This window comes from Argiope bruennichi, chromosome 7, assembly GCF_947563725.1.
Source record: "Argiope bruennichi chromosome 7, qqArgBrue1.1, whole genome shotgun sequence".
Classification (NCBI taxonomy): Eukaryota; Metazoa; Arthropoda; class Arachnida; order Araneae; family Araneidae; genus Argiope; species Argiope bruennichi.
Window position 1 is genome coordinate 130,842,200 of NC_079157.1, and position 144,179 is coordinate 130,986,378.

The window sequence follows — 144,179 nt, forward strand, 5'->3', positions numbered from 1 at the left end:
GTAAATGTTCATTTGTTCAAAATCAATAATCCTCAAAAGTTTATTTCACCGATTGCTTTGAAATTTTGACACGACATTGGTTGGTTTTTACTGTTTTTGATAATGGAGTCCAACAAATGGCACTGTTGTAAATGGTGCCATTTGGTCCATTATTATTGCATCTGGTTTATAATAGATTATGGAAGTGTTGCATATGGCTGTCTGTTCAATTTACTTCTTTGAATAATGTCAATTATGTTTACTATTTGGCCTTAAGACTAGGTTTAAAGCATCACAATTGTCCCCTGTACCTAATTTGTATGCAGAAACTTCCATATTTTAATAAATGAATATTATCATTTAGACAGCAAACTATTAAATGAGACTAATAATCACTTATTTAATACTTGTCCATTGTGTATTTCCCTTTTTGCAATGTATATGCATATTATATTTCTTGAAGATTTTCATAATGTAAAAATTCATAATGTACCTCTTGGTAATTCTCTGCAAAAAAAAAGTCAGAATTCCATATCTTAATCCAGCTTCTAATATCTTTTTTACAATGACAGGCTGTTAGCTCAATTTTTTTTAAAAATCAACATTGACAATTTTATCAGGCATATGAATCATTCTTCATGGATGGATCCAAACCTTTGAGCCATATTAGCTGTTCTTTTGTTATCAGAAGTCATATTGTGTTGTAACTTACAAACTCTACTAACTTATTCTGTGTTCTCTTCTGAAATCATATCTGCTTATTTTGAATTCAGATATGTTGATTTATATAATTTAAAAAAAATCTATTTTAAAAAAATCTATCTAAAAAAATCTATTGCATTCATTCCATGGGCCTTTTGGAATCTTTAAATAGGCGTATTTACTGACAATCCACTTATTAAAGTAATTGGCAGTCACTGTGCTTGGAAAATGTATGTTTAACTCACTGTGTGATTTGAAAAATATATTTCCTGATTTCCTTGGTTGAAGACTTGTAAAGCAGTAAACATTACTAAAGAATTGAAAATATTATTAATAGACCATTCAAAATATCACCTATTTTTGTAAGATTAAAAGACTAAGAACCTGTTGCCATGCCTATAAAGAAAAAAGTTGGATCCTTATTCCTTTATTTAAAAAAAAAAAATCTTTAAAAAAAACTGCTAACATTGAAGTAAAGCTATCATATTTGTTCGGCAAACTGAACAAGTTTTGCCTTTGCTAACAAAGTCCAATGTTTTGGAAAAACGATATTAATGAGAAAACTGAAAAATTTAGAGTTGTTACATTATTAATAAGTAAAAAAAAAAAAAAAAAAAAATTCCTATTTCATAGTTAATTAAATTTGTAAATTTTTATATTCTAGATTTGATTATTTTTTCTTTAAAAAAATTGTTACACTAATAAAGTGGTTTTGTAATTTTTACTTAATATAGCTAACTGTAATATAATAAAGTAATTTTAGATATGCAATGAAAGTTCGTAAGTACATATGCTTCTGTCTTCTGAATTTCCTTGGTGACGGTGTTTTTTCTTTTCTTTTTCTCAAGAATGCTTATAAAGTGCATGTTTTAAAGAAAATTTGTGTTCTCACCCTGTAAAATACTTTATTTTTATTTTTTAGATCATACTCGGTTAGGTGTGTATGTTTTAGACGGGGACCAGTGGCACAGGAATCTTCTAAAGTTTGTTTTAAATGAAGAGACCTTTGCCAATACAACTGTTCTTCTGACAGCATCCATGAGTGAACCATGGGACATCATGGAATCTCTGAGAAATTGGGCAAATATTCTAGAGGAACATGTTCAGAGGCTACGACTTCCAGAATCTGTTATTGAAGAACATCGAAGAAGAGGTACTTTAGTTGCAATTTAGAAATTATGTATTTTTTTATAATTAATTGAAATATTTATTGTAGATCTTTATTATATCTGGAAAAAAAATATGCAGATTTCTCTTATCCCCTCCCCTCTCCCTCCCCCCAATTTTTAAACTAAAGGAAAATATTTGAAAACAGCATTTTTTTGCAATTTAATGAAAAGCTATTTTGACATTTTAGGTATTAAAACTCAAATTGTATTTGTTATTCTAAATTTCTATATTATTGTATGTGTTTAATTTCAATACAAATATTTATTTTAGATGCTATTTGCTGCAAGTTTTTTTTTTTTTTCGATTTAGTCATATTAATATTATATTACCAGTTAATTTATAGATTTAAGAATAATATACAATTTTAATTTATTTAGAAATTTTTTAATCTTAATTTTAAAAAATTAACTGAATTTGGAAATTCACTTAGTATAATATTCTCACAATTCCTGAAAATTATTTAAATTTTATTTTACTTTACTTGAGTGCTGGACAAGTACTTTATTTCTGTTATCGGATTTTAAAAAAATACCCAAATTGCACATCTGTTATTTTTTGAGAAAGAAAGGAAAGCAGTTTGTGATCGGTTTTGCCTTGATAATGTTACTTTACTTTGTAGCTCTGAAAATTTAAAACATGTTTAAGATTCCAGATTATATCAAGTATTTAAAAATTTATTCTTGATCATTACTTTCTTGAAATATATTTTCCTTGTGTTTAAGTAGAATGTTAGTTTCAAATTATACTTTTATCATTAGATCATTATTTATTTAAAATCAGAGCTCATTCATTTATAATGCTATAATGTTTAAAATATTTTTTAAAAATTAAAATTAGGGCCAAATTTACCTAGTTTATCTTACTTTTGCTCATATCATCAAATTTTCTATGTTTTAAAAATGAACCTCATGATAAAGAAATTATTGATAATTTATTATTTATAATTTTAAAGGTTTTCAACCCAATTTGTTGTTGCAACTTCAACTCTTCTCAAATTTTTCTTGATTATATCTGCTTGTGCAATTTTAAATGACATTAAATTTATGTAGCTTCTTTAGATGATTTGCGTTTTGAATAAGCGTATTCATATGGTGAAAGAGATTTTTGAAATTTGTTTTTAAGCTTAGGCAATAAAAAGAAGGAAGGAAGAAAGAAAAGAAAAGTATTTTTTTAAAATCAGTTTATAAAATGTTTTTGATACTTTAACTAGAATAAATAAAGAAAACTGTGATTCTTTTTTCTTTTTAGTAATTATCATGATGAAAATAATTAACTTTAATACTGGAAATTGATGTCAGGTTTCTGCACTTGTTTTTAGTTTATTAGATGTTCTTCCACTTTTCTTCCAAATCCATTTGATTTGCACTCTTGGATAATGTTTGATTTTGTGTGTCACCAAGTTCGTCTCACATTCATTTTAAACACAGTTACTTTATTTATATTTCATGAATTTCCATTGTCATTTTTACTTTTTAAATCTTTTTCTTTATATATTTTTTTAATAATAAAGACCAGTTTATATAAATATTTATGATTGAAATTTTCAACGTTACAGTGCTAAAAAAATTTGAAGATTATGTGGAGCCAGGGTCTGAACCTGATGGAGTTACAACACCAGTACGTCCTGTGAGCATTACAGAATCTCTAACATCAGACAGAGAAATTCAAATAAACTTGGGTTTAGAAATCATTGTTGTCATTACAAAGACAGATGCCATGTCAACATTGGAAAAAAATCTTGACTTTAAGGAGGAACATTTTGATTTCATTCAAATGTCAATAAGAAATTTTTGCTTACAGTGTATCCTTTTATTTAATTCTTTTTTTACACCCTTCTTATTTTTCTGTAGCTCATTTTCAGCTTACAAAATATGGATATGAAAATGTTTTTATCTGCTATGGCTTTTATTCTCTAAGCAAATTAATTGACATTAAAAAAATTGATAATATGACCCTATATTTCCACATACTAGTTTCATGCCACAAAGTGTTATTTCTCAAACTTCTCTTGTAATCAGTATACATTCTCTTATGGTATAGCCTATCTAGTTTAATGTACTTATAAGCCATTGGTAGTTTTGTTAATTTTACTGTAGAAGTGGCTATGTTTTTCTTTTCCTACAAAATTGGCTCTCAGAAATTGGAAAATTTATCTTTGTCATCTGTTTTTTTTTTTTTTTTTTTTTTTTTTTTACACTTTGTTTTTGCCTACAATTAAATTTTACAAGAAGTATATATTGTTATTTTATAGATTTGGTAAACAAACAATAAAAGCTGACATATATAAATACATTTTGTAGAGCTTGATAACATGAACATGGAAAAAAAATGATATAAATATCAGAAATAAAAACTTTTGAAGTGGTTTTGGTGGGACTTGGAGATATATCAGAACAACTTTAGAAAATCGAAATTAAAAAGAATGGGTCTGGTAAGATTACAGAATTAAGGAATAACAGATAACAAAATCATCATTATCCTAGAAGGCGTATTTAGAATTCTTTGAAATTTTAATGAAGAATAATTTTTTTGTAACAATCAATCAGCAGCTTAAGTGTTGCTGAAAAATTCATTGCAAAGGTTAACCAGAAAAGAGCACTAGAAATAATTATTATTTTTTTTTTTGTCTGTCATGAAACATAACAGAATAATGACAGCATTTAAATCTTCTAGATGTTTTGAAAAAAATAAATAAAAAAAGGATTGTCTTTAAATTACAGTTTTATTATTTTTTCTTCAGTATTTTACAAATTATTCATTGTACAAAGGCTTTTAAAAGTTCTTTGTATAAACTTTTATTTATATTTTAGAAGGAATTTTCAGACCTCAGCATTTTTATTCCATTAGAAAATTAATAGCCCATGCAACTCCAAAGTTAAAGTTGCTGTGAAAACAGAGTTTGAGCAGTTGGGAAATTATTTTAGAGACATGGAATTATTGCACACGCACGCATATATTGTATTCATATATTGCTGTATTTATATATTTTTGCTTTCCTACTTATATTGTGTAACTTTCTCAAGTATAAAAAGAATTTTTATTTATATAATTTTCAGTAAACTGTTGAAAATCCTGTTTCAAGAAATAATTTTGTTTAATTTGATGATTTTTATTAGGAAAGAAGATTCTTAACATGCTTTTTGATATTTATTAAGAAGCTCCTTAACATGATTCAGATGGTGCAGCTCTTTTTTATGTTTCAGTAAAAGAGGACAAAAACTGTGATCTACTGTTAAAATATTTAGTTCACCGAATATATGCCTTTCCTTTCAGAACACCTGCTTTAGTTGTTGAAAAGGATGCAGTATTTATGTGAGTGTTTTAATTTAAAAAGAAGGTGTTTGGGGAATTTTGGCATAATGAATATTACTATATGTTAGTTTGTAGACAGAGTAACTTAATAAATTATTTTCTTATTTGGAAATAAGCAATAGTTATTTTAAAATATATAAGTCGTGGGATACAATTTTTTTTTCTTTTTACTACAGCAGCTTAGTTATATAAAGACTAAATACAATATTGTAAGGTCATTTCAGGAATAATTACCAAATAAAATTTTGTGATAAAAATGTTTTTAATATTTTGAGGTATGTTGATTTAATTATAAATGTTTGTTTTCAATTGTATTATTATTATTATTACTTCACTAATTTTTTCTATAACTTCTAAAATTTGCTTTAGTCCTGCTGGATGGGACAATCTAAAGAAGATCAGCATATTGGTTGATAATTTGTCTACTATGAAGCCAGATGATTCATATAATGATGTTATTGTAAAGCCTGTCAACAGAAAGGTAATTTTTACTTTACTATCTTTATGAAAACTAGCTGCTGTATCTACAGCTTTTAGGGCTGTTTGTTTTATATCATATGTAAGAAAAAGGAAAATACGTTTACTTCTATGCTATACAATTTTTTTATTCAACTTCTTAAAAGGTTTTAGAATATTCTACTTTAATTGAAAATAATTACTATTTTAAGACTTTAAAATGTCTTTTTTAAACTCACCATTTGATCGAAATATGTAAAGATAGCTTGAAACTCCAGCTCTGGAACTTGTTACAGGGTTGCCACACCACCGGGAAAACACAGGGAATTTAAAAATCGGCTAAAAAAATTGCGAAATTACAGGGAATCTTAAATTTCTTTGTTATTTTTTCTCAATCTAAGATATGCCGATCTCTAAAAATTGGAAGAATAAAAGATCATAATCATAACTTCCAAAATGAAACAATACCATTCGTGATTGTGTAATGCAGAAACTCGCACCTTTACTACTCTCTCCCCCTTTTTTCTCTATAGATCAGTCCAGTTTTGATTTGTGAGACAGTTCTTTTTACCTAAGATTCCCGAATTGCAGCTAATGAGCAGGCACATTACTTTTTAACTAAGTATTCAATTGAATGCTACTATAAAAAGCCCCAATGAAGTAATTTGAAATGTTTATGCAGTGGTTTGTTTACATTTAACCATTTCCATTCGACAATAGGTAATGGAACTGATTTCTGTGCCACATACAGTGACGTATTATGTATATTGAAAGTAAAAAATATTCATTAAAAAAATTACTCCACTTTTTTTTACTAAGAAAATATGGCACGTATAGTAGAACCTTGAGACAAACTACAAACTTCCTATTAACCTTGGCCTTCATTAGAAAACAGAAGAGCATATACTATTTTAACTCTTATACATTGGACACACTAGATTCACCCATACCCACTTGTTGCTAAGTGATTAACCACCACTGTATTTGTAATATTGTCAAATGTCTGTCCAATATATATTGTCAGATTGCCAAATATTTCAATGCCCAGCATTTGCAATTTTTTCAAAAGTCTAGCACTCCATTATTTTTCTTGCATGATAAGATACCTCATGTCCAACTCTTTGCATTTTTAAAGTCCATAAAGTTATATCTATTTATTTAAATCTCAATTGCATTTAGAGTTTCTTCTTGCATTCCCTTCTATGACTGTTTTAAAATGATATAAGTTTATCTATTGTTTGGTGCAGCATGGTTAACGTCATGGCTCTTGCGCCAGGAAAGCCCAAAGAAATCAAATTCCAGGCTGAGAAATATTTTGTTTACTTTATAGCCATTACAGCGAGAAGCTGAAATTGCTGCAGAAGATGATGAAGCATTCCTTTGTAAGCTACAAAGTTTATTAAATCAGCAAGTTCCTGCTAATGTTGGAAGGCCAGTGGGTAGTGTAAGTATTTGAATTGTACATTCATATTTTATATATTTATAGTATAGACTTGTTTCTCTCTTTTTTTAACTATGAATTTAATATCATTTTCAAACATTTTTTAATTATTTTTTTAAATTAAAAACTGTGTAATAATACATTTTATAAGCATGCTAGTTTTTTTTTTTTTTTTTTTCCTTTCCTCAAATTTCAATAGCAAATATATTTGTAATGTTTTTTTTAAATTTAATACATCAAGATTTGTATCTATTATTTGAAGTTTGTTATTGATAATGCTAAAATCTAATTTATTGTAAATGAATATTAGGCTTTGAAATTAAAAATGTATGTTTAAGATTCTATATCTTGGTATCGTGGAAAGCACTTAGGTATAAGTTGTTTTCTCATTTATAGCTAAAAAAGGTTTTTTAAAGCCAATTTATTTGAATGTTCAAACGTCTAGAAATTATTATGAGAGCCCCCCCCCCCCCAAAAAAAAAGTCTCAAAACTACCAGAAAAATTTCTGAACCTTGAAAATTCTTATTTGAACCTTATTTATTCATGCATAAAATTCTGCTTAAGTTTCTTGATGTAAAAGATTTAGAAATATCTATATCTATGTTTAACGTTGCTACAAAACAATTTATAAAAATATGTTGAATTGTGCATTTTAGCAAGAAACACCAATCCGAACAGCACCTGGTGTTCAAAAGAGTGCAGATAGGAGACTTTCAGGATCCCCTGGAGTGAATGCCTCACCTAAAAAGGTATTTTTATTTTGTAAAATGTTGCATTTCTTGCTGATTACATAGAAATTATAATTTTGTGGTTTAGAATAAATATGTTATATATATATATATATATATAATTTCTGCTTCTGTCTAGTGTTTTAATGACATGCGTAACTTCATTTGTTTCATTTTGTATTTCAGTTAAATAATCTGTTGTATCCAGTATTACAAGACAGTTTGAAAAATTGAATCGATTATTTTTCAGAGAATTGTCTAATTTCTACTTCATATAGTTTGGATGCTATCAGTTTCTGCTCTATTTATAACTGGTTGCAATATGGTTCTAAGAAATCATATTTGGAGGATTAATCCTTTAATTTTAAAATCACATAAAAATCTTAAATTTTATCTAATGAGGATTATTTGACAAATAAAGCACATTATACAGATATGACGAAGATGTTTTGCAGATAATCGTTTACTAACTCTGCTATCTACTTTCTGCCAATATGTTTGCAATTGAAGCTTTCTCTTTTTTTATGATATTCCTTCTGTTTTTATTATAATTCCATTTTCATGTACTTTTTCATTGTTTTGCTTTCTTCCTTATTTATTTTTATCAAATTAATTACAGATGATAGCTTTATTATTATTATTTCTTTTGTCACAGTATTCCTTTTTCTCAACTAACGCACCACCTACAGTGATATTAGGTATTGAAGAACAATTTTTTTTTTTTACTATTCTGAGCATTACTATTAATGGGCACTCATATCCAAGTACACTTTCTTACTGCTATTTATTTGAATGCTTTCACAAGAAAAGATTTCAAAATTCAGTTCAGCTGTATTGGTCAGCAGATTATCAATCAGCCTGGAATCAATCCTACATGGGTTGTTTATTATTATTATTATTAAATTTTGAAATAATTTCAAATTAAAATAATTATTAAGAAATACTTTTATTAAAATATTAAAAATTCTTTTTCACAAAATAATTGTTCATACATATGATGAAAATTTAATTTTGAAATAGTTAAAAATAACTTTAATGTGCTAAAATAATAACTATTACTATTATTTATAAAAATCATTAAAATTATTATTAAAATAGTTTGTAAAATTTCTCTTATATTTATGAAACAGGCTGCTACAAGATACAAAACAGAGAACATAAATCTGTAAATATATAAATCTGTTTAGTGCATTTGCAGGTGGTCTATAGTTTTTTTCTGCCCTCAAAAGACTTACCAAAAAAATATGGTTCTTATGAACAGGCTTAATTGACATTTATTAATTGAACAGGATTTAAAAATATTTTTTGTTTCCTATGTTTTTATGATAATTATAAAAGTATGTCTGCCTATATGGAAATGCTTGAAACATTGTAATTTTCTGGTTAAAACCTGAATGCATTTCTAAAATATAGAAATTCAATTTCAAAAAATTAATTTTCCTTTTAAAAAATATGTAAAAATTTCCCTGAAATAATTTTTTTACATCTTGAGATTGTATATTTCACCCCTTACACTAACAAGCTACCATTTTTTAGTCAATATAACACATTCCATTCTTCCCAGAGCCTAGCAAAATCTCTCAAAGTGAAATTCCAACATTGTTTTCTCCCTTCCTCTGAGGCAGCAATAAACATTGGTGGTTAGAAGAGTTGCTTCTTAAACTGACAATGAGAAGCTTTTTACCAAAAGAGTTATGCCTGTTGACTTAGGCTTTTAGCTTGACAATAGTTTCTAATAGCCTTTTATCAGAGTTTATTTTTATTTATAAGAGAGTTGTGGTAAAAAAATCTCATGTAAGTTAGCACAGTGCTTAAAAATAAAGAGTGAAAAGCAGAACTGATAAAACAATTGATGCTGACTTTTCAACTGATAAAAGAATTCTTCTTGTGGAGTTCTGTATGGCTGAATTAAATAATTTTTTAAACATGTGAAAAATGATTCTAGTATAACTTTTGCTTGATATCAACAGAGAAAAAAAAGTTGGTTAAATCATCTAAAAACACCTGTCATAGTAATATCCCAAAACACAAAGAAAAAAGCCAACAAAAAATCGCTAAAAGATTATATTGAAAGAATATAATCTTTATTTTTTGATAATTTACTGTATTTAAAAATCTTTTTTTTAACCATTTTTTAAAACAGATATATTTAAAAAATTGAAAATTTATTTTTTAAAAATAATTTTATTAAACAAATTTTTATAGAACTTAATTTTATCCTAAAGTTATTTTAATTATATTATAAAAGAAATTTATATTAAAATGTCTATAGTAGCATAAGCAGTTTCATGGCTTTTTCTTTTTATGACTTATCAGAAGAAAATTTACTGTGTGTGTGTGTGTGTTTCAGCTATATCCATTATTCTTAAAAGATATATGGTGCATTATAACATATATTTTTATATTCTTATATTTTTGTTTTGTATAAAACTAAAAAAAAACTTTGGCTGTATGATCATTTCCTTTTCAGATTGAAGGTAAACATGGAACTGTTGGAGGTGAAGGAGTTCTTCAAAACTTTTTCAATAGTTTATTGAATAGGAGAACTGGTTCTCCTATAGGAGGTCCATCTGTTAGAGGTCTTGGTAGGTGTTTTATAATTTTGAGATCATAACGAATATCAATTTACTTTTTAAATAGTTTATTTTCATTTTCAGTTGATCTATATTTATATGATCTATATTCAGACTAATAGACACAATTTATTCATGCATCATATCAAAGTTTTTTTATGTTTATGGATTTTAGTGAATTTTAGCATGTTAGAAAAAAAAAGATAAAACCAATATATTACATAAATGAAAATAGTTTATTAAACATTGATTAAAGAAACTTTTTATGTAAAGATGAAATCTTTTTCAGAAAAAAGGTGCACTCAGTGATCAAAGTACAATTCAGTGGGCATAGTAATTTACCTACATATAACCCTTCCGCTGGATAAATTTAATTTTTGATATGTATCATTTTAACGATTGAAGGCATGCATCTAGAATAGTAAATCCTCTTTATTTCCAATATATCATTGGGAATTAGTAATATTAAATTGTATTATTTTCCATACTTTCAATATCTTCTCTTGTCTGTTGTTTGTAGGAAATGTACAAAAACCTATTTTGACAGCAAGAAATTTTGAAGTTATATATGGGGGAAAATAAAAGACTGATGTAGCTAATAAACAAGGAAGTTCCTATGTTCCTGTTTTCTTTAAATAAATGATTATCTATTTACAATCCATGTTGGCAAAACACACTCAGATTGATACTTCAAGAAGCAATTGTGCAACATGATGATGAATTTTGTGTATACAATATCCTACTGCTTCCAAATGAAGGTTTTGGGGATGGATAATGGATGTCCTTGTCGTTACTTTCCTCAAACCTTCCATGAGCATAAAATAATATTGCATCCTCATTTTGTTAGCTCCATTTTAAGTGCATGCCAAGAATTCTATAAGACATAACAATAGCCTAGCATTTGTAAACAGAATATTTTATGATGTGAAATTGTATGAAATTGGTCTAGAAACTCTTGAAATACTGTTTTTGCCTTATGTTATGCCTATTAGGCTTTTTTTCCCCTTCCTCCTTAGAAAATGTACATGGTACTAATTAACATTTGTATTGACTGGTTATTTCAAAATTTTGATTTTTTTCCCCCTAATATGTGCAATACTTGTTTAAATTGATTTGCATTTTAATTTAAAAAAATCTTGTTCCAGATAAAACTACAGCAAGATTGGATGCAGCTGTTGAATTGGACCGCATGGCTGGAACCAAGAAACCTACAGGTTTCAATTCATCCACAGAGCCTCAGTTCGGTGAAGAATCGGAGGACAAAAATGTGCAGTCATAGCAAGCCTTCTCCATTTAGGATTCTTTTTCAAGCAGAAAACTCCACTGTGCCAGGAACTGTCTTACTTAAATAAAAACATGGAGGATATTTCTGCAGTATTGATATTTCTGAGACAATTTTGTGGATGATGTGTTTCTGAATGAAATGGTTATTTAAAAAAAATAAAGACTCATTCTAAACTAATGATAGGCTTCTGTTTCAAGCTCACTTAATCACTAGGCTTGAACATGATGGGCTATTGCATTGTTAAATTTCAGCACAAGTTATGTGCTCCTTGTAAAAATTTAAATTATGACTACTTGAGAATGCTTGCTGCTTTTTTAATATTAAAGAAATTTTGTATTTATAATTTGTTTAAAGAATACCAAAGTATTTTCACATACTATGGCTTTTCTGAATTTGTGTTAAAGAAATAATAAATCAAAAATAAAATTTGTTTTAAAACCACTATTTCTTTATTTTTATAAAGAGATTTTTATATCAGTATATTTAAAAGTTGTCAATTTTTCCAGATATTTTAAAATTAAATGATAAAATTATTAAATATATAAAATGTGTGTATATATGCTAATTTTTATGATAAGTATTTTGTAATGAATGGCTAGTTTATCAAAAGGAGAGCATAAAATATGTGTATTATAAAATTAGTGGAAATATTCCATGCATATTCATTATTTCTAAAATGTCATTTGGCAGAATTCAAATTTTCGGGAGCCGATAAGTAATCCGTCAACAGCAGAATATTGTAAACTCCTCCAGAATTCCAATATATTTTTCATTTGGAAGAAGACTGTCACTATACAAAAGACTGAAGTTTTATGAAAGAGTTAAAGTTTGCATGTTTCCTATAAGATAAAAGGATTCCATGGTAAGATTGCTCTCTTCTGTGCAAAATGTGAAGCTGGAATGGTAACATTATTTCTTGAAGAAATGCTCATTATTTCTCTTCCAAATTATTATGTGTTTCTATTACTCTTCCTAACAGAATATTAAAATTTCGTTTCATGACATTCTTTTACCAAGCGAGTGCTGTAAATTGTTGGCAATATATGGAATTCATGTCTAAGTAAAATATCAAATATTTTGCTTCATTTTATTGTTTCACACACATTCTTTAAAGATACTGATGTTTGAAAAGTTTGCTGGAAGACCAGATGTTTGCAATGTAATTAATATTATATTCAGTTTGTATTTTGATAGTAAATGTACATGTGAGGAATACTAAAACACAATTTTTTTCTTGCATTGATTTTGCAAAAAAATATAAAACACACTTAGAATTTGAAAATCAGAATGCATAAATAGTAAGTATCCTGTTACCACAAAGTAAGAATTTGTTTCTTTTTTTCTTTTTTTTTTTCCAAATTTTTTTTTTACCACATTTTTCTGATAATGGATCATTATTATACCATCTAAAATCATAGAACAGTATTTATTATTATTATTATTTTAAATAATTTCATTCCCTACTCTGTGAATTCAGGCAGAAGGAAAGTACTCATAATCATTATCCAACAAAGTTGAATTTTTGAAAAAATAATATAGATATCAATCTAAAATTTTTACAAGATATTTCCTTCTGTACAACAAATCTTTAAATGGAATTACAAAAATTTCACACAAATTGAGAACAAAAGTATTTTCTCCAAATTTAAGCTTTTAAAACTCCAAATGTAATTCCAAATTTAAGCTTTTAAAACTCCAAATGTAATTCCAAATTTAAGCTTTAAAAAAATTTATTTCTGATACTATTATCTTAAGAAACTCGCTGTGCATCCTTTTTTTAATAACTATAGCTTTTCAATTTCAGATTAATGTCTTTATTTAAATGCAAAAAACCATTGCCATGACTACCCCTTCGTAATCTAGATACATATTGAAGTGTAAATTTGGAGGCTTGTTTTTTTTTTTTTTTTTAGAACCTTCTAAATACCTTGAACCAATAAATCGACTGCTATGTACTTTGTTTTCCACAGTTTGTCACTTTTCATTGCATCATTTTACTTTATTGATGGTTTTGTTTGAGAATTTCACCAACTTATAAAGGTTGTTGATATGGGAGAGTTGTCAGCAGGTACAATCCATAGCAGGTTGGAAGGAAGGGAGAAATATATTACATCCCTTCTGTAATAGTTGTAATATATTACAGAATTAGAAATATATTACAATTTAGTGTATGTATGTAACATATTATAAACATAAAGTGTGGTCATTTACCACACATACTAGGTTAAACTTCATATATTACTTTGATAAAATGTTTAATATTGTATCTAATCATGTCCATACCAAGGAGGAATCCCTCTGTTTGTCAAGACTCGGTGTCAAAAAAGAAAGAAGAAAAGATAAATACAAAAAAGTATATCTAAATATAAATAAGTGTATCTGTTTTCTTATCTACGAAGTGATTTTGACAATGAAATTGCTTCGACTTCAGAAGTTACAATTCAAGCTTCAACTGGTGAGAAAGTTTTGCACAAACTGCACAATCTTGCAATAAAAATGTAGAAACTGTGAAAATTTTTGATGTTTATACAAACATGATTGAAGCGGAAAATAACGATGAAAATGACAATAACAAATGTGATCAAATGCATATAAGTGTTTCAGGTATATGACCAAGCATTAAAACTAAATTTAAAATGTTTTTTTTTTTTTTTTTTTTTTTTTATCAAAAACAGACCTGTGCAACACAAAGGAGTTTTTACTAAGAATTCTGAGGGCAGATCATTTTCCTCTACTTATTTTTTTTAAAAAAAGTGCCAAATGGTGAAATGCAGCTTTGTAGCTACATTATTCAAAATCAGCTTTGTAGCTGATTTATTCAAAAATGCAAGACTCGGTATTTTGTTTTTGCTGCACCTTATCTTCCAGAGGAAATGAAAAATATACACGATTTATAGATGGCTAAAATAACTGGAGAGAGCTGTTAATTGTACTTCAAGATCATGAGCGTTTTATTTGTCACTTTAATTTTTTTATTAGTTGGAAAGACTTACTAAAGTTATGTTCGACTGTTAATCAACAAAGCAAGTTAATATAAATAAAGAAACGAAAAGACTTACATTATTATTTCAAAAAATTGTAGATGTGGTTATATTTTTAGCATGTACTAATCTTCCATTTCGAGGAAACCATGAAATAATAGGAACGCCTAATAATGGAAATTTTTGAAATTTAATTAAATTATTAAGTAAATGCGACTCTGTGCTTATGGATTCATACAAACAGAATAAAAAATTCCGAAAATAGAATTTTGTATGATTTAGCACATACATCACAAGAACAAATTATTCCTGTTTTAGGAAATGAAGTTGTTAACAAAATTAACGACGATACAAAAGTAGTCGCTTATTGCCGTATCCAAATGGATTCTACTTCTGATAGTTCCCATAAAAAACAAACTTCAGTCTTTATTAGGTACGTAAATTTAGGTGAAAAAATTAAGTATCAATGAGTCATTTCTAGGGTTTATTGAAGTAACTGATGTGCCTGGAGAACGACTAACAAAAGCTGTATCGGAAATATTAAGTGAGCTTAATTTAGATGTTAGGAGTTGTAGTGATGGCAAAATGAAAGGGAAATAGAAAGGTGTAATCTAGAATAATTGCTCTAAACCCTCATGCAATTTATGTGCTTTGCCACTCTTTTAATTATTAATTTGTGATGCCGCTTTCATCAGTATATATATATATATATATATATATATATATATATTGCAACGTTTATATTGCTTATCGTCTGCATCTATAAAAAAATAGGTAATTCTACAAAAGAATTTAAACGTTACTTTTAAACCATTATGCGACAGTCGTTGGGAAGCCAAACTAGATACGGTTAAGGTAGTGTATAGTTTGAACATTCTAATACCCTAGAAGAATTTGTCGATGCAAATAACAATAATAAAGCGGTATCCGAAGCTAAAAGTCTATTGGATTCAATACAAGAAATGACATTTATTTTATGTTTAATAGTGTGATTGACAATAATGTCCAAAATTAGCACTATTAATAAACTATTTTAAATTAAAAAAAATTGTTCTAGACTGTACTAATAATTTTTAATTGTAATCGATTGGACTTCATTAAAACTGAAGTCAAAAATTTAATTCGTTTTTAGATGAAGCTAAAGGGATAGCACGTAATTTGAGTCTTTCAGAACATTTTCCTTTGACACGAATTCGAAAAAGAGAAAAATTATACTTCGAAACAGCAGAAGATGAAATAATAGAAAACCCGGTTGAGGAATTTAGATGTTATTTTTCAACTCTACTGCTGATACTGTTATTGTACAAATAGACTTAAGAAAAACACGAATTAGAAAAATGTTCCAAAAACTTTGTAACGTTTTATAATAACGATGTAGATGAAAACCGAATTCAAATAGCTGTTTTGATACCGGATTTGATTTTGAATAAAAGGGATGTAAATAACGCTGAACACATATTGAAATATGTACTAATTAATAATTTTAATGATTTATTTCTAAATGTATTAATCTGTTGAAACTTTTTTTTAGATTGCCAGTTAGTATAATAAATGCTGAGCGCTTTTTCAGTAAATCAAGATTAATAAAGAATTGTCTTCGGTTAAGCATGTGTGCATAGCGTTTAAATGCACTTGCAAAATGTCCTAAGCATCGAAAAAGAAATTGCAAAAAATTGTAATTTTCCTTAATTAATAGCAAAAAAAAAAAAAAAATCACACATTAAATAAACATGCAATAGTAATATGTGTTCTTATTTGTATTTTTCTTTTTTCCATTGCAAAAAATAAATAAATGGTTTATTTCACCCAGGCCCCTTCATAAAAAGACTGCTCTGTACATTGTATATATATATATAGTAACCAATCGAAAGTAAGAAATATTTTGAAAACGAAACAAAATAGTTTCTGAATCGCAACTAAAAATTATTTCTTATTCAAACTAAAACCAAAAAAGGAACAGGAAAAACTTTATTGTATTTATATATATATATATATATATATATATATATATATATATATATATATATATATATATATATATATATATATATATATATGTATGTATGTAATAGTATTTCTAAATCTAAGTTAAATTCTGATTTTTATCTTAATTTAGCCCATATTAATTTCATTCTAAAATGTTCTCTTATTTCCTGATTCCATTCCACCTTTCTTATTTAATAATGCGCCAGAAGCTCTGTAAAAATTGGTTTTAATAAAACGGCTTGCTTATCCATTTTTATCACTCTTATTCAGTAAAAAAATATGCAAAGAAGGTGGGTATTCAATTTCTTAACGCTTTCAATTCGAATTCGTCGGCTATTCTTTATTTTGGCCTCTTCCATTTTTTAATTAATCTAATATTAATATACCATTTTTTTTTAACTTTCTCGAATACAAAGTATAAGAGAAAATATTGTGAAATTCGAAATTGAGATTTTGTCATATTTCCATATACCTTCTTGAGTGCGAAAAACACATTTATGTCTGTCTATGACAAAGATGTCTAAAAAATGCTTTGAACTAAACACATGGAAATTGGTATACGGTCTTTACATTAAATTAATAAATTAAATCTTTGAATATAAATTAATATGATAATTACAAAATGAAGAGAGCTAGATGGGTAAAATTCGGTTCATAGATTTAATATCTATAGGGTAGAAACTTATCAGATTTTGAGTCAAATCCAACACAGCGTTGAGCGTCTGTCGATCTATAGTTTCAGAAATGTATATAACTATGTAAACGAGATAACTCAAAAACGCAGTGACATGATTATATTGTTACGAAATTTCCGGGGGTTCGTTTGGATAGTGGGAGTTATATGGTGTGAAGAACGCTCAATCACCAGGCGACAGTAGAAAATAAAACAACGACGTTTATTTACACGAAGACACACAAAGACGACACTATATACAGCACAGAAGACGATTATCTTCAACCGAGACGTGCAGCATACAACAGTATACACAGCAGCTCTACTCCGCTAGTCCCTAGAAGACGTGTTCTTCACGGTCGATTCCGACTACTCTTCGACTCCACTGGTTCGCAACCCAATTCACCACTGGTTCACCCTACTCTGCTCTGCTCTGCGGCTTCCGACTTCTTCTCAGTTCACCGCTGCCCGGCAGCTGCGGGTGCTTCCTTTTATAGGTCTCAGGGGGCGGGGCTAGAAGCCTCTCAACCAATCAGGGACGTTCGAGGCGTATCTCCGTTCCTACTGGACGGCTCGGGAAAATGCTCGATGTTTCGGGTATAATCTATTTTGGCGCCAAGTCGTCAAATGGTCGCCATGTTTGTCGCCAATCTCTGGGATCTCCTATGGAACCCACTATGCTGGGAAGCCGCATCAAGGATTCGTAACAATATGAAATTTGATTCCGAGATTTTGTGACAAGTGAAGTATCAATTTTTTTGTTTCAATGGGTTGGGGAAAACACGTCTAAAACACAAATTCGATTTTCGGATATCCATCCCAGGAATTAATCACCAAAAATCACATGATAGATTGGGTGAAAATTTATGCTAAATTTATGCCAAAGGTTTATACTTCGTAACTATTGTATGCCAATGCCATGCAATCTGTTCTCAGGGGTGATACTTTTATTAGAAGTTATGCGAGGAGATTTTGAATAGATTACTCCCGCTGATCGATTCAAAGTGAAATCTGAAAATTTCTAATTCATTATTTTTATTTCTGATTTGTTTTTGTTAGTTGAATATTTGCATACTGTGTATCTATAATCATGTTCATATGACTTAAGAAAAAATAAATAAATTTCGAAACTAGTTACAAGGTTTTTTAAAACTTTAATTGATATATTCAACATACGGATTGCTGAGCTTCCACAATACTTAGGGCTGCTCAGTTGTCTTCTCATCTATAGCAGGCGCAGTTGCCGTCGTAGCACACACCATAAGATTTTTCTCCAGTAATCTCCCGACAGTACTTGTTGCAGGCATCCTTTTTGCACGCAGTTGCCGAAGGTGGAGCTGAAAATATGATCATAATTATTTCTGTTTATTTCGTAACAAAATAATTTCATTTCAAATATCAATTTCTGAATTTCTTCAATAAAAAAACTCCGAATAGTCGTTCTTGGCAAGCAGTGCATAACTTAAAACTTTTAAGCATTCATTTAGCTACATAGGTTCGTTGTTGCTCCCATAGAGCTGATATCTCAGCTCTATGGTTGCTCCCCAATCCTTATTGGTTCAGCTTGTTGATCCAAACAAGCCTATAAGCTGAGGATGTAAAAAAGATTCTGTTGTTTGTAGCGCATGAAACATAAATGGGGAGGCGCTCTGAAAGATATTTTAAATTGGAACTTTAGCCAACCAAACCCGCTGCAATGCGCTAATTGTAAACTTTCAGTTAATTTTTTTTCTTCTTTAGAACATTAAGGGAGGATAGAGTGGGAGGTAGCTAGTAGTAAGATAATCATTTTGGGGTTCCAGATTAAAAAGAAAATGACTCCACAAAAGATCCGTTTTATAACTGGGCCTAATGCACGTTAAATCTGATGTCGTGGATCAAGCCTTCTCCGTGCTGATGTGGGTCAGAAATTTGAAGAGAAGGTACTATCTCAGATGACGTCCTCGTAATTTGACTGAGAGCTTAAAAATTAGGATATCCATCTCGAAATCAATTTTATTCTGCTCCTAAGCGGTAAGTGGCATATATTTCAGCTATATAACTAATATAACCAAACTAAACTATCCGAGGAGACGGCAATTAAATAAGCCACGAGATAGATCATAAAAGATAAATCTAAATAATTCTAATGTTAATTATTCATCTTTTAAAATTCTTCAGAGACCTTATACCAAAAACGGAATATAAAATGAAATTTAAAAAAAATTTTTTGGTCGGATGACAAATGAATTTTGACAAGCTGATGGCAGGGCCGGGATAGTCTGGTTGGTAGGACGTTGGATTCTCATTCCTTGGATTGTGAGTACGAACCTTGCCAGCCAAAGACTCCCAGTATATGTGGTGGCTGGTGCACGTATAAAATCTGTCGTGGTCACAAAGTCCTCCAAGTCGAGCCAATACCACTGGGGTTAGGGGTTCAGGGGTGATCGTTCTCTGATTCAGGTCTAAATTACGATCTGTAGATGAGTGAATGAAACGCATGAATGAAGTCTGCCCCGTGAAAAGGGTTGTGACGCATGGGTATCAAAGTCGCACTCTTCCCCCTAGATGGCACTACTGAAATAAGAGACGCTCGACTTTGTCAGCTGATTTTGGCCATAGGAAACAACAACAGGCTGAAGGCACTTGCTTTAATCAATTCGCAGACTATTTCGCCAAAAAGGGAATCGTTTCAGGAAAGAAATAGATGTTTCGGCTTCCTATTCTTATATTAAATTCATAAATAAAAGGAATATCAAAGAAGACAGGGTGAAATATTGGTTAAATGTTGTCATAAAATCGAATAGATGGATTAGAGGATTCATTGATCATGCAGGTATCAATTTTCAATTCAAAATATATTTGCAATGTATTTAATACTTAGGCATGAACTCACCTATTATCTTAATTAGGGATTGCAATACCGGTATACCCGGATACCGAAAACCGGTATTTTGAGCCATTTGTACAATTTTGAAATACCGGTATTCACAAGTTTAAATACCGGTTTTTCGGTATTTACTAAAAATTTTTAAAATTGTCTCCACTGTATATTCAGGGATCGCCAACATAGCAAAATTGTATACGTTTTTGTTTTTATGTCTCCCTAACGTGCGAAATTAATTAGCTAATTAATGGCTTAATTAATTGCTTAAATCTAAATTAGGGAAACATGGATTATTTTTGAAAGAAGATATTGTATCCATAACGACTGATAGAGCAACAGTTTTGAAAAAAGTTGCAAAGCTGATTGGTGCAAATCAGCAATTGTGCTATGCTCATGGAATTCAATTAGGAGTAATGGATGTATTATACCAAAAAAATAAAGAACAGAAGCATACAAATACTGTGGATATAGAAACTTCGGATTCCGACTTTGAAGAGAGCGTAAGAGTGAGAGTGATGTTGATAATGAACATAATGACAACGTAATTGTTGAAGAAGATATTGCTAATGAGGATGAAATATAAACCTATCAAGAATTTCTTCCTATAATTTATTAAGTTAGAAAAATTGTTAAGGTATTTAAACGTTGTCCTATAAAAAATTACATATTATTAAAATATATACTAACTGAAAATAAAATAGAATATATGTTAATATTAGATTCTAAAACACTTTGGAAAAGTTTACTCCTAATGATGGAACGATTTTTGAAACTGGGAAATCCAATCCAAAAGCAATAATCGACTTAAACCTGTAAAGTAATTTTTCAGATAGTGAATTCGACTTAATATCCAGAACTATATCAACTCTACTTCCAATAAAACTGATTATTGATGCATTATGTCAGAGAGATTCTAATTTATTAACAGCTAATGCAACAATAAATTTCATGTTGCAGTCATTGAAAGAACAGCACACATCACTATCTGAAGAATTATATATTACAATGAAAAATCACACAGAAGAAAGGTATACTGAAATAGAAAATGTCTTACGGCATTTACATAATTATAATGATTTTAAAAATGAAAATGAAAAAGAAGAAAAGGAAATAACCAATTCAAATCTGATTAAGTTTATAGTAAATTTTCTTAAATTTTTTTACCCACAAACCTATCCATATTCAGAAGAATTCGGTTCAGTTATCGAAGATTATGATGACACTCATGTCGATAGTGAAAAAGAAGTGTGTCTTGAACAAAAATTAGAATTAGCGATAAATAAGAAAATTTCAACGAATCAAAATACCATACAGAAATCAGCTATATCCAAAACCATCCGACGAGAAATCGATTTATTTGAAGATGAGGAATTTAGAGGTAAATACTTGGAAAAAGTATATCGCGTATTGCTAACAGTACCACCAACTAGCGTAGATGCCGAAAGAGCGTTTTCGACAGCTGGTCATTTGTGCACAAAATTATTTTTCAGGCTTAATGACAGTACAATGGATGCATTATGTTTTTTGAGATCACATTTCAAAAATTTGTAATAGTACCATAGACTGAATAGTGATAATTACACTTTTTTTGTGATTTAAATAAATAAGATGTTCCTTTACTGTTTTGTGATTCTTTATATACTGTTATAATTTATAAGTAACAAATTATTTTTTGTAATATTTACACTCTCTAACAAAACTGGCAAATAAAACAAAGAAACAACTGTGTTTTCTTCTTTTTCTAAAATTTCTAATACCGGTATTAAAAACTAAAAAATACCGAATACCGGTATTGAAATTTTGGTCCGATATTGCAATCCCTAATCTTAATCATTTTAAAATTCTACGTATTTGTTTGATACAAACGCTATGTATGAGCAGAAAAATAGATGGTGCAAATTATTATGTTTTTGATAGCATTTACATGAACAAATTTCATCTTAATAATTCTTCAAGTAATTTTAAAACAGATTTATTCAAAAATTTATTCTTTAATAAGAATACAGTTTTTGAAATTGATGAGCATTTTGAAATTGGTAATTTTTTATGAGTAAGATATTATCTCAATGAAGAGCACATTTAACTTTCATTTTTTTATATATAAATTTTGTTACAGATGTCAATTTTCCTCCCTAAATTGTATCATAGGCATCGTTTATTTTTTTTTCCGTTCTTGTTTTTGTTTTCGTCTTTTCTAAATTATATTAAAGAGCATTTTTTGCACATGCCTTCACGTATCTGCAAGAAATCTCCCATGTTGATTATATGTGCTTCATAAGTTATATTTATAAATAATAATTATGTTTAATATAAAGTATATTTATTTATTATTTTTTACTATTATTATTTTCATTAACATTTATCATGTAACGATATTCTACGCAATTGTACAGCTTGGAAATTAAGAACCCTTGGGTTTGAGCACGCTGGCCTTATGTTTATTATGTTTTATGTGTCTATTTTTTTAATTAATTTTGATGATCATTTGATTCGCAGAGAATATAGGTTGCATTTCATTTCGATAAAATATCAAGTGCACAATTTGAGATACTTGATTCCTCAACAAAGTATTTTTAAGTATCAAGTTGTGATATGCGTTAGAATTGTTGTTACTATGCATGTTATTTTAATAGCCTTACTCCCATACTATTCATTGTATTCGGCAATCTTCTTAATGAAGTCAAATCCCATGACGTCATTGTGCCACTTTAAACAAAACTGCACACGTTTTATACCTTCTAACTGTGCTCCCTCTTTTCCAATAATGCCATTTCGCTTTCTTATTTCTCATTCAAATTGAACAGATAATTAACAGAATCTTTCTTCCTAACATTCTGAATGATGAATGATTTGTACGTGAAGGAAAGTTTTGAATGGCTATAATCATGAGCTAAGAGCATAACACTCTAAGAAATTCGACTGGATAAAGTCGATTCCAGCCAATAGTTCACATGATGATCTTCGCTGGTAATGTAATGGCTTAATTCATTTACATTTGGAAATAGTTTTAAATCTCTGATACTTTTCTTATGCAGACGCAAACGAATTTCGTTAAAAAAAAAGAAAAGGAAAAAATTGATTGAATGAACGAATTAAAATGGTGGTATTTTATAAAATTCAGAACTTGACGCGGAACAACGTTCATTTTTTTCTCAGAAATTAAGAGGTGAATTTTGATGCATCTCAAAGCTGTCATCATCACAGAAGGTAATTATGCAGCAAAACAGACTGTTGAAATGGGATCCAATAAGTCAGAACTTGAGAATTAATGCAGTAAAATGATAACAGGTATCAGCTTAAGGGCATTTAAACATTTAGTATTTTATGCAAAAAAAAAGTACTTCATTAGTATTGCTATCTTTCCTACATGTATTGAAAAAAATGTGTTTTTTTCCCTTCAATTTTTCATTACGTTGCTCACCTGCGCATGCTTCCTCGGGCACGCATGATCCGTCCGTCCCCTGAGCAGTCCTTCTGCGCAGACGCAGGCCGGCACGCAAACGTCCGTTGCGCAAGTGGCAGGCTCCTCTCTATTGTCACAAGTCATCTGGCAATGGCCGCGACATGCGCTGTACACTTCTCCGGTCGGACATCTGCAACAAGAAACTCGCTTGACAAACCACATTTCATTTCTAAGAAGCATAACATAACAAAATATCGCTAATGAACAGACTCTTTCGGAAATTCGGGGTAAAGTCCAATAATTCGCAAACGAATGACGAGAAAAGGGTACAGTTTTCACTGATAGGATGGAATGGAAGCGGTTTTGTTTTCTCTGTGCAGACAATAGTTTATACCATCAGATGATTCGGCAGTTTTGGGAGTGGGGTGCTATGTAATCATTAAAAAATAGGCTTAGTAGAAATTCGATGTGACTTCCTTTATTCAGCTTATTTTAATTTATTTATGTTAACGTCCCGTTTCAAAGCAACGCAAAGGTTAATTTGGGACGAAAGGTTAATTTGAACTGCGGTCAGATGACGGGGACGACACCTGAGCTGGCACCACCCTTTCCAAACTTCGGAACCAGATGGAGGATATTGGCCCGATGGATTTAGCGTGCAATACACAGCGGTTCTTCGGTGGAATCGAGTCTCTAATCTGAAATCCTCCGGTTCCGAAGCAGCGTTTAATCTGAATACGCCTATAACGCTTGGTCAAGTGCTTCGCCATCATAAGAAATAAATCGAACGATCTCAGCGCCATTTATTCAGTTAATAAACCAAAGCGTATAAACTAGAAAGCATATCTTTAGTTGTGAAAATTAGAATATGTTAGAAAATAGATAAACCTTCTCTTATTAAAAGTTCTATATTGCAAAAGTTTTGGAAAAATCATTAAAAGTTGAATTTTTAATGAGATTGTTTGTTGCTTCTATATAAGAAATTTTGTAATTAAATTTTTTTAATCCTATTTAATTATGAGAGAATCAAAATTTTGAATAAAGTTTTCAAAATTAGAATGGTAGTTACTAAGTTTAATTACTTTGAAGTTCAATCCATCCCTTTTATCGTAAATACCTATTAAAGTTTTTCCATTAGAAATTTCTATTTTTAAAACCAGATAGGTAGTTTTGTGTTGATTCTCGTTCGTTTAAGTTAAACTTAATTCTTTTGGATAACAATCATTAACAACATTAGCATTCACCAAAGTAAATCATCAATATATCTCCAACCATTTATTAAATTATGATTAATTATTTTTTCTCATAATAATGTAGAAAAATATTGGCTAAAGCATTTGAAATAGCTGTTCCCATTGGAATTCTCTTTACTTGTTTATAAAAATTAATTCCATTAAAAACATAATTTTCGGAAAAATGACGAGATCTGTCCCAAAATATCCCTAGTGTTGCTTTAAAAATGAAACGTTAATATAACTAAACTAAACTCTTAAAGAGCTTGAATCAATAATTTTTAAATTCCTAGTTATGATATGGCCTTTATTAGCATCTATAAATTTTTATAAATTTCTTTGTTACAATTACAATCCTATTTTGTATGTCTTATCTAAATTTTTGCTATAGTAAATAAAATTACAAATTCGTTTCCCTAAAGTTGCTGAATAATTAAATGCCATTCAAATAATTGCATTATCTTTTAAAGGGAAAAAAAATCTTTACTGTTGTACACAATTTTAGGTAACTTCAGGTTTTCGAAACTAATATCCAAAAATCTCATTATACAGAACTCTCTGTTTAAAATATTTATATTTTTAAATAGTAAGTCTTTTTTTTTCAGTATTAACCTTAAATTTAATTAGATATAGAATAATAAATTTAGTGAAAGAATTTTCAAATTTTAAATCTCCAACTTTATTATTAATAATCCATTTAATTTTACTTTTTCTAAGGCCAAAAATATATTTTTAATTTTAAGAATGTTCTCCCTATTATGATCCATTTTACAATAACTCTGAAAATCCGCAAATATAATATCATAATTGCCGCTTCTGCCTTTACCTCTCTTAAATCTTTTAGCATCGTTATCTTTATCCAAAAAGTCATTAAAAATGTTAAATTTGCTATAAATGGTGATGTCATCTAAACCTCCGTAACCTTCTCCATTTGAGTCCATATAAAAACAGAATTTTTAAATTATTAATATAAATGTTTTCTAAATTTAATCTTCTGTTTAAGTCAACAATATTATCTTCCAAACTATAAATACTGTTATTATCAATATTATGACATTGAAAGTATAGTAGCTCATAGTCAGAAGATTCACTTTTTATGAAGTTTTTAATAGCAGATCTATGTCTATTTACTCTTTTATTAATTTCAATACTGGTTTGTCCTATATAATTCAACTCACATTCTTTACAATGCATCAAATAACATCAAACAGATTTTTTTAAGTATAAAATCTAAAAGTTGAATCAGGAACTAAGGCATGTAAATCATTTGGCGTATTAGAAGTAATTCAGAGATGGTTTAAAATTTGTTCAAGAAACGACCCTACAAACTTGGAAAAAAAAAGTAAGCAGATGGCTCACTAGTGCGCCACATTTAATTTATCTATAAACATATCTAGTGGATAAAGAAATCTGGGTTTGCTTTTTTTAGAAAGATTGTTTTTGTTTAGATCTCAATGCATCAGTGCTTAATCAGATAATTGATTGGAAAAATGCACCAGAAATACTTCTCGATTTTTTGGTACTTCTGTATTAACCGCATGTCAGTGATTAATCGCCCAAAGAAAAATAAAATCGCCATAAATCACACGGTAAATTCACGCCAAAGATTGATATTTCACAATTATTGTTCGTCAAAGCCATGCAATTCATTCACAAGAACTATCAAATGAACCCTTTCAAAATACTACAATAATTATTAAAGTACTATGTCATCATTGTAATAATAAATCAATGTAATAAATACTATATAAATGTTTTGAATTTATTGTAATAAATTGCCGTAATAAATGTATTCGTCGAATAAATGACTCGAAATAATTTTATTAACTAAAGCTCTCTTCACTTTTCAGAGTATATGGGAGGAAAAAAAAATGTCAGAATATCAGTTGAATAATTTGGTTTTCTATAGCGTAACCAACTATTTTTTGTGCAATTTTTGTATTTTTACAGCTTTATATTTTATGTTATATATTTTGAGTTCAACATTTGTTTTCAAAAATCGTGAAAAGTAATTTTACTTCGATAGTCGCGAAAAACGTCGAGATTATCTCGTAAATCCCCAAAACTTCTAAAATTTGCCACTGAAATTAGCAAAAGGGGGGGGGGGCATTATCTTATCGATAACTTCTTTTACATTAAATAGTTATAGCCGTTTGTAATCACTATATTCATTTTAAATTGCCCTGTATTTGTCAACGCGTTTGAAAAAAAATTGTTTCCCTACATAAGCAAGTACAGCAACCTTCCGTCGATAGACATCCTGTGCTGACATCAGAATTCGTATTAGCCTCTTTCGGACGTATGCGTCTGAATTGCTGCTGTAAAAAATGCTTAACAAAACAGCGGGTGTGATCGTCCCAAAACTTTTTCGACTTTCTAATGAAGGTGTTATCTCTGAGGGCGCTATGCATGGCATTGGTATACAATAGTTACGAAATATAAACCTTAGGCGTGAATATATCGTTTCCACCAAATCTATTGTGTAATTTTTGGTGATTAATCCCTGGGATGCAGTCAACTGTATCCGAAATTCGAATTTCTGTTTTAGACTCGTTCTTTTCAGCCGATTGAAACAGAAATTTCATATAGAACTACAGTTGCAGTTACAAAATCAATACCAAGTTTGATATATTTAAGCTAATGTGTCTTTGGGTAATCGCGTTTACGTGTTTCGGAAATTTCAGACCGACAGATGAGCAACTTTTAGTTGGATTTGGCTCCAATTTGATAGATTTTTATTCTATAGATGTTAAATCTGTGTACCGAATTTGATCTATCTAACTTTGTACGTTTTATAGTTATATTCGAAGAACCAGGCAAATTTTCTCTGAACGGATTTTGCTCACAATTTGACATAAATATACACATTTAATGTAAAGACAGTATACCAAATTTCATCCATTTAGCTCAAAACGTTTTCGAGATATCTTTGCCATTGACTGACAAATGGGCATAATACCAAAATTGTATTTTTCGAATTGTGGGAAGTCTAAGACGTGGAGATTAGTCAAAACTTCAAGTTCGAATTTTTTGCCGTTGTTAAAATACTTTTTCTATATTTCGACTTCAAGAAAATAAAAAACGGCGGCTAGCAAAGTATTTCAACTTCTCACCGTATCGATGTACTTAATGCCGTACTTCCAAAGTTGGCATGGCGTCGCTGATAACTTATCTGACCTAATCGAACGTGTACGCTAGGACTTTAATCAAGCCTACAATTTAACAAGAAATGTCGATCTTCTGGGGTGTATTTTTTAGAAAGTATTTTCCACTTACCAGTTGGCGGAGCATCTTCTGGATTGATTCTTAATCCCAGAACTGCAAGCAGCACATACTTCACGAAGTGGAAAAGAGCCATCTTGAGCTAAATGTCGTACTCGATCAGCTGGAAATTCCTTTAGGAAATAAATCAGAAGCAACACAATAAATAAACCCTAGGCAAGCAAGTGCTGAGCAAATGTCTCTCATTTTTGCTTGTGTAAGATCAGATACAGTTATTTTCTACTTATTTTGCGAGGTTCTAGAGAATTTTTAGAATTTCTGTTTACAACTTATTCCTCTTTTTTTCATTTGAATTTTTATTTGGTTCTATTCTTTTAATAAATTATTGGCCCGATTAGAAGTGGACGACGATTATCAAGAACAGTGAAGGATAGTTCACTGAAGCCGTAGAAATGTTGCAACCAGTTCTGCATTTGACAAATTGTTTTTCGATTTAAATGTTGTTTTTTTATTATTTTTAATGATATTTAATTACCGATGAATAAAAAATAATAAAGAAATTTTTTGACAAGAGGTAGATACTTTTTTTAATAAAATAACTGCAAAAAGACAATTACTGATTTTTAAAAATTTAATAAAACTTCAAAATAATAGTTTTCGTTTGTTTTTTTACTGCATTCCTTACTCTCATTCAAAGAAATTTATCCAGCTGCGACTGAAAATTTAAAAAAATCATGAAACTACAAGGTTGAGAATAAAAATACACATGTAAAGATGTTATTTTTAAATTTATTTACTGTAATATTTGAGAATTCAATAATTTCCTTAAATAATGCTCTTGATTTAATCAAATTGTCAGACATTAAAGCAGGTTATATTAATAGTTTGCATATGTTTTATTCATTGTATATACGAATTTTTCTAATGGTGACCAGTTCCATGACGTCATAAGTGCTATTATGTGCGATTCATCTCTAAATTTAAGTGGTAGTGGTAGTGTAACTTCACTTTCTTATTCATCGTGTATACTATATAGATATTTAAGAGAATCTTTCTTTAGCTTTGAACAATGGAAGAAAATCACTCGATCAAATATTTGATGAAATGATTAAAACATTTGATTAAAAGATAAAATTATTAAAAGATATTGCTTTGAAGCATATTTAAAAATATGTTTAAAAGCTAATTAAATTTTGAAAAAAAGAATTTTACAGCACCTAAATTGAAAAATTAAAGAGGCGATTTTTTGGACTCTAAAATGATATTAAACGAATTTTTGTGCGAGGATGTCTTTGAAAATTATAGCGAAAAAACATCAAAATCCAGCTCATTTTTTTAATCAATTAAAAATTTTTAAAAAAATCCGCTCTGATGTGTACATTTCCATTCTTTAAAACATATCTGGGCCAAATTTGGAAACTCTAGGTCAAACGATCTGGCCTGTAAAGCGTCAACGCACGCACTCATGCGTTTTCTTTATTATAAGTAGAGAGAGAGAGATAGAGTTCTGATGTTATGGGACCGGTCTCCATCGGAAAATTCATGCGCATATTGAGCAGAACCTATTCAAGACAAAATAATACTGCTTTAATGTCTTCCACTTTCAAAGCAATCTTGAATATGATTCTGAATCTAAAAGATTTATCTGAAATTTAATATAATCAGTATTTTCGGTGAATCAGCTGACCACCAAAGGCGTCCCAATGGTAAAGATGAATGTGTAGGTGTTGGTCATATTATCTTCGGTCTTGCCGTAAAGAAGAAGTGGGATTTAATTAGAGTACTGTATGGAGTAGTAGAGTGACGCATTCAGAGTTCTTGTGGCCGTCTTATAAAAAATAGAAAAACTACGATGTGAAAGGAAATGTTAGCTAGGAGGGATGTTTAGTGTTAAAAGTTCGGATCCCATGGTAGCATGGAGCCTCTGCATCTAGGATTTTTTTTAATGTTGTTATTGAAATGATGGTTGTTATGAATTAAGACTTTGTTAGTTATGTTCTAGCAAGTCGTTATTTGAGCTATTAAGTTATTGAGTTATTCTGCATTATTTTGCACTTTAAGAAAAACCAATAAGTTGCAACAACCTATTTGGAGTAAAAGTTCATCCTATAAAAACTAAGAAAAAAAAAGACGGTAGTAAAAAATATATTACGATTGAATGTAATGAATATAACTGCTGTGGCATTTCTTAAATTTGGAGACTTCAATTTCGGAAGATGGGAAATAGATATGAAGGTTATGTTGATGAGAAAAGGATTCTGGGAATTCATTTTAGGAACTGCCAAACCATTTTTAAAAAACAATGGACAGAGACAAACTGGTCTATGAGCTCAGAATGTAAAGATCACCTACGACAGATTGCATGGGAGTTGAATGAAAATATCAAACCCTAATTGTTGATACCGAGGATAGTAAAACAGCATGGGATACGTTAAAGGTAAATTTTGAACCAACTTCCAGAGCCTGATTAACCGGCTTGGTCGATGAATGTTTCAGTCATAGGTTTGATTTTAGCATAGAAATTGTCGGTATATACAGCAGGAAAATCATAGAAATGAGCCAGAGGATAAAAGAAGCAGGTTTCCAATTCCCTGATATTTTGGTGTGTCTCCATTTAATCCGTTATTTATTTTCTCAATACGGCAACTTGGTTCAGATCTCTACAAAATAAAGGATGAAAAATTCCCCGAAGATGAAGTAACAAGCAATTAATCACTGAACTCGAGTTAAAAGAATAAACGACTTCCAAACTGTAAGTAATGCTTATACTTCAAGAGCTGGGAGAGTATCGTCAGAAGCGAAACAACACAGAAACAAGATCTTGCATCAGTGGAAACACGATGGACCCTTGAGAAACAAGGAAGGCTAGAAATACAAGTTCACGTTGCTCTATTTTCTGCAAATTTTGGAAGAAAAAGTCATTCTGAACAGAAATGCTTCAAGAAAAAGAACTCGCTACGTGGAAAATTAAAGTCACATCTGTCTACCCGAAACTGAAGGATTCGAATCCTTGGGTGTGGAAACAGTCAGTCACCTGGAAAGAAAGACCAGCAGAGATTCTATGGATTCTGCAGTAATTGCACATGTTTGCAACCAGGAAAATTGGCTTACGAATTCGGTCGATTTCCCCAACAGACGTACTCTTGTGCGATTCTTCTGCTAAAGCTGCTAATGGAGGAGATATCGCTTTCATTATTCTCGACATTGAAGGTAAAGTTTTGATGTAAGAAATGCGACATAATTTAATATGTGGTGCTCAATTAAGTATTATCGATAATTTTATTGAAAGTTCAATTCATGTAATAAATGATTTTTAACTGTAAATAAAATAGATAAACTTTATATTGTATAAGGATATCTAAATAAATGTGAAATTAATAAGGATATTGCATTCGTTTCAAACTTAGATCTGTTTCGTCAAACATTTTGTCATGTGGATAATTGCTTGATTGAAAACATGCATAGAAATAATGCAGTGAAAGTTTTGAAAATTTAAAAAATAATTTTAAAATTGAAAATTGTATTAGTTGCAAAATGATTAAGTCTACTAGATCATGGTCAATAAGGAATCGTAAATATTTTAAAATCGCTAAAAATAGTTTATTGTGGTTTATGAAGACCCGCCTCAATGACTTCATTAAGAGGAAATAAATATTTCCTATCCTTTATAGGTGATTAAAAGTAAAACTGAAGTTTTCGAATGTTGTAAAAATTTATCTTGCTAAAGTAGAAAGTAAATAAAACTCTAAACTTAAATGTGTGAGGAACGACAACGGTCATGAATTTTGTCATAAAAAATTTAAAGATTTTTGAAGTTGTTGCTGGGAATTAACACTAAACGTACCTGCACTTAATACATACCTATTTCTACCATAGCTGGTCAAATGACCGGACTTTGTTTCCTGATTGAATGTATGAAATATGAATGTTAGAAAGGAATTAGCTTCATTATAACTAAACAAAATTGTATATAGTCAATTTTTATGTATTACAAACACAAAGAATAAGAGTTTTCAATTCATTGCTTATCGCATTTTTTACATATACAGGATGTTTCCATTGTACATTTTCCGCAAACACATTTTTCACATTTGGAGCAAATTTTGATGATTTTATTTTCGATACAGTATCATATTCGACATGTCTTACGTTGATAAGAATCTGTAAAGGATTTAGGCATCGATCGTTTAGTATTTGCTCTTTCTTTTGACTGTTCACGGGCTTCTCGAAAATCGGTGGTTAGTTTTATTGCTAACTGGAGTAAAAAAATCTTGTCTCGAGATATTTTCGTCTGTCGTTTGCTTATACAAAATCTAAGCATTTATGTCAGCTAAATCAAGAATGTGCAACTAAATACAACACATTGAATACGCATTACATCATAATTTCTTATCCGATAACCTTATAAAGCAATATACTGTTCTCCCGGTCAAATGACCGGTTGTGGTAGATAAAAGTATACAAGTTTTACTTAAAATAAACAAAATAACAGAATATTTACGGTATATAGTTCTTAGAAAAAGTCACGAAGTCAAATGTGCGAAAGCGATAAGATATTATGCTTATTTTCGATACAAAAGTTCATAATCGATCATTTGACCGGTTATGGTATATTTAGTGTTAAGAAAGGACCCCCGAGCAAAATGGAGTAGCTAAAAAATTTAATAAAACTACAATCGATGGTGTTATGCTACATGACAATAGTTTATTACCGAAATTTTGGCCGGCTTTCTTTTAGCCTTCGTTTATACTAAAAACAGATGCGGACATAAATTAGGAGAGCATCCAGTTCCTTTAGAAATTTGGTCAGTATTAAGCCACTGGAAAGATATTTCAGAATATTTGGATCTTTAGCCTAAGTGCATATTGCAAAAATAAAACTTCAATCAATACCTGAACTTAAAGCAATTTAATGGAATACACATTGGGAACAAGAAGTTGTCAAATATTTCTCCCTAAAGAAAAAAAAAGTAATTCAAACAATTCCTGTATTTATTGAGGAAATTAAAAATGGAGTCGAAACTTTATTTGCTAAAAGTAAACCATGTGAGTAAATTGAAATTTCGAGACATTTTAAATAAGATATCCGACCAATTAAGTCCTCTAAATATTAAACTGGGAAATAAGATTGCCCTATAACTAAAAATAAGCGAATATATGTGCATTACTATCCTCAATACAATACAATTAGACTTTGACTTTCAATTGTTGTGAGAAAATACTACAAAAAAAAATAAGATAGTATTTCATTAATAGTATTTCTCTTAAAGTAAAGACTAAAAATCCGAATGAGTCGAAGTTCATATTCGAAAAATAAAGAGCTCAAACACCGATGAGATTGATGATAGTTTAGAATAAGAGTTGTAACTATGAACTGCATAGAAATTTTGGAACTATACAATTTATCGATGATAAAGAAAAATGGAATATTGCTGCGAGAGAAGAAACTGAAACGGTAGAGAAACGAGATGCTTGGAAATTGTTGGTTGTCCTCTAATAAAACAATAATTGGAAACAAGTGAGTTTATGATATAACGCATGATGTGAATTGCAAACCAAATAAACGCAAAATTAGATTACTTGCAAAAAGCTGGAATTGATTATTTTGAAGTATTTTCTGCAGTTGTAAGTCCAGTTTCAACTGTGGCATTTATTTTAAAAGTTATTGTTAAAATGGTATGTACAACTTGATGTTAAGCCTGCATTTTTGTATAGTAAATCAAATGAACCAGTGTATTTAAAGTAGTCACCCCGACTTACTATTCAAGGACAAGAAAGTTAAGTGCATTTACTGAAAAGAGCATTTTACGTCTGGCATCAAATTGTCAATATTGAAACTATGAATTAGATTGCATCCTTCGAGGATTAAGTCTAATTTTTTAAACCTTGAAGTTATATAGGTTAAATAGTATATATAAGAAAAAAAGATAAATTTTATGTGGATGATAATCCTGCATTTGAAATAACCATAAATGATATAATTAAATCTAAAGCCCGGATTAAAAGTAAATTAGATTTAGCAGAACTAGGTCTAGTGGGATATTTGTTAAGAGTAAATTTTGAAATGAGTGACAATTCTTTGTTTACACATCAAAAAACGTATACAAAAAAAATCTGATTTCAAAATTAAAATCTACCAAACTCAAACATTAATCTTCCATTTAAACTTTGTGTTAATCTTCCAAATGTAACTGAGAATATTATAGTAAACGAATGAATGGAAAATTTTCATACAGGTTTTTGATTTATTGTTTGTCTTTTGGTGCTGATCGAATAAGGCCTGATATTAGCTTTACTCCAAATTTAGTGTTTCAATTTTCTAATGGTTCAGCATTCAAAAATAGAAAAATTGCAATTGCCGCAATCATTTACTATTCAGAATTATTATAAAATGAATCTTTCATATGCTTAAAATTCAAGGTTCAATTTGTTGAGAGAGGAGCAGCGTTATTCCACCAGTGGATATTTAATAATGTTTGCTGATGTGATTTTTAGTTGCTGTTACAGCGAATAAAGATGAATTGCATTTAGCTAAATGGATTCGAAATTAATATTATATGAATGATGTAAGGAGTCGGGGTTTTCTCGAGTAATGAATGAACTTGTTTTACTCAGTAAATTGTACTTAAATTATACTGTGATGACCAGGTTGCAATTCGTTTTTCTAAAAATAATTGCGACAACTTTAACACTAAGCACATAGACACAGGATATAAATTTATTACAAAACACATTGTGGAAATTTTAATTGAATGATGTTCCGTAGAATCAAAACGAAATATACGAATTGAACTTCGTAACTAAACGTTTGTTGTTGAATAAATTCCAAGATATTTTAAGACTTGTATTCAATATCTAATTTAACTCGCACGATCGAGGACCCGTACGTTGGAAGTATTGTCTTTCGGTCGTGCCGTAAGGTAGAAATAGGATTTAGAGTATCGTTCGATAGATATCCTGCTATTCATTCAAATATTTCTTTTGGTGGTCTCATAAAGAACAGAAAGACAACGATGCGAGATGGAATGATGTGTAGTATTTTGATTTCGATCCCAATGGAGAATGGATTTTCTGTATCTAGTTTTGTATATTATTTTTAATGATGTTATCGAGATTGTGTTTGTTTCGAATAATAACTTATTTTGTCTTCAAGTGTGTCATTGTTTGAGTTAATGAGATACACTGCACTTTAAGAAAAATCAATAGGAAGTTTTATTCCATTGTGGGAAACACCACTATATTAATCATTTCGTATTTAGCCATCTGGCCACTTCTGACTTTTTCCTGACTAGTTTTCCAATAGCTCACCATCGCAATTTTTAGGCCAAATGATGCCTGGAGGTCATTGTTACGAATTGGTTATCCCAGATTTCTTAGCTCGTATCGTAGCAAAATTCGTAGGCTTGCTGTCAGCATTAAATTTTATGCTCCTTGCAGATGACGTATTCCCTCCACTAATTTGTATCAGAGGCGGCGTTAGAAGGGGGCAAGGGGGCCAATTGCCCCCCCCCCGTCGGCGAGAGATTGAGAATTTCGTCGGCAGAAATCTGCGCCACTTCAGTATTGTTGTAAGGAGCTGCACATTCTTGAATATAATGATTTAAAAACTACCTTAAAGTTAACATGTTGTAAACAGTCGAAATATCCAAGCAACGTTTAAAGCAGTTTGATTATTTTTGGCAAAATAATCGTCAGGGTGGCAGGTCAATAAGATGCCGCATTTTGTAGACAATTTTTGATAGGCTGACTATTAACGCAATTCAATGAATGTCGAAGATGTTAAATTCGCAGATTTTAAGGCTTTTGATTGCAAAATCGGTCATCAAGATTATAATCTGCATTACTTTTGGCAGTATATCCGACAAGGTGAAAAAAATATCGCATTCTACCGAAAATTTCTGGTCGGCCAACTATGAACTAAGTGCGATGGAAGTCCGCAGATTTTTAGACATCTGATTCAAATATCCTTCATTCAGCTTATAATTTGCGCTACATTTAGCAGAATAATCAATAAGCTGACAAATGAATAAGATGTTCGCATTTTTGCTGACAGTCTTTCGGCTAAGTTGTTATCATTGGTTAGGAGAAGAAATTGTTTTCTTCGAGTATTTCGATTACCTGCAAGTGGAATTAGGGAAATATACACTTTTATATCAATACAAGTACTTAAGTATAAGGAAGGTTGTCTTCGTTTAAGTTATTGACTTAGTTTTAAGTATTGTTAAATCATTACCTTTTTTAATGAAAACATTAAAAAAGACATTTTAAAATAAGAGGTATTTAAAAAATTTCTGCTAAAGTAGTAAAAAAGGCGAAAAATGCCAAAAATGTTAATTTCTATTAAATTAAACAGTTAATTAATGTTCGCCTTTTGAAAATTTGGAAGAATTCGGACTAGTTCCTTAGAAGTGGATGCGGAACATGTCTGAATATGTACATGCATACATAGCCACAACCCTTTTTATTTGAGTCAAGATGAATGGAAAGGAAGACAGCCAAAACAGTGAAGAGTATACCTATCTGGCTTTTTATAAGCACTTAACTATTTTCGGGGAAACGGGTGACATTATATCTGGAGGAATATGAGGAAAAAGTGGAAATATTACAGTGTCAAAAACAATATCGATTACCCTCTTAAAAACATGAGTTTATAATTTTAATTCAACACTACTTACCGTCGGTTTCAGCAACAAAAATATTTTGCACATTATTCTTATTTTCGAAAACAGCTTCAGAATTGATTATAAAAATTATTATTAGATTTTTGATAAGCTGTAAGTTAATTTTCATAGAATTGTTTTGTTCTAGTAATTATTAATTTATAAAGACATTAAATCAAAGTCATTTTTCTCAAATACATGTTATTCTATTCCTTCATAAATGATTTGACTTATTTTTGATAAATCCTTTGATTGAATGCAGCAAAATAAAGCTCGTATTAAAGAATCAACTATCTATTTATATAACACAGGTGAATACTCTTCAAATTATATCTGTTTATTACTGAATTCAGAAGAATTCGGTGTCGTAAGAAAAAAAATATAGAATTAAATTAAATATTTTATATTGAATATAAATTCTTGATATTATTTAAATGTTTTTGTTATTAATTTTCTAAAACCTAAACTTTCCTAAACCTAATATTCCTAACCTAAATTTCCTAAACCTAATATTCCTAACCTAAATTTCCTAAACCTAATATTCCTAACCTAAATTTCCTAAACCTAATATCCCTAACCTCAATTTCCTAAACCTAAACCTAATATTAAAACTTTCAATATAAAATTGAATAGTATTATTTTTAATTCGAAATTTTAAAATTACTATTTTCTATTAATTCAAAAACTGCGAATATCATTAAAACGCTTCGATGTATATATATTTTTTGGGGGGTTTATAGACAACTAGCCGCCTTTGGCGACCAGCTGGTTCGCCAATCTTAATGTTCGTTAAAATTTTAATAATTAAATATTTTATGCAATTCCTACTTTAATAGCTTCTTCATCAAAATATTTTAAAACTTCAAATTTTGATAGTCATATAATTCTCTCATAATATTATCAACGCCTTCAGTCATAACGTAATATGTATCTCTCTAATTTTCTGTTAGTTCCTTGTTAGTTAGTTAATTTATACTATAAATTAAAGTGGAAAGAATTCATCTGCAATTAATATAATAATATTTTTTACTGAAACAAAAAATTTTTTTTTATAATATGATTACTGAAAATAGAGTCACTGAGCTTTTAAACTTTATGGGCACTAAAGAATATCTTTCCTAATTTATGTAATATTTCAAGAATTTGTAAACAAAATATTCTCAGATTCATTATGACCAGAACGATTAATTAACAATGTTTAATTTTAAATGCATCAAACACTAAGAAAATAAAACGAATCGTTTAAAATAATCGGTTGAAAACAGGTTAAAAAAACTAAAAAACCGATGTACTTAAAATTATAAGCGTATACAAAAAATATATAACTAACATAAATGCAATTTAATTACAAAAACATGCAACTAACCTAAAAATAATTTAAATCATCTGTTGATAATGGTTGTCATGTCAACAATCAGAACACAATGCGCATGCGTGAATTTTCAACGCCAGTTATGGTAACGCTAATGCGTGAGTTTTTCTACGCCAGTTGGGGTAACGCTATGCAGATTAGAAATTTTTAATTTCCTTCATTCTGTTTTATTTTAATTCAAAAGTACTTAAGAATGAATCTGAAAGATCGATTAATTAACAATGTTTAATTTTAAATGCATCAAACATTAAGAAAATAAATAGAATCGTTTCAAATAATCAGCCGAAAAATCTTAAGGCTAGCCTCATGACTGTTGGGAAAAAAACTGAAGGCTTACTCATTTGGCGGTGGGGAAAATGAAGATTTTTTTGGCGGGAAAGTTAGTTTTTAATTAATAATTAAAATTCTAATTAAAAATTCAAAAAAAAGGCTATCCTATCTTTTAAGTTAGATGAAACTGCACACGGTGTGCAAATTTGATTAAAATCGGTTAAGTAGTTTAGGAGTCCATCGCGGACAAACAACGTGACACGTAATTTATATATATTAAGATATAAAATTTTCTCAACAATCATCCTTCAGACTAGAATTAAAAACTATTTTATTGTTATGATTCAACAGTGCATACCTACGTTTAAAAAGTGATTGTTAAAATTCAATATTTGTTGTTAACAATGCTTGAAATTATTATTGAGGATATATCAATGCAATTATAATCTAACAATACAATATTATCTGCTTGTTTGCATTCAAGTGTGGTGAGCTTGAATTTGTTTGCGATTTCATCAAGTGAATTTAAGTCATTGAAACTGCGGAGATTGCTATTGGTCCTTGTGCTTTTATCCATTTTGTGCCGAGTCGGTTTCAAATCTCTGTGGCCAATTACCTCGAGGAGAATGTCAGTTTGACAAATCGGTCAATGCAAGGATGGACAATACTCAAGATAGCAGTCGGCCACAACAAATCCTGTCGATACTGCTACGTTCAGTGGTGGCGGGGTGGTCGGCTGTACGCAAGAAGAAGAAGAAGTCTGTTTTAAATATTCTGCCTAGAATTTTACAACTGCCTTCACTTCATTCAATACGCAATTTACCTCGTCGTCATGGGCAACTCGACCATAAAAAGCAGGAAAAAAACTGATGTTTCTGTGCAGACAGATTATCAACAGAATCAAACAGCCAAGCATGCTTCAACTTTGACTGACATTTATGGCTCTGGCGAAACTGGAGTATATTTCTTTGATGTTGATTCTGCACATTCGGAGTTTGAAGATATAAAGACTAAATGTATTCGACCTGGTAATAATCCTTTCTTGGACAAATATTTCGCATCCCCAATTGAATTAAAAGCAACCAATCCATTCTTGGATAATTTTGAAGATTTTGCAGATGTGAAAAAACAAACAAATCATTTCAAAACTGATATTTATCCGAATGGGAAAACATTGCTTTTATACCAAGAAGTGGATGAACCTCCAGAAATAGATCCATCCTGGTTTGAAATGGACGAACCTGAATTGATGGAAATATTTGAAAACTCCAAAAATATCTTCAGTGTTCTTGACAATCCTTCGGAAAACGATTTTGCTACAAATCCATTTTTGGCAAGAAATCCTTTCGAACTAACAAATAAAAACCCGTTCAAAGAATCGATCATCGCAAATAACAATCCCTTTTCTGGTATTTCAGTTGAACAAAAAATGTCCGAATTGAGCACTTGTTCATGTCCAAAGCAAGATAATCTTGCATTAGTGGCATCACATCCCAACCATTATTTGAAACGAAAGATGAAAAAAGTTGCGTCTTGGTTGAAGTCAAGGAATATGGTTATCAATTCACCATGTTATTTGAAACTGAAGTAGTAATATTATTGTCGGGTAATAGTTAACATTTACTTTTACAGGTGTTTTTATGCATATTTACAATCTGACAATAATGACGTTGAAATAATTATGACAATTTTAAACAATTTTTTTTAAAAAAAAATAGCATAAGTTATTTAATTACTTATTAAGAATTCAAGAACTGGGAGAAGCATTTTACATCATCACTAGTCCTTCAATAGCTAAGATGGAACACTTAAATGATTCTCTACCCTGTTCTACCAATATTCTAAAAAAGCCATGCAAGTCATTTTGGAACAACTTTTTCGAGAAATATACGAACACTTGGTTTCTTCAAAGATTTCTGAATTTATATACTATCTGACAAAAGCTGAAATGAAACGACTTATGGATTTAAAAGCACAAGTTCAACAACCTGCTAAGAATCTCCTTGTCCTAATGGGCACGAGTAATCATTGTATATATTGTACATATTGTATATTTTATTTTGTTTGTTTTTTATATTTCACCTGCGGACTCTTATTTATTATTAAAACTGTGGTTTTTATATAATGAATATATGCTATGTGTATTTAATATGCATGGCATGATAACAGTAAATTGCAACAGTTATTACTGTTACTTGATTTGAAAACTTTCCCGACTATGACTAATACCTCACTGAGGTTAACACTGATTATGACTTCGGACATCAGTAAATTTCTGAGAAGACGGCGAATCAAGACTGCCATCACATTAGTGTCATCTTTACGGCTACAGACTCTCTTTCGCTTTATTTCCTAGCAATTGCTGCAAACTTACTATTTCGCTTATGTCTTCTCAGTGACTCATGATTTCTACCTTGTGTCCTCGTCTCAGTGGCTCAAGACTTATCAAGTCATTCTGCTATTTCGATGGTTCCACAGTTTCCATCTCGCACAGTTTAAAAACGTACTATCTCGTTCGGTCAATTGGTGGTTCCAGATTTAGAATCTCGCTTTGTCATCTCGGTCTTGTAAGACTTTCCTAAACGCTCTGTCACTTCGGCGGTTCCTGATTCTTCATCTTAGTCTTTCATCTCGACGGCTCCAGGCTTGTTCTGTCGTCATGGCTCTTTTATTACCATCCCGGCGACTCCAAAAAGAACCTGTTTCCTCATGATTTTATAGAATAAAGACTTTTTTCTGCAATAGTCAAAATTTCCAATAGCCCTGTCATGATCTTTCACACAAATAAAATTGTCGGCTTCAATTTTATGCCTCATTATTTATTGAAATGTTTATTGAATATTTTTTTTTTTTGCATTTTATAAAATATAACTGAGTAAAGTTCCAATTATTATATAATTAAAAGATCTTGTATTGTATAAGTATCCACCTATAACTTGTACTGTAAAAGTATATAAATATGATAATTTCATTCTCTTTCTCAGACCATTAAGTAATCAACATTTGAAAATGTTTCTTGGGAAATTGCAGCTACGGTTAAATTCGTACATTTGAAAGAAGCAAATAAGTTACTTTATTAAAAATGCTTTATTAAAATTAAAATAAAAATGTAAGAATTTTGATTGCTAACAGAAATGCTCTTAGCAAGTAGGAAATATAATGACAATCATGAAGCAGAGCTTTAATAAATTTTTATTGACACCCTATTTAATGATATTCATTTCGTCCTTATTACCTTACTAGCCGCCTTTGCCGATCAGCTGGTTTGTCAATATTAATGTTGGCTAAAATTTTCAATTAAATATTTTATGTAAATTGTTCTCTTAATAAATTTTACTGCAAAATATTTTTAAGCTTCAGATTTTGATAGTTATATAATTCAGTCATACTATAATGTAGACATTAAACAGTTCTGCTCATTGTACTACTTACATCTCTCTCTAATTTTCTGTCAGCGCCCATAAAATTGCTACTTTAAATTAAAATGGAAAGGTTAAATTTATACAGAAATTAATATAAAAACCTTTTTTACTGAAATCAACTATATCTTTTTTTAATATAAAAATTGAAAGCAGAAGCGTACGGCTTTGAAGTTGTATAGGCACTGCAGAATAATTTTCATATTTTATATAATATCTTAAAGAATTATTCAACAAAAATATCTATTATTCAACGTAAAGTTCAGTTTTTAGTTTTACTTCCAAAATATTTAAATGATGTAAACAAAATTTTATTTTATTTCAGTCAATAAATGTACTTATGAAAAAATTATTAGTTTATTAGGAAAAGTTTAAATTTTATACAGTCTTTTGGTTCTAAGAAATCATAGTCATGGAAATACGTTTGACACTTCAACTTTTAAATAAATAAATAAACGTTTCTACCTTCTGCGATCAAATCTGACCCATTTATGAAGTTTTTTATATATCAATTTTCGAACAATCAACATTTTCATAAACATAGGCCAATTGTTGTCGAGGAACCTTGCAAAAGATTGGCGAATCTTCTTTGAGACGGTCGCTGAAGCGGTCTAAAAACGCCAATTTTTATAGAAGAGTGATTTTTAAATTTCATAAATTAGCCAGTTTTAGTGATTGATTTAGTTGATTGGAATTCAACAATTTTTATTTAAAATATTAGTGTCTCAAGACTATTTGATTAAATGTGATTCAAAGGGCAGATTGCCTATGTCAAAATTTAAAATTCGTAATTCATCAGATCATTTATTGACTCTAGTTACATAAAATATAATTATTAAGTTCATTTAGACCATTTTGTTAGCAGATGCATGCCCAATATTAGCTGATGGGCGCTGATTAGAGTGATTATCCTATATATATTAAACTATGTTTCCCTTAAATTAAACTATTTTACTCAATTAAAATACAGATATTGTCAAAAGTCATAGAAAGCTTTTCCTTGCACTCACATTTTAGAAAATATCATATTTCATTACTTATTTATTTTTTTATTTAATGCAGGCACGTGCTGAAAATGACACTTTTATATGTTTAATTTGCAATAATAGTTGATTCGTTTTTTAATTTGAGTTTCTGTCATGATGGCAACACGTTGATAAAAGCTAATTTTTTCCCATGCTCGCGAAGAGTGCTCGTGCAAATTAAATTTTATTTTCTGCGAAATAAATTGTTGAAAAATAGGGTTAAAATATTTATTTTAAGATTCATTAAAAATAGAAATGAAACCTTTCAGGAAAAACATTGGTATCATTTAAAAGATTATTTTTGGACTTGAGTTTGATGTAAAAATCTTTTTTGTGCCATAATATTTTCAGAACTTTAGAATGCGATAACTGAAAAATGCAACCATTCAGAAGGTTGAAACTCTTTACATCCTAACTAAGAAATTCAGTCGAATTTTGCACAAAATGTATGAAAGGGAATTCTGTCGATACACAAAACACGGGAACGCTACGGGCAAGATAAATAAAATTCAGCATATGGTTTCAACATTAGGATTGCAGGACTTTTGATCGAGTCCGTTTGCGAGTTCTTGTGAATGTAGTTTGACACACAATGGATCTGCATTAACTTTTGGTCCCAATACTCGAAAAAAAAACAAGTCTAAAATACAAACATAGTTTTTTTAAAAATTGAATTCTTGACTTATTGCCTGTGTTACTACATATACCACATTATGTTAGCATAAGTAAAAATCAAAGGGTGAGAAATGCCTCTGGTTTTAACGCAAGAATAAAAACAAAATGAAAAGCTAACATTCACTCTTTTCTCATTTATTCGACATTCTCATCATTTAAAATGAAAAACTAGAAATACTAAAAATTATTTTGATGTAACATTGTCGCATATGTGTTGCTCTGTCTTCAACCAGGTTTTCTACGCATAAACACACTCACAGACACCATCGACACATTCTCCTTTGTATACACCTCCGCTAATACCATAGCAGTATCGCTGACAAATTACCTTATCACACTTGATTTCATTCGATTTCCCAGAATGCACTTTGGTTATTGTGGCTGAAAAAGATAAATTTTTAATATAATTATTTCGAGGATCTACTCCAATTCAATTCAAGGTAATCGCTTACATGTTGAATCAATTCACAAATAGAGATGTTGATTTCAATTCGTTTGGTAAATTTTCTCTTCAGTCTTTTCAAGAGATTACGGTACAAGAAGTTGGACACGCTATAAATAAATTGCAGAAGTGTCCCCGATTGGATAATAGGAATGGAATGCAATATTTAAACAATGATATATCTCAATTCTACAATGTGGGCCACTGTGGCATGGTGGTAAGGTCTCGCCTTCGGAAGGGAGAGTTTTAGGTTGGAGACCCCGTTCTACCGAATAACCGTCGTGTAAGCGGATCTGGTACACGTAAAAATACGTCGGAGCCAAACGTCCTCCCGCTGGTGTGGTGTGGAAGTTTGGAGAGGGAGAGGAGTGCCAACTCGGGTGTCGTCCTCGTCATCTGATCGCGGTTCAAAATGACGAGATCCGTCCCAAAATAGCCGTAGTGTTGCTTTCAAACGGGACTTCAATGTAACTAAACTAAACTATTCCACAATATAATAACTTTGCTTTATAAATACTTAATTTTGAAAACAATGAGAAACAGTAAGAATCTTTTTGCTCCTATCAGAAAGGAACCATTTTTTGTATCAATCTTATCAACTATATGTTTATCGCCAGTTATTTAGTAAAATTATTTTTAAACTTTTATTTTACGAATTAACAACGTTTGTCATACTAATGTTTTGAGTCTTGAAAACCGATTTAACATCCACGAATAGAGAGTCGAGAAATCGGGTTGAGGATTTTGATTGCAGAATATTATTTTCTTTGTCTGATACTTATCAGTAGACTAAAGAATACACCTTTTCAGACTTAGCCGGGGGTGTCTTCAGCGCTAAATCTTCCCTCCACTTTATATGTTTTTTTTTTTATTTTTTATTTATTTCAGTGAAATTTTATTGCTAAATAACAATAACGGCTCCATTGTACTTTTAAGTCTACATAAAGTAGATTAATTGCTCTGATTTATCCTTAATAATGGTTGATGCCGATTCTAGATTGCAACTTGAAACTATTTTAATAGCGTTGAATGCATTAAATGATATTCACGTTGAATATTTTAACCGAGAAAACGTTTGCTTTTGTTTTCAAAGGAGAGCAAGATAATAATAGACAGAAATTGGTCTTTCGTCTTTCAAGGAGAAGAGTTTAAGGAAAATTCATGGAACATAGGGAAAAACACAGTGAAATCAAGGTAAAACTGGCAGGTGAGAGTAAAAAAGAAATTTCAAGAAGCCTTCTACCTGTACATGCTTCCTCGGGCATGCATGTTCCATCCGGTCCCCTAAGCAGTCCTTCTACGCAGACGCAGGCCGGCACGCAGGTATATGTTGGGCACGAGAGAGGCTCCTCTTTGTTGTCACAAGTTAACTCACAATGTCCACGACATGCACTGTACACTTCTCCGGTTGGACACACAGCGGGTAAATCTGCTGCAGGCAATTATATAAAAGAAGACTTTATATCTCCGAAAATGAAAGGAAATTTAACAGTTAAACTATAAAGAAATAATATCATTTGTCAACAAATTTGGCGAAATTAACATATATCATGGAAGCTGCTTCAGCATACTTCTTGATTGGTTTACATAACAGCCATTTTTATGACGTTTTTTAAATTTTAAAAGGGGATCTTTTCTCGTATGAAAATTCGAAGAAGGAATAAGTTATTCAAAAGAATCGTATAGCAACGCAGATTATAAGCTTGGTCTAGGTCTACCTCACTACGACCCGCCTACCCGAAAGGGTGTAAGACTTTGAAGGTCGCAGGGAAAAGGCAGATAATAAGCTATCCGCGTTAAGAAACCGTCATGCGGCAACCACACAGGTTTCAGAAACGCAAAATTAACAAATATTAATCTGATATATAGACTGCCGATTGAGGGTATAACTTGAATTATAGCAGCATATAAAATGTTATCTTAAAGATGCAGGAACTTGAGTTGACATTCACGGACATTCCACGCACCTAAATCTAGCCAATTCACGCCAAAATATCGCCAGCATGGAAATACATGAGTTGTAGCATAGAATAGAGAAACGTTGGATGAGCAATTCATTTTAATTTCTGTCGTTCCATTCTAATTTCTGTCGTGGAATACAATGCTGGGGACCCATTGCGGAAATGCGACGGCAGAAGTGGATAAGCTCTCGTGGTTACGAAGCTGCATGCTGTTCGAGACTTGCAGGAGAAGGTTTTGGCTTCCAAGGTGGAGTGGGGGCAAATTTGCAAGGGGTGGGGCGATCGTAAATGATCTGATTCCCATAATCTTTGATTCAGCCTTGCAAACATCCATTGGTTCGGAATGGGCAGCTCTCCTGGTACAGGTCGGCATCCCCTACAAATTATTAAAGTCATTTTATAGACCTGGAACACTAACCCCAACCTCCATTACTATTTGGTTAAAAGCAATGAGACGCTTTCTCCTCTAATCAGTTAAGTTTCCTATAGCAGATCAGCCGAATCTCGTGGCATGAGTTTGATTCCTAAATACTTTTTGAATTTAAAATTCATGCAAATATTTTTAGTTTATTAATGGACTACATAAAACATAACATATACCACCTGTGGCGCTCATGTAAATACTTAATACATTTTATTTCTCTTTATTAGCAGTATTTTCCGACTTTGCATTTTGATTCCACACTAAGTCTACGTTTGTGTTAGCGTCAGACTACTCATTGTGGAGAGTAGATAGGCACTTTTAATGATATAAATAATTCGAATTTTGTAAAACCATTTTCAGAATAGATTATTTGCTGCAATTTTCTTTTGCTTTTCATGAAAACCATCTTTTTGTTCAAAGATTTTTTTAGTGTTAAAATTTTTGTCGAGCGACATTTGAAACTATTTCAGTTTTTATAAAAAGGTGGAAAATTTTCCAAGTATCTTATAAGAAAATATTGCTTATAAAAAAGAAATAAAGTGTTTTAAATACTCACGTGAGTGCTAAATATGATATACTGTATTTTGGCTATTTAAATAAATTAATTTATCAAAAATAATGAGATTGTTTTTTTTTTTATATAACACGATTGATATTTTATATAAGAAGGAATTTTTCTATTAAATAAAATTAACACAATTGTTTTAATTAGTACATGTGTCTTCAATTTTCTCAACTGCATTTAACAGAGAACTCACAATTTATGTTCTTCAAATTCTTGAATATTATATCTGTTAACGATTAATTCTAAAATTATAATTTAGAGGAATTGCTAAACGTTAAAAATATTTTATATAATTTCAGCTCATATTTATTAAATGATTCAGAAAATTCAGAATTGTAATGAAATTAGAATGACATATTTTTATAATGGAAGGTTTTATTTTTATTTGAGGGGGCATGAGTTTATTCTATGGATATATAAATAGAAAACAGAAATAGAATTCCAAGTCAAAATAAAATAACCTGAGGAAACATGCTTAAGAGGTATTTTGTTAATTTAAACATATAACAAAGTTTAAAAAATTGAACATGAATTTAATTATTCACTAAATAGAATCGTACTATGATAACATCTATAGCCTCATGATGATAAAAAGCTAACCTTATCTTATCGGAGGCAGATTTTTTTTTTTTGCAGATAACGATAATTTTGTGGTAGCAACTGCTATATTTCTATTAAATAGCATCAAACAGAGAAAAAAGTTAAAAACCAACCAATAACAGATTGAAACTGTATTCAAAATAATATGATCTCTACGAAGGATTAAATAGCCATGCAGCTTTGCCTTTCTGGATATACCTTTCATAAAGTGAAGTTTCATTTGCGATGTGGTGATTATATAAAATGAATGTCTCATCCAAAAAATTAATATTTGAAATAACAAGTTCTGTGGCAAAGGAATCTTTACTTGATCTTTGTATGCGAAATCTATCGTATCCAAATGAAGACACTGTTAAGCCTTTTTAACAAATTTTAAGATATTTGACTTCTGTATCAAATATTGTTTTATATTTACATAATTAATTCTTATTAAGTAAATAGTCTTTAAATTATTTTGTACCGTTTCAACCGTTTCTGTAAATGTAATGCTTCTAATTAATTTTGAAAAATATATTTATTAATTATTTTATGCTTTTATGTGTTAAAATCTAGGTAAAATGATTAAATCATTAAAATTATAAAATAAATAAACAATATTGTTAGTTATAAATTGAAATTCATACAACATAATTTTAAAATGACGGTACTAATTCTATTTATATAACTTAATTTATTTATAAATATAATTAATTATAATATTAATTACTTGTATATTATAATACTAAATAATTATAAAGTTAACAATAATGAATTACACTAATTATACGAATACTAATTAATTACACTGACATACTAGATATGCTAATTTATATTATATATAATATATAATAAATTATATAATATTTTATATTATAATAAATTATTTATATTAATAAATACTAATTGATTCCTTTTTATTTTATTAAATTTAATTAATAAATATTAATTATTTACTCTAATTCACTTGATATTAATTAATCAGTAATTATTTAGCTAAAATTTCTTTACTCAAAATTCGGTCTATATCCAGTCAGAAATTTAACTTTCATTAACTAAATAGTGAATATTCTAAATTGTTTTAAAAAGGGCAAAATTTTAAATTTTTAGAAATGATCAATGCGATATTATGAGTTACAGCTTTTCAACCGTATGTGGCACAGATGGAAAAAAAAAAAAAAGAATCACTAGTTGCACTTACTGATTGGTGGTGCGTTATTATCTGGATTGGTGCTCAATCCCAACAGCGAAAGCAACACGTATTTGGCGATGTGGAAAAGCGCCATTTAGTATCGTTGTTTTCTGCAAGAAACAACAATGTTTGTATTTTTAAATTCCTTTAAAGCAGGGAATTTGGCAAATACAACTTTGTGGGAAGTGCTGATTAGCGAGTTCAAGCCTCTGTGTTGATCCTGAATAAGATCAGCTAACGTAATGTTTTGTCTGTTGTTCGCCATCAAGTGCAACTCTTGCTGTTTCTAATCAAGCCGACATCTTGTTTACTCTCCATATTGTTGGTTTAAAGGACACAAGTATAAAGTGTCATCCATGCGACCTCACAAATGTGATAACTAATTGCAGTTGTATTGTTGCAGTGGAGATTCGAGCGAATGCGTGGACAGACCAGTCAGCTTGAAGGAGGTAAGTTTGAAATCTTCATTTCTCCATTACTCTCCCACAATTGAAAGTAGAAAGACTATTTTACTAGACAAATTATCATTTCATCCTAATGAATTACTTTTAAACTGAAGTTTTTTCGATAACTGCAAACTCTTAGAAATTAAGAATTGGAGAGACATTTACAATCCTTAATTTTGAAGGCTTTTTAATTCCTGCTGTTCAGATGTCCGTGTTTTGCCCATCAAACCGAAATTAGCAACAAACCTAAATTTTAATATCTTTATTCAAACCTGTGCCGGAAAAAAAAATGCAAGTAAGACATTTCAGAAGATTTCATTTTTTTTCAATGTTTATAATTTTTATAGCTAATAATAGTCTTCATTGTAAAGTAGGATTTAAATCCAAAATATGCTTGTTTAGATGTACGCAGAAAAGTTCATCTTGTATTAATGTAAAATATCGATAAGATAATTATTTATTAAATGAAAGCAGTCCCATTTCAACTTTCACATTTCGTTTGTAAATTTGTTAAGTAATGATGACCTTACGCGTTCTTTGACTTTTTTTTCTTTTCTTCCGAACTTGCCTTGAATATCTCTTTCAGCCATAAAAAGAAGAATGTATTTATAAGAATTTTTAACTCTGTTTCAAGCTGTTGGTTATTTTAATAATTTTTTAATGTTTGGCGAGTTCAAATTTGAGCATTTGAATTGTTTTGGTAATGGCAAAACAATAAATTGTAATTATATCGATACTGATATAAGCAAACATGTAATTGTAATTTTGGGAACGCTAATAAAAGTAGACTTATTTCCTCCTAATCAATGGCCTATTTTGCATATTTGATAATATGGAACTGAATAAAACAAGGCTTAATTTAAAGTTTTGATATTGGCAAATACTTAAACCATTTCTTTAAATAAACAAACTTTGTTCAAAATTTTACATAATGTCATAAAGAACAGTTCAAATAATACTTACGTACCCTTAAAGTAATTAACCCGGACTTTTAAAATATATCTTGGAATTTTCATCCTCGGTCAAATGACGAGGAAAGGCGCCTGATCTGTCACTCCTCTCTAATCTTCTGCACAACGCCAACGAGGTAAAATCTATCACCAATTCAGTCCCGATAAATTCAACACGCACCAGATCCACTGACCGAGATCATCACACTTGCTACTATCGCAAAGTTTCTAACACAATTTATCGTACTTTTCTATAAGATTCCGTAATCTGAGAACTATAACTTGTTAGCACTATTTTACACATAATGCCTTAATCGCATCGCTTGGTCAACATAGAAAGTATTATTAGATCATTTCACTGTGGGATAGAGGATCAACTGTTAATTCGCAATAACTTAATCTCCTCTCTCTCCTAATGTCACCTCATGTGATTTCTGCTTATGTGCTTTTATCGAGTTTATTTTAGTTATATTAACGTCCCGTTTTAAAGCAGGGCTATTTTGGGACGGACCTCGTAGTTTTTAACCGCGGGCAGATGACGAAGACGGCATCTGAGCTAACATTCTCCTTTCTAAACTTCCATACCACACCAGCTGGGGGAATGTTTTGCACCGACAGATTTAACGTGCATCAGACCCGATAACACGACGGTTCTTCGATGGAATCAGGTCTCGAACCTGAAACCTTTCGGTTCCGAAGCCAAGACCTTACCACCAGGCTTTTATTGAAGGATAGTATCTGCTTTCAATATTTGCACCCATGGACGGTAGAATTCGTTGTCATATTTTGTGCAAGAAGGTAATGACTTTGGCGATTAGAGAAAGCCAGTCTTTCAAACGGAAGGGAGGGAGCATTGAGAAAGGATATAACAATCATTTCTGTAAATCTATTGTGCTATTATTCGAGAACAACAGCGCCACTTTTTGACAAATTTCTATATAACAAATTATGGTCACATCATATGAATAATGTGTAATTAAAAAATTTTCTGATTACGATAGTAAAAGCAAAGTAGTATTTGGTGGAACTGAAAGGGACAATCTTGTTTTAGGAGGGCAATTAAAATATTTTAACTTAATAATAAAAAAAATCCCAAACAAGAATTATGACGTTTTAATAATTATATGGTTCATGCGTTTGACCAAGTACGATAGGAATACACAATTCAACCCTTTTTATTCTCAGTATCAGCTCCAAATTATTAATGGATAAAAAAGTAATTTATAAAATTTTTCAGTTATTAACCGCGCATATGAGATTTTGTTTGCAAGATCAAGTGCATTTTTTCTAAAGTATGATATCAATGAAATGCATATTGATATTTTTCTAATGTATAAAAATTTCCATGCAAACGAATATTTCAATTTCTGAGCAAGTTAAAATCATATTAAACTTACCAAATGATTTTACAGAATTTGCTTTTTAAACATTTTTATGATATGCCTTTCAGAAAGGGGGAAAAAAAAGTGTGAGAGAGAGAGAGTAAAATCTCACTTTAGTGATAATTTCTGAAAATATCTCATAAAATAATAATTTCAACATCATTCTTAAAATTCCAAGAATTATGTTTCAACGTTTTAAATTGTTTTTTGAAATTTTCCTGTAATTTTAATAAATTTTTTAACATAATTTGTAATGCAGTTTTATTGTTTCTTAATTTAATTTTTTCCTCCTGTTTTCTCTCTGTATCATTTTAAAGATAAGTTAATTTTTACTTTCTTATAAGACGTGTCATGCAACATTTATTAAAATGTACGACCTTTTTAGAAGATTTTCAGAACTTCTACAGCAATGAATACTTTTAACAATGCATTTTATATATATATATATAAAAAATATTTTGTAGTTTTAAAGTGTCTGTAACTATTAATACATGTTATTTATACAATATAACTAGATTATAAAAACTAATTTTTAATGTTAATTAAATAAATGCAATTGTAATAACTATAAAAAGTAGGTGGGACTTGAATGGCTGAATTTGTTATGTAAGTCAAGATACGTCCTTTTTCACCAAGAATTTAATCTTTTAAAATATTTTACAGCTTATGATAGTTTTTTTACCCTGCTGTGAAAGTTCTTATGAGTGTATGAATATCAATTTTTCAAAATCATATTTGGCAACGATAATTTTTATGTAAATGAATGATTTGGTAATTTTGCTTAGCTTCAGATCTAAAGAATTAGTAGTAATTCTCTTTAGGGCATAAGATATATTCTTCATATCATCTAAAAAAAAAAAAAATAATCAGGAATTATTTCATTCAAACCCTAACTTCAACATCAAAAATTTGTGTTGCCAGTTTTGAAAAAAAAAATGAAATAAAACAACTACCTTTACTTTATTCCCATACTTTGAAATTATTTAAGTGCTCGTAGTCTAAAGTTTAAAAGCTTAAATAAAATTTATCAAATGAAAATAAAGGAAGAAAAATATTTAATGGTTACATCATATGAAATGTGCAGCTTAAAAAATTCTAAAAGCTGCATGTTTTAATCCTTTTGAATATATTTTATAATATTTTTTATCTTGGAAGCGAGAGTGAGTTTATTCTATTCCTAAAATTGTAATTAATTTGATTCTATTCTAATAAATAATTTATTTTAGAAATCAAATTATTTATTAAATTTTTTAGAGATAGTGTGTATATATAAAATAAGCACTTACTGATCATAAAATTTTTTAACTATCAAGAATATTCTTGCAATTAGTGATGCTTTTTTTCTTAGGTAGCAGAATTCTTTAAATATGATCGAAAATTGCCAAAAAAGGTTTAATTAATATGTTTACAATCTAAAGAAGATGCTTATCATCAAACTGACAGGTATAGTAATCAACCAATTTACTAATTGACAGTTATCTTGGCAAAATATAAAATGGGTAGATACTTAAATTTTGAATTGTCTTGAAGTATTCATTACATGAAAAATAATTTTCCGTATAATGCTATTTAAATACATTTTTTAAACAAACCTTATTATTCTAGAACTTGATTATTTTGGCGATTCTTCGATTGTTTTATGTCTATTTCATTAGGAAGAGCATATTCTGTATTGAAAAAAGACAATCATTATAGTTTTAACACACATATGGGTACTTGTATTAAATGCATAGCAATTATAATCATCAAAGATGCCAAGTTAGTTTATAGACTATGTTTGCCACTAACATGCAATAGATACAAAAATACCAAAAATATATATATTTTTTAAATTGATATATTTTTTTATATCAATTTGCAGTTATAACTGAAATATTCAAAAGCACAACAGATATGGTAGTAATTCCAGCATTAATTAAGAAAGGCAGATGAGTTTCCTGCGAATATAATTGAAATGATAAATTCTTAAATTTGTATTGTGAAAACTTATTACCTGTATTTAACTGGAAAAAATAATTACAAACATTAATTAATATCTTAAAATACATATAAAATTTAGTCCTTGTTGACTGAAACAATCTTTTAGCATTTCTTAGAAACTTTGCTTTTTTTATATTTATGTGACAAGCCTATATTTGCAATAACTATTGAATTAAGTGACAGCAATAAAATCATTATTTATGTTGCTTCAATATATAATATTTTGTTTTTGTCTAAGCAATGTTAAGAAATTGAAAACAACTTAGATAAGGATTCTACCTTTGTCTTTCTGTTTGATGAGAGATTTTTTTTAAAAAAATATTTACAATATACAAACTTATATATTATAATTCTCGAAGCAGGCAGATATTTATTTCACTCATGCATCAAAATTTAGTTTTAATAGGAATGTATTTTTTGTAACAATTAATGCTTTCAGATTACATATTAATTATTAATCAAAATTGGTTGGCACTAGGATATTGAGGTTAGTCTGTAAAAAGTTATATAAATTTCAAACATGTTTTATAAATTATTATTTAGGTTTCATTGCAATTTTAATCTTGGCACTTTCTGGTATAATGTTTTACAAGAAATGAGAAGAAATTGTCTCCATACTTATAATGAGTGCCATGCCTCTAAATTGGACATTGAATTATAGTCAATAAAAATTTATTATAAGCAGTATTTTGTTATTAAAATGAATAGACAGACTTCTGTCCATATTAGGCTGTCCTTAAATAGAAAATGTAATGAATTCATAACCTCTATCCCCAGCATCATACCCAAAATGAACCAATACGTTCTATCAACTGAGTTGTAGGGAAAAACATATCTCATCAATTGTCTTTTTTGAAATTTTACAGAGGTGTGAAGGAATCCCTGTATTTTGAATCAACTTTTAATGTGTATAAATGAAAGACTTTGTTTACAAATGAAAAAAAAAAAAAAAAAATCTAAAATAGAAAGAAAATAGACATTTTTTTGTTGTTCTCTCTTTTATAAACATATGTACAAAACAAAAAGTTTTTAAAAAATACAAGATAAATGCTTCTATTAATAAAATTCAAAGGTATCACACCAATAAAAAAACAGCTTGGCATACAAAATCAAAAATCATATAATACACACATCATTAAGAAGTAAAATATTAAAAACACAATAAAATAGAATTAAATTCACTATGTAACAATTTTTAATAACTTTCAAGTAGTTGAATCGTAATATTAGTAATTTTAGGAGAATTAATTAAAAAGTATGCTCTATTGGCATATTTACAAGTTAAAATGGTTTTCTAGAGTAACATATAAGTTTTTATACAAATGAAATAAAAAAAAATCCCTCAATATCACATTTTTTTAGGAAAGAAACAATGGTATAGCAAGGGCTTATTACATTTTTTTTTGTACGTGTGCCTATTAAGTCTGTCTTCAGTAATTTAGCTAATGTAAATGGTACTTTAGGCATCGTATTATTTTTCATTTTCTCATTATAATTTCCCTTCCGAAGGGACATAAAATGCAATAATTTTTTGTTTCCCTGACACCATTTAAGATGCTAATTTTTAAAAGAATGAGGAAAAATTTATTTTGTCAAGTTGCTGTAAGCAGTCATCTGCTGCTATCTTTCTACAAGCACAGTTTAAACATTCTTCGATTTTCCTTTACCCAACAACCTGCTTTTCGTTTCATTAGTTGTACAAGGGACATTAATTATTTGATAGGATCAATACCATTTTCTGCTCCTTCCTTCACTACACCATTAAAAAAAAAAAAAACTCACATGATAAAATGGATTACTGCATTGGTGCTTGAAGAAAGGTTAGTTTTTACAAGATATTTAAAAACACACAAAACTAGAATGAATAAATAACACAAAACATGTATTCACAAAACGTCTTGGATCCAAAATAAAAATGAACATTTTCACTCGTACTTATAGCTCTCATACACACAATTCGCCAACAAAATAATATGTGAATAATATACAAGTCTCACTGAATAGTACTTAAAAGTCCATTATTTACAACCATTCATATACATTGAAGTTTCGGGAGAAATAAAACAATAATAAGCAAATGGATTTCCTCCCTACTATACAAATTCATTCGTTCCAGGGGATGTCAATGGTTCCAAACTCTGAAAGAAACATGAGATTAAATATCACATTACATTACATATCTCTGTAATAAAAATTCAAAAACAAAATCATTTAAAAAGATTTTATGCTATTTTAAAATAAGCTCTTCAAACACATTCTGAAACAGATGGAAGCTTAATGTAAATAAAAATTATTTTTTTTGTATACAGATCCACTTCAAATCTCCTTCTGGTACTTCATTAAATAGTGAGGTAATTATTATGTAAGACAACAGAGAGAAAGAGAAATCTTCAGTTCATTATAAATTAACCGAAATTTACTTTTGACAGTTCAATCAAACAGTTCAAAGAAATCGATTGAACAAAAAATCCTTTTATACTATCTTAAATTTAAAAAAAAAAAAAAAAAAAAAAAAAAAAACAATTATCTTTTCACTAATACTAATATTATTTCTACACAATTTTTACATAACTTTTTATAAACTTTTCAAAGTTGATTTTTAAACACAGTTTATTATAATATCAGTTGTATTTCTATTGAAATTAAAACTGATTTCATTATTTTCATTTCTTACAACACCCAGTTAATTATACCATAAGTTTTTAAGCTCAAGTTCATTAGGAAGATTTTTATAGTAAATATTTTTCATCATTAAATTTTTTAAATAAAAAAGTATGTGATAACATGCAATTATATCAAAAGCATAATAAATAAGTCAATGCTATGTAATGAATGTGAATGATGTTGAAATAAGGAAATTTACAAATGCTGAACAAATTGAGATTATTAATTATGATAAAGAAGAAATCTGTATATATAAATACTGTTTTAATTTAAAATGAAAACTAAGATTTCTAAAATTTTGAAAAAAGTAGTTAAAGTAAAATCTTTTACAACAGCCAGTTGTTTCATTTAGAATGTATAAAATTGACTATGATATAAAAAAAATAATCAGGAATTATTATTTTCAAATCACAGTGCTTAAATGAAATTCTGAAAATATTATAACTGAAAAAATTGGAGATTTTTGACAGAAAGAAAATAAAGTAGTGATTCAGGATGTTTAAAGGAAAACATTAATTTATATTCAAACTTAAAGAAAAGATAAACAATGGCGGAAAGTTAAAAATAATAAATTTAAAGAAACTTTGCTAGTTGTAAAAATAATAATGTTAGGGTCTATCAAGGAACTGTCATTATATTAATGTTGATATATAATATTTTAAATAAAGGTGTTGCATTGATCCACTGAAGGTAGATAATACTGCAGTTTTATTACAGAAAAAAACAACAAAAAAAAAAACATACTGAATTATTCCTGCTTTGTTTAAGTATCCGAAATAGATACATGATAATCATAATGACAGAGAGGTAAGAATTAATATTGGGTCCCAAGAGTTATCTCTGACCATAGTGCAATTCAATGGTAGGAGATACATCTCACCATTGAAGTAGACCTTATATTATCATTTAACTCACTAAGAGAATGACAACCTGCTTTACAGCAATTCTTCACACACATACCTGTGGTATCTGGAATGACAGTTATTATAGAATAAATTAAATATAAATTAGCTTGGGAATAGACTAAAAATTAATTTTAGTTTAGAAAGAAAATTTCCTCTTTACATGTTACTTTAGGAGAACATTGACTCATTTATAAACTGAAATATTTTGAAATGAAAAGGAAAGAAAAAGGCTAATAAATATATAATACATTCTTAACTATAAAGTTTTTTCTCTTTATTTTTTTAATAAAAGGAATAATTTATTTTGCCAAGGTATTGCACTCAGGCACTTGCTACTATCTTACTACATACATAGCACAGCTTTGATTTTTCCCTTATCCTGCAACCTGCTTTTTGCTTCATAAGTTATAAAGGGTATGCCAATAACTGAATCATTATTTATTTATTTGTTATTATTATTTGATAATTTTTTTCTAATATGAAGAAAATTTCATCCACAAGAGAAAAGAAGGGGGGGGGGGAGAAACTTTATTTACGAAAAAGGTATGCACACACACATTGTTCAATGCTAGAGAAAGAAGACTTTAAAAAAATTAATTCCATGTTTAGCATATTTTTTTTAATTTAAAAATGTCAGTTTATAAATTTTATTTAAAAATGTTTATAATATTTTCATATTTAAACTCTTCCTGCAATAAATTTTTATAAGAGAAGTATTTATAATATACTGGCCTATACTAAGAGGTTAGGAAATATGAAAACAAATACAATAAGAATGTTTTTAATCAAAAAAAAATGTTTACAGAACAATGGTAATTTCATTTTGTTATCCATTCTGCTTTTCCATTACATAAGCCTGAATAATTTTGCTGTTTATTTATAGCCCAGAGACACAGATAATTTTCTGCACATTCACCCTGGACTTACTTCATGCTATAAACAATTCACTGTGATAACTTCAATTATAAATTGGAAAGTATCAGGAAATGCTTAGCTTTCAATATTTTTACAAAGAAAATAAATCTCAATTTCTCAGTACCCTGATAAATCTATTTCTGGACATTTTGAAAATATTATTATAATCATCTGTTAAAATATTGAATTTTAACAGAATGCACTTACTGATGGGTAAGACCTAGCTGGTTGATACTGATTCTTTTCTAGGCTGAATTGGTCTTCAGTAGTTTTCCTGTACACAGGATTATCAAAGTTCATGCTAGTAATATTTCTTCTTAGATATTGCTTGTAAATACAAAAACCAACCTAAAAGATAAATTAATGTCAGTATTAACTTTATATACAAATTTTTTTGATGCTGAATAATGAATTATATATATAAGCAACTAAGATATTGGATAATTTTAATCAATATCAAAGTATATACATATATATCATTAATGTGACACACACTAAAAATAAAACATTATAATAAAGATTGATACCATTAACATCCTTTAATTATTTAATAATAAACATTAGATACATTTTTTTTTTGCTTAAATTACAGATGATAGTAAATAATAAGAAAATAGCCTACCATCTAGAAATAGCTACATAGGAAAACAAAGGAAATCTATTTGATTTTGCATATGCAAAAAATGCAACATATTATTAAGAAGTTCCCCTTTCCCACTAGATATTCCAAACATAACATCTGAAAAAATATGATAACTCATCACAAATCAACTTACCACAGCTAACACCAGTGTTAGTCCACTCAGCACTCCAATTATTATGCCAGCAATTCTACCAGAATCATCAATCACTTCTTGCAATTCTCGTAAGGTTTCATTTACGAAACTAGATTGCTGAGCTGATTCTGGAGTGATGTCAAACCCAGACACTGAATTAGTAGTGCTCGATGAGTTTTCAGGGGAGGAAGTTGTTTCTGAAATAAACATTTAACAATAAGTATTGTGTATACAATAAATTGTAAGAATTAAAAAATTTCAACTAAATAATTAAGTATAATAAGGCAATGAAAAATATTGTAACTTAATATATTTAAATTTCTTAGTATTTTTCTATTCTACTTGTAACTAACTATAAGTCGCTTTACAAAACATTAAGGGAGTAAAATGATACATTTTAATAAAAAAAAATTTCCACATTATGAAGAGGTACGTCATTTATTAAAGGATGAAATAAAACTATGAAAAAGCAAACTAAAACATTAATTGAAAATATGCATAATTCCTTTATGATATTCATAGAAGGCAAATGAAGTAAATTTTGATTCACTATATTTACCTTTTTTTTTTTTTTTTCCCCCTCCAAAAATTTATGGTTTTCTGTATAATTGAAACTGATTACAAGACTTATTTGTTTTACCCTCCAAGTAGAAGAAGAACCAGCTATTTCCATTATCAAAATTAAGTCTCAAAGTAAATAGCTAAATTTTTACACTTTAAAAATATCCCAATAAAGTATTTCTTAGATAATAAAGTTTTGATAGTTTATATAAAAAATGAATTGTCTAACATTTTATTTTCCAAAAAAAAAAAAAAAAAATATCACATTAAAATAGATAGCTGTTAAAAGAATTAAAAAATTGGATTTCAGGGGACTTCCATTTTTAAAAATAATAACTACTATTTTCTTATATATATATATATATATATATATATATATATATATATATATATATATATATATATATATATATATATATATATATATCTATAAAAAGAATAATAAAGAAGATTCTTCCTTAAAATTCATTAAAAAATTTCTATAAGTTATAAAGAAAACTTAAAATTTTTTTATAGAAATAAACTGATTTTAAAATAATTTCTTTGCATTAAAAGGTATAACTCATCTAAATACAAAAGCCTATTCTTGTTATAATTCAAAATGCACAAGAAATATTGAAGCTTTACATTTCCAGAACCAATATATTAGAATTTTATTTAGGAAAGTTCATTAAATATGAAAGGATTAAGGTATAAACATATCCACCAGCATTGGTTACCCAGTCATTCTTATCTCTAGTTACATATAACATGGTATCTAATGTAATATGTACTAAAGCATTATAATGCAATTAAAGTTTCTTAATTGACTATACATTCAGAAAACAATTTTGCACAAAAAATAAAATTTTAGCTCTCACTTTTCTTTCTCTTTTACATGCTACTTAATAAACAAATGCTAATCAAATCAAAATTTTCCTGATATTCATTCAAATATTTCTTATGAATATAACAAAGAAGCCCAAGATTGCTTTTATGACTGAAAAATTGTTACTAATGTTTAATTGCTTAGTAATCTTGGAATTTTTTTTTATAATCAGAGGAAAATTTCCTTTGTGAACTTTTATCTGAAAAGTAAAGTTTTTTTTTATCATCTTAAAATTCAAGTAATATTTAATCAATGAAACCAGTTTTAAAATTGAGTTATTCTGTCCATATTACATATTACTTTTAGTTATAGCCATGATAATACACATGCACACACTATTCTATGGGAAAGGTAACACATATATGATGGCTGTGTTAATTAATGTATGTTTCCTAAATAATTTTCAAACTTAAAAAAAAAAAAAAAAAAAAATTGAAAAATACCAGTTTTTTTTCAGCAGATTTAATATAAAATTTAATAAATAATTTAATTTTAATATAAAGATTATATACCAAATATCAAACCAGCGCCTAACATTTTTAAATAATGATTGTACACACAAAGATAGACAATTTTCTTACAGACAGATCTGAAATAAATTTTCAAAGCAAACAGCAAAAGATGGAACATAATTCTAAAATATGGCTTTTTAAGTCTAAAGAATAAAATATGGAGAAAGTCTAAAGCAAGAGAAAACTATATCTTGAAATTAAATAATTTTCAATGATGACAATGTTTCATCTTAACAAATTGCATATAAGAGAAACCATGAAAAAAATTTATAATTTAGCAACTAATTAAAAAGTATTCAATATTGTTTTTATAACATTAAACACAAAGATTTGACATTATCATTAACATCTAGAAAATAAATTTCATTGAACTCTTTTTCTAAAATTTTAAAGCAACATAATAATAATAATAGTATTTTGACAGAATTTAAGTTTGCAGAGTAAATAGACAACAGTGACTCTAAAAACATAAGGTACACTACAGAGACATAAAATAAATAAAAATAATACACAACAAAAGACAACTGCATTGCTATGATCAAAAAGTTCCATGAATGGATAGATTAATAAATTCTACAGGAAATTAAAATATTATTTAAAATTCTTCTACAGGAAATTAAAATATTATTTAAAATTCTTATCCTAAAAATAAGATGAAATTATAATGAAAGAAAAGATCAAGGCACTAATTTATGATGGGCTCAGCTGGATTTTGTATCCGGCATACAAACTCTGTTCCTAAAAAATATCAATTGCACCTTTGACGCAGAGAAAGGAACAATAGAAAAGATGAGAACATTGCTTTATGACTGGACATTCAAAGAAATTTTACTATGTAGACCATCGACGTCGTTTGAAGAACATTTAAGTACCAAGAAAATACTATATTTTTAATCTTTCTCCTCCCAGAAACATTTTATTTTTAAATTTAATTATCCTATCAATAATAGTACAAGATATTGTACGGTATCTCCCTCGATGTTCGTTAAACTGAATCAATACAATATTGTGAAGATATAGTTAATAGTTGAACATTTTATGCTAACAAAAAATGTAAGTCGGCGAAAATTAACTTATTTACTATTTCTACATTATTTCAGGTTATATTTTTTACTCACAGTCGGTACATTACAGAATATGTCATATACATTTTTAGATTACATGTAATAATAATACATATGAAAAATGAATTTTAATGTTTTATGCAAAAACTTTAAGAAGCATTTGAAAGAGCTAGCGTTGGAAATAATAAATTCGGCATGAGATAAGGCCCAGCATTTAAGTGGCCGGAGCCTACAGATAAGAGCATCTATGACACAAAAGGTCGATTAGGGATGGTAGATTGAACATAGAGCCAAAACAACGAAAACGGGAAATTGTTTTCCATCAATCGAAGGAAAAACGAAGAGAGAGGACGATATTTACCGGTGCCGTCAGCTCTCGCCAGTCCATCGCAGCAGAGAACGTAAATAAACAGAAGACCACCTCTGGGCAGAGCCATCTTGGAAGTGCGCAGTAGGCAGACTGCGCCCCGTGTTTTGGCAGTCGCCAGGTGGAAGCGCACAGATCGAAGGTGAGGGACCATACACTAGTTGAAAATAATGCGCTTTTTACGGGGCGATTTCCAGAATGCTGACTTCTGTGTTTGCTTATTCTTCAATTGTAAAATTACTATTATTTCAAGAAAAATGACTACGTTAAAAAATCGATTTTTTTTTTTTTTGCAAAAATGTGAATTTTTTAAAATTTAATAATCTTAACATTTGAATAGTTCTATTATAAAACCTTTTGAATTTTGTTTCTAAATCCATTTTTTCAAAAGTTACACAGATTTTTATATCTGCATCTGTATATTTTTCAATGCAATATTGAATCCTTAAAAGCTATTTACTCATATCTGATAGAACTTCTCCACGAAAAACTTTATATATTAAAATATAATGCATATTTGTTTGTTCAATATGTTCCTGAACTAGAGAATAAGTAATCTATTCATTCGGAAATATTCTATGGTTGTTTTAATGCTTCACTATGCAAAAAATAAATAAATGGATAATAAAAATACCCCGTTATTCATCAGCCGAATCCTACCATTTAGAGAGTGAATAGAAATCATCTTATTTTTAGTTCATGAACTAAATAATATATTTCTTAAGTTATCTGCAAAATTTAAGCAAATTTTTTAATAAATCTCTAAACTGAGATTTTTGATTTATACCCCCCCCCCCCAAAAAAAAGCCCTTTTTTCTTTTTGAAAAATCCTTTTGCCATTTGACTGGAATATTTACATACAATTACATTGTTTCTCATATTTTCATATAATTTCAAGAAAAAATTAAAAAAATATAAAAAAATATATAAATTGGATATTTCTTTTTTTTTTTTTTCAAAATCTAAAAAATCAATCATTTACAGGATCACGTAGGATTCTAAACTTAAAAATAAGTCAAAATTTACAAAATTAATTTTAATTTGCAGAAAATGTTTAATTATAGAGTTATACATATTTCTGAATCTTTTTGAAAAAAAAAAATATTTTTTAAATACTTATTTAAAAAAAATTTCGAAATTTTTTTTTAAAAAATAAAATTTGTGTAAAATTTTTTCTGCTTCATTTATCCAAAAATGGATGTATAAGTCATAGAAGAAATTATTTTGAGCATTTGCATGAAATTTCAGATTTTGAGATATTTTGCGCGCAAGCTTCATTTTTTGTTTTGAAAAAAAAAATGACGCTAAAGTATAAAAAAAACCCGAGGTAATGCAAATTAAATAACTACAGAAGCATAGGCACTGTCCATAGTTAGCCCAAATTGTTCCATTTCTTTTGAAATTTTTTGTCCTTACGTACATCAAAGAATGGTGCGGTTCCTTTAACATTCTGGGAGAGGAAGTTTCTGCTGGCATTTAATTGGTCTTGTTGTTTTTTATCTCAATAACTCTGGAAGTTTTCATAGTATCAAAATATTCAGAAAAAATGTGACTCTAACAAATATTAAAAAAAAAAAAAAAAAAAAAAAAAAATCGAAAAATTTGATAATCCTGTGAGACCTTAAAAAATAATGATTGTCCCTCCTCCCCACGCAAATAATAAAAAATTTGACTGTAGGACAGTCAAAACGCTTGTGAAACAATTTCTCAAACTCAATAAAATGAATAAAATAAGTGCTATATTTTTGAGGATGACGCAAAATTATAAATGTAGCAAAATGGTGAAACTATAAAGCAACACGGAATGATACTGATTTCGATTTGGTATTGTTACAACTCCAACATTAGAGCAGAGAACTAAAACATAAACATTCGAGGACACTTTTGAAATCGAATCAAATGACCAAATTAGGAAAGATTTTTATTATCATTTAAAGGCTTCTATAAAAAGAATTTCATACAACTAAAAATCCTCGAATTTCCAAGCAGGAAAAATACACGTTGCCACTGAAGAAATGTGCACACTTGCAAACGTAGAGCAAGAGCAAGCGCTCACTTGTGATTTATCAGCTAATTAGCGTAACTGTGCGGGTCCTCATCTGAAATGCAGGCATCTCTGACCTATGACATGAAAACTATATAGGACGTTCCACCGATACGTGTCATTTGAGATTTCCTGATAGATATCAATTTTGTCTTCTAAAAGAAGTAGTTGTTTTAGTAAATCAAACATGTTTAAATTCCATCGAGTTTAAAATAAAACAAATGATAAGATTTTAATTTGTTGTAAATAATTGAAATATTCTCCCCTCGACTTCTCAATACAAATTTACTGCAATCTGGTGCACATTTTCATACTCATGCATCTATCCTATGTTTGTGTACTAACTTTCTAGCTCGCTGTATCTATTGAGTACCGTGTTAACATGCACATGAACAGAAAGACAGACATCCGTAAATGGATTCGTGCAAAATCAGATAGAAATCTACAGTTATAGTATAATGATTGCTTTCAAAATCTCATCCGAATTGATTTGAATTGTATTTTCTGTTATTTATTGTGTTAATATACATATGTAATGATATTTTCAAATCTAATTTAAACTTAATTAATTTCCTAATTTTCATCTTAATTTAACCTACATTAACTTCATTCTAAAATGTTCTCTTATTTTCTGGTCCAATTCCACCTTTTTTTTAAAAATTTAATTAATCCTACACGTTCTAAAATGGCTGAAGTCCACAAGTTCCCACACTCCGAGTGAAGGGATAAAAAATGGTCCAGCTAAGCGAATACTTTTTAAAAGGTACCTAGATTCCCCCACCTAAATCTACATTCTTTCGGGTTGAAATGTGGAGATTCATCAGTCTCGATCATGATACTATCTATTTGTATATTTCTAAAACGAGAAAGTAAAAGAGGGAACTAAAAAAATGCAAGGAAACAAGTGGTTACAAAAAATCATTTTTTGAATATGAATTTTCCTGTGTTACAAATCGTATTTTTCCAAATCTTTATGATGCTATCAACCATCGTACAACAGGAATTTTATTGTTCATTTATTTAATGTCCAATGCGTCGGAAAGGCAGCAACGTAGAAGCCACTCTAAAAGTTCGCCAGCTCAGTACATTCACCTCTTAAGGCGAGTATGAAATGACATCAAAAGGGGCACAATCACGAGAATTTTACTAAGAATCAAAAGGCAGGTGGAAACAAAGACCGAGTTCTTCCAATCAACAAGCAGAAAGAGAGAGAGAGAAAACCTTGTGCGTTGCAAATATCTGTCGTAGCGTTCACCGCATTAACTCAATTAAGCAATATATATTTATAGAATGAAACAAATTAAATGAATCTGTCGTATTTAAATGATGCTTATGTGCGGACTTTTTAAGGTCAAACATTTTCTCAGTTACAATTAATGTACGTGTTTAGATTTAAAAAGAAGCGCACCCGAACGCCAAAAAGACTTGGTGCCCTTCCAGAAAATGATTAAATAAATTCTCGTTTTGAACTGCAATACGAGGCAATTGCTAATTTAAGTGACGACGTCTTGTCAAAATCTTTTCTGAATGGACGCAGAGCTGGCAATGGTCACAAAAGAACGATAGCTTAAAAAAAAAAAAAAAAGCAATTATCATCAGTAGAAATAAATGGCATATAAAAATCGTGCGGTTGATTCTAGTCATGAGACAGGGAAAAACTGCCACTTTCAGAGTCCTTTACAAAAAGCTTAGTTATCCTTACCAAGTTTTTAAATAGCTGACTATGCCTAAGAACCGCAGATTAGATGAATAAAAGATGGAAAAAAACACATAGCTTTTTACGTTAAATTTTTAAGTGGACAATGCTTTTTAATTCGATAAACATGAAAATAAATTGATAAATTAGCATGTAAAAAGATTGCTAGCGTGAAAAGTTTTTTGGGAGCTCATATATTTTAGTAGCCTCTGTCATTTTAAATCATCAACTTGTCACGCTCCGCGTCCTCTCCCTTGACTCGGTGGAAGCAATAGCAGCTTCTAATTAATTAGGAAAGCTGTTGTTCTTGAACTTTTTGGCACATGTATCCGTTTTGGGAACATTAGTTTGCAAGCGAGATTATTTTGACTCCAGATTGTTCAGCAATCACTAATGATTGCAGTGATCCTTCTAGCAGGAGGGGGAAAAAAAGTTGCCCTTTATTTATTTTTGTGGAGTTTTCTCGAATGCTGAAGCGCTTGTCGAAAGGAATGGGAAAATTTGCCTCTCTTTTCTCACACTCACTCCTTTTTCCAGTTATTCCATTCATATCATTTTTTTTTTATACATAGTGTGTTTTATTCTTATCGTGGCCCAATATAATTCCAATAAGCCATTACAGACAGGCATATGCTACTGATGCCCTAAATGCATTAAGATGTATAATGTTGCTTGAGTCTATTAATGTACTCCAGAAAAGATGCCTAGCTTTTAATTAGGCTGCCTGTCCGATAAATAAATAAAATGTAAACAAACAAACAAACAAAGACCCTACGTAGACGATTACATATGGCCGAGTTATGAAGCTCAGAACATTACTATTTCAGATGATTTTAAACTTTTTTATGCTTCCTTCGAGGAAGATCGGCCGATCAACTCATGGCGTTTTTTCGAGATGGTTGTTGATTAGCTCAAAATAGTGAAAGGCAAAGCTTCGTAATTCGGCCAATTTTAGTCGAAGAAGTGTAAGACGTTTAGTTTTGCTAAATTTGAATCATCGAATGAGGAGATTGCATAAAAACAGATAATATAATTCTTTACATCATTTAGAGAACTTTCCGCAAAAGGAACTATGTGTTTATCTTTAACGGTTTTCAAATTAGTTATTGGACAGCAATTAAAATGGACACGGCGTAAAAAGAAATAACTCGTTCTTCCTGAATCAAAATAGTTAAATTATTTTTTTAAAAAAATTAATACTTTAATACAGTTTGCATTTCCTGATATAGCTAAAATATTAAATGATTCTAAAATATAAAACAAAATAAAAAAAGAAGGAAAATTAATCATTAGTAGAAAATTAAACACTTCACTTTTCTCGTGACTATTATTCTAATTACTTCATTCTAAAGCACTCGTGAAGGCACAGGGAGGAAGAATTACAAGTCATGAGAAATGCAAAAATTCTTAACTTACAATAAATAAATAAATAAAAATGGAACTGCCCTTACGTGTATGTTTTTGCTTTAATTATAAAATAATTTTATAACTCAGATATTGCGATGAACGAAAATTATTCCACAACCCTGAAAACACTTTTCAAAAAAAAAAAAAAACCCTCGTGAAACGTGCTTTGCCAATTTTCAGTGAGTCATGTAATTTTTACAAAATCCTCTACTTATTTCTACCTTCTCCAAGATGCAACAAGGTCGGGGCTCCCTTGTGAGCCTGAGTCATGCATCTACTGAGTAGCGCAAGGCCGTGTCACCGACCAATCGGAAAGAAGATTGGAATCGCCTTTTCCTGTTGCCGCGGCCGACTCCGTCACCACAATAACGTGAAGGAACAAAGAATTCGCAACAATGCTCACCAACTGTCCCATCCCTTATTGGACGACGGGTAAAAGTAATAAATAACACAAGAGAATTTGCTCTCTAAAGAGTCCGTATAAAAGGACAAGAAATAATATCTTTATAGCGATGATATAAAATTTAAATTATTTATTATTTAACACAGATAAAAATTAGCCGGTTATTAATAGGATGGATACCCCCCCCCCCTTCACAACTGGGATCGGAACACATGTTTTACAACCACGTTATGGTTTGACACACTTTCAACAAATGAACTAGAACGTCATTTACGAGATATTTCAACAGTCATCTAATGAAATAGCTATTTCATTTTACTGTGCAATAAATGTCTTCTGCAGATGAACCATTTCACAGATCGCTGACTCTTTTTTAGCTTTAATCTTTATACAGTAGACTCCCGATTATCCGCGGGCGGATTATCCGCGCCTGTCGCACTAAGTGTTTGTTTTTGCTTCCAAGCAAAGAGAAAATGCTTCCAAAGCAAGGAGGAAACACAAATGACTGATTTCTTCAAAAAGGTGTAGTTTTACAGTTATGCTTTTGTAATTACATAATACATTACAGTATTAAAACAGTACATATGTATTAATTTTTCTGTGTATCCTTGACGCCTCTCGTAAGTACAAAGCACTTTTCTGTTTTCATTAACAAAATGCAGTTTAGGTTAGTTTTGAGTGATATACTAAAATATTAAGCGTTAGTTAAACATTTCCTGCTGTTTATTTTACATTTTATTGTACATAAAACGATTTTTCAAAGTTGGAATAACTGTTTTCTCTTTTGCTACACCCGTTTTTAGCTTTTTTCGGATTATCCGCGATTTTTGTTATCCGCGGCGGCCGCGCCACCCAATTCCGCGGATAATCGGGAGTGTACTGTATCTTAAGTGCCTAAAAGATATCTTACAATTTATTTCATTTCGAATTTGATGCATCTGAAAGAGAAACTTCATTCACGCTGTACCTCGAATGCCCATGAAGAGATCCGAAAAAGGTGCTAAAATTATTTAGAGAGGAATCAGGGGTGGCGCCAGCGAGGGAAGGATCCGCAGAAGCAAAAATATCTTGACGGGGAGGGGGGATTTGTGCGGCTCTCTCCTTATTGGCAAATTTTCTTTATTGCACAAGATTTATTATGATGCACAGATGGATAGCTGTGTCCTGGGCGCTGGTCATCACCATTTTGAAAGATATCAGCAGCGCATCGTAAGGTTTAACAACTGATCTGGAGAAAACACCTTGCGTTTTGGCAAGGAGAAAGCATCTCCACCGCACTTTTTCCGAATTGCTCGTGCAATTTACGAAATGAATAGACCGATATGTGAAAGAAGCTTCGGACATTTCGAACTGTTAAAAATTATATGCGCACTACAATAGTTCAGAATAAACTTCATTATTAATGTGCACAGTAGCAAATCAAGAAAATTTGCATTATATAGAATAAAAGCTTGATAAAATGTATAAAAAAAGCAATATTCAGTTGCACTATCACTTTAAATTGATTTATCAAGTTTTCCAATAAAACATAGCAATTTTGCCCATTTGTGTCATGTCGTTTTGTTTAAACCGTATTTATTTATTATAATTCATAACTCCTTTTCTTTTTTCCATAATAAGCTATTTGATATACGGAAATGGATGCAAAGCTACATTATTTATAAATATTTAAATTAAACGTTTGCCTCGCATTTAAATGTATTCAAAAAGTTCTAGTATTCTTGCATTTATAATTGTTGTAATTAGAAAAATGCTAAAATGTTGTTTAAAAAAGGTTGCCGGGATATACAAATAACACACGTAATCGAATTCAAAAATTTATCACTTTATCGTCATATTCGAATTTTGCGTTTTGTTTAAGTCTGAGTTAAACCTCTATAGTTGCATGATTTGAGGCCAATTTTATCAGTAGAATGCATAAATATTTTTTTTTTAAAGTATTCAACGAGAATAAAAATCTACTCAGGAAAACAGATCTCCACTAAGGTCAATATTTTCACACCCTGTTTACGCAAAGAGTTATTTAATTAGAAGGTGAATAAAAATCAGGCGAAATATCCAGAAACTCCTTATTATACTCCCTATTAGGCAGACTCAAACTTCAAATATTTTATGGGTATCAGCAGTGAAAATATTTGAAAACATAAAATAAACTAAGAAATTAAAAGGGATCCATTAAAAGTTTAAAAATTCTCATTCATAAAAAAAAAAAAAAAAAACCATTCATTTGTTTTCATTCATAAAAATTTCACACTTTGAGAAACTTGAAAAACAAAAAAAGTTTATACACACCAACAGTGCATCAAATAAATATCAAATTGAGCTTACCAGATGAAGCACTTCTAGTAGAAAACTGAGTAGTAGTCGAGGGTGATGATGAAGACATGAAAGTGGTTGATGATGGCAATGGATGAGCAGTTTTAGTAGGTGGTGTAGTCATTCGATTATTTCTTGTTGTAGAAGATATCTCAGGAGAAGTTATTTTTGTAACAGGAGGATCTATAAGTGAAAAAAAATGTCAAAATTACTATAAAATTCAATTTTCAAACAACTGTAAATTAGCACAGAGGGAATACTGATACCTTTAAGAAAGATTAACAATAATCTTTTAATTTGTATTAACAAAACTTTCCCTGTGTAAATGAATGATCAAATTCAATCATACAAACAATTCAAAGGCTTGAATTAATGATATATTGAGAACTCGTAACATAATTTTCCTCACAAAAATGATTTGTCAATGTTATATCCCTCTTTCTCAATACTTATCACAGAAATTATACTGTAAAAGATTTTCAGGCTATTGAAAACACATTACCACACTTTACTCAAAATACCATGTTATATATAACATATATTAAACCTAGCCGCGCTACCCCTAGCCGGCGTCCTGGCATAGGGGTAGCGCGTCTTCCCCGAGATCTGGGCGTCCCGGGTTCGAGTCCAGGTTTGAGCATGGTTGTTCTTCTGTTGTTCTATCTGTGAGATGTGTGAATGTGCCCTCCTGTAAAAAGGGGTTGTGCAAGCGAATGAGTGATGCGTGAGTAGCAAAGTCGTACTCTTGGCCCTAGTTGGCGCTGCTATAAAAAATAAGAGACGTTCCCCTCAGGCTTAAATCGCTGTCTTCGCAACAGCGGGCTTGTCAGTGGCAAGTGCCATAAGAAACAAACAACAACAACAAACAAACCTAGATAGTTGGAGATATTATTTTTGTTTTAATTTGCAGCATTTGATTAGGAGAATAATGCTCATCCTAAAAATTAATGCAATTGAGCTTTAATTAAGAAACAATGTAACTTAATGTTAAGAATTCAAGAATGTAATGTTAAGAATTCAAATAATGTAAAAGTTTACTTCCATGAAAATATTTGTAAATTGATCAGTTCATGAATCTTGATTTTTACAATAGATAACAATACTTTAATACATATAAAATAACTACAAAATGCTTGAAAAGCAGTGCCTATAAAATGAATCAAAATTCAAGAAATAAAAATAATGAAAATTTTAATTCTCAAACCTGAATGCATTATTTTATGCAACAGGAATTTCAAAGGCAAATATACATTATGGGAAAAATCAATTTGAAGTACATTTACAAGTAAGATTTGTTTTACTCTTTATTAAAAATCGTCAATGTAAAAAAGAAATAAGTAAAATGGAAAAATTTGTTCAATCTGGAATAGCCACTATGGTGACATAAGTAGTTATGACAATACAGAAAGATAAACAACATGAGCAATTAACTACAACTCGAAGTCCACCCCAACCAGTTTAATGAACTAGAAACATTTCCATTTAATTCCAATATAATGCAAGTTTGATTTTGTTTACCAAAATGCAATTAAGCAAGGGTATGAAATATAAAGGGAAAACTGAATATTACCAAGAAACAAAATTATCCATTCTTAACTTTTTTTAAATGATTATTTCCAAAATTATATAAGACATCTATAAATATATCATTAACACCCAAAGATAAAACAATCCATTCAATAAACGGAAACATAGTTTTTAATTGAAAAGTAGGTGTTTCTTTTGAATTTAGAGCGGATTAGTGCTGAAATTTTTGAAGCAAGAGAGCTTGCTCCCTTTTCTTTTATTTAGAAGTTCTGTTTTAAATAATTTTTGCCACTGTGCACTGAAATCAGGTAAGACCTGTCGATTTTTTTTCTTTCTACTGTTTTGAATCTTAATCAAAACTGAGCCACACGAATATGATCTTTGCTGTTCTTTAAACAATATACAGTGTTCATCATTTGAAAAAATTTTTAAGAGTGGAAAATCTGCAAAAGAACTGGTTTTATGTCTTAAGCAAAACGAATACAATTATATTAATTTTGTGATGTCAAACCTAAAAATTCCCCAGATGAACCCTTTCACTCTTCAAGAGTTCATTAAAGAGAGAACCAGCCATGCGAATATACAAAACGTGAAATTTACCAGCAAGGGAAAAATTATGTTTACAACCCAGAATCCAGTTCGTGTAGCACAATTACTAAATTTAGACACCATCACTACTTATATTATATGGGAGAATATAACCTCCAGATTTTTCCTTTATAGATTCTCCTATAGTCTCCTGCTATAGATTCCTAAAAAGTTAACTAAAAACAATGAAATTGAGATTGTGGAGATGAGGCGTTTTTTAAAATAGAAGGACTCTTGGGAAACATCTCTTGTTTTTGTAACTATGCTTGGAACTCGTTTGCCAGGGGACATAAAAGATTTGGTTTACAAATCAAAGAATACAACCTTTTATTAGCAATACATGGCAGTGAATAAATTGTTTTAGCTTCATGTATTATTCAAGGTTATACGAAAAGACAAAGCACACATGTGGCGACATTCTGGAATTTGACAGGTTCCATTAAAATGTACAAACTATCGAGAAGAGCATTCAGCTACAACAACAGATTGTCCTTTTTATATGAAAGAAAAGAACATTTTAGAACTAAAATGTAGAAATCATCTCACAACTGCTGAGGTGAGACGCATCTATAACTAATCACGAGATTTAATCACACAATAGCTGTCAAAGTAAATATCCTATGAAAAATATTGAAGCACAGATTAATGAAAAATAGGAGACTCTGGACCTAAAAATGAATGAGAATTAATTCTATCATTCAAACAATTTGAGTTAAAATGGAATTACAAATTAATATGATTCTTGGAATGTTTGGGAAATCAGTGGAATCTCTTCCACTAATTTAATCGCCACCAATAATTTTGGAGGCGATAATCTTTCCCCATCTAGAAAGAAAAAGGCATTAGAAAAGATCTGTAAACATCTGTCATTCCAATGCAATTGGATGCATGCGCGTGGTTGCAGTTGGTTTAAACTTTGTTCTTTTTCCCATCACTCCTTCGGGCCCTTTTTCCCCCCCGTGGTTTTTGTTTGTTTTCTGCAATAACTTTTGTTGAGTGGAACTGCAGGGAGTCTTTAAAAAGAAAAAAATGCTTAATGTATCATTGTTTCCTTCATTTGAATTCTGGATTTTTCAAGAAACATTCTTCTAGCATGAAGATAGCTTCCTGTGTGTAGCTAAAAACTTGTTTTATTTAGACAGGTAAGATAACCTGGAGATGGTTTAATTCTTGGTATAACGCATCTGGTAGAATTATTTCAATTAAATTAACTTCCTTGGTACTAGCAAAAATGGCTGCACAGTCACACCCATTCCTGGAGTGAATAGTTTATGAAGATTTAATTTCATTATCAGAAAACTTATCTTCAGAAAACGAGTCCTGTATTTCAAAACAGTAAATATCGAGAATCTCTGCAATACTCCCACCATGTTTTTTTTTTTTTTTTTTTCCCTTGCTCCTTGGCTCAAAAATGGAAGAGAAGATACGTTCTTTTACACTGGATGATTATTATTCCAATTCTGTTGCACAGATACTGTCTACAAAATTATCCTCATTGAATTGTTTGTAATCTTGAAACTAGCAGTGAGCCCATCATCTTGTTTTGTTCTAAATATGTAACTCCTATGTCAAATCTTTATACAAAACTTAATTTCAATCTTCAATTGTTCTTCATTCAAGATTTTTATTCAAAGATTTATTTCTTATAAGCGGTATCTTTGGATCCTACATCAATCTCTAAATTTTTTAAACATCTATTGAGGGCACTTTTTTGGCATTAGGGGATGCTGGCCTTTGTAGCCAAAATATCTCATAATCAACACATTTCAATCAAAAGTTTTTAATCAATAAAAATGCAATAATATTAACTATTTGAATGGAAAGAAATTTCTTGTACTTAATATTTGTGATCCAAATTTGTAGAAAGCCTTTTCATTAGTTTGGATTTTTATAGCACATATATTATACCTAAATTTTCACTTTTATTTATACAGATAATTATATCACATTAAAAAAATTAGGTTATTTTCAATCCAGAACTTACCCAGAGATAAGCAATTCAGTCCATTATCAGAAAGCACCATGCCATTGGGGCAGGCACAGGTGTATTTGGAAGATCCATCTGACAGGTGAGGAGCTGGAAGACACATGTGAGAGCAACCACCATTCATGTCACCACAACGATTAGGGCCTGCAAAGAAAAGATTTTTTAAAAAATAATTTTTTTCTTATTTGCCTTAGTAATAATCTTTTAACTCCTAAATAATACAATATTTAGCCAATGTCTTAACTTTGAAAAAATGTGCATTTACAAGAATTTTTCATTTAAATTTTGTAAAATATAAAATGGCACCATCTGATAGATTGAAAAAGAATACCTGAAACTTCTGTTCCTTTGAAATTAAATATTTACATTTTTTTACAAGGCATTTGTTCATAGATTCAATAAATATATCAATAATAGGGCTTTTACTCATAATCAAATTATAAAATGGAACTTTTAATCTCTTCTATCAAATATAAATTCATTCAACATTTCGATAACAAACTATTTAGTAATTGAATAATTTCAGAAAATATTCATGCTCTGAAAACTCACAAATCAGTCGCTGTGCTATTAACTAAATGGGCATTTATTTTCATTATCATTATTTTTATCCTCCTGAATTTGACTAAATGATGGTATTGTGCACATAATTAAATCTTTGATTTTAAACTATAATCATACTGATATTTTACAAAAATAGCAGTAAAATTTGTAAAAATACTGAAACTAGCCTTTAGAAAGTATATCCAGATTAGCTATTAGAAACTGTATCCAGACATGTATCCCATACATGAATTTTGAATTTGTTTCCCCTTTTGAATTCTTTCAACATGTTTACAGATAGTAGAAACAAATATAATACAAAATGAAAATATTTAATGAAATAGTTAACCACCGATTCATAGATGCTAATGTTGTAAAATTTATTTCAGTATGTACATATATAACATAATTTTGCAGATTCATGGTCGAAAAGAAGAAATCTTTGGAATTAACTTCAATTTCTTTTACAAGGTAGGTCTATTATGTACAAGGGAGAAGTGATAAGACAATGTGTTAATCTATACCATGACACAAGCATAAAGGAAAGAGAAAATTGTCACTTCATTAATTTTACTATGAGATTCTGATAGGGATTTCTTTGCTGCAGATTGCTCAAGTTAGGCAAGGGAATCTTAGATATCTTTGTAAAAGATGTGTAGATGGTAAGGATTTTTATCTCTTCATTTCCAGTGTGAGAACTACAGAATCAGCAATTTCATTAAGTACATGTTAGAATTAATTGAATAAAAAATAAGAATTGGGTCAGAAATTAAGAGAACATTTTAGAATGAAGTTAATATTGTGCTAATTTAAGATAAAATTAGAAAATTATTTAGGATTTATATTAAATTAAGAGATATCATTACACGTACATACATATATATAATGATATTTAAAAAGCTGCATTGAAATTTAATTAATTTCATAATATTTATTTTAAATTAGTTCACGTTAACTTCATTTTAAAAAGGTCTCTTAATTTCTGATCCAAATCCATTTTATTCTATTTAATTAATTCAGCATGTGCACTATAAAATTGCTAGTTTCAGCATTTTCTCATGTTCTGAGTGAAGGGATAAAAATCTTTAACACTTACATTCTTTTAAAGATACCTAAAATTCCCTTGCCTATATTGACCCATGTCAAAGAAATTCCTATCAAAATGTCATACCAAAATTATTGAAAGAAAAAAATGTCTGCTTCTTCTGCTCTTATGTCAGTCATAAAATAGACTGACACATTGCTAATTATATGTAAATTATGCTTCTCATAGTGAAATAATTCAAAGTTTTAAAATTTCAAAAGTTTCTACTATTTGGCCATGCAACTGTTAAGACATCTTTTACACACACACACACACAAATCAAAATACCTTTAGGCTGTTTGTAAGGATGAAATACTCGCACTCCCATCGGTGAAGAAATACCAGAACCAACCATTCGAAGACTTTTCCCTGTAAATTTGTCTACTTTCAAAATAGCCTCTGACTCCCAGTCAGTCCAATACAACCAATCCTAGAAGATAAGAAATAAAAAAGAATTTTCAGTAATTCCAGACTAAAAGTTATTACACACAGTATTCCAGACTAAAACTTATTATAACACAGTTTAAACATATTCAACATTATTCATCTAAAAAAATATAAATATTTTACTAAGCATAGTTGCGATAAAAATGTTATTGAAGAATAAATTGATAATAATATATAGTTATTTTCAGGAAAAAATTAAATTACATGATATTTACTTAATGAGACTGAACTTTTCTTAAATTATTTTTAAAAATAAAGCCATTCAAAAACCAAAACAAATTTATTATTTCTGTGATGATCTAATTAGATATTAAAATGTAAAATTACATGCAAAGAATCAATTTTTATAAATTTAGAATGTTTTTTAAACTTGTAATTAACATAATTTTAATAATAAGAACTTATGATTATATAAACTTACTTCAAAAACATCTAATGAGAAAGGATGCTTGACTTCAGATGCAGAAGATAAAATAACATTTTGATTTGATCCATCAAAGTCAGCACAACTAATAATGTGTAGCTTAGCATCAGCCCAAAAGATCTTACGAGACACCAAATCTGGAAATTTTAAATAATACATTTGAACAATAAGTCTAAAATAATAATAATAATAACAACAACAACACTCAGGTAACTTTTTATTTAAATCAATTTCCTCATCAAAAATAAAAATTCTTATAAAAGATTTTCCTTAAGAAATTCAAAAATTAAAAGATATATTTAATACAGAATTTAATTATTTATCATAAATGAATGTCAGCAAGAAAACATTGATAGTTTAAAGATAAAATTCACAAAAATGCTAAAAACAGGTTTAATTCTTACAATATTAATATAAAGTAATAAATGCTACTATTTTTTCATAAATAAAATTTAAAAGATAATTTTTTAAAAGTTAAAGAAACAACAATAAAAAATCGCTTCTTATAAGCAAAATCCTTTAGAAAAGCTCCAGTTTTAATAAGAAAACATGCATTAATTGTTAAAATATGTTTATTGTTTGGTGTAAAAAATTGTCATTTTGTAATTATGTGAAAAACTGCTAAAAATCTGAAATGGATGAAAAATTCTTTAGCAAAATCATTTAGAGCTAATTAGAGCAGCTTTTGGGGGTCTTTTAAAATGAAATTTCTGATCCTATATAATAACTTATTCAATCAGAAATCATTCATTTCACTAGCTTTCAATTATATTAATGATTTTTTTTTTCACAGTCATACCTAAAGCTAGACCATTTGGCCATTGAATATCTTTGGAAATAATGACACTTCTATGAGTACCATCCATACCAGCACGTTCAATTTTAGCAACACCCCAATCAGCCCAAAACATCCATCTACAAGAAAAGAAATTATTTGTAAGCCAAGTAGAAAATTCAATTTACTAACAAATTTATATCAAATTCACAAATTGAAATTTATCAGAGATGATAAAAAAATAATGTTTAATTGCAAAACTATGGATGATCTTTTTCTATTATATCTTTTTAACAACAAGGTAAGAAACAATTAGTAATGACATTTTTTCATAAGATAAATGAGTCAGTAAACAATTAATTAACTCATTAATTAAAATTCCTGACATCTTTTTGGTGCCAAATAATATTTAATTGTTGTCTTCTTCTAAAAAAAATTCATATATTTTCTTTTTACATAAGCCATTTAAATAAAAGCATTTAATTGAGTAACTTTTATTAATTAACCAAAAAATAAGCTTTTTTAACATATGACTTTTTATGATTTCTTTTTAATATTTTTTTCTAAATAGTACTTGCCATCATGAGGGTTAAATTTTACAAATAATGCTTAAAAAAATTAAGTATAATGTTATGGGAAGCAAGTATTCTATACATTGCCTAGTCATTCTATACAATACTAGATTTCCTACATCACTATTAACATATAAATAATTTTTTTTAAAAATTGATGCCTACTTTTTGAATTTATAAAACGTTATCCAAAAAACATGTACAGTGCTTTATGTAATAATAAAATAATTTTTCTAGTCAAAATTGTCTATTAGAATTCGTTTTATATTTTATTCAAATTTACATCAAATTCCTATTATATGGAAAAATTAAACAGTGCAAGTATAAGATCAGTTGAAAAATAGAATAACTTTTTAAGCTTAGCCAAGGTTTCAAAACTCTGATTCTTAAAGCAATGGATGCTTTTGAGAGAAAATTGCACTACATTACTTTAGAAATAATATTTGAAAGATATATCAATACAATTTTTAATAAACTCTGCAAACAATGATGCATAAAACAGAAAAAAAAGGACTATATAACATAAATATATACAACAAAAAAATTTTGGATCAATTTTGAAAGAATTCCATTGAAGAAATGTTTTGGTTCGATTTAACTTTTCATAAACTGATAAAAAAATTCAATAAACAAAAGCTGAATTAAAATGAATAAATATTTTTTACAATTACATGTTTTGATTCATATTTTAGATCAAGACTGCAAAAAATAAACAATTACTAAAAAAATTAGTATATCAATGAATTTGGAAATCAACAACAGTATTATCCCAAATTCTCTTAGATCAATGTTTACACTGTCTGTAGGATCTCGGATCTCTCGGATTTCCTACATTCATAATATATAGAAATTGATCAATCTATATATATGAAATTCCATGCTTTCTAATATTTATAACTAGGCAATTCAAAAAGGAATACATATTTTGCTAAAAATTGTAATTGTATTTTTCATTTGGAATAAGTATTTTTTGATACAGCAAAAATTAAACACATTATATAATTTAAATAACTCATGCATAGGAAAAATATAATAATGCATCTTTGGCAACTCCATGCTCATGCTGTGAAAGATTTAAAAAAATAAAAGAAAATATTACACAATATTCTAATTATGCTTCACCTAACCACTGTATCAGCAGAATTACAAAGACAGATTATATCAGCATTTAATTTATATGAAGTAAATAAGAACAAATTAACTCTGAAACATTATTAGTGAGCATTTATGAAATATTTACATCTTTTCTTCATAATGTTTTCATGTATGTAGTTAGTTTCTTTCCATTTATATCACAATTTCTCTGATCACTTGAAAAATTTAAAAGAAGAATAATATGGTCTTTTGATGAATTGCTTGTTTAGCAAAATCTGTAAAGTTGCAACTAAATGTAATGATTATTCCTTAAAGAATGAATTAATTCCAAAATATTTAATATTTCAGAATAGAATTTTTTAAATCAAATACAAGAAGCTAGAGACTTTGGGAGGCAGATTACAAATACCTGCATTCAGTTTTTGAAAGGTCCAATCATGCTAAAATTTACAGAAAATTCCTATAAGGCTATACTCACCCTTCTAATGGATTGACAACAATAGCTCGAGGCTCATCAAGATTTTTCTTGAATAAAGTTCTCCTATCTCCATTTATTTGTACCACATTGATAGCATCAATCCCAGTATCTGTCCAATACACTAATTCATGAATCCAGTCAACAGCTAAACCATCAGGCGTCACAATTCCAGAATCAGCCACTTCTGTGACAGGTTCACCGGTCCGTAAAGGTGCACTTTGTGATTAAAAATATTAAATTACTTTAAAAAAATGTTTTTTTAAAATTGATTAAATGTTTTATAAAAATTTAATAATACATAGTAGCTAGTTATGGCACCTATAATTTCAACATATGATTATTATTTACTAGCCACAATATCCATATGTTCACTCGCAACTGTTTGTTCTACATAAGTATAAGAAAAAGTAAAATACAAACACTTTTAAGTAATACATTATTTGAATTTTTATTTTCAATCCTGAAGAGGTTTTAGCTCCTACAATTTTAATTAATAATAACTGCAAAACTTTTGTATAAATACAATTCTTAATTTCATTATTTAGAACATACAATTACAAACATTTGGATCTTCTAATTCAGAATTTGACAATACATATTTGGTTGAAGAAAAAATAAAAACCTTTTAGGTTGATACTGGTAACTTTAAGTATTAAGTTTTAATTTAAGAAATTATCAAGAAAAGATTTTAAAACTTTTAAACTTAACAATCTTTTTTAAAAATCTCAGATGCTTAGTACTTTTTTGAAAGAAAAATTAAATAATAATATATATAATAATATATATAACTCAATAATAATATATATAGACAAATGTCTTAAGATCAACTGCTAAAACTATTAGAATTTCAATAATTGCAAAAAGCAGATAATATTTAACATAATATGCTCTCAATGGAATGCCAACAGATGTGAAAATAACCATATTTTTAATATATATATATGGGAATATTTTTGAACTTAAGCAGATTTTGTAATCCATATACACAAATATATTATTTTAGGAGCCTTGATATTTAATTTTTTTTTTCAAATGTTCAAAATACAGTATTTAGAATCTGAGAAATAGTAAAATGTAATAATTGTTAAGAGGAAAAATAAAACATCAGAATTCTAAATACTACAAAGTAAAAGAGGCCTAAAATCTGTAACTGTAAAATGCAAACAAGACAACTATTGACACATCTTAAATAATATAATAGATAGTTAGCTCTTTAGAAGATAGACAAAAATTTGTTACAGGTTCATAATCCTAATCATAAAATGATATTCCAAATTTCACTGACCTACTTCATTATATTTTTGAATTATTGTGCTCAATATACAAAAAGATTAAAAAAAAAAAAAAGTGAGGAATATGCATATACATTGAAAGAAAATGACAGTAATCATATGACTTAAATTTTTAAATAATTTTTTATCAACCTTATTTTGGGCTTCAAACACAATAAACTTCATGTTCTATTTATTAAAGGTTTATCCCCTAATTAACATAAATAAACAAATTTGAAATACCCTTTCATGATATCATACCTTAAGTTTGAAGAAATTGACAGTACATGCCAAAATCAGCTCCTGAAGGATTTTATCAACAAGAAATAATACTTGAACAAACATCTGATATGCATAAAGATTAAAAATTTTCTTATGATTATGCATCAACCAAATACAAAATCATTTACAGACATACAAGTAATTTATACTTAACAGTGAAATTTTGATCTTACCTGTATACTTTTCCTTCCAAAACATCTGTCCACACAACAATTTTCTTCGCATAATCATAATCAATAGCTACAGCACTTCGAAGCCCACTTGCAACTAAAGTATATTCAGACGTTTCTAGATCAATTTTCCGCAAGTCACGGCGATTAGAGAATAACAACGATGCATGCCCCTCTGGAAACAATTCGAAACTGATATTAATGCGCAGGAAAGGAAATTTATATCTAATTTCTATATTACTAATATTCAAATTACCAAAGAAAATTCTTGTAAAATTTGTATTACAAATACTGAAGCATAAGGAAAGGTTTACTATAGATTTTGTGACAATTAATTAAAAAATTTTTATCAAATAAAAATTACATTTCCATATAGAGAAAAAACTATCATGTCATCTTATTTTCCATCTTACATTGGCAATCAAAATAAAAATATTTAAAATTATTTATACATTGTCTCTATATTGCCACTCTTAAAGTTTAGTTGAAATTTGTATAATTCCTTAAAAAATATTAAAAACTCTTAAAAAATTAATATTTAGCTATCTTGAAAAACTATTTACTATCATCTATTTTTTCAAGAAGCTACTAGTTTAAAAAATTGTTTAGAGAAACTATACGTTGATATCATTAAAAATAAAGTAGCAAACAAGAGGGTTTCTCTTATAAGATTTTATATAAGTGTAACATTTTATCATTATTTTTTAAATAAAATTAAGAATCTTAGAAATGCTTTTATTTACATATAATTCATACTCCATTAAATGTTAACAACAAATGTATTTTTATTTTCTTGAATGTGGCAATAACAAAATGCAATGACCAGCAATTGATTCAACATTTGATAATTTTTGTTATAAATGATTCAAATTTTATTAAAAATATGCTGAAGCATAAAGAAGGTTTCAATGAATGTTTCGCAGCAATTAATTAAATAGTTTTTTTTTTTTTTATTATTATTATTAGCAAGACACTTGTTTCCTCAATAAAGTACTGAAATAACTACAAAATAGTTTCATGGCACTTTTGATTTTTAGACAAATTCTTCATTTGGCAAATGAAGGTTAAATCAATCATGTTAGTTATATCAATCAATGTTAAACATAAAAATATATTCATCTTGATGAATGTCAGTTATTTACAATGTACAATAACAATTTATACTATAGCATTAGATATCATCAAGACTTCAACCAAACAGAATGGCAAAACATTTTTAAGTAAAACATTATAATAAAGATAAACATTTTATGTCACTTACGCTGTGCTTTACATCTTCTATGATTTGATGGTTCAATACTGTAGCCTTCCAGACAGGAACATTTGAAACTTCCCTTTGTGTTGTTACATAATTGAGAGCAGGTTCCATGAATCTCGCACTCATCAATGTCTATTAAATGAAAAGCAATTATAAAAGTCATACAAATAAAAAAGAAATAATACTGTAGAAAATATAAAACAAAACAAAACAAGGCTAATGCCACTGTTTATGAATAAAGAGAGAGAAAGAGATCCTGAAAAAATTCTTCCAATGTTTGTTCAACATATTTTAATCTGGTTATTTAAAAGCAAAACTTCAAGTTCCTAGTACAGTATTCAGTGATTTCTTAGGTTTAGTTGACTTAATTTAAATCAATACAAATATGTTTCATATAGTTTAAATCATACCAATAATAAAAAAATCTTTGAGACTCATTTGAATAATTTGATGCAATTAAAAAGAAATTACCTTTTGCCCACATTTTGTTTATCATATCAGTGTTCAAGTTTACCATACACAAAATTTACCATAAAGGGTTTTTGTATCTTTTTAAAAAGGAAACTAACAAAAATTAAAACATTGCATAAAAATTCTAAGAAAAAAATAATTTATTGTGGAGTTCAAGATGAAACATCAAGTAAGAAGTAACAAAATAAGCTGACGAAAATGTTAAGAAAAAATTTCCAGAAAGAAAAGTATGTTATAAATTAAAAAGAAAATTTTAAAAAAATGTTAAGGTTATGTTGTTACACTAGAACAATTTGAAGTTTATTGAAATTGTCAATATAAATAATTAGGTAATGTATAACATTAGCTCTTGCACAAATTCATACTGAAGGAAATCTGGACAAATATAGTAATAAAATAGTAAAGAACTAAATCTTTTGTATGGATGCATAAGATAAATTCAATTTATTTAGCTATTAAAATGAATTTTTTATTACACTTAATTTCAACAATAAAACATTTTAACTTAAAGAGGCAGGCAATTTGCCAGGATTCTTTAATCAATAAATTATTGAATTGATAAAAAAAAAAAAAATGCAAGAATTCTATTTTCAAAAGTTTTTAAGCTCACTGTGGATTTTTAATACTCTCTTCCATACTTGAACACTAGTCTATAATATTTTTTTTCACATTATATAGTTCCAATTAGTAAAAGGTATTGTAATATGTATCCATCAAATTCTGAGTGTTAGACAGTATAAAAAAGATATCATCATAATGTTGTTGGGTATTTTGTGCTAATAGAATTAACAATGGCCATGATTTGTACTTTCTCAAAATATCTTACAAAGAGTTTTTTTAAAGCACGTTTATGAATAAATGAAGATTCCAAATATAAAATTATTGGATTCCAATATTATTAAAAGATCTCTATATTTGAAGTCATTATATATATGTGTGTGTGTGTAAGCATCATTTTATGTGAAGCAGGATGCAGTTTTGAAGACAGTGAAAAGACTTTTTACATTTTAAAATTCTTTTTAATCCATCGGGAAAGCATAATTATTCACAAGCAGAGATGCGGACATGGCATGTCCGCCACAGTGTGGCACAAAAGCGGAAGTCTAAAAAGAAGAGCGAAATAAATCATCCCTCGTCTTATATAACCTGAGATTTTGACAGGGAAAATATTTCTTCATAGTGCTAATATATTAATAAGATTCTGGTGGGGATTTCTGACACATTTCAATAACAAGTAAGGGAAACACAGGGATCTTTTAAAAAGAATGTGCTTACTGGACATTTGTCTATCCCTTCACGCAGAGCGTGTGAATGTGTTGGCGTTTAACTGATTCAGCAATTTTATAAAGCTTCTCTTGAATTAATTAAGTAGAAAAAGTGGAATTGGATCACGAAATAAGAGAACATTTTTTAGAATGAAGTTACTGTAGGCTAAATTAAGATAAAATCTTGGAAATTAATTAAATTGAAATTAGAATTAAAATATCATTACATATATATATATATATATATATATATACTGCTAGCTAATATCTCAGTATGTAATATTTGAAATTTGATCCATATCAACCAAAAGATATATATATGAAATAATACATAAAATTTAGAAGAAAATACTAAAAGATTAGAAAAATAAAAACACCAATTATTTAATTATAACCTTCCTTACCTTCACATGTCTGGTTATCTGACAGTTTGTAACCACTAAAACAATCACAGTGGAAACCAACTATGTCATCTACACATTTTTGAGAACAGCCTCCATTATTTATATTGCACTCATTGATGACTAAAATATTTTTTGAAGAAAAAATTAGTTAATGTCATTCTAAATCAGAATTTTAAACAAATAACAACAATTAAGAAAAAGTTCAATTTATTCATGTATACTAAAAAAACAAATATTTAACTGATGCATAAACATATACAAAATAGCAATATCATATTAAAATTTAATTAACCAGAAAATTAATTAAATGAGAATTTTAACAGTCAAAAACCTTTGTTACATTTTTAATTTTTTTGGTACTTAATTTAAATTTATGATGTGATATCACAATTTAAAATATTCACAAAAAAATAATAAGCTTTGAATACACAAATTAAAGACTTTTTTTAATCAGTAAGGCAGATGAGGAAATTATCATTTTGGCAAATGGCAATTTTTACACCTTATAAGAAAATTCTATAGTATGTAATGAATGTGCCATAAAATTATATATAATTAAGAATAAGAAAAAAAATCAAGCATTTAAAAAAAATATCTAATGTTTTTTTTTCAACCGTTTCTTGCTGAAAATAAATAAATCTGTTCATATTCTGATGTTATTCAGATTTTATAATTATATCTAAGAAAAACATGAGGAGGCTTTTGAATGCATCAGAACTTAATTTTCATTAATCCCTCATTCCCAAGATAATCTTAAAAGAGATTTTCTTTCCCAGTCCCATCTTTTTTCTGCTCACCAGTGGGTACAGTGCAGCAACACAATAAAAAATATAAATTACTAAAAGGAAAAACCACAACATTCAGCATATTTGATCCTGAAGAAGATGCAAAGTAGTCATCTGATTCACTGTATGATTATATGAATTCGAAAAATTAATAAATTAAAAATCTAGTAATATGATTATTAAACAAATCAACCCAAAAACAAAACAAAACCATACTCAAGCAAGTAACAATTATAAATTTTTGCTATCATTCTTCTAATCCTTTTCTCCTATTTAAGATCAATTCCATTTACTGCGTGTGGCCTTGACTGATTTTGTACATTTCGCAAATATCTATTTATTAATTATCTAAATTGCGGCGTATTATAAATATGCTTGGTATCAGAAGCGCGTTCAACAAATAATCACCTTGACAACAGTCCTCTCTTCAGTTTAATTCAAGAAACCAAAGAAGAAGAGTTGTTTATATACTGCGGTGGAATTCCATGCTATTATAGCTTAGTTGTACGGCCAGCAACAAAGTCGAGAGGAAAGTCAGAGCCTGACTAAGGTCAGGGGCATACAGGGCAGTCGCCCCGGGCCCTCACATCAGAGGGGGCCCTCAAATCGAATAGAAAGTTTATTTTACGTTTTCTTCCTCTTCAGTAATGAATTGGTTCTTCATTACTGAAGTAGTGAAGCAGAGGGGGGGGCAAAGAAGTTTTTGCCCGGGCCCCAATTAGCCTAAGTCACTCCCTGAAGAAAGTATTCAAGATGATAAGTTAAAAAAAATAAAGTATCTACTTACAACATTTTCCATGAGGTTCGTCCTCCCATTCTCCACAGTCATTCTTCCCATTGCATACAAGCTCTAAAGCAACACAGTGCTTTTCACCACAATCAAATTGAGTAGCAAGATCACAAGCCTGAGGAAGCAAAGCTGAAAAAAAAATGGCGTAAAAAGGCTTTTTTATATATTATTCAGCTACACATAAAAACATAAGAAGGCTTAGTTTAAAAGTAACTTATAAAATAAATTTAAAAAACCTTTTTTTTAATCCGTAATGTCTGGCAATTTTCGGTTATATTAAAAAATTATATGGAAGAAAAATAAGGAGCAATGGAGATTCTTAAATGTTATATATTATTAACATGGCTCATAATGTTTTATTTCACAACATTGTTATTACTTAGAATCTAATAAATGGCAGAAAATAACAGCTACTTCTTTCTGGCATTTGCAATTAAATGTCAGAAAGAAATAGGTAAAAGAGCTCTTAGTTAACTGAGAAAGTTATGAGCCATGTTAATGATATGGCGCTCCATATGAACCTAATAATGATTTAACAAGAAACTTTTACTTAGTAATCATATAGTATGATTTCCAAAATTAATTTTCTTAGAATTTTTTCATTTTAGATTATGGCAAGATTGCTTTGCAATAATTTGCAAGGTTTAAAATAACGTATCAAAGTTGCTATTCAATCCATAACTCCTCAAACGCTTGAAACTGCATAGTGTGTAACCGAGTATGGTTTGAATACAGTGTGAGTTGTCAAAAAATCTCACACTGAGGTTTATTAACTTCAATAATTTCAGTGTATGCAATTAAAGAACTTTTGTTTTTGTACTTCAGTTTTTGTTTTACATTATTTTGTAAAATATCCAAAATTTCTCAGGCACTTTGTTTTTTATTATAAAAGTTAATTATGAAATCATTTTTATTAAAATTTTTTTTGAACTCATTGAAGTGTTTATTATGTGTATTTTGATTAATTTTCTTTTGAGAGAATTCAAATGATGACACACACACACACACACACACACACACACACACACACACACACACACACACACACACACACACACACACACACACACACACACACACACACACACACAAACACACACACACACACACACACACACACAAACACACAAACACACACACACACACACACACACACACACACACACACACACACACACACACACACACACACACACACACACACACACACACACACACACACACATTTGCTGTGGAAAATAACTTTAGAATAATTTATATTTTCTCAGATTTAAAAGTATATGAAACAATGTAAAATACCATGACGCAGTAACAAGTAATAACAAAATTAAAAGTGTTATTTCATTAATTACAATTTAATACCTTTGTTAAATTATTCCAATTCTTTTTAATTATTCAAACTTAAACAAAAATGATCCTTTCTTTCTAAATTATTTGCATATAGAAATGCAAATAATTATGCATATAGAAATGACATAACTTATTAATAATGCAGTTATTCTTCCAATACAGTTACAGTTTTATTTATTTATTTATTTTATTATAATAAAGTAGTTTGATAGGGAAAGACAATTAGCCAGTGTTAAAAAATTGGAAACATTAATTCGCTTTCGCATTTAAAAACATGAAAATATAACAGGTAAAAGCGCATAGCGTTCTATAATGAAAACTATATTAATATGAATAAATTCTAATACATTTTCTTTTGTAGCTCTCTGTAGAGCCTATTGGGAGCAATTGGTGAAATCGACTGAGAGCTCAGCCCTGTTTATGCTACCAAAATCACAATTGTTATTTCATCAAATTATTACATCCTGTCGAGAATGGCAGTAAAATACATCTTAAAAGGTATGAAAGACAATAAAAAATACAGCAAATGTCTTTCTCTTTATCACATTGAAATAAAGCAGCGTTATCATAAAATAGAATTCGGAATAGTACAAAAGTATATTTAATACTTTTAACTACAAATGATTTTAAAAAAACTTTTGGAGATTAATCTTTCCTGCTAAAGTACTTCATTCAATTAAATTTCATTTTTTTTCTTGCAATTTAATAATTGGAAATTACGTGACCATCAAAGAAATAGTTAATAATTGTTTATTAACTAAATAGTTAAAAAGTAAAATATTTAAAATAGTTAGGAATATAAATCAGTTAAATGACAAAAGGTTTTCAACAATTGGGGGGAGAGGCTAAAAAGGGGTATAAATCAAATATCTTTCAGTTTAGAGATTTACCAAACAACTTGCTTAGAATTTTGCAGATAGATTAAGAAATATATTCCCACTTCCTGAATTAAAAAATAAGCTGCATTTCTATCCATCCTTTAAATACTGGTAGTTTGACTGAAAAATAAATTGAAATTTTCAATTTTTTCCCCTTATTATAAAACATTAAAACAACTATAGAATATTTCTAAATGAATAGATTACTTATTCTCTAATTCAGGAACTAAACATCATATTGGAAAATTAATATGCCGAATTTGAACCAAAAAGTATACATTAGATTTTAATATATAAGGTTTTTCGTAAGAAAATTCTACCAAAGATTGAACTTTGTGAAAACAATATTTAAAGATGTGAAATAGCATTAAAGTGTATATAAATGAAAATTTAGAAATCAGTGTCAACTTCCCAAAAAATGGACTTACAAAATTCAAACGTTTTTATATAGAAAACTGTTCAAACAATAAGAATATTAAATTAAAAAATCCATATTTTCTCAGAAAAAAAAAATCGACTTTTCATCTAGTCAACCAACCTTAAAATGATCACTGGTATTATTTTTCAATTGAATAAATAATAAACTGAGTAACAAACAGAAACCATACATCTATAAAGATGAACAAAATATGAACGAAATACTTACAAAGGCAATCTAGTTCATCAGAACCATCGGTGCAATCTTTTTTCCCATCACACTGTAACGTGCCCGCAATGCAGTGATTGTTTTTACAGTGGAATTGATCATTACGGCAAGTAATAGTGCCTAATGAGAAGAAATAATATTTTGTTTTTAATCAAATAATAATGAAAATAATTTGTACAGACATTTCTTCATAATAAATTAAAACACAAATATGCACACTTTCATTAAAGTCTAATCATTAATTTCTAAATCGTTCAATTAAACATATCTTTTTACATGGAAAAAAATTCTTAGAATGAGATAAGGAGTTATAACAAAAGAATTCGTAAGTAAATTCAATCCAAGAAAGTATATTTAATGCAGAAAATTTAAAATATTGATTTCTTACAATTTTCTTACTAACCTTTGTTTTTTCAATTTTTACAAATAAAGCAGAGATTTCTAAATACAACTCGGAGGTTATTTTTTTCTATTTACGACTTATTTTACAGTCAGAGAACTTTCCCAAGCCGATTTTACTCAAAAATTTTGACAAGTTCCCAAAGTAACAACAAAAATCCGGAAATGACACACTCGTTAATAGCATTCAAAAGGGAATTCAGCTTATAATAGTTATTTAAAAAACTAAAATCTCTGATGTCAAATGAATTCCCATAACAGATCTAAAAGATGACAGCAAATCTTTTCATACTCCTCTTATTTTTCTACACAAGTTCATTTCAGTAGCGTTAAAAAAAATCCAATCTAAAGATGAAACTTGCAATATTTCTAACAGTCGATACACTTAGAGAATTTCAGTTAAGTAAATAATTTTCTATAAATAATAATTAACTATAAATAATAAATTAAATAGTTCAAATGAGTCTTAATAGTTTTTTGTATACCAATGGCTTTAACGTACAGAAAAATGATGTAATAATAGTCAGCACAGAACAAGTATATGTTATTATACATTTGTAGTACCCTAACATGCATGAGGGAACATGAGTGACAACGTAATGCATGAAGTGATGCAGCATGCTGCAAGAAAAAAGAGACAAACTTATTTGCCATGTGCTGGTCACTTCTTCCAATTCAAAATACAAAATAACTATTTTGATGTATTTACGATTATTATTTTTTTTTTTGGTTTTTCGTATATTTTACTTTAAAAAGTGACTTAAACAACTAAATTTTTGACCCTTTGAGACTTGTGTCCGGGGCCTCTATAAGCCAATCCCATAGCCATGCCACTGTGATGGATTCCACTTCGTTTAGCAGAACCTTCAAGTCCAGGACTCATGATAAACGGGAAGAAAAGGAATTTCTGTTCATTGAAGCGACTAGGGAGTAAGTAAAATATCACTTTACTTACAGCATATGGAGACAAAGATTGACTTCCTATAAAATTTTAGGAAGTAGTGTGCTTATTGTTTCATTCAAGATTCGCTTGGATGAAAAGAAAGAAAGCCAACGGGAGTGGTCTCTACAAAATTTTCTCGCATATTCGCTAATAAAGGTGTTATCCCAGAGAATGTCATGTATTGCATTGGTGTGAAATAGCTACGAAATATTAGCCTTTGGCGTAAATTTAGTGTTATTGTATCAATCGTGTGACTCTTGGCGAATTTTTTTTTTTTTTTTTTTTGAGCTTTTAACTCCTGGTATGCGGTTAATAGTATCCAATAATTATATTTGTGTTTTAGAGGCATTCTTCCTTTCAGATTGAAGTAAAAATTTCAACAGATCTATACTTGCAGTCACAAAGTCACATATCAAATTGGATATATTCAAGTCACTGCATTTTTGAGTTATCGAGTTTATATGCTTCTGAAAGAACAGACCGACAGACGGTCAACCTCTTGTTGATTTGGCTCAAAATTCGACAAGCGTTTACAATATAGATGTGTAATCGACAAGTGTATACAATATAGATCTCTTCATTTTGTAGTTATTGTATTAACTTAAAATCGAACAGGCAGACAGACAGATCTTTTCTGACCGGAGTTTGCTCAAAATTTGATAGGAATCTACAAATTTGGTACGAAGACTGTACATCACTTTTTATCTGTCTAGTTTAAAGCGTTTCTGAGTTATCTTTATCATAAGCAGACAGACAGACAGGAATAATGCACCCCCCCCCCCAAATGAGTTTTTTAACTCAGGTAAATCTAAAGTGGAGATTCGTCAAAATCTCGAGTTCGAATTTTTTTGACGATTTCAGTATTTCATTTATGCTTCGCATATGAGCATGTAAAACCCTCTAGCAGCCAATATTGCAAAAGTGCTCATCGGACTATCAGTTTGGAATAATGCTGGTTAAGACCACAGCCTCAGAATAAATTCCCAACTTTCAGATTGTAGTACTTCAGCCATCCTAACCCAATAAGACTTTGTTGGCCTTAGTTACTGTATTCACTTTTTAAATAATCAGTTTGACAAGAGATAAATTTGAATTGCTTGCTTGTGAGTTCAGTTATTCATAACTTAGTGATAAATGATCAAAAGTTATTTTGCTATTTACTACAAAATCCTTACTAAGACAGAAGCTTTTTAAATGTTTTTAGTTGACAAAATGTAACTATTCTTACATTTCTGGAATACAAAGTTTCGGAAGGAAAGAAGGGTTCAATGATATATTTCTGCGCGACTTTTAGAAGACTGGGATAGTCTGATTGGTAGAGTATTAGATTCGTATCGCTTGGGTTGCGAGTTCGAAGCCCATCGTTCAAAGACTCACCATGCACAGGGTGGCTGGTGCATGCATAAATAAGTCATAGCCGCAAAGTCCTCCAAGTCGAGACAATACCACTGGTGGTACTGGATGAGAGATTATATTTCTTTGATTCAGGTCAAAATTACGATCCGTGAATGAAATGCATGAATGAAGTCCGCACCGTGAAAGGGCTGTGACGCATGAGTAGCAAGAACGTATTCTTGGCGCTACTGAAACAAGGGACGGTAAAACGCGGCTTAAATTCGCTGACTTCGTAGGCTTGTGTATGAAAAATTTGTGAAGTCATTGTCTATGGCAAGAGCCATAAGCAACAACAACGACTTTTACTTTACACAGACACCATCAGCGGAGTCAAGATACTTACAATTTTGCTCATCTGATCTGTCGGAGCAATCGGCATCGCCATCACACACCCAATCGAGGTGAATGCAATCTCTGGACCTGCACATGAACTCATTGGATCTGCAAGGGGAGCGCAAAGTTTGCTTCGGACAGGTCAATTCGTCCGAACCATCCAAACAGTCCACATCCCCGTCACAGCGCCAGCGTTCCGGAATGCATTTACCGTTCACGCACATGAACTCGGACGAAGAGCAGGTTACATTGGCTGAAAAGAAGAAAGAGTAATAAATATAAATGCATTTTAACAAAATAACTTTTTTTTCTAATCTAAAACTACATTAAAATAAAATAATTTCCGATTTGAGTGATGGTTAAGGGAGTGTTTGAACTCAAAGGTTCTCCACCTCTTCACATGACAATTGTGGGAAAAAATAAAATAACAAATGCATTTATATGTTTGAATAGATTTTAACAGAGAAAAGTTAACAAAAATAATTTCAAAATCAGGGATAATAAAAATTACAGTGTTGGGGAAAAAATAATACAATTTTTTTTTCTTTAAGTTCCTAGATTAAAGTAGGAAAATCTAAATAAATTCCATTATCGAAAATTTACAAATGAGAATTGCATGCAAAGATCATTGAAACATTAAAAAGAATTTCAAATCTTATTTCTCTGACATTTTTAAATGAATTAATTTCAGATAACTTTGAAATTAATTTAATGATAAAATAAGAAACTGAAACAAAATTTTGTAGTTGAATTGATACCCAATGCCATTAACTTTTGAAAAATTAGTCTTTTTAAACCTCCAAATTCCAAATTATTTGGTTGAAGTAACTTTAACCTAAAAGAAATTTTTATTCCAACGTTCACGAACTGTACTTTTCGACATGTCATAGAAACTTCGAAATCTCACAAAAATTTTACACATGAAATTTTGAGGAAAAGTACAAATAAATGCGCGAAATCCTCATTTGAATTATGAAAAATGAGAATAATCCAATAGGTTGTTTTGTAAGTTAAAAAGCGAAAACAATGCTTCTTAAAATAAATCAAGACATTGCAGTAATATGAGATAAATTCAAATGTACAATGTGCGAGTAAAAGTAAAATGAATCCAAATCAAAGACATAATATTAATGGCAGTTGTATGATAGAACTAAAATTTCGTTTTGAGCTTTTTGAAGAACTTTTCTTTATTTTTTGTCTCTCTCTCTCTCTCTCTCTCTCTTTATTATTTCTGTCATGGATTCTGGTTGCATCATTTTTCTTTGATCGAAATCTCCAGTTTCACAGACAGAAGATGGGTAAACAACTATTTAGTTTGCTCACAGGATTTTGACGGTTTACTAAAATTAATATCTTTCCTGAATACATGACACATGATTTTTACATCATTCTTCTGAAAAATTACATAGCCGTCAGCCAAAGCCTAGATTTCTTTTAAATTTGAAAAAGACAAGACATTTATAGCATTCATTATTTCTTCTTTATTGCTCTTGCTTGTCTCTCCTCTTGGTGGAAATTTTTTTTACAAAAATGTAGGCTGGCAATATGAGAATGCCTGTTCGTTGACTTCAGAAGTCCGGAAATTACAAAGAATATCTATTAAAATCTATCACTAATACAAACTAAATGGAAAGAAAGCAAATGAATCCTTACGGCAATTTTTCTCGTCACTGAAGTCACCGCAATCGTTATCTTGATCGCAGACCCAGCGATGAGTGATGCACTTATTGTTATCACATGTAAATTCCTCTTCTGTGCACGTTATTTGACCTGTAAATAAAAAAGAATTATAATTAAATATAAGTATTAATGAAAGATAAACTATGTTAGTAAAAATTGAACCTTTTCCCTTAATCAGGGGAAAAAATTATACTATGATTGATGATTTTCACATGAATTAAAAATGATTAAACAAATATCTATACATAGTATAAAATGAAGTCACCTGAAAGCGTGTATATGTTTGAAAGAGAAAAACTGGAGAAATACTTAACTGATATTGGAGATATTTGTACCTTTTTGTAGGGAATTTATTGGGGAACGTTTTAGTATTTTGAAGTCATATATAAAAAAAGTTTTCCCAGTTAGGCTCTGTTTCACCATGACAATAAATAAAGTCCAAGCACAAACATTTCACACTGCTGGAATTGACTTAAGCGAAGAATTTCTTTCTCATTGACAACATTATGTGATACTTTCTAGAGTTACATCCAAACAAAATTTTTTTGTCTTGGCACCAAGAGGTAAATCAGCCAATATAGTTTATAAGGAAATATTATGCAGCAAATTGAATTTTATTCTCATATCAGATTATATAGAGTTGATAAACAAGTGTGGAATAGTAGGTACAATGACTTATTTGTATATTTTTTAAATTTTAAAACATCTTTTCTATTGTATATTTTTAGTGAATTGTTTATGAACAGATCATATTTTTTATCTTTTTAACAGTCTAAATATTTCTGAATGTGTGCTATAAGAAATGTTTTTGTAGTTATTTTTGGTGATTTCTAAATATATTTTATGTTTGATGTTGCATGACATGCCCATGTCATATCGGGTGGAAGCTAAACTTATGTTTAATGCTAATTTTCTCTCTTGGATGTTATGCCACGGACAACGTTGTGCGGGTACTGCAATTTTCTCATAAAATGATATTAATTTAAGCCCGTAGTAATGCCTTTTCTTCATCTTTCTTATATACTGACAGCAGACAGATTTTGTTCTTAAAGTATAGCGTAGGAAAATACACTTCAAGATACAAAACTTATCAGACGATTGAGTAAGCATTTTACATAGCTTCTTTAACACCTGGTTGAAACAAAATTTGATACAAATCTATACTTTTGATAACAAGTCTATATACGAAATTTCATTCATCTGCTATTGATTCTCGGATTCGGAAATCCTCCTCTCTTTTTCACATGAGTCAGGAAGCGTTTATTTCGACAAAAAAGGGGTGAGAGGAAAGATGAAAGGATATGCTAAGCCTAGATTATTCGCGGAATCAGCAGGCACATAAATAACTGCACATTTTTCTGCATACCACCCTTTAGTGTAGTACAATCACCGAAAACTGCTAGTCTCGGGATCCTGAAGCGAACAGTAAGTCTCTATATTAAAGATTTTTTTTTTTTTTTTTTTTTGCATTTACAAGCATGGGAATATACAGATGGGCAGATAATAAGATCTGGCCCAAGGTTCGATACAATTTGGACGAAAAAATTAAATCATGCATAAAGACAGATATATTTCATCCAAATTCTGATTGAAATCTAGAATTTTGATCTTAACATACTCCAAATTTCATCAGAATAGTTGTCTTTACTTCTGAGTTCATACATAGACAAATGTAATTCTAATAACCGGCAGTGATCTTCCCAACAGTTTCTTGCATGTTCTCTCAGTAAAGTGTTATCCCCCACACCCCACAAGAAATTACTGACCTGATAAGTCAAAGAACACCTTGAATGACTGCATATATCGTGTGATTCTTGGCGAATTTTTTGGCGATTATTAATATCCGAAAGTGGAATATTTGCTTTATACACATCTTTTTCAAACGACTGAAATAAAATTTGACATAGAACTGCAATTGTAGTTACAAAATCACATACCAGATTTAATATAATTAAGCTACTGCGTTTTGAATGATCGCCTTTACGTGTTTATGAAATTTTAGATCTACAGACGGACAGCCTCTTGATGGATTTGGCTCAGATTTGATGTCCACTCTATAGATGTTAAATTTGTGTGCCGAATTTGAGCTATCTAGCTCTCTACTTTTGATAATTATCGCGTTTATTAATATTTGAACAGCCTTACAGACAGACTTATTCTGAAAGGATTTTGCTCAAAATTTGATAGAAATCTACGCATTTGGTGTAAAAGCCATATACCAATATTCCTCCTCTAGCTCAAATAATTTTTTAATTATCCTTATCATAGACAGATTGACTAACGCAGAAACAGACAGACATAATTCCAAAAAAAATATGCGTTTTTCGAACTCAGGAGGTCTAAAACTTGGAGATTTGTCAAAATATCGAGTTTGAATTTTGTAACGATTAGATCGGGAGCAGTAATAATGGTTTTTTTTTTTTTTTCACATTCTGGGAGGATATTCATCAAAATGCGGAAGTCAAATACAGTACCTTTTTTTTTTATCTGTGCTTCGCATTTAGAAATATAAAAATGATTCAATGATTTTTTTTCTCAGATCGTCATAAATGAGATTTTAAGCTTTTCTTTTCAGTTGTTAGTTTCCTTTTCCAAGAGAAGAAAACATTTAAATATACTCACGACATTCATCTTTTTCATCGGATCCATCAGCGCAGTCCTGCTGGCCATCGCACCTCCAAGTGACCGGAATGCAGAGCCCTGAAGAGCTCCCACAACTGAATTGGTCAGGAGCACATGTCTTATTTTCTAAAATGAAGATTTCAAAAAAAACAAGCAAACAAAAACAGAAGTTTTATTTAAAGAAATAATTTTTTTTTATCTTAAGTTACCAACTATGAATACAGATGAAAATTAAATGACTTTATTCTCAAAGGAGTTTAATATTTCCGATTGATGTCTTAAAATTACTATAAGGTAAGTTTCATTATTTTGAACCTTGGTAAGATGGCAAGGACTCCGCCTGGTCTAATATCCCACCTTGCACTAATGGAAGATAGCTTTACTTTCATCTACACTAAGCCTGCCTATGTAACAGATCTTCCGTGGAATCGAATCGCCCCGGAACTGAGATTCTGCTGCATTGGATTGGTTTCTGTTCAGGTATTCAAAATACATATGTCCATTTTGCATTCTCATCTTATCTTAGGGTTTGCACATCGATATGAATATTTATATTATAAGTTGAACGTTAAAAGAAAATTTAAGAAGCAACCCACTAATAATTCCTTACAAAAATTAAAATCCTACAATTACAAACGAGGAAGTCGCTTCTATAGAGAAATTTCTTCAGGAAATGGAAGATGAAAACTCACACTGCTTATGGCTAATGAGAGCAACCAAGCAATTTTAGTAAAACTAAAGAATATGGCGCACATTTTTATAGACCAGGTCAAATAGAGCCAAACAGTAGGAAACTCGCCAAACAGTAAAGAATATAGTTAAGTTATCATATTTGGCAATTAACCACCGTTGAAAAATTCAATTTGGTTATTATATTGTATTCTTTAGTTCAGCCACAATTCTTTTCCACATTTTAATAAAGTTTTTTATATTAAATTATATTTATATATTATAAAGCATGTTTACCACATGGCATTTATCTAAATTGCGACTACAACAGGACGCAAATTAAAAATTTAATGAATCCGTCTTTTTAAAGATGTGGTGGTTTATAAATTCATGTAAAACTTTCGGAGGTTTAATGAAAAAAACCCTATTCATCAAAATTTCTTATGGTAACTAAAAGTCCACGGTCCATTCCTTTCCAGGATTGAAAGTTCATGATAATGAATCGAAAAGGAAACTTACGACACAATTTTGGATCTTCATCACTCTTGTCGCCGCAATCGTCTTCATTATCGCACAGCCACCTGACAGGCACGCACTTGGAATTACGGCACTTGTGTTCAGTTTCGGAACACGTACGAAGTTCTGTAACAAATGACGGTCATCAAGTCGCAATCAGTTTGAAACTAATCACATACGTTTTTCAAAAAAGAAACGAGATTTAACAATAAAATAGATAAGCAATATTTAAAAAGAAATTTAAAGGAGATTCCGACCTGTAACCCGAAAAATGTATTTTGTTTTTATAAATTTCTTCTTAATTATAGCAACCATAATATGACAGTGACAACGCATGACAACCGCCGCAAAGAGCGAGCGTGTAAGCGATATAAATATAAGGAGGAAAAGGATAGTTGCGAAATATACTTAAAAATATTGTGGATAAAATTCAGAAAAAACATATAAGCAAAGTGCTAGTTTTTGAAATTTAATAGCAGTGTAAAAAAAAAATCCTTCTTATTGGAAACGGAAGAAGTAAATCAAGAAGAGCGTTATGGCGAGCATTTGTATCATTATAGAGAGCGTCCTGTCCAATATCATTTTAATCCATTTACAGAGTACAAACGGATACAACCAACTCCCGAAAACTTTCAAAAATAAAAGCGCCATCTTAACCCAACCCGCAAAACATTGTGGGCCTTGGGCGAGGAAGAGAACGCCTTGTATGGCATTGGCGTAAAATAGTTACGAAATATTAACCTTTGGAGTGATATTAGCACTTTTACTGAATCCATCGTGTGATCCTTGGCGAGTTTTTTTTGACGATTAATCCCTGCATGTTCCCACCCATGCACCAAAGTTCCCACTTGGTTATCCATCAATAAAAATCACTATAGTACAATCAGCACTAAGAACTAAGTCGGAACTAAAAATTATCGTCATATATTGTTCATTTCAATTCATTTGCTAATAATAATCACCTTTGGTGCTCCTTTAATTTATCGGTAGTATTGGCTGTTCAGACAATTAAAAACCTTATGTGTAGTTTACGTTGTTGTTTTGTTTTTTTTGGCACAATATTTCTAATCGTGAGAGTATTTAATTGGTACCGTTCTGGATGCTTTTTTTAGCTTAGCTCTTACGTTATCGCATTTATATACTTGCGGGTGGACAGATACACTTCCATTTAAATAGATTTAGTCCCGAATTCGACAGAAGTTGAAGAATTGCTTAGAAAATCTTTGTTTTTACAAATCTTTCCACCAAGATTCATCCTTCTATTTTGTGGCGTTTTTGATATTCACGGATACCGAAAATGAATCATTTTGGATGCCTCAGGGTGGGAGGGGAACTGAAAACACGCAGATTTATCAAAATCTACGAAACGGGATTTCTGGCAATTAATATACTTATAGTATTTAGTTCCTAGAAAACAAAAATTACATCATTAGTGGAAGTGCTTGTACCAAGCAAACTTCTTCAACACAGCACAAAGTATTCAGGTGAGGATTGGAAGTTTTCAAATCTGACATTAAACTTAGAAATAAAAAAAAATGTTCCACTTCTTATATTAGGGTGTCCCAAAAGTTCCTTTCTTATCTCGCTATGGATGATCTTATCTGGCACTGCTTGTACAAACATGCTGGTTTATCTATTAGTCGTCTATGTCATCGGTTTCAGTCGCACCAAAGCTCTACTACACCCCAAAAAAGTTCTTTTGTCCATTTGGTGGGATTGGAAAGGCGTCATTTTCTACGAGCTCCTTCCTCAAGGTGAAACAATGAATTCTACGAAATGCTGCCATCCACTGGATCAATTAAAAGCTGCCATAGCAAAAATAGGCCAGAATGAATGAACCGACGAGGCGTTGTTTTTCACCATGACAATGCGAGAGCACATATTGCATGAGTCGTAAGAGAGGGTTGATTAGTTTGATTGGGATATTTTACCACTTCCTGCATGCTCTCCAGATCTCGCTCCATCTGATTAAAACTTCTTTCTGCCCTTAAAAAAATTCACTTCGCAATAAGAGTTTTAAATCCATCAGCGAAATAAATGCGTCCCTACAGGATTATCTCTTGTCCAAAATACAACAATTTTGGAAAGAAGCCGTAATGGGGCTTTCTGATTGATGGAAGAGAGCAAAAGGGTTCTTGTAACAAAATAAATAAACGGTAAATATTGTGCATTTATTTCATATTAGAAATAGGAAAGAAACTTACTTACGTGACACCCTAATACATCTAAATCGCTCATTTAATTCGAGAATACTTAAATTAATTCAAAAGAAAAAGAAAATGAAGATTATGAAAAGCTATTGCTTCCTTATTACTCATCCATCAAAAGCAATAAGTTGAAGGTCATATTTACAGCAGCACCCTCGATATTACTACGCAGTAAAAATCTGCAATCCATTCGCCCATAGTGTTTGATGACCAGTAACGTTTGCTACGTAGCTGAAAGGTCGCGTAGTAACTTCATTAGTGACAGTGTTTTGTATACAAATCCTTCCGTACTGTGACGTCACTCAGATCAGTCCTTCCTGCAGTGATTCGGCTGTTACAAGGAGATGAAAACAAGTCCGAGATGAATTATGTAATATATTAAATGTTGTGATTGTAAATATCAGAGGATCTCCATTCTACAGTAATAAGGTCAAACAGATGCTAAAAATGGCATGGGAAAAAGTTAGGTCTACGTCCGATATCTCTCACATGAGGAGACGCATGTGAGCGTCACGAAGCTTAATGTAAACGAAGTGTAACAATTCATGCTGGGTGTTTCTTTGGTAATCTGTGTGAATTTTGTTTATTTTAAATTCCGAAGTCCAATTTATTACAGGCAGTTTATGTTTCGAAGATTTTTTTGTTGCGAATGATCCATTACGCATTTTATATCAGAAATGATATTGGTTTTGCGCTTGAAAACAACATTTGTTTATAGGATTTTTTCCCCGGTTTCATCACCATTAACAGTTTTTAAATAATTAAATTGATAATAGCATAGGAAAACTTGATGGATCATGACTCTAGTTTCTAAAATTCCTTATTGAAAAAGATAATTATTTAGGCCAGAAGAGGAAATGTTTCTTTATAGCTGCAATTTTTGTGTCGAAGACATTTTCGATGAATTTTTGTTTCAGACAAAATACTAACTTCAATTCAGGCAAAATGCTAATTTAACTAATAAATTTTAAAGAAAATCTTTTAATATGAATTCATAGATTTTAAAAAATCAAATTAATTAACATCTGGTGGATGAAATGTCCAGTATATCAAGAACACGATTTGGGCATTGATAATCGATCATTTGAAATCTAAATTCACTAACAACAGTTTAAGACTAATTCTGTAGAAATGGTATTTTCCCCACAAGAGTATAAATTTTTAAACAATACAAAATATGAATGTCTTTTGAATATGACGGATAAAGCGACTTTTTGAAAACGATAGGATGAGAAGTTGAACAATTTATTTTTATGGCATCTGTTATTACATTCAAATTTGAAAAAAAATTGTACAGAATAAAATTTTAAAGCACATTTTCTGACATAGATTACATTTGAATAAATTTTATAATATCGGATTTGTAGCTCAATGGCTCAAAATTCAACGAAAAGGAGCGTTTGGGTAATTTTTGTAGGGGAAAGAGAAAACATCGCCAATGCATCGAGAGACTTTATGCGAACGATTTAATCGAACAGTGCTTGAATCGTTAATCCAAGATTAATCGTCTAGATCCAAGATTATTTGAGATAATTTTCCCTTCTGATGCAAATATTCTTTCGAAAGTCGTTTAAACATTTTAAATACAAATTGATGAATCATTTCTCAGTTCAAAAATGTTTATCAAGATTTATTTATTTATTTTAAAAATTAATATGACTTGAATATATTTTGTGTTTTAAAGAAATTTGCACCAAAGATTATTATTGGGCAATGGTTCACTGAATGAATTACGTTCCTCTTACTATTTATTAATTAATTTGACTTTTGAATGGCTACATTCAAAATCATGCGTTCATTAAAGAAGCATATTAATAAATGAATATAAGCATTCAACATAATTCCTGGATTTTTAAGACCCAGTGAAGGAAATGTTTTAATCAGTATTAACGCTTTAAGAATTTTCCATTGTAGTTAATTACAGATAATAGATTCTTACATTTTGAAGAATCTACAGTTCAGAAAACTTTTAGAGGCATCTTCGTAAAGAAAGGTGAAACTGTATAATTATTTAAAGCACTATGATGCAGATTTGTAATATATTAATGAAAACAAGAGCCCTAAAAATGTAAAGTTTTTTTCCCTGATCTAAATATAAATATCTAACATAATTATCTTAAGTGCAGGTTTTAGAAATTAAGAAGACTTTTAACCTTATATTCAAGATAAATTTGCAACTTTAATCTGAAGGTCAGTCGAATTTTGACTCGCAAATTCTTTTACTAATTTTTTTCTCGATTTCTCAACTAAACACTTTTGGTATTTTTTTCTTCTCTCTAAAACTTTTAAAGTAAACATATCTTCGATTGAACCTGATAAGGCGAAACTATGCGTCATTAAGAAATTTATATTATTTCAAGTCGAAAGAATGCTAGCAATATTATGGTGGTAAATAATTTTTGGAATTTTGATCTTATGCCCTATGCACTGATAAAGGTCGACTTTTTCTGGTAAACTTCAGTCGATACTTGAGTTATAAGAAATGGAATTCAAGTGTTTAGGAAAGATAACAGAACAATGATTTCAGGAGGCTAAAGAGCATTCATTTTGATTAAAAATGAAGGCTTAATAAGAACAAATATCTAAATAATTGCTTTTTAAGCGTTGATTTAAAAAAAGGGGGGGATTTTAAACATTCAACAGAAAGAAAGAAAAAACCAACGGGAGTGGTCTACTGGAAACTTTTTCGCATACTCTCATATAAATGTTCTTACATATTATTAACCGCATGCCAATGACGAAGAGTAGTTACGAAACATTCTAGTAACATTTGATTTTTGACGATTAATCGAAGATATACGGTTACTTCATAACTTCCAGAAAAACCGAATATGTATTTTGGATACTTTTTTTCTTGACAAAGTAAAACCAAAATTTGTCACAAAACTATAAATGAAGTTACAAGATCACATATCGATTTTCATATAAGTCACTGCGTTTACATGCTTGGAAAAGTAAAGACCAACAATACGGTCAAACCTTTGATAGGTATGGTCCAGAGTCCTTGCTCTTTTCGTTTTGTAGTTAACCGTGGTTACCTATATTCAAACAATAGACAAACAAATTTCTTCTGAATGGATTTCACTCAAATGTGATATAAATATACAAATTTGATGAAAGAACCATAAAACCAATTTCATCCATCCAGGACAAAACGCTTTTGATTTTCATGTTCATAGACAGATATAACCCCAAAAATGAGTTTTTGGAATTAAGAGAGATCTGAAATGTGGATATTCCTCAACATTTTTTGCACATTAAAAATTCTTCACATTTTTAACATAACTGAAAATAGTTTAGATTCGAAATAAACATGGATTAAAATTTTTTTTTTAATTTTTCATAAAATTGAAGGTAGTAAAATTTTATTAATTAGTACTTAGCTTAGTTAGGGCTTTATTATTAGTAATTAGCTTGATTCAGATCCAATTCTATTCTTTTCAGCTTTGAAGGAAATCTTTAAAGTATCCCAGGTATTCGATTATGTGTTTTCTACAATGAAATTCTTACATATTGATCTTCCCTTTTGTAGCTCAAGTAGAAGCGGTTCTACTTTTTTTCCCATATTACAGAAAGCAAGTTCTTATAACAGGTAATTTAACCTTTTATAGAACAGTTAATAGCCAAATTATGGATTAGAAGACCGTAGCACCGAATATACAGATGTTTGTGCATTTTTATTTAATGCATTTTTGTGCATTTTTATTTAATTTGCTTTGCTGTTTTAAATTATATTTCCATATGAGTGGTATCAACTGTTAGGGAATTTGAAAAAAAAAATGAATCTAACATTCTGTCATCATTCATAATAATGAATAATAAATTAGATATTAAGAAGAAGAAAAATGTCAACGGTTGAGACAAAATATTTTGCTTTTAAATAATACAATAATAGCATTATAAAAACATTATATTAATTTCACTTAGAATAGTTTTAATGTGAGAGAGAAGTTATTGAATTTTGCTTTTTTTATTGTGGAAATTCAACAGACACCTCTCGCCATTTATAACTAGAAAAAATTTTCTCGAGTTGTCTGTCGAGTTGTATAGACAAATGCTTACCATTCAGGATAAATAATGCATTTAAATGTTTCAGAACATTCATTAAGCTCTTCTTAAATTATTATGAAATAATAGATAAAACTTTATTAAATATAAATTCATATCATATCGATTTAGTTAAATTCAAAATCAAGTTGGTATTCAAAACCAGCAGTTTTTTTTTTCAAATAAAAATAAATTTCGAGGGTTTTATTGCAAAAGGAAAAGTTAATTCACTTCGCTAATGTCATAGATTCTTTTAAAATCTTATTTTCTCATTCGAAGAAATTTTTCATAGTCTTGACTCAATATAGTTTTGGTCCTTTCTGCTTTTTCTTGGTAGAGAGGCACAAGACTTCTGGCACATTTGTTTCTAGCGTGCCCTTACAACGCAATACGCTTCCTTGCAGGGAAGAACCACAGACATGGACCAAGAGTTTGCACAACACTACGCGACGAAGAATATAGTTAATATCAGTGGTCTTATCATATATTTATAGTCCGAGACATATCGGTGCAAGGTAAAGAAAGTTGCAGAATCATCTTTGCCTCAAAATTGAGTGCATTCATGCTCGTGTCATTTCAGTGCTGGAAATCCGCTGCGCATCTTTTACGAGGACAAAGGATGTAACGTCAAAATGCGTAGTTATTGCCAGAAGACATGTTCAGTTATAATTCTCATGTTACTAAATCGTCACTAGAATTCCCGCCCTTTGAAATAAAGCTCCAGAATTGTCAATCATTCCCCATTTTCTTTTCAACAATACAATCGTGCATTTCAAGCAAGTCCTAGCCCGACATTAAGGGCACACAGATCAAATTTGGAATCTTTCTGCTACAATTCATCGCAAAAAAATTAACATTCTAAAAAATAAAATTATTAACATCATGGCAAATGCGCCGCAGTAAAGAGTAATGAGGTTATTCTCAGACAACAGATTTCTTTCAGAAAATCTCAAAAATTTTACAGAATTAAGTAAATGACTGCCAGAGCCAGCGCATAAACTGCCAATCATTTCTCGCGCAGAATGATGGAAAATACATTTATCCCTATGCAACAACCATATAGATTCGCCTTATCCTAAATGCTGACGTCTCGACTTTAAATCTGTTGTTACTTCTGGCACAAGTCAGCGATTTTAAGCCGAGTTTTTGTGGGGTAGCTTCTGAGGGTAAAGGCACCTGAGCAACCGAAGGCAGAAGTCTGACTTGTAACTCATATGAAGATGACACACACTCGCTTGCACAATCCGTTTTTAAGGGGGGGGGCACTTTCACACAGCTCACAGATAGAGCACCATGCCCGAACCAGGACTCGGATCCAGGACGCCCAGAACATGGGGAAGATGCGCTACCCCTAGGCCAGGACGCCGGCCGACTTTCAATCTTTCTTGTTAATCAGAATAAATCTCAAAATTTATTAAATATACTCATGAAATTGCTTCCTAATTATAACCTTCTTATGGCTTTTACAGCCGAACTTCAGTTGCTTCAAAAGGTTATTCTTTTAATTTTTCAAAAAGCACTCAATCGTGATGAAAGTGTATACTCTAAGAAATATTTAAATCAATAAATCGTGTTTATTTTCGGCATGGAAAATTTAATCTTCAACGTACCGTTCATTATTGAGAAGAAGAGAGAGAGAGAAAAAAAATTCATTGTTAGTTGAATCGCCACAATGTCTTTCATCTAACTTTCTATGAATCACACAATTAGGCAAATGGTACAACGAGGCTTCTTCCGTTTTTCGTTTTTAAGACGACTGAAGGTTAACCGGAGAATCTCGTTTCTCTTCTCAAAACGATGTCCTTCTCATAATTCACTAATTGTAACTCATGATTTCCAGGAAATTATATGAATGTTTTAGGAAAATATATTGAACAAAATTGCGCAACTCCTTCAGATTCTGTCAGTGATGTAAATGAGATGATACATACATCTAAAAAAGGAAAACTAGAAGGATTAGATATGATGACATTTTTCTTTAAAAATTTGAATTGAAATTGTTAAAGAAAATTCGTTCAATTCGGCCAAGTCTTTCGAAAAATATTTCAGATTCGCAATACAGTTATAACCCATTTACTCAACAGCCCATAGTTCAAGAAACGGTCTGGCACTATGTTGAGTCAATTTCTACTTATTAAGAGACATAACGATATTGCCATAATAAATGCGAGCATTGGCCTTTAATTTTAAGACACAGAATAAAGCGCAGAGCAAATACCAAAAAATGCGTTGGGGTAACATAACGCGCTCTTGACGATCCATATCAACTGAGGGCAATCGATAATCACATATTCATAGAATATGGCACAATCTGTGATTCATAACATGTGAACTTCGGACGTCTTTCATTTCTGCAGTTGGATTTAGATTTCTAGTCACAACACCATATACCAAATTCAATTTATTTGAGTTTCGAATTATAGTATGCACACGCGCGCGAAGACACAGATCATCCCAAAGTCAGATTTAGCTCAAATTTTAACATGCACCTGATAACATGCACCAAATTATATCCATCTAGCTCTTCACCTGTTTGAGTTATAGAATTCACTTCCACACTGTTCGACAAACAAACAGATTTCATTCAATAACTGCATACATGGAAAAATCATTTCGTATATAACTGATTCTCCTAGTTTATTGATTTTAAAATGTATTATTTTTATTAAATGCATTGTTGTTGCTCATCCCCCTTGGACTGAACACGAATTCAAACAAGAGATCTGAGAAAGAGAGGTGCAGTGGCTTCTGAGGGTAAAGACCCCTGAGCACCCGTAGGCAGAAGTCTGACTTTATCTCACATGAAGATATACATTCGCTTGCACAACCCATTTTTACAGGGGACTTTTTCACATACCTCACAGATAGAACATAGGGTAGACAACAAGCATCTCCGAACTAGGACTCAAACCCGGGACACCCAGATCAACAGGGAATACGCACTGTCCCTGTGCCAGGACGCCGACACTTGCATTGTTATATGATTATCCTGACAATACATATCCTGATAATACCTGGTAAATTATTTGGTGTATTTTTTTTAATATTTTTTATTCATAGAAATCGGGAATGACAGTTAACATCCTTTATGTAGAAATGTGAAAGAATGTCGAAACGGAGGCTCTCTCGCCCTCTTCCCCCTTTTTGTTTTCGTTCATGAATTTTTATCTGCTCCTCAAATCATACAACTCGTGAAAACTTCCTTTATTTACTTTTGCGACATAGTTTTACATTTTGAAGTGAAAGTTTGAGAAAAGTTCATCACACGCACTTGGCTTTAAGGTCAAGGCAATAACGATACGCCGCGTATATGCTTTGTTTTGGTTTGTTTACAGTCAAACTGAGATTTGCGATGCGCCGCTGGCTGCTATCTCGAACGTATCTCTTCACACTGTCATTGTGGAAACCATGAGTAAACTTATTATTCAAAGTGCTGTGACGTCAGGCTTACTCGTTTGCTTAGCACTTCCGATGCTGATGATTATTATTTGCTCTTATAGTTTTCTACCGATCGAAGTGGCTTCGTATCGAGAATTTGAACTGATTACCCTGTGTTGCGTCATCAATTAATTCAAGATAAATTCTTCCTTTATTATGACCCACTTACTATTTTGGAGAGTCAGCTCCAAGATGATGGTCACAAAATGGTATTGTTGAACTCAAGATATAAACTTGGTTTCTTGGGAAATATTTTGATGTATGCGTTTATGCAAAAACTGCACATGATTGACATTGATTTATAACGGAAGTACGACGCATCTCATTAAAATTGAGATTGTGGCTTTTCATCTCATGATTATTGCCATCAAGAGATATTTTATGACCGTTTCTTTGTAATTCTTTCCCCTTTAATCTTGTTGTCTTTTACATGGAAATATGAGTCAAACGATAAATCCAGACATTTTTCTTAAAGACATCTGAAAAATTTGGCACTCCTAAGTCACATTTTTATTGTGAATTTAAATCTTAGGGGAAATTCGAACTTGCACCCTGGTGCATCCATCAGCAGATTTTAACCTCTTCGTCGTCCGTAACGCATTTAGCGCGTTCAAGCGAAACTTCTGTAGGGCGGCCATAACACGCTTCAAGCTTTCTCCTTCATTTTAAAACTTTTAAACGTTTAAAACGCTTTGTATATATTTGCTTGTTTGAGTTTTTATTTTTGTTTGTTTTAATCTGTACATATATCTATACTAATATATTAAAGCATACAGAGTATATATATTAATATAATATAATAAGTATGCAAATATATATACTAATCTGTACAGAGATATTTTTCTAATATTCGTTATTTAATTTGAAACTAATTCTTATATTGATATTCACCAGGTGTCTTATCTGACTTTGGCAATAAATAATAATATCTCATCGTTGCACTTTCTTTTTTTATATATTGCTGCAAGAGAGAATTTGAAAATTATTATTGTAATCATTATAATAATTGATTCTAAGAAATGATATCATCATGCGCAATATAGAAGTTGGTTTGATTATGAGGTAGATAATATTATTTTTAAATTTATTTATAAATCGAAAGGCAAAATCTTCCCAGATGTTTCTTGTTTCCCAGATGTCTCGGATGTTTCTTGTTTTAATGTTTTATTTTTAACTAGCCGCCTTTGGCGACCAGCCGGTTCGCCAATCTTAATGTTCGTTAAAATTTTAATAATTAAATATTTTATGCAATTTCTACTTTAATAGCTTCTTCATCAAATTATTTTAAAACTTCAAATTTTGATTATCATATAATTCATTCATAATATTATAAAGGCCTTCAGTCATAACGTATTATGTATCTCTCTCATTTTCTGTTAGCACCCGTAGAATTTATGCTTTAAATTAAAGTGGAAAGAATTTATCTTCAATTAATATAATAATATTTTTTACTGAAACAAAGCATTTTTTTATAATCTGATTACTGAAAATAGAGTCACTCAGCGTTTAAACTTTATGGGCACTAAAGAATATCTTTTTAAATTTATGCAATATCTCAAGAGTTGGTCAACAAAATTTTCTTAGATTCATTATGAGCAGATTGATTAATTAACAATGTTTAAATTTAAATGCATCAAACACTAAGAAAATAAAACGAATCGTTTAAAATAAACGGTTGAAAACGGTAGAATTTATGCTTTAAATTAAAGTGGAAAGAATTTATCTTCAATTAATATAATAATATTTTTTACTGAAACAAAGCATTTTTTTTATAATCTGATTACTGAAAATAGAGTCACTCAGCGTTTAAACTTTATGGGCACTAAAGAATATCTTTTTAAATTTATGTAATATCTCAAGAGTTGGTCAACAAAATTTTCTTAGATTCATTATGAGCAGATCGATTAATTAACAATGTTTAAATTTAAATGCATCAAACACTAAGAAAATAAAACGAATCGTTTAAAATAAACGGTTGAAAACAGGTTTTAAAAAAACTACTTAAAAAACGATGTACTTAAAACTATAAGCATATACAAAAAATATATAACATAAATACAATTTACTTACAAAAGCATGCAACTAACTCCAAAATAATTTAAATCATCCATTGATAACGTTGTCATGGCAACAATCAGAACAGAATGCGCATGCGTGAATTTTCTTCGCCGGTTACGTAACGCAAATACGTGATTTTTTCTACGCCAGTTGGGGTAACGCTATGCGGATTAGAAATTTCTAATTTCCTTTATTCTGTTTTATTTTAATTCAAAAGTACTTCAGAATGAATCTGAAAGATTGATTCATTAACAATGTTTAATTTTAAATGCATCAAACATTAAGAAAATAAACAGAACCGATTGAAATAATCCGCCGAAAAATTTTAACCCTAGCCTCATTACTGTTGGGAGAAAAAAACGACTGAAGCCTTTCTCGTTTGGCGCTGGGGATAATGGAAGATTTTTTTGGCGGAAAAGTTGGCGGTGGGGAAAATGGAAGATTTTTTTGGCGGGAAAGTTAGTTTTTAATTAATAATTAAAATTCTAATTAAAAATTCGAAAAAAGAAACCCCAGGTGCACATTCCCAACCTCCAAGGTATACATGTACCAAATTTGGTAGCTGTATGTCAAACGGTCTGGCCTGTAGAGCGCCAACACACACACACACACACATTGAGCTTTATTATAAGTATAGATATAGATTAAAATGCCAGATTCAATCTGTGCATATGAATTCTCGGTATGTGTCTTTGCCTTTTCATTTTGAAATCCAACCTACTTCAACAAGGCAGGGGCCACGGTGGCCAAGTTGTAAGACCTCGTCTTCGAGTCCGGAAGGTTTCAGTTTCGAGACCCGTTTCAAATGAAAAACAGTTGCGTAAGCGGTTCTGGTGCATGTTAAATTCGCTGGGGCTAAACGTGCTCCCGCTGGTGTGGTGTAGTGCAGAAGCTTAGAGGGACGCTGCTAGCCCAGGTGTCGTCCACGCCAACTGAGCTTAGTCCAAAATAACGAGATCCGTCCCAAAATAGCCCTAGTGTTGCTTTAAAACGGGACGTTATTAAAACTAAACTTTTAATGAACTAATTAACAATTCTGCCACCAGGCTTTATTTATAAAATAGCAAAAAAAGAAAATAATAATTTACAGTTACTAAGGATTTGTTTCTTAAAATATCATAAATTTGTATGAAATTCATAAAAATAATTTAGTGTAAATTCGCATTAAATTCATTTTGTATGAAATTACAGTAAATTAATACAGTATCATAATGATTTTCTTCAGTTTTATGCTATTGATAGTAAAATGAAATTCCACTTTTATTTGTCCAGTAATTTTCTGTAAATTTTTTCATTTTAATACATATTTTTAAACAGGTGCACGCAATAATTCTGTATGGCATGCATACAATACGTAGTTTTTAAAAAATTAATTTTATGAAAGCTTTATGTAAAGTTTTATCTGCGCTTTATTTCAATATTTAGTATTCCTATATGAGGTCTAAAAACAAATGTAAATATAGAAAAGTAATCTATATAATTTTTTCATTATTATTCGCTTTTTTTTTCTTTCTGTATATTATATCTGTGTTTTCTTTCTGTCATTTCATCCTAAATTTTCGAGTACGAGATCTACTGTATATGATTTCATATTTTCTAATGCAAAATATTTTTCGCGCACACATTTTCGAATATATTTTTTAAATTACTTCTTCCGTTAGAAGAAATATTTTTTATTTTTTTTGATGAAAGGAAAAAAAAATCATTAAAAACTTTAGAAAGATTTTATAAAAATCGTTTTTATGCAATTTTGTGAAATACAATTCCAAAATGATTGAGCTGCCCTTACATAATATGAATAGCTGAGTTCTTTGCACATATATTAACTCAAAAACGTTTAATACATGATTACTTAATTTCGATCTTTAATATTCTCGGCAGACTTTCTTTCTTTCGCCACAGAATATCCCCGAACTTGGAATCTCTAGGATTCCCTGTCGATTGAAAGTCTCGGCAGACTGAGGATCGCATCTAGATGAACGGAGGGAGCACAGTTCTGGTCTTTGCCCGGATAGTCTGCTATATAGTTATGACTCTGAGGAAGATTGTCCCGCTGGTGTGGCGCGGAAGTTTGGAAACTGTATTCCAGCTCAGGTGTCGTCCTCGTCATCTGACCGCGGTTCAAAATTACGAGGTCCGTCCCAAAATAGCCTTAGCATTGCTTTCAAATGGGGCGTTAATATAATTGAAACTCAAACAAACTGAGAAAGACTGAAAAGTGGAGATTTTTCAGAATCTCGAATTTTACTAACTGAATTCTCTGACTATTCTAATCATTTCTCTTTGAACACTTCATACAGGTGAAAATAAAAATGGGATTACAAGTCCGATAAATTAAAGAATCTCAATTAGGCAAACGATGGAAAAATTTTCATTGTTTGCGATGGTGGGCGACCGCCTGAGATATCTTGTTTCATTGTAACAACGGTTGCAGGGCGTGAACAGGTGTGCATCGACAGCCAACATTCAATTTCCTCCTGTTTCATCTGCCCTCCCTCCACTAACAACGGAAGGAACTCCGCACCGCATGGCGGAAATAATCACATCTTCCGATTTCCACAGACGTCCGGCACAGGATTGCCTCGATTATTTCTGATGCTGTCTTCCAGATAAGACTCGGATTAGAATCTGAACAATTCCTTACCTGCGGAACTGAACATTTCGCCGATGTTTACATTTAAAAAAAGTATTATAATATTCAGAAACTTCGAATTCCGACGAATTTCTGCGTTCTTTAGGTCGAAAAGTGCATTTTTGGTATTATGTGCACCTTTTTGGAAAATATTAACTGAAAATAGAACTACCAAGAAGAATTTGGTTTCAACATAAAAACTGCAAATGCATTCTGTCAAGTTTTGGATGGAATCCATTAATAAGAAATCTGTCTGTCTGTCCGTGCGTGTGCATGTGAAAGTGATAAAATAAAAGTGCAGAGAACTAGATATTAATTAACATACAAATATAGCATATAATTTCATCACCTCAACTGTAGATACATATTTTAAGCAAAGCCATTCCACCCCGGTATTGAGTCACTCGAGTACATATTCAGTTTGGTTTGGTTTGGTTTGGTTTGGTTATATTAACGTCCCGTTTGAAGCAACACTAGGGCTATTTTGGGACGGACCTCGTAATTTTGAACCACGGTCAGATGACGAGGACGACACCTGAGCTGGCACCCCCCTCTCCACACCACACCACACCAACGGGAGGACGTTTGGCATGACGGATTTAACGTGCAACAGACCCCCTTACACGACGGTTCTTCGGTGGAATCGGGTCACGAACCTGAAACCCTCCTGTTCCGAAGCCGAGACCTTACCACCGGGCCACCGCGGCCCCGAGTACATATTCAGAAATTCTCCGCCATTTCAAGCAATTTATATTTAAAGAAGTGAGTTTGTTTCATCTGTAAGAAATGGTAGAAATATACGATTAATGGTCCGATATTGTATCCTCATCCTTTTGCAATACGTAAATGGTTTTTACTTTTTTATAAATTTCACGAAATGAAAAGAAAAATGATTTCTGGTTTTTCTCCTTTTGTTTAATTTATAGCAATTCAAAATAATTGATTCGCTTCTTTAGAATTTTTTTTTTACTAATAAAAAATTTTGGAAAAAAAAAAAAAAAAAAAGCTGTACAAACATTAAATTTGCTGTTTAGCTATATTGGCGTCCCCTTTTAAGGCAACACTAGGGCTATTTTGGAATGGACCCCGTAATTTTGGGTCGCTGTCGGAGGCGAGGACGGCGCCTGAGTTCGAACCTCCCTCTCCATACAACGCCACACCAGCTGGTGGACGTTTGGCCCGGCCGGATGTAGCGTGCTCCAGGCCCGCTTACACGACGGTTCTTCGGTGGAATAGGGTTACGAACCTGAAACCCTCTGGTTCCGAAACAGAGACCTTACCATCAGATCATCGCGGCCCCCCTTTTAAATTAACCGTCAGATGAGAGTGTATCATCAAATGAAAAGAATGAACAACTGATGCTCCGTAATTTTCAAAAACATGATATCGAAACTCTGAAAAAGTTAAAGCTATCAAAGCAGAAATTTCGAGATCAAAGTGTGGTATTTCATGCTGGGTCTCATTCTTGAGAATTATATTATCTTACAAAAAACACGAGTAACAGATGAAGAAACAGGAGAAAAAAATGAAAAATTTACAATGATCAAATACTTCAATGAAATACAGATCGAAATATCAGACGATTTCTTCAACAGAAAGTTTCAAAAGGTATCAATACAATTTTAAGAAAATTGTTTTCCCGAATTGAATAAAAGGCTTTTTGACAGGAAAAATAATCTGGAAAATGGACAAAAACTGATATATACATATATATATAGAACTATTACTTTAAAAGTTATTTCTAAATGTTGTTATTACTTACTATACCCTTCCTGGATTCGCTATATCATATGTCTCAATTTTGAAAAGATGGATGGAAAATTCAGTAAAATGTCAATCTCGTGTTGTGTGTAAGCATTCATTCTTCCAAACATGGCGGTTTATTTCTTGAACCATAAAGTATTTAATGCTTTGTGATTCAATTTTTCAACTACTTAACGAACAAAGTACAATTTTTAGCTGTAAATATATACTTTCTTCATTAAGTGGCTTAAAAATTAATAAAAATATTAATTCTTAAATTAAATCACTTAATAAAATTTACTCAGGAAAAGATATACTACCAGGCTTGAAAGAATCAGTGAAAACTCGCGCTTCTAAATTTTCTTCATTGCAACGTATGTTTATGAAAGGAATTGTGGTAGCACAAATCCGTGCGATCAGGAGGAAGACAGCACAATGGTGCCTTATCCGAATGTTCAAGTTATAAAATTAACAATAAAAATCTATTTGAGAATACGAACTTTCATTCGGTTAAACGTGATATTCGAAAGAAAGAACATTCAAATTGGGCAGCTAAAGAGAAAGAAGAAATGAAATATGTTACATTCTCTGCCTTATAAAGTGTGATTACCTTTTTGTTTTAATCAAAGGTATCACATATGACCCGCCATGAAGCATACGGATACAATCTGAATGACAGAACAGCCGCGACAGCATCAACGGGAACAATGGTTGAGTCCTAAAGGCCACGGTATAATCCTTCCCATGGGAAGCACGTCCGGTAATCGGTAGGGGATAGTAGACCCCACACCATTTCTGTACCCATCCGGGTGGCGAGAACCAACTACTATGCTATTCATCCTCATATCTGAAGTGTCCCCCCCCCAAGTGGGATCTTGATCAAAGGTATATAAGTTTTATAAAAAGTTATTCTCTTTAAAATATAAATTAACCATTTTTTAATATAATTGTCATAAAACATGAATCTATGACAATGTTTGTGAAAAGTTTCACCGACTATTTTAAAAGATATTCATTTAGATTTGCACAACTTTCACTCTTTAGAGGAATTCGGCCGGTGTCTAGGCCTAGGGGTAGCGCGCCTTCCCCGTGATCTGGGCGTTCCGGATTCGAGTCCTGGTTCGGGCATGGTTGTTCTTTACCCTGTGAGGTGTGTGAAAGAGCCCCTCTGTAAAAAGGGGCTGTGCAAACGAGTATGTGAGTATCATCCTCATATGAGGTAGAAATCAGACTTCTGAGGTCCTTACCCTCAGAAGCTACTGCACCCCTTGTTTGAATTGTTCAATCCAAGGAGGAATAAGCAGCAACAACAGAAATTTGAAAAAAAAAGTTTTAGACCCTTTATTTTCATTTTAATGCCTCCTGCTTCTTGTCATTATCAACATTTCTTTCGTGTATCCTCCACTGTACCCTTTACAGGCTCGCAAGACGGTCCAACAGTGTTTAGGAAGATTTCAGATCCACTCCAACGATTTTCGACTTCAGTTGCGCTCGAGTGGAATTTTCATCAGGAGTTGATAAGGGATGAAATTATTTCTGCCAGCTCACTATCATGCCCTTCCACCAAGTTTCTATTTTTAAAACTGCTGAAGCTGAATTCAGCTGAAGCATTTATTTTTATAAAATTACTTTCACAAAGCTCATTCCCTTTTTAGAAATGGTTTTTATTGTAAAAATACCCGAAGAAGGTATGCGCATGGTAAGAATCATAAAATCAATGACACTTCATGTAAACAGAAGTCTGGATGGGATGGAAATTGAACTGGCAAAACATCAAACTGTTGCTTTTAGCAACAAAAAAAATTACTCTGAATTTTTTTGGAACATTCATTATAGGATTTAAAAAAAAAAATGGTTTCGATGGCAGTGCGTTACCAAGCCATAAGAAAGAAAGATTACTTCCGAATAAATGATTGCACTTGTTAACGTTTCTTTTGTTTCATGGTAAGAAAACTTCTTCCTATAAAAGACAGATTTTTTTTTAATTTAAAATTATGATAAAAAAATGCCAGTGTACTTACCACAACTTGATTCGTCTGTGTTGTCACCACAATCATTGTCTTCATCGCAATGCCAAGTTATAGGAATACACCTGCCATTACCACATTCAAACTGATGAGATGGACAATGAGCTAAAAAAATGAATACATTTAAAGCCGGGTAGTTTTATCTCTCTCTAGATTTAATTAAAAAAAAAAGACTGATTTCTTTAAATTCATAAAAATTATACTTTGAAATATAAATAAATAATAACCGAAATCACTGCTGGTTGGATCGCAAAGTCGTGAAATCCAAAATTTTTATGAAATAACATAAAAGTTTCTAATTGTCAAAAACGCATTTAATATTTTGACACTTGCATTGCATATCTATCTCTACTAAAAATAAAGTAGCACGCGAGCCTGTCTGTGTCTCTACTGGGACCTTTACAGGCCATACATTGTGGCTTAAAAAACCAAATTTGTACAAATATATACTTTGATGAGGAAAAAATGCGCAACTCGGAAGATTTTTTTTTTTTAATTTTGCAAGATTTTGGGGCTTTTTTTGTTGTAACAACAAAAATATTATCATAGAAAAAAGATTTTTACACAATTTTAAATTTCAAAAAACGGTTTTCTCTGTGTTGAAAATTTAATTACTGCACAATGTTTTTAAACATATTAAAAATATTTTTGCCATCATTTTCACCAATACTTTACACTGTTGTAAAGAAATTCAAATTATTTTCATTATTTTCTTCAAATGTTTCACTGCATGGATTTCTTCCATTATTGATACCTAAAGAACATTTATTATTAACACAATTCACGTGAGGAATAAAAAAATAAAGTTTAAAAATCTCGAAAGATAATGTGCAATTACAAAAGAGATAAATCAAATAGAATTTTTAATGGCATTGTGACATCATGAGATCTGACTACATTAGGAAGGTTCATGAAAACAATACACAGAACAAGTGTAATAATATTAAAAAATCCTTAAAAAAATCCTTATCCTATTTATCCGTTTAAAAATCCTTAATTGTTCATCACGAATATCATGCTTTGTATCAGACTGATTTTATTAAAATTAAATGTTATCAATATCTGAAACATCTGGATGCCAATGGCGGCAAAGTATGTTATAATTAGTCGATAAGAGTGAAAAGAAAGTGGTTTCCCAGCGAGCTTTGCATTGGCGACCAATAATTACGAAATATTAATTTTTGCCGTAAATTTAATACTTTTACTGAATCTTATAGGATCGTTGGCGAGTTTTCCTTTGTGTGTGTTTGTGACTAATTCCTAGCATGCGGTTAATAGTATCCGAAAATCGAATTTGTGTTTTAGATGCATTTTCCCCAACCGACTGGAACAAAAGTTTGTCACGACACTTGCTGTCACAATATCCAGTACCAAATCTTATGTAGTTAAGTCACTGCGCTTATGCGTTATCGCATTTACATGTTGCTGAAAGAAAAGACCGACAGACGGTCAAACCCTTGTTAGATTTGTTTCAAAACTTGATAAGTGTCTACAATATAGATGTTAAATATGTGTATCGAATTTAATTCGGCTAGTTCTCTCTCTCTCTCTCTCTCACTCTTTTTTTTTTTTTTTTTTTTTTTTTTGTAATTACCTAAAGTATATAGATTTTGAATAGTCCGAATAAATTTTGCTCAAAATTTGACAATCTACAAATGTGGTGTAAAAACCATATATCATATTTCATCCCTGCAGCTCAAAGTGTTTTTGAATTTATCACAGACATAATGCGAGAATTGTGTTTTTCGAACTTAAAAAGGTATGAAATATGGAGATTCGTCAAAATATCGTGTTCAGATGTTTTGCGGATTTACAATACATTCTCTAGACTCCATTTACGAGAAAGTAAAAATAAAACTTCTTAAAATATCTTTCGAACTTTACGAGTCCCGTTTTATTTTTTGAACCTCGTAACATCCATATCTTTGTGATATATTTAAAAAAAATCAAATTGTAATTTCCATGCAATTTCTTTAATTCTGCTCATAGATTTTGCTCAACTCTTCATCTAAATATCTCCGAATTTGTTATATCTAAGATAAATTATCCTAGGATTTTTCACTGTTTACAAAATTGCAAAAATGTAATGTTAAGCACTTTACTAAACATTAGTTGAAAATTATTATTTCGTATATTATTTATTATTCTTTGCTTCTAATATTTAACCATTGTTGAAAATGAGTTAAAATAAAACAAATTACAATATAAGTAAATGAGAAATAGCTATTTAGAATTATTTCCAACTATACAGAAGAAATAACTAAGCTTTCTGATTCCATATTTTTAACTTTAAATTTAACAAGCTGCCTTCGGCGACAATCTTTCACCCATCGTATTATTATTGATAATAATTTTATAATGTCATCCACCTTTAATAAAACAATTTTAATCACAACAAAAGACGAACTCTTTTAAACTTGAGTACAAAATACATAGAGCAATCTGATTGGTTAGCTGTATTTGCGAAGTGGTGAAATTAATCGGAAAATAAAATTGGCAAACTCAATTCAAATGTTTACTCTGAAGGTTATTTCAAAATCCTATTTTGGGATATATCTGGGAACAGGAGATCGGAAAAAGATCACCAATGCCGATGAAAATTGGATACATAAGTTTTCATATGAGATAAAAATTGACGAAATCGATTGGGAAACTCTACAGTGTTTTCTTTATAGAGAAAGTGTAGTGAAATAGTATTTCGAGTATCTTTCGAAAATGACCATCGATTTCATTTTTGTATGTCACTCATATAACAACCGCAAAATTCGGCCAATAATTGGGGAAACGGAACTGGGTCTTTAATTTTTTTTTCCCCTTATTCTTTTAAATACATACGAACAAAATAAAAGATTTTTTCCCCCCAATTTTGGGAATTCTTAAAAGAAGAAGCGTATATATTCACACTTATTTCTCACATAAAATAAATAAACAAACACTTGAAAATAATAATTATGAATACTATAACAGGGTAAAAGCATGTCATGAAATATATTTCAATCATAAAAGAAGCCTACAAAAGGTCAAAAATAGAGAAGAATGAAAAAAAAAAAAATCTTTGTCCTTTAATTTAAATTGGATGACACAGTTTAATTCAATTTTGCACGCAAACAGTAAAATACTCGTCCAAAATTTTAAAAAAATAAACTAACTGCAAAATATATCTTTAAAAAAAATGGAAACGGCTTATTTAGACGTGAATGAAAACTCAGTTGTGAAGCATTATGTTTTTCGCAAAAGTCAAATATGCAATGAGTGAATTACGCAAGTAAAAATAACACTTCTCAAAATTTGAATAAAAACAAATATGAAAACAACTTATGTTCACAAATTATGCGTTTTTGGATTTTTGAACCGAGCTTTGAAAAATCATTCTGGATTTAAATAACACAAACAAAAATCTGAAAGAATATGCTTTCCATTTATAGTCATTTTATTCCATTTGCCTTTCAAATCAAAGCATGTTTAGTTGCTAAGATCCTTAATAATTACGGTTATTGTATCCTAAAATATTAAAATTTCTATTTTTTAAGAGTTACTTGGACATCTGAATTTAATGAGGGACACTTCTTAGTGCTACATATCCAATAGCGGTGCATTCTTCTTAGAGAATAAGAGCGGAAGATTCGCAGCAATTCATTCGGCTTTGATTGGTCCGTTTTAAGAACTAACACTCAAAATGCCTCTCTGATTTATTTTCTGATGTTTTAATTAACGTTTCTGAATTACTGCAACATCTATTCAGATAGATTCGCAGTTAGTACACAATTAAAAATTGGTTTATAGCAAATAAAAATCCCAGCTTTTAATATCTGTCGAATTATTTTTGTAATATTATATCTTATCAATACAATAATAATATCCATTTTAAAATCGGTACGAAATGTGTTATCGATATTTTTTGTATACTGTCACACTCTTAAGACACTCTCTTAATTTTTTTCTTTGTTTAAAAATCTTGAAAGCTTTCAAGAATTATTTTATTGGTTTCAATAAAATGAAATGTGTAGTTTTAAGTGATTGGTTTTAATAAAAATGAATACATAAATGAGATAACTTTAATGAATATTTAAATAATCTCTCATACGCAGCTCGATCTGAAATGCCCTCCAGTACACGTTGATAATGTATTTCAATACTCAAGATTGAAATAACACTCAATACTCAATTCAATACAGGCTTGAATACTCAATACTTGATTGATAAACATTGAAGCAATTGGCAGAATGGTAAAATTTTAAAACTCGTTTCTATAGTTTGTGAAAATAATAAGCAACTCAGCCCGATTTGCCGCAGATTTTAAATTAGCAATTTTATAGCTACTCATTGTGTTTCCAGTAAAATACAGGTTTCAAAAATAAATTCATAGCATCATTCAGTGGTTTAGTATTAAAGAATTTGTAAATAAACCATGTCGCTTGCCATTTAATTATTATTTATTATTTTTATTATTTATCCAAAAAATGGCTCATCCATGACTCAAGATATCAAGTTAGTAGTATGAATTAAATTTTTCTGTAAAATGATAATAAAAATTTTAAGTGTTAATATTTCAAAGTTTTCTTTTCTAATCAGACCATGGATGTATAAGAGAAATATCAAAATCATAAATATATTAATTCTAGATATGTAACGAAGCAATAAATGCTGGATAAAAAATATATGTGCTGAAATATAATAGTTACAATCTTTTTTGTATACATTTAATTATTTATTGCTTCACGGTTATTAAATACCTTTTTTTGAAAAAGTTTTTTTTTTAATACAGAACGTAAATGGGAAGTTAGTCTTCATTCTAGATGATTTTGGAAAGTGACTAGTTCGAAATGAACGAAAGTTCTAGCCACAGTTTATTATCATTTAATTATTTGAATGGCTTCTTCATGCTGTTGTAATTAAATCATAGTTTTATTTTAAATACCTTATGACACATTTAAATAAATTTATTAAAATAACGTAAAAAATCCAAAAAATTTTAAATATATTTTTGTTGGATTCTTAAACTTATTAATAGCTCTATTTATTCATTAGCAAATTTCACCGAGAATAGTAAAGTTTCTTAAGCTTCACTTAATTTAAACGCTTAAAATACATTTCATAAAACAGGTTAATAAATCTCCGGTAAATTTCAATATACTCAAAAATACTAGTAAACAGAAGTGAGTTTTAAATTATTAAAAAAATGTAATTAAACTGAATTCAAGTGACTTACCATCAATTAACTGTACAAGTGAAATAAATACGATAAGGAAACTTAAAGAAATTTGAACAGGACGGACGAACATTTCGCAATTTTTGGTTTTGAACGCTGGGTTTATTCGATGAAGGATCTGCATCCCTTCAATACTCGAATCTAAATGTTGGTGGAAACGAAAACAGTCAAATTTGTATGGAAGCGGAGCGAGACGGCATTGAATTCCGCGGTCGAAGGGTTGCTGAGTTGGGGAAGAAGTCACTGAACTGTCGCCAAGTCATCGCCAAAACGCAGGATGAACCTAACATATTGATACTCGTTGTTAATGCCAGCGATTCCTCCCTTCCTCGTATTTAATGTTCCCTTTTTTTCGAATATTTCATTCCACCCCTCCCCTTCCTTCGTAATTATAAAAATGACTCGTTTATTATTGGACTATTTGTCGCCGTAAATTTTGTTTCACACGTCTCAAAAGCGGTCTGCCAATACATTTTATTTGTAAAGAAAGTACAAAATTAAATCAAACTAGCCGCCTTTCGTGTCCAACTTATTCTCCCAGATTGATTTTTTAGACTATTAAATATTAACGTGGATTGCATATATATCTTTTAAAAAAATAGCCTCATCTTGATTAGACCAAAAAACATGAATTTAATTATTCAAATAAAAAATGATTAGAGCATGTTAACGAAGTAATGAGGAACAGAACTGTTTCGGAGTTGAACATCGGAAGTTCGGATTTGAACATTGGCAAAAGCATGCGATTGAACGCTTTGATGGATGAGTTTGAATTTCATCTTAACAATAAAAATAAATTATTACAAATTGTATATTATATTCAAAAAAATTATAAAGAGCAAAGAAAACATTATGCAGAAATGAAATTTGATGTCTTTAAAAAGTTATTTTATTTATTTATGTGGGGAAATGCAACGACCAGCATTAATATGTGAAATATATTTATTAAGATTAAAGGAGAAAAGATAAAACATTACTACATAGAACATAAAAGATACATGAGCGTGAGCTGCACGTCTTGCAGTCTCACTGCCCAACTCTCGTCTGCCAATAATGGCGGGAAAGCATTACGTGATTAATGACGTGACGCAACATGGCCAACATGGCGCCATACAGGATACGAGATCTATCAGAGCTTCCCACATCGGCCATCATGACAGGATAGGCGACCTCGCCTTATGGTATACAGTACAATGAAGTAAATATATAAAACAAACAGCAAATACAGGAAAATAATAATATGTAAAATTGAAATACTCACAAGATAAAACAAATAAAATAGTCATACCATCCGTGACAGCATAAGTATATAGCAATACAATAGCGTGCACTGGAAATATCGAATAACTAACTAAAAATAAAAATAATATTAGTGTTCAGCATATAGAAATACAATAATACAAAATAAATAGAATAAAAATCAAAGTCTATATCGTCCAAATATACACACACAAAAAGAAGGCAAATAGTTCTCTTTTTTCTTTAAGTAGTGTTCAGTGTTTTCTTTTGAAACACAATTCAAGTGATATGTTCTATATTGCTGGACCATGGTTTCATATATTCTGCACAAGTTGAAGTTTTTGATGGCCCATCGAAGAAATCACACTTTTCAACATCGTATGTGTCGTTTGCTTTAATTTTGATCACTTTATATGGTCCGAGAAATTTTTGTTTCAATTTCAGACCAGGTCCAAATTGAGTGCGCTTGATTGCGACGAGATCATTCAATTGAAATTTTTGAGCATTTTTCCTACGCAGATTGTAGGTACGGCGATTTTCTTCTTGGATTTTGAGGATTTGTTGTTTTGCATCTTTACGGAGTTCATCACGCTGTTGGAGAAATGCAGACTGGATCTCTTCGTTGACAATTTCGAGGATTTTTATATCATGCTCAGATTTCCTTTTAGTTCCAAACAGAATTTCGAATGGAGTAGAATTGATACTTCGTTGAAATGTAGAATTAATAATTTCCTGAACGGAAGCAACATGGCTATACCATTTCTCAGGGTTTTCTATGGATAGCTTGGAGAGAACAGATATGATAGTAGAATTAAGTCTTTCTACCTGACCGTTTGATCTAGGAAGTCCAGCTGTAATAGCAATATGGGTGATATGCTGATGTTCACAAAATTCTTTGAATGACGTAGATGTTAAAGCGGTACCTCTGTCCGTAATAATCCTTGAAGGATTACCGAAAACTGATCTTTGGCATTCGAGCTTATTGAGAACTTCAGCGGTGTCGGTGGACTTAGTCGGGTAAAGTCACACAAACTTCGTAAAGGAATCGATGATTGCCAGAATATGCTTATATTTCTTAGAAGTGCTGGGAAGAGGACCCAAATGATCATTATGGTATGTATGAAAGGGAGTATCGTCTTTGTCAAGTGGATGCAAAGTGCCATCTAATTTGCCACGTTTTCTGTTATTTAGAATGCATGTTACACAGTTGCGTATACATCGTTCAATTTTCTCTTTCAAGTTCGGAATAAAGAATTCTTTGTTTAACATTTCCTGCGTGCGTTTTACTGCAAAATGGCCTCGTTCATGACAGGATTTAATAATGTTGGCCTGCATATCATCAGGTATGACAAATAAATCGATTCTTTCTAAGTTCTTATATAAAATGTTGTTCTTGACTATGTAGTTCTCGTAAGGTGCATTTTGAAGTAATGCTTTTATAGCTGTAATATGCTCATCTGTCTGTTGAGCCTTGAAAATTTGAAGATTGACACAGTCTTGAATGATCATGCAGCATGGGCTTCGGCTAAGAGCGTCGACATCTTTGAACCGGTTCGATGCTCTATTTCGTAGTCAAAATCCTGAAGGTATAATGCCCATCGCGAAATGCGGGAATTCATTTCTTTTTTATTTAACGTTTTGACGAATGCATTACAGTCAGTGATAATTTTAAAGTGTGATCCGAGGATATAAATTCGGAATTTTTTAAGAGCTTCCATAATGGCGAGTACCTCCAGTTCATAGCTGGTGTATTTTCTTTCGCTGTCAGACGTTTTCTTGGACATATAATACACTGGATGGAATTTGTTATCATCTTTGGATTTTTGTAGTAGGACTGCCCCCAAGCCATCAATTGACGCTTCTGTAGGAATTTCAATGGGACTGCCTTGATTAAAAATAGTTAAAACGGATTTATCAGAAAGTAACTGTTTTAAGCGTAAAAACGCAGTTTTTTGCTGAGCTTGAAATAGAAAGGGGCTGTCCTTACGAAGAAGATCACTAAGTGGTTTTGCTATAGTAGAGTATGAGGGGATAAATTTTCTAAAGTATCCCGTAAGACCTAGAAAACGTTGTACGTCATTTGCATTTTTTAACTCAGGATAATTAAGAACGGCTTTAGTTTTGGAGGGTGAAGGGAGCAATTTGCCGTGTTCTACTACGTGACCCAAAAATTCAATCTGACTATACAAAAATTGACATTTTTTAAAGTTTATATCTAGTCCATAATCGCGAGCTACTTTTAGAACAGTGTTAAGGCGTTCGAGAGCCTCAGATTAATTATTTGCGGGAATGACGATGCCATCCATATACGGGTGGACAATGCCTTTTGCAATAAGATCACGAAAAACGGCATTTATGTATCGCATAAAGACAGGAGGACATGAACCGAATGGCATATAACGGAATTGAAATTGACCTCTATTTGTGACGAAACTGGTGTAACAACGACTTTTTTCTTTTACCAGCACATGAAAAAATCCGTTACGCAAATCGAGAGTACTGAAAATTTTAGCATTTTGAAGACGATCTAAAATGTCATCAATTAATGGTAGTGGATAATGGTCTTTAACTAATTTACGATTTAATTTTCTATAATCTCTACAGACTCTATGTTTTTCATCTTTCTTACGAACTACGACAACTTGACTAGCATAGGGTGAAGAACATGGTTCTATAATTCCATTTTTTAACCACTCGTCTATCTGCGCATTTGCTATATCACGTTCGGCAAAGGGTAAACGTCGAGGAGTGTGGAAAATTGGCTCATCGTCAGTAAGCGTTATATCAAGTGCGATGTTCACGGTTTTAGTTTTGTTAGGTTTATAGGCTAACAAAATCTGTTCAACCTCATTGCGAGTTTGTTTAGAAATATTCTTACCTATATCAAACGTGGGAGTTTCAGCAGAAATAGCCATTATAAAACTGTCAGTTCCAACAGGATCATCAGATTTAGAAATTTTGGAAAATTCAACACCGTCATGTTTAATTGTCAAATTTGCCTGATTTATTATGGCGCAACCTATTATTAGATCATAAGTAGTACAATTATTAGGTACCACAGAAATAAAAACAGGAAAACTTTGTTTGTCAATAATGATTTCAGATTCAAAGGAACCTATTATTTTAGTTTGGGAAAAACCGAATCCAGTTAGTGTTATCTTGTTACGAGATCTGTCAGCGCTTCCCACATTTATTTTTAGTTTTAACATAATGTAAAAACCATTTTTGTGGGATAATAATTTTCGAAGATATAGTTGTCAATTTCCAATGATAAGTCTTAGCCATTATCATTCGCCATTGGCTAAACCTATTTTTATGTTCGATTAAATTTTGTATGACACTTTTTTCTTGATTTCGTTACGTCTTCTTTTCTCTGAGGGAATAATAAGAGCATTTCTGATAGTATTTTGCAACTTCATTTATTAGCAAAGCGTGTAATTAAATGCAGCTGTAAAAACGTTCAATGAAGGAGTCTGAAACATCGATTTGTTTACATTTGAATGTTGCCATTCGACAATAAATAATAAGAGCGATTTCTGTGCATGTACATTAGCATATATACTTAGACAAATTGAAAGATAGATAGATGCTCTTTTTTCTTTATATCTCTAAGAATATTCTTTTCTCTCTCTCTCTCTCTCTCTCTTCAGAATTCATTTCATCTCCTTGCAGAACATTGAGAGAGTTACATCAAGAGATATTTCATTACCTTTCTGCGTCTCGATGGTTGCAAGACAGTCTTAAAATTTTGGGTGAAGTGGGCTGCGAACCTGATACAGAAGTCCGCGGAAGATCCGCTGTGAATGCGCGCTTAAATCCGACGGAGGACAAACGCCTTCTTATTATTATAGTACGGGAGGGGATTCTAAAAAAGGGGAGTGGATTCTAGCCGAGGAGTATTCTCTTTATCTAACTATGGCTCAAAGAAGCGCAATGTGTCCCCAAATAGTCCTTGTTTCTGTGGCACAGCCAGGAAAAGTAGTGTCCGGGGCGTAGTTAAATATTTTTGCTTAACTTTTTTATTTTTGCCTCTTTATTACATTTGGTATAAAAAGTAATTAACTTTTTCTCACAATGGCTCCCTCTAAGACTAAAGCCAGTTATATTTATACGTCTCATTGACAATCCAAACTTGTCATCCCATTTTTTGAGCCCTAAAATGCATTAAAAAGTTTTGAATTTCCTTCCCTTTTGCACAAAATTAATTTTAATTAAATTATAATGAATTAAATTTAATTTTTTTTATTCACAGCTTATTGGACCAACTTTCTGAGAGACGATCCGCAATCAAATGTTTTGTTATTTTATCTTGTCGAAATATTTACTACCTAAAACTATTATGTGGATATTAAATTAAAATAGTTTAAAAAAAATAACTAATTTGAGAAAGTTAGAAGGGGAATGGTGGTTCTGAAACTTGAACAGCCGAAAGACCCCACGGAATCTTAATTCTATCTTGATACTTCAAATCTTGATCTTGCCCAGGTGCTCAGACAGAAATCTATAAGTTTTATGTGATGAGCTTATTTTACTGTAGATAGTCACAATTGTTTTCATTCTAAAATTCACTGCTCACTTTGCAGGACGGAAGCGGATGTGATATCATAGCGTAAGGTAAAATAAAGATCAATTATAATTAATATGAAAACGTGAAGTTTTGAGGAATTTTCATGTTGCAAATCTTCAAGAATCCGAAAAGCACAATTTTGAAATTAAGTCTGTCTGTCTATCTGTCTTTGATAACTAAAGGGGGGGGGGCTCGAAACAAGCTGGATAAATGAAATCTTTGTAGTTTCATCTGGTTTTATTTTCATATTTATAGATCTGTGTCATAATTGCCAAACAGCTAATTATGTCTATCTATCTATTTGTATATTTGGGCATGACAAATCAGATACGTAACAAGCTAGACTGAAATTCATTAAGATGCATTGCGTACATAGTCTTTAAAAGTAAAAGATATGTATTCAAGTTCCACCGTTACTCTAATAAACTCAGTACATAATGTACCATATTGGTAAATGTGTGTGGGGGGGCGAAGAGTTGAGAGTTAAAAATAATACACAGCAATCTCTGAAATTGGAAACTATTTAAAAGTATGGCTCTCCTTCTCGAAAACGATAATTTTTTCTATATCGGTCATTGTTTTGGGAAAAAAATAATCAGTTCAGTAAAAAAGAAGAAAAATCGGACAATTGTGTTTTTTCGTGCGCGTTAAATGCCTCTTACTTATTAGATGGTGGATAATGGAGAGTTGCTTCGAATAGAAGGTTCTCTTTCTAGATAAGGAACACTTACATATTGAGTGCAATTTCTACTCTTTCCACTCCTTAAAGATGTTTTCCCCACTTCTAAAATAACATTTCAGAAAATCGAACTGAACTTGATTCGTTACTTGAAGCCATTCTGCACGCAAGGAGGCAGTGCCTCCGATTTCTTGGGCAGTGAGAAATCGGCGGTGAAGACCAGAAGTCTGCTGCTGATAAAAGCTCTCTCGTCACCGGCGATGAGAGGTGAAGGCTACGGCGGAGTGCGCGGAACTGCGTTGTTTGTATTGACCTCTTTTGCGGTCCAAACAAAGTCTCCCCTTCCGAGCAAACAAAACGCTCCCACTCATTCATTCACTAATGGCAGAGCACTCACTACAACGCCGGATTGAAAAAGAGGAAAATCTGTGGTTGCGCCGGGGCTTGAAGCATCATTTTAGGTTCTCGCACGCAAAAAAAGACGTTCTGCATCTCGCCAGTATGATGATTCAGCACATTTGGTCAAATTGAGGAGTTCCAATGTTGCGCTTCTCCTCATCGAAATTTCAGGGTTATCAAAAATTTAGGTATGACTATAATATAAGAGATTCTATTGTTTGCCAACGGATTATAAAACCCTGCGCGTGTTTGTGCATGCATTAGGATGGGTTTAATTCGTCAAAATAGGGGTGAGAGGAAAGATTAAAGGAGGCGATGTTTAAGCAATGAAGAAAACTCGGGTTACGGGTGGACTGAATTAAAATAAAATAATACGGTCAGAAACAACAAGATACTCGCACACACATGAGAAGAAAAAACTGAAAATGAAAAAGTATCTATTAGGGCGAAAGTGGAGGTCAAGGAATGAGGAAGAATACAAGAATCCTTCCGCGTCTCTTCCCTTAATGAAATAAAATCGTCGAAAAATGGTCGTATCAGGATACTGAAATGAACAGTAGTATGTTGCATTTTGAGTTATAGCTTTCATACACACAAGAAAAGATCGACAATCGACTTCCTGATTTTGAATTTGCAGATACAAATCTACACTCTATGGGTAAAACTGTATGCCACATTTCTTTTGTTCGATTAGTTGCAGGGTTTTTTTTTTTATTTGCCTTTCATATTCACTTGCCCGTGGTTGAAGAGACTGTTTAGTATCTCATTGACAATTCTCATCCATAATTTGTCAAAAATTTGCGCAAATTGGCGTCAAGGCTCCATACTAAATTTCAAATATCAACACTGCTGCGTTTGTGTATTATCATATTCTCACACAGGGAGACAAATTTCCAAAAATTACCTTCCTGGACTCACATAAGTCTGCAGCCACGTTTTTGTATCGAGAAATTACGCAAGATAATTACAGTAGGAAGATGACATGGGCTAATTTGAAAGATCCAAAGACTGGAGTAGTTTAGCTTAGTTATATTAAAATCCCGTTTTAAAACAACACGACGGCTATTTTGGAACGGACTTTTTAATTTTGAACCATGGTCAGATGATGAGGATGATACCTGAGCTGGCACCCCCTTCTCCAAGCTTCCACGCCACATCAACGAAAGGACGTTTGGTTCTAACGGATATAACCAGACCCGTTTACACGACGGTTTCTGGTTCAAGATGAATCACGTCTTGAACCTGAAACCCTCCAATTCTGAAGTCGAAACTTTACCACCAGGCCACCTCGGCACCCAAAGGTTGGACGAGTTGATAGAGAGAAAACTACAACTAACTATTTTTTTTTTTTTTTTTTTGTAGTACGAATGGAGGTAAATGTTTCTTCCAGTCGTCTACACAAGAAATATTCAAGAAAAAAAGCAACTGTTCCCTGACAGCATCTTTCCTATATGCTTATTCCCTTCACAAATGGGCAATTTACAATCAGTACAAAAGATGTATATAATCCATCAATAACAATACAAGTTTGGTAACATCAATGGAGTGGACTGTGGCTGTATTCCCAGAGGATCTCTTCAGCGATGGTGTCTAATTTATTACTATTGGTGGACAATTCTGAATTATTATTTCAAAAATTATAATGAAGGAATAATTTAAGTCTACGATATGCTGCTTCTGTTTGAAAACAATTCATGATTGCTTCTGTGTTTAAGCTACAACACGCTCATTTATTCTTACACATTCTTATGCAAATAAATTCATAAAAAGCAATTCATAACATAGCGCCTTTAATAATATACTAAAAAAACTTTATTATCATTTTCTTCTTCTTCTTCTTAGTCTTTCTTTTATAATTCAGTTTTATAAAAACATTACGGAATTTTTTGTCAGATTTACTGCCTCTCATTGGAATCAGAATTTAATTCAACAGATCAATTTTCTGAAAATGAAATTGTGAAAAAATAAAAGTAGCAGCATATCATCATCGAGAACGCGCAAAATCAGAACTGTAGAAGAGAAAGAAAAATCGGTAAAAGAATCCAGTCTTTATAAACACAAAATAAATCTTGATAAATAAAAATGTACAAAAATGGTATTTGTTTGTTTTTTGCCTGCCACTTCAGTTTTGCCTCTCATTCACCTCGCATGCGAATAAGCATCATTTTTGTTTCTTATTTCCTCCATCAGTGGATGTAGCAAGAGGATCAAAGAAGGCTCATTTAAAACGCACACAAAAAACAAAACGCCTGTTTAAACTCAAAACATTTCTTTATTTCACCGAACATAACTAAATTATTGAGAAATTATTCCAACCTGCTAATAATAAAGGACAATAACTTTGTGTGTGCTTGCTGGCAGACTACATAAGGGATCGTTTTATTTGGAGTCATCGAATCCAGCTTGTATATATTTTGAAGAGTGGCAATGTATATTTTGAAGTGATTCTTCCTTTTTAGGTTTTTGTAATAATTTCTGCAAATATTATTGTACAGAAATAAAGTTTATAACATTTTAAAATTTTTTAAAAAATGCCCTTTCAATGATACCATTTATATAATTCATAGTTTTATGAAATTCTCATCATTTCCATTATTTCATAAATAACTCAATCACGTGATTTTCTTCCGCAGTTGAAAGTTTATGAAGATTCTATTTGTGTAAATCACATGAGGGATAAAAAAGTGAAGTTAAAATGCCGTGAAAGACAACATACAATTATTAGACAGACTTCAAACATAATTACGTTTTAATTGACACTATGATATCATAAATCAGTTTTGTTGTAATAATTCAGAAAGGAACATTCATGTACATTATGAATAGAACAGGCAAAAAGCTATTTAGCAAAACATTGTTTATTACAAGTGAATACCTAGAGATACTTCATATGTATTATGTTTTGCTTACAAGTTTAGCTAAATACAACAAATATATTTGGTAAGAGAATTTGATCGTCAAAAGCGGTTGGCATTTAATAAGTATTACAAAATATTACTCGGATTATGAACACCAACTGTTGCGTCAAAGTCACTAACACCCTGCATGCAATGGATTGTTTTTTATTATGTCCATCGGCCATTCTTCTATTAAATGTTCTTAAAGAGACCATTTAATTTCCAGTGTTATCCATACATAGTAGGTATACAAACATTGTTCCTTTGTGATTGGATTATGAAAATAATTATTCTATCAAGTAAATTCTATGGTAGTGGGTTATTTTTAAGCATAATTTTTGTAATGTATTTTAGAATCATAAGCTCCTTTAATATATAAATATAAATCATAATCAGTTATAAATATCAAATTGACATGCATAAATTTAATATTAAGAAAACATGCGCTCAATAGGCGCCGTTCTGGCCTAGGGGCAACGCGTCCTCCCCGTGATCTGAGCCTCCCGAGTTCGAGCCCTGTTTAGGCGTGGTTGTTTTTTACTCTGTGTTCTATCTGTGAGGCCCCTCGTAAAAAAGGGTCATGCAAGAGAGTGTGTGAGTGTCATCTTCATACAAGATAGAAGTCAGACTTCAGCCCTTGAGTGCTCAGGGGCTTTTACCCTCAGAAGCTACTGCACCCCTCTTTCCGTGGTAACGCGGACACGACATCCTCATCATTATGATCTCAACACAAACAATTAAAGACGAATTAAAACGATATTCAATCATCTGATTATTTACGATGCGAAACGTAAATAAAAATAAAAAGAATGTTTTTAATCTCTGGCCCTGGAAAAGTCCTTACAGAGACTTGAATGAAAAAAAAAAAAAAAAAAGAATCCTAATATCAACGCTTCAACGGATTTATCCTTCAGGTCAAAGGTTGCGTACAAAGGCAAAGGTTACGATGACCGCCGAGCGAGTGTTGCGTCATTCATTGAATGAACGCATCTCTGCAGCATGAAATGGAGGGACGGATTTCTTGGGCAAAATCTATTGTCGATACAAAGGATAAATTTATCTGGACTATTTCCTACGATTTTGCGTGCGAAGTATCGGAATGGAGAGAACTGCAACCGCAATGCAGTTCGAGCTTGAGTTAGTGCATCTCTCCTCCTTGAAACCTCTTATCTATGTTTGAAATGACTCTATCGAACTGTGAACATAACTCAAAAACAAAAGAGCAGGGTGGATAAAATGCTGCGTATCGTTTCGCTAATCTCTCATTTTCGGACCCAAATCTGATTGTATTTATGGGTACCTGAAAGCAAAAACTCATAATCGCAACAAGTCAGATGAATACAATGCGCATTTAAAAAAAAAAAACTTACTATTTTCAACTGAAATATTTTATGAGTTTTTGTGGAAAGATCAATTAATTTTTGTATCGAAAAGAATTAAATTCCCATCTGTCAAACCATCACATATTTAAGGTTATGTTTTTGTGATTGCTTAACGTATCAAGAGGAGTTTCGTTTCGTTTAGCCCCGTTTTAAAGCAACATAAGAACTATATTGCAACGGACCTCATAATTTTGAACCATGATAGGTTTACGAGAAGGACACCTGAGTTGCCCCCTCTCCAAACTTCCACACCACACCAGTGCGAGGACATTTGGCAGGACGGATTTAGTGTGCACAAGACCCGCTTACATGCCCGCTCTTCGATAGAATCGGTCTCTTTGGTTCTCCAGATCCGAAGCCGAGCCCTTACCACCAGGAGAGGTATATTGACAATTAATTATACTTCCCGAAACTCTAATACATTTTCTGTGCTATCCTCTCCTTCACAGATAAAAATTACGATCTCTGAACAAGGCCCCGGACGTACGAGAACTCGGTTTTATATTTAAAGTATCGAACATGAGCCATTTATGCTTTGTAGTACAGTGAAGAAAATCAGTCATGCGGTCTCAGTACACTTTCATCAACAAATCAAAATCAAAATTTGACACCGAACTATAATTTTTGTAAAAATAAATCAAATATCAAATTTTATTTGTTTGCGTTGTGTTTTTCAGTTAGGCGCATGCAAATGTATTGACTGACAGATGATCAATCGGTCGACGGATTAAACCCAAGATCTAAATTTTGGATTCTAAAACTGTGTATCAAATGTTATTCGTCCGGTTTCCTTCGTTTTGCATTTATGGTGTTTACTTCAGACAAACCTCCTGTGACTGGATTTCCCTCAAAATTTGACAGAAATCTAATTCTGTGTAAAAGTCACATAACAAATTTCGTAGCTCAAGTAACTAGGAACATTTGTTCAGTCCATTAATTTTACAGTTTTATTGCAATAAAATAAATATTTTACCGATTACAGAAATGTATAATTTGTATACAACTTTGAAAAGTATATATATATATATACATATAAATTATCCTTTAACAATTACTCTAACAACAGCTCCTATGACAAAGATAATTTGTTCTTTTATTTCACGATTTTTTTTACAAGTTTCGTTGCGCATAAAACAAATTCCATCCAATACAATCGCATTAAATTTTGTACAACAATATTTACAAACATTGCACATCTGTCGAACCTAATTTTTTAGAGATTATGTAGCTTTTGAGGTTTATTATGAGATTATTTATCAATTTTTAGAGGTTATTTATCATGTAAAGTAGCATACATTTTTTTTTTATTTTCAAGTAAATGATATTCATTTTTTAAATTTTTGTTATTAGCATATTTAAATTAAAATGACTGTAATTATTAAACCTATACTCATATATTATCTAGTTTTGGAGTCACTTAGGGATCATTATTTTTATGAACTCGAAAATGTACGCATCGCAACATTTATTTGATTTACCAATTTTTTTAAAAAAGCAGATATTTTAAGATACAAATATTTTTTTATTGTTTTATAATTAAAATAAATCATTTGTTATCATCATGTCCTAGATTTTCTATCAATTTGTTTGCAAAAAAAAAAAAAAAAAAAACTTTTTATTTACTACTGAAATTCTGACAACCAGTTCCTTGAAAACGTCTTAAGCCGCGTTCCAACGACTCGTGAATCTGCAAACAGGGCACACTTCCCTTCTTGCCTCTCTTTTGGCTCTTGATGTCGAACGCGGCTTTAGATTTATCCTGTTCGCAAGCCGATATAATTCCAAAAATGATTTTTTTCGGGCCCAGGAAGGTCTGAAACATTCGTCAAAAAATTTTTGACGTTACAATACATTCTTCTTGCGTCCTTACAAGAAAATAAAGATTGGATTTTACAAGGAGCGGAACTTTCATTACAAATACAAAATTGTTGTTTAAAATCTGCTTTACTAAACCTAGTAATTTTTCAAGCGTCACGATGAGTCCTATAAATTATAATTTTTACGATTAGGATGATTTGCAAAAAATGTGGGAGTTAAAATAATTCGTACAAATATGGATATATTTTAAGTATTTGATTTAAAGATTTCAAAAAATTTAAATTTCATATCTTATAGAAATTTTAATGCTTCATTCGAAACAGAATTTTAATAATATATTACGTTAATGATAGTAAATGCAAATAGTCCTTAATAATGGGATTTTTATGAATTCAAAATATGACTAGCTTAGGTCACCCAATTTTCAATCTGGAATTTTGGTCGAGATCAAATAAAAATCTCTTTCTATTTATTAAAGCACATCCTGTTTCGACGGTACAATTTCGCATTTTGAATCTAAGCACGTGATTGCACGCGTGATCATCCATTTGAAATATGCAATCAGATATGAAAATAAAGACAGAAATCTGTCGCCAAATTTTCTTCATTCTGACGATTAATAACCAAATCCTATAAACTTTATGATACAAGTGACTTGATTTATCCTTCTGCCATCTATTGAGCTCTAAAAGAACTATCTTCTACTGTTGTTTTTCGTAGTATACTTGTTTTTTAAAAAAACTTTCGACGTCAACGCGCTCCTGAATGACGAAAATAAGTCGAAAGTTACCGTATGGATGAATGATGTAATTCGTCGGAGATATTGAAGTAAATTTGCATACAGCCGGTCAAGCGGCCGAAAAAGAAGTCATTCCAGTTAAACAGTTGTGAACCAGCTCAACATGTGCTTTTCGAGCGCGGCAATTCTCCGCGAATATTGCGTCATTTGCGCGCAAGAGAGAATATTTTCCTGCAATGAATTTATCGAGGATGCAGCTGTCAGCTTCGTACGTTCCCTAAACCTTTCCGGCAGATAAATCCATTTATTAGTTTGACGCGTTTTGTGCGATTCCGATGACATGCATTAATGCAGCGAAAAGTGTTCTAAATATTGCCTTTTTTCTTTCTCGTACACGAAACATAAAGCAAGTATTGCAATCGTCAAAAAATTCGAACTCCATATTTTTGAAGAATCTTTACGTTTTAGATTTCCCAGAGTGCGGAAAACAAATTTTTGGAAAATGTCTGTCTGTTCGTCAGTCAATTTTAATTTCGTGTACGATTTCACACAAAATTTGCAGATTTCTATCAAATTTTGAGTAAAATCTATTCAAAGGAAGTCTATCATCTATTCAAATATAAGTTAACACGATTATGACAAAATGAAGAGAGCTAGATGTATAAAATACGGTACACAAATTTAATATTTATACTGTCAATAGTTATCAAATTTTGAGTCAAAGTCAACAAGGGGTTGAACGTTTGTCGGTCTGTACTTTCAGAAGCATGTAAATGGGATAATTCAAAAACGCAATGATTTAAATATATCAAATTTAGTATGTGATTTTGTCACAGCAATTTTTATTCTGTATCAAATTTTGATTTCAAGCGATTAAAAAAATATTGTGTCTAAAACACAGATCCTCTTTATTAGAGAGTATGTGAGAAGGTTTTTGAGAGACCACTCAGGCATTGGTTAAGTTATGTGCGGAAGAAATGCTATTTTTTTTTCCAATAAAATATGACTTTTTCAAATAAGAAAATAAAGCGAAAGTAGTACTAAAAGTATAACTTTAGCAGTTTTTTTTTTTTTTTTAAGAAAATTTGAAAAAAAAAAAAATGACCAATCTTTATATTTTATACCTCTAGAGGCCAAAAAAGAAAATTTTGTGGAAATATGCCTGTGAAAATGAATAAAACATGATAATCCAGATGGGTGATATTTGATATCGTACAAAAATGAAAGATTTCTATCCCATTTCGGAAATTATTTTAGATAACTACGGAATGTCAGTCCGTCTGCTCGCCCGTATCGTGAGAATACGATAAATAAGAAAGGCAATGTGTGAGCTGAAATTTGGCGTATGGTTTTCAACACACTCTTAGATTTGTGTCAAATTTTGAACTTATTTTCCAAAAGGATTCATTGTTTTTCGTTCGGTGTATTCATGTACGCGTGATTTCTCGGGATTGCATTCATCTAGATAAATGAAATTTACTATGTGGTCATCATACTGAAAACTGTCGACGCAGGTGGCGAAGGAGAATGGCGTAGAAATGCGCAGTCGCTTCTCTTCGCGTACGATGGACCTCAATACAAAATGCTTCAGAATGCGACGGAATCGAGGGGCGAATACTTTTACTCATTTTTATTTTCAAGGTCATCGTTCAGAAAGTGAAACAGAAATAAACTCAAGAATCTCCTGATTATTGTAATTTATTTCTTTTTTTTTTTTTTTACACCAACATATAAATCCTTGAAGATATCTTTCTTCAACTCCGTGCTTTAGGACGAATTTCCATCACTCGCATTCGCATTGGTCGTCGATGCATACCCCACGTTTCCCCGCAATCAAGCCGCACGTTAACCTGCAAGCAATGACATCGCATGCATTTTCTTCAGCTGAAGGGGGTTTGGAGGTTGCTGCAAAAGATACAGATATAACAATGCAACCGATTTTAAAGTTTTATTATAACAGCTATATGCACCCTGAAAATATTACACATCATTGGCTTGTCATCATTTCTCTAAAAGATAATTAGCAGACGAATGATGTCATATAAGAGTTCATTATTTGTAGACACGTATAGTGTTTTTTGTTTGTAATAAAGAGCACAAATATTTTTTAATAATTAAGCAAATAAATAATTTTAATAATTTAATAATTAAAGCAAAATAAGTACAAACTATTACTTTGTAATAAATAATACAAAACATCCGTTTCCAAATGTACACTTCACCACGAATTTTTACCAATTACGTCTGCATTCTACATTAGCACACCTTCCGCAAGTTCCATGCAATCCATCTGGCGAAAACGAGGACGGCAAACTGATAAGAATGAACCGAAGGAGGCTCTATAATAGTTTCAAAGGATCTTCTTCTTCTTTTTTTTTTTTTTACTTCAATTTAAAATTCCTTTCGTTTGTTGAACATAGAAAGTGACTTCGCTGGATTCATTACGTCAGTGCTTTATTGACGCTCAAAAATTCGACTAAATAAGATATTTTAAATTCATTCATTTTTTCAGCACCTCTAAACTTTTAAATGCTTACTCATTATTTATTTTCACATAAAAATGACCAATAATATAAACGCTGTTTTTTCTTTTTTATTTCTGAGTTTGCAAAGCAGTGTGAACTTTGCACTTGAGGTCATCTATTCTGCAGATTCGCGAAAATTACCATTCTTCTTCTTCAACTACCATTTCTAGACAAACTGTTAAAGATTATTTCAAATGATCAAAAATTTGAAGTTGTAAAGCACCAGCAAGATCAACCCTATCTTATTCGATCCGTTTTGAAACTACAGGAGTCATTTGCGATTACAATTACCACTCATGGAATTGTTCTGTCTCTGAATTTAACCGCCATTCTTGATCAACATTTAAAAATATATTGAACACCTGCACTAAAACAAGAGCAGCGTAATCAGATTTTATTGAAAGAAACATGACTGTGGTCACAACATGAATCTCATGGTTCATACTGCATCTGCCCGATTACCATCTGCACCGGAGTCCTAGCCTAGAGGTAGTGCGTCTTCCCCGTGATCTGGGCGCCTCGCGTTCGGGCATGGTTGTTCTTTACCCTGTGTTCCATTTGTAAGGTGTGTGAAAGAGTTCCCCTTTAGAAAAGAGATGTGCAAACGAGTGTGTGAGTGTCATCTTGATATGGAAGAGATTTCTGCCCTCGGGTGCTCAGGAGTCTTTACCCTCAGAAGCTACTGCACTCCTCTCTCCCCGATCTCTTGTCCTGGTTTGAATCGGTGTTCAATCCAGGGGGAGGGGGATAAACAACATATCATCTGCAGCGGCTTTTTTATCCACGTCCACTGGTGATTGCGAACGTACACCATCCCTTTAAATAGAACAATTAAAAATATTTCGAATTTTCTCGGTGCGGAACAAATGAGGATTCTGGTAAAATGAGTTGCATGACATCAAATTCGTACTCTGAATAGTAAGTGTAACAATTGCCCCATTAGTTAAAGGATTCAGTCATAAGATTTCTTCCATGGGAAGAGTTTATAAGCTTGATTATGACAGAAGATTATATGTTTCTCCAAAGTTAGAGAAAATAAATAGTTTGTAATAAACAAATCGAAATAAAATAAATCTGAAGAAATAAATCTAGCAGAATGTTTTTTTTTTTCTGATCACATTACCTGTCATTTATAGATCAGTTTTACCTCAGTTTCCTTGTGCCTATAGACGCTTGTTCCTATTACAAACCTGTAATGTTGCTTTCCGGCACGGTTAGTTCAGTCATTAGAAAGACCGCTTTACGATCAGCTCTGTTGGATGTTGATCGAGTGCAGCATCAGCGATCTCATAACTTCAAGACAATTTGGATGTTTGGCGACGAATTTGGCGACTTTGAAGACAAAATATATATTACTGGAAACTTCCAGAATTTTAGCGATTCAGCCAATAGGAACCGAAATATGCCTGATGGTCCAGAACCTTCTCTACCCGCCTCCGGGAACTATAAAAGGGCGGCAGTCTCAAACCGAAGTCAGTCGTAGCAAGAGTAGTAGTAATCGTGAAACGAATCGAGTAAAGAGTCTACGGCGAATAATTTGATCAATCCAGCGAAGAGCTCAAGCGATTGCTGAATTGAGCTGTGTGCCGAGTTCTGGTGTTTATTGTGGAAGCAGCATCGGGTCGTGTGTAGAGTAGCCAGTCTGTAGTATTGAGTCGGCAGTTCGATTCAGCTAAAGCGAGGAGACAGTGGAGAATTGCAGACGTTTGGAGAGACCAAAGGGTGAAGCTATGTAGATTCCCTCCTTCTGCTGAATTCTGTCTGGCCACTTTGTGTGGTGTTGTTATTTTTACTACCGATTACTACTTGTGGGCTACACTTCGTTGTAGTGTGCTGTGTTGTGTGTTGCCCGTGTTCGTCTCGGCTCTATATTTGTTGTCCTTGTATTCGTGTCTTCGTGTTTAATATCTTCGTCGTTTCTTCCTATAAGACTTTCTTCATCGACCAACAAATAGAAAAAAACCCAACGGAAGTATCTGTAACATTATTTTGTTTCAATGCGATTCACAGACCTTGTGAAGTACATCGCCGATAAGTTTCGCGTGATGTATTATGAAATAAAGAAGCCTGCTCGAGAATAAATTGGTTCCTATTTTGAAAGAAGTCAACAGCAGTTACACAGGATGGCGATTCTTTGGAAGCATCTTTCGGCTTGCACTTAATTCGGCAAGAATAATTAAATAATAATGCCATATCTTGACGCGACAATGCCATGTCTTATACTCTCAGCCAAACGAGGATTTTGAAGTAAAATTTCAAGTGGAAGATGTTGTGTCACTTAATGGTCACATATAAGTCTGGTAAAGACAGCATTGATTACTTTCTTCTCCCACAAATGAAGGAACACTTACCGAGTGCAAAGTTATCTTCAGTCATCAAACATCAAGAAAAGCGAGTCTTGAACTAAGAATAATATCTCACATGATGTGATGATAGCAGAAGAAAGTGACCTATTGATAACAATTTAGCAACTTGCATTTTATTTTATAATTTTTTCCATTTGTATTTAAACTTTATTTTCTAATCAATCTACGTTAAATGTTTTCAACAGATGTATGCAAAACAAATTTATCGATGAATACATTCGAATTTGTTAATTATGCTGTTATTTAAACCGTAGTTTAAAAATTCTCATCAAATGTCCAATTTGGGGGGGGGGGTAAAAAAAAGGCTTTAGATGCTCCATTTTAATTAGAAAATTATTTCTTCTCTTCCGTGATTGAAAAGAAAGATAAGAAAATGCTGCATTAACTAAAAATAATTATAAAAGAAATTCAATTTGGATATTAGTACCACACAGAATTAAGTAATATTTAAGTAAATAGTTTTCTTAGCAATTTTTGTTAATAACTCTTGAAGAATCGATGGGGGAGATTTTCAAATCCCCTCTTGATGTCACAACCGACGATTGCAGAACTTCCTTATAATCTTCCACTAGTCTAAGTACACTCATGTCCAAAATTAAGGTCACAAACATAAAATCTGCGAAAAATGAAAAGCTATTCACTGTGTTGCCACGAAATTGGCACAGAGGTACACTACAATGGAAGAAAGAACATAGACACATAACAACATGGAAAAGATTTTAATTGGGAATTAAGAAACAGGGTAGATCAAAAAGTGTTACATTATAAATTAGAGATAAAGCATTTATCTCGGGAAAAGTCTGTCTAATATGGATTGTGATCACCGTGCACTGCTATACAGGCTTCACAACGAGCTTTCATACTGTTTATGAGGGTGTCCATAAATGCTTGGGGCAACAAAGCCCATTCTCCTAAAAGAGCGACTTTTAACTCTTAGAGGGTATTAGGAGGGTGGTTACGCTGTGCAATGGCTCTTCCGAGACCATCGCAAACATGTTCAATAGGATGGGGTTCCGTAGACCTCGATAGCTAGTCCATACGTCGAATATCCTCTTCCTCAGGAAAATCATCAATAATCTGGGCTCTGTGTGGATGCGCGTTATCGTCCATAAACATGAAGTCTGAGCCAAAAGTACCCCAGGACAACCTCACATAGGCTTCAAGGATCTCATCCCTATAACTATGTGCATTGGTAGTACCCGCATCAAAGACGTGCAGTGGTGTACGACTGCCCAACATTATTCCACCCAAGACAAGGATTCCTCTGCCACCAAATCTGTCGATTTCTTTTACTAGGAGGGATGATAGCGAACTCCTCGCTCTCTTCAGATGAAGATTCGACGAGTATCACTCTGTGCGGTAAATCTTGACTCATCACTGAAAAGAACACGCCCCCATTCTTGCTGTGCCCAAGACTGATGTGTTCGGCACCACAACAACAGGGCTTTTCTGTTGATGCAGTTAAAGGGATGCACTCAACTGGTCGCCGGGCAAAAAGGACCCTCTCTGCTAGACGTCTGTATACCATTTGTCTGAAAATTCTTATTCCAGACGCAGCAGCAAGGTCAAGAGCAAGTTTAGGAGCCGTTGTCAGCCTATGCCATCGTACGCTAAATGCCAAATAGAGATACTGTGCAGGCGCCGTTGCTCTGTGACAGCCTTGTCCGGCATTCCTGGTTACAGTACCACTTCTTTGGAATTGATTCGACAACCTGGATACCACTTTCGGTGCCAGTTGTAATGATCGAGCCATCTTCGCTTGAGACTGCCCAACTTCAAGCCTGCCAACGGCTCTCCATTTCAAGGAATCGTCTAAACGATAATAAGAATTCATTCTCACTGGAAACAGGTTAATTTTTTTGTTTTAATGCAATATTCACAAAATTGCAGGCAAAACTCCTAAATGCCTAAACGGTCTAATTTTAGTAGTTCCTCAAAAACTAATGCTAAACAACATTTTTTTCCACAACAAAGGTTAATATCGTGTTGCCGGTCCTTCACAATATATAAAATATAATTTGTTTACATTTTACTGGTAGCCATTTAGAATTACTTTGAAAAACATTTTTGTCACCTTAATTTTGGACATGAGTGTATTTAGCAGAAATGCATGCTGGATTAAGTGAATGCACCTTTATTTTACTTTTAACTCATTACAATATGTACTTTTCTTACAAAATCTTCATTTTTTTTCCTTATCAGAGTTAATTATTGTAATAAGAAAGAGAAATTATTAGAATTGGATGAAGAATTTGCGTCAGTTGCCACCACTTCAGGATGAAACACTTGCCATTAATTGAGATTAAATGAAACCTTCATTGATAAATAGGATGAAAGAGGTTTCGGTTTAAGCTTAATAAACTTAAACTTTACTGACTTTGACTGTTTTTTAGAGAAGAGATTTTCCAGTATTGCTATACACATTTACTTAACTTGATTTGTATTATATTTGTACTCAACTTTTCAACGACTTATAGATGTATTATACACTTCAAATTTTATTTTTGTATTCTCCATAAAAACACTGTGTTTTAATATTTTCAAAACTTGATTATTGGTTAATAAATTAATTTTAATTAAATTTCGGTTATGTGAATGCGGTGCCACCCATTAATGAATTTTAGAAAAATTGATTTCTGGTTATCCTGAGATTCAATAAAATATTAGGAATTATATCAAAAATACGAAAAAAAAATTAGTACACTAATAAAAGTGGGTTTTTTTAACTCTCTATTTCTTTTTTTTTTTACCTTTATTAATCCGTTTACTAGCTGCGCATGTAGACTCAGGTACACAGGTTCCCTCCGTATCTCTTGCGAATCCGTCTGCACAGACACAGGCTCCCACACAAATGTCCTGTGCGCAAGAGGCTGGCCTATCGCTGTTGCTACAGCTCCTATAACAGTGGCCCTGGCACTCACTGTACACTTCGTTCTTTTGGCATGATTCCACACTGGATAAACCTGTCATATCAAAATCTTTCATTTAGACTCAAGGAATCGACATGCTCTAAGATATTTATCACTAACTGATATACTGAACTCGGAATTTGCGTTCAATTTTAACATACGTACTTCCGGTTTGGGGCTATGCTGCTAAATCTAATTTAAGAATTATTGCAATTCAACAAAATAATTTAATTGGAAAATTTTGTAATTGTCACTGGCACATGCCTAATAAAGGCCCTCTACTACCCCCCCCCCTCCCACTAAAGAAATTCCTCAAAACAATTGCTATTAAATTTTTTAAAAATCTTGACTCTTAAGATAACGTAGCTATGCTCTGAATTCCTAGATACACTCTGAATCCACGTATTAAAAGACCCCGTAATATTCTACTTTAAACGCCTTTTATTTTTTTGTTTCTTTAATTTCCAATTAATTTAAATTTTGTTTACATTTTACTTCATTATCTTAACTGCTGCCATTTAAAACTTACTTGCCCGAGCAGCATACCCCCACTCCTTTTTGCATCCTGACAACCAATGAGAACTTGAATTTCACAATGCTCTTTCCACCATCTCTTTTATAAGGAATATATAAGAAAATCCACTGGACTTTCGACTACTTCAACGCAAGACCTTGTGCGAAATACGATCACGTCCCCTGTTGAAAGCCAGGGCTTATGCAAGTCTTTCATTTACTTTACTGCTCCCTCCGTGAACCATTTCATCACGCGCGGCGTTACTCAGAACGCGAATATTTTCGCATCTTTTTTTACAAATACAAACTTGGATATTTAACCTTCACACTAAACTAAACACTAACACTAAAACCTTCCTGATACCTCATAATATTTGTGAAAAAAATTTGAAGAAAGTATCGAATTTCTACAACGTCCAAATTATTTATGAGTTTTAATTTTAATTACATTTAGCCCTCTATATACTTTAGAAAAAAATTCCAGGGCTAGGATTGTACACGAGATACAATCCCATTTCTGTAATTCATTGAAAATTATTTTTAGTTCATAAAAAATTGATTCTCAGATTATCTAAATTGTTACGAAAACATCTCCAATAACTTCCTTCGAACTTCTTATTGTTTGCTATCACAATTCGTCCATAATCTATTCAGTTATTTGAATTTCTGTAGCATACAACAGAATTTATTTTTCAATTTTGATTATTGAGATAGAGAATTTCGGGTTAATCACAGTTTCACAACCCCCAAGTACAGACAGGCAAAGTTGAAGTCCTGAAAATCAATATCAAAATACAAATGCTTAATTTGGCTTAGTTGAATGTTAATTTTAATTGCCTTTACTAAAACTGCAAAAAACTCATTCTATAAACATTTAAATAGAAGGTTAAAAGCGAGTGATGCCCCGAAAATATTCCATTACAAATCAATTATTGAGAACATTTCCAATAGTCGTTAATTTCTTTTCTCTATCGTCATCTAACATCTTTCTGTCTTTGTTGAATAAATGGTAGATCACATGATCGCATTCGTAGTTCGTCCAGGGATTTAGACTTGCCGAAATTTCAACTTCAGGACTTGTCCTTATTAACGAATATCTGATTTTGGATTCCCATGAAAAACGCATCTCTGTGGCTTAAAGATAAATAGCAATTTCTCAAAACTACTTCTGGCAACGTGCATAAAGCACATGGCTGTGGGAAAAAAAAATTCTAATTTCGAAACATTACGACTCTAAAGAAAAAGAAGAAATTCAATAATCTGTTTTGCAAAGATCTCGGTTCATTTTTAA

At 30.8% G+C, this 144,179-nt stretch overlaps 3 protein-coding genes across 3 annotated transcripts in view; 1 reads left to right on the forward strand and 2 right to left on the reverse strand.

The window, feature by feature from the left end:
* The window catches only part of LOC129976559 (cytoplasmic dynein 1 light intermediate chain 2-like), a 17,995-nt gene extending 5,906 nt beyond the window's left edge, over nucleotides 1-12,089 (forward strand). The window contains exons 4-11 of the mRNA XM_056090189.1: nucleotides 1,604-1,834; nucleotides 3,407-3,652; nucleotides 5,028-5,163; nucleotides 5,533-5,644; nucleotides 6,950-7,063; nucleotides 7,718-7,810; nucleotides 10,260-10,374; nucleotides 11,508-12,089. Coding sequence (XP_055946164.1) covers nucleotides 1,604-1,834; nucleotides 3,407-3,652; nucleotides 5,028-5,163; nucleotides 5,533-5,644; nucleotides 6,950-7,063; nucleotides 7,718-7,810; nucleotides 10,260-10,374; nucleotides 11,508-11,641 — 1,181 coding nt within the window. The 3' untranslated portion in view covers nucleotides 11,642-12,089. The remainder of the gene's footprint in view (nucleotides 1-1,603; nucleotides 1,835-3,406; nucleotides 3,653-5,027; nucleotides 5,164-5,532; nucleotides 5,645-6,949; nucleotides 7,064-7,717; nucleotides 7,811-10,259; nucleotides 10,375-11,507) is intronic.
* A 42,292-nt stretch (nucleotides 12,090-54,381) lies between these two features.
* Nucleotides 54,382-121,014, reverse strand: LOC129975170 (low-density lipoprotein receptor-related protein 8-like). The gene is made up of 20 exons (XM_056088138.1): nucleotides 120,856-121,014; nucleotides 115,641-115,751; nucleotides 97,498-97,620; nucleotides 96,310-96,435; nucleotides 93,661-93,777; nucleotides 92,018-92,260; nucleotides 88,938-89,057; nucleotides 86,061-86,192; nucleotides 84,489-84,608; nucleotides 82,352-82,480; nucleotides 81,094-81,265; nucleotides 79,368-79,583; nucleotides 77,247-77,362; nucleotides 76,445-76,584; nucleotides 75,865-76,006; nucleotides 73,947-74,093; nucleotides 69,860-70,030; nucleotides 58,610-58,806; nucleotides 58,041-58,181; nucleotides 54,382-55,487 (listed from the first exon to the last, which is right to left on the reverse strand). The coding sequence occupies exons 1-20, from the start codon at nucleotides 120,977-120,979 to the stop codon at nucleotides 55,443-55,445; spliced, it is 2,832 nt and encodes a 943-aa protein (XP_055944113.1). The 5' UTR covers nucleotides 120,980-121,014; the 3' UTR covers nucleotides 54,382-55,442.
* Nucleotides 121,015-136,341: 15,327 nt separating this feature from the next.
* Nucleotides 136,342-144,179, reverse strand: part of LOC129974959 (serine protease inhibitor swm-1-like) — a 13,215-nt gene continuing 5,377 nt past the window's right edge. The window contains exons 3-4 of the mRNA XM_056087779.1: nucleotides 142,217-142,429; nucleotides 136,342-136,480 (exon numbers count right to left, since the gene is read on the reverse strand). Coding sequence (XP_055943754.1) covers nucleotides 136,359-136,480; nucleotides 142,217-142,429 — 335 coding nt within the window. The 3' untranslated portion in view covers nucleotides 136,342-136,358. The remainder of the gene's footprint in view (nucleotides 136,481-142,216; nucleotides 142,430-144,179) is intronic.

Bases quoted from the DNA above. Each gene is read 5' to 3' on its own strand.
- LOC129975170 (XM_056088138.1), bottom strand. From the start codon at position 120,979: ATGCAGATCCTTCATCGAATAAACCCAGCGTTCAAAACCAAAAATTGC. The intron at 76,007-76,444 runs GTAAGTTTATAT...CTTATCTTCTAG, and splicing joins TCTCATTAGATGTTTTTGAA to GATTGGTTGTATTGGACTGA. The intron at 58,182-58,609 runs GTAAGTTGATTT...TTTATCTTTTAG, and splicing joins TAACACTGGTGTTAGCTGTG to GTTGGTTTTTGTATTTACAA.